Source organism: Mus musculus, chromosome 1 (assembly GCF_000001635.26).
Source record: "Mus musculus strain C57BL/6J chromosome 1, GRCm38.p6 C57BL/6J".
NCBI classification, from domain to species: domain Eukaryota; kingdom Metazoa; phylum Chordata; class Mammalia; order Rodentia; family Muridae; genus Mus; species Mus musculus.
The window spans coordinates 193,276,524-193,418,909 of NC_000067.6; the positions used below are offsets into that span (position 1 = coordinate 193,276,524).

A 142,386-nucleotide genomic window follows, 5' to 3' on the forward strand; every position below is an offset into this window, starting at 1 on the left:
GTCTGCTGTGTTATGATCATTACTCTGTTGTCTCTGTCACTACTTCCTACCGCTTGTTACCAGCGCAAAATCCCTGTCTGCCCCGGGATTCCAGAAGCCTGGAGAAAGAGATTGTCAGTGGGCATAGGATTGAACTACTTTTGTATTCACTCAATTAAAAATACCTCTGTAGTCCTTCAGTCTCAGCCATCCCTGTGTGTGCATGTGTGTGCCTGTGTGTGTGTGTGTGTATATGTGTGTGTGTGTGTGTGTGTGTGTATGTCGGGGATATGGTTACATGTGTATGGAGGTCAGAGGTCAACCTTGAGTATCATTCCTCAGGATGCTGGTCTCTTATTAAGCTTAGAACTCACCAATTCTACCAGACAGGCTAGCCAGTGAGCTTCAGAGAGCTCCCCCAGTATGGGGGTCATGAGTATGTACTACTGTGCCTGGCAGCTACTGCCTCCTCCTCCTCTTCCCCTTCCTTCTCTTCCCCTTCCTCCTCTTCCTCTTCCTCCTCCTCCTCTTCCTCTTCCTCCTTCTTCTCCTCCTCCTCTTTCTTCTCCTCCTCCTCTTCCTTCTTGTCTAGGATCAATTTCAAGTCCTCATGGATACAAATCTAGCACTTTATCATCTAATCTATCTCTTCAGTTCCCCTTGAGTCATCATGATTTCATATTGGTTAGTTTTAGAGAAAGGGCTTCCTGGCACTCAAGCCTTATGGATAATTTAGGACTTGTTCTGCTGTACTGAGATTGAACCTAGGTTCCCATCTGGGCTGAATATGTGCCTTGCTACTGACCTACAGCCCTAGATGGGCAATTTTTAAATGTATACCTCTGACCTTCATTTCCTTTGCTTTTGCAGTCTAAAGTTGTGGAGTATAGAAATTTCTGTGTGGATTCCCTGAAGTCATTAGCATGCTTGCTCTGATCCACACACGTCACCTTCATGCACACTACCAAACCCAGCCCCTTCTCAGAAGTCATATTCCCAGCACCTCCTTCAGTTGCTTCTTTGGTTTTGTAGACTGTGTCAGTTCCTCAGTTAGGCCTTCCTCAAGTACATTATCTCATGAGACATTCTTGGTGCCTTTGCCAGTTCGGTTGATAGAATTATCTTAGTCTTTCACTCCCACTGGAGGCTAAAACTTCATTTTGCTCTTCAGTAAGTCCCCAGTGCTTAGCACATTTGCACACAGTAGGTCCTTAGTAGGCAATAAATCTCTTCAGTGGACTGTAAGCTCAGCTGGGAGGGCCTTATATTCATTAAGTTCACACACAGTCAGATGTTTGGTCAATACTCACAAAGCATTTGGGTTTGAGTAATGAGAGCATTTGCCATCTAATACACCTCAAACATGATGGAACAACAAATAAATAATCTTCTCAATACTCGTTTTTAAAATTGTTAGTTGCCTATAAAAGCGTGGTATGATAGTAAAGGCCCGGACTCTGCACACTGACTTTGCAAGTACCTGATATTCTTAGTATTTAGGACATCTTTGGTGTGGTCTTTCTGCCAGTCTAACCTTGCCTCTTGTTCTTCTCCCACAAGACCCCTATGCTCCTCAGAGATGGTTTTGCTCAGGCCAAGATATAGTCCGTTCTCTGTGCCACTGCAGTCAGTGCCTGACACCTCTTCCTGTCATTTTGCTCAGACTACTTTCTTCTTGAAAAGCTGGGGTCCTTCTATTCTGCCTTCCTTCTCGAGCTCCCAGAAGCCAGCACTGCTTCCCTTGCCAGCACACCGTGCTCTGTCTTTTCTGTGAATCCCAGTTGCCTGCATGGCTCAACTGCATAGCTTGGCACTAGAACACACACTGGCCTATACAGTGTTCTCTTTGTTTTACTTATTTATTTATTTTTAGAGGTTTTCTTCCTCTCTGTATATATTCTGTACATAGGACCAAACCTTTGCATTTTTTATGGTGCTAACTAATAACAGGAGCACAATCAATATTAATTACATTGACCTAAAAGCCAGTGCTGGAATAGATTGCAAAATGACCTGTTAGACCCCTCTTGGGAGGTTATTTTAGGCTCAGTGGCTCGTCCTTGGCTTAGAGCCTTGGGATTGGAATTGCCCAAGAGCTGGCAATTTTCCTTAACTCCCTCAACTCTGGCCTCCTCACCTTTCACTTCCACCACCAGCCAACTGTCTGGCATCCAATTCACTGGCTTGCTCTGGGGCACCCCTCCAGCCTGCCCCTGGGACTATTCACTGAGGATATTAAGGCATTGAGCCTCAGTTCCTCAAGGTTTGAGTCAAAAAGAGAAACCAGCTGCTGGAACAGGCAGGCTGTTCTAGGACCCCCATAGTGCTCAAGGTCACCTGACCTCTGCTGCCTGGACACGCGTTTGAATGGCAATAGGAGACTTTACAAGTCACAACCACGTCCCTAAACTTCAGTGGGAGTTAGATGTAAGAGCATGGGGATCTGGGGTTGAGCAGACTTGGCTTCATTAAAGCCCTTCACTGGAGTCTGACCTTGGACTAAGCGTCACTGGCTTCTATTTTCTCGTCTGTAAAGTGAGAGTGAAGAGAATGCCTGTTAAGTGGGATGTAGTGGGGGCTGAAAGAGATGGAAGGGTTACGACAAGTCTACTAAAACAGTCTACAATTAGTACTATTAAGGAGTCTTTGCCTCCTGATGCAGGCTTTCAGGTCCCACGATGCCTTATCCCAAGCCCAACACACCCTCACTTCTTGGTTGACATTTAGGTAACTTCCAGAAACATTTTCTGAAGCCACTCACATACCAAACACTGCCTTATGGATACTTATAGAAAGTAGGAAGCAGACTGCTCTTACCCCCCAAAAGCTCACAGTCCAGTAGAAGACAGCACACAAGCACACATGCACTGTGCACACAAGCACATATGCATTGGACAGCCTGATGGGGAGGAGACCACTTCAGTAGTAGTCAGAGAAGACATAAGAATGAGTGATTCCTGAGCAGGTTAGCTCATCAAAGGTTGGACGGGGACTTATCAAGTGATTCTGGAGGGAGTGAGTAGTACTTGAGGCTGGGGGATACCTTGAAAGGACTACAGATGAAGGGGGGAATGATGGGGAAATCTTGTGTGGCCAATGACCAGTTAAGGGCAGTTAGGCAAGAATAGCTACAGTGCAGAGACAGGGTTTTGGAAATTCCAGGAAATGAGGTGGAAATCGTGGGCAAGTCATGTGCAGAGTCACCTATGTGTGTCATGTGTTATGCACAGGAAATGTGGGGTGCTCTTTTATCCTAGAAACACGGTCTCCTTGGCTTCCATGCTGCGTAGTCTCCTATCTTCTTCTCAACCAGGTCTGCAAGTCGTGGTTCCTTTCCTTCTGTTATGTCTGACAGTCTTTCTGAGGACTCAGGCTGGAGCCTCTCTTAATGATTTACTTGTTTTTGTCTTATGTGTATGGCTATTTTTGTCTGCCTTTGTGCCTGTGTTCCATGTGTATACAGCCCACAGAAACCAGAAGAAGGTGTCAGCCCCCCCTAGAACTGGAATTACAGGTGGGCCTTCAAGTGCATGCTGGGAGCCTAACCTGGATGCTCTTCAGGTGCATGCTGGGAGCCTGACCTGGATGCTTTTCAGGTGCATGCTGGGAGCCTAACCTGGATGCTCTTCAGGTGCATGCTGGGAGCCTGACCTGGATGCTCTTTAACAGCAGTAAGTGCTCTTAACTACTTAGCTGACTCTAAAAATCTGACTGTCATAGGGCACAACTGGTTTCATGGAAAAGATGTCACTCAGACGGATCAGATTCACCAGGTAAGTTCATGGCTGGGAATCAGGCCTTTCTGAAGAAGAGAATCAAAGGCTGAAAAGAGTCTCGAGTGACAGGCTTCTTCCCTCTAACTTTGCAGATGGAAAGGCAGTACGGCCCCAGCTTCAGCTAGCAAGGAAATGGGGGTGTCTCTGTAGCCATATGAACATAACAGAAGACCCTGTGTTCTAGAGGAGACTCAGTGCAGCATCTGGGTGTCAACTCTGTGAGACCTGGGCTGCTGTGGTTGGACTTCTTTCCCGCAGGAGTGAGAGCCAACACGTCAGAGTCTGAAACTGTTGAATCAGTGGCCATTTGCTGTGGGACAATAGAGCAAAATTCAAGCAGCACGATGGAGGGAAAACGTCCACTTCAGGCTTGCTGAGGACTGACCAGGAAAATGACTAGAGGCGGAGAACCTGGCTCACACTGGTCAGCCTTACTCTGTGTGCTTCCTCCTGGCACCTGACACTCATTCACTTTCATCAGCTTCCTGTACATCTACCTTGGGAGATGTAGACACAGCTGGAATTCAGCACCTGCTGACTGAACTTGCATCTGAGTTAAACTACCACAACTCCTTTTCATTTGTTTTCAAAGACAGTGTCTCCTGAATCCTGGACTAGCCTTGAACTCCCTACATACCTGAGGGTAACCTTGAACTCCTGATCCTCTGGCTTCCACCTCCCAAATGCTGGGATTATTCATGTATTTTAGAACCCAGAAAAGCTATACACCCTAATGAGGTATTTAGTCATAATTTACTATGTCCTGAAGCTACTTGTAGCTGTAGTTGATTAATCTGCTCTCCCTCCCTGGCAGCGGCTAAGAGAGTTCCTTGCTAGTCATCCCAATGCTTTGGATTCTTTAATGAAAGACACACACACACACACACACACACACACACACACACACACACGGGGGAGGGGGTGGGGTGGGAGGGAGGGGGAGACGGAGGGGGAGGAGAGGGAGGGGGAGGAGAGGGAGGGGGAGGGGAGGGAGATCCTTATATTTAATATGCCTTTATCAGTTCAACGACTGGGCTACTCCCAAACTTCCACGTTGCTAACACACTCTCCCCGCTGATATTCCTGAATTATTACTTACTAAAATCTATATTCCATCTTTGCTATCCTTGACCCAATTGAGGGGGACCCTGGAGCCAGTCTTCCCCAACTCTCACATGATCATGTTTTCCCTTCTATAGCTCTCAAGCCTAGTCCTTCTACTTCCCTGATTACCTTCCTCCTTGGTCTCCTTGCTCAGGAATCCTAAAGTCCCGCCTCTGTCTCTCTGTCCAACCACTGGCCACTGGCAACTTTATTTGCCAATCAAAACTAGCTGGGGGCAGGAACTCTTAATGCCTCACATAGGAAATTCTCATACCATTTTGAAAACCCACAATAGAAACATTAAACCAAAACCATATCAGCTACTCTTTTTTACTATTCTGTAAAAAAACCTTTCCCCCACAGTTTCACCTGTCTTCCCCAAATGGCCACATCCTTTTACTTTTCCATTATATAATGACTTTGTAAAATTCTAAGAGTCTGACGGGAGCTACTTTATCTCCAGGTCGTGAAATCAGTTGCATCAGGACCCATGTGTCCACCCTTCTCTCTAGCTGACCTGCTGGAATGATGACATGGAGCTGTAGAGTCTCTGGGTTACATGGCTCTGTGTCCCCATGCCCCAGTTTTGCCCATTTGCTTGGGGTTCCAGTTTTGCCTGTTTGCTTGGGGTTAGGAGTCCTTGAATGAGTTAGGCTGCTTTGGGCCACGATTAGGAAAATCCAAGTTGGGTTCAACAGTAAAAAAAAGTCTTTTACCTATGGATTCTAGAATTGACCACTTTATTAGCTTAACCATGTCAAGATTTCAGGCTCTTCTCTGTGCTGGTACCCTCTGCTTTACCACAGCCCAGTTCTCAACACACAGCACAGTGCCATAATTCTAGGTGTCACATTCAAGTCGACAGTATCCAATAAAAAAGAGAGCTTGCTCTGCCTCAACAAGGAAGCCCTTCCCCTGAGAGCTAAAAGTTGGTGTGTGAGCCTTCCACACTGGCATCGATAGACCGGGCCTGCAGGCATGCATCTGCCATTTTTTTCTCTATCACAGCATTGCACCAGCATCTAGATGCTCTAATATTAAGAAGTTGTCTATGTAGCTGGGGCATAGCTCAGTGGTGTGTGCTTGTGTGTTTACCATGAGTGAAGCTTTGGACTTGATCTCCCACACTGGAAAACAAAGACAAGCAAATGAAACTCTGACAAAATCCAAACTCCGCCTCTGACTGCACACTGTGCTCTCTTCATAGCTGGAAGTGCTTATTAGTGGAGGGCCCTGTGACCACTGACCCAGCCTATCCAACATCCCTAGACCAGCACTGGGTGAGACTTTCTTTCTCCTTACCAGTTCCTTTATTCCTCCTAGGGCACGTTCTCTTTTGTCTTCCTGCATCCATTCCTTATCTCCAGGTCTTGTTTCTTTTCCCTGTTGGCCATTGGCCATCAACCTTGTAAGCACATCAGAATCACAATCAATTATGAACCTCTGTAAAAATTACTTTAAAAAGTTTAAAATTATGTGTATGTGTCTATGTGTGGGTTGTGTATTTGGTGCCTAAAGTGGCCAGAAGAAGGTGTCAGATCCCCTGGAGCTAGAGTTACAAGTGGGTGTGAGCTGCTGCTGCCTGAGGTAAGTGCTAGGCACTAAACTCAGGCCCGCTGCAAGAGCGTGAGAGTTCTTAACTGATGAATTATCTTCAGCTTCTAACATTTTTTAAAACTGAAGTTTAATAATTTTTTGAGTGTGAAAAATAGCAAGCTTTATTGTAACATTTTTATACATATATGTTGTTTGGTTTTCTTCACATTTACCCTTGACTCTACCCTCTCCTTCCCTCTCTCCTACCTCTTGTTGGCCCTTCCTCTCCCCAGATAGCCCTTGTGGTAGTTTAAATATGCATGGCCCAGGGACTGGCATTATTAGGAGGTGTGGCCTTGTTGGAGTAGGTGTGGCCTTGTTGGAAGAAGTCTGTCACTGTGGGCATGGACTTTAAGACCCTCCTCCTAGCTGTCTGGAAGCCAGTCTTCTCCTGTTTGCCATTGGGACAAAATGTAGAATTCTCAGCTCCTCCTGCATCATGCCTGCCTGGGCACTGTCATGCCTCTGCCTTGATGATAATGGATTGAACCTCTGAACCTGTAAGCCAGCCTCAATTAAATGTTTTCCTTATAAGAGTTGCTTTAACAGTGTCAACTGACCAGACTCTCTGGAGCTCCCGGGGACTGGACCACCAACCAAAGAGTACACACAGAGGGACCCATGGCTCTAGCTGCATATGTGGCAGAGGATGGCCTTGTTGGGCATGAGTGGGAGGAGCTGCCCTTGGGCCTGAGGGTGTTCAATGCCCCAGCATAGGGGAATGACAGGGTGGGAAGTTGGGAGTGGGTGGGTGGGTGGGGGAGCACCCTCATAGAGGCAGGGAGAAGGGGGATGGGATAGGGGGTTTCTGAAGGGAAGACCTGGAAAGGGGAAAGCATTTGAAATGTAAATAAAGAAAATATCCAAAAATAAAAAAAAGAGTTGCTTTAGTCATGTTGTCTGTTTACAGCAGTAAAACCCTAACTAAGACACTCCCCTCCTCTTTTATGCCCTATGTGTTTATACACACTTATTTGTATGGTTAAATATAAGTCCTTCAGATAAGAGGAAATGTTGATATTTCGCCATTTTCCTCCTCCGGTTACCTTCTATGGACCCCTTCCTCTCACTTTATCCTCTCTGAGGGGCTTCCAAATCTCCTAAGAGCAGGTTGCACCTCAGACCCATTAAATCAGAAATCACTCTGGGGAGGCCCTGACATCAGCAATGTATAAGCTTTACAGGTGGCGTTAGCATGTGGCTGAGATTGGAAGCCACTGCCCTTCATGTTGAGGGGACGCAGGACGGTGCTGTTCTTCCCACTGCCTCTGTACCTTGCCCCACGTTAGTGGTTCCACCCTGCCCCCATCTTCCCTTTATAGTCAGTGATCATCTCAGCTTTCCCCAGAGGAAAGAGCTGATTATCTGGGTGACTTTAGTGTGTTCCCAGACGGCACACAGTGTAAGCATTGGGCGGTTTTTACTGCTCACTCGGTGTTCCATACAGCGGTGTCTTCAGTGTTCACAGTGGTTTCACATCTGTGCTGTCCAGCACTGTTGCCACTAGCTATCGATGGCTATCAAACACTTGGCATGTGGCCAAGTCAATTAATTTTACTTTTTCTAATTTGCATTAGATAACCCCAGACACATGTGTAGTAACTGCTGGATTGGCAAACACTATATAAGCTAATGACTTTGGCAGGCGGCTCTCTCATTTTAGGTATCTCACAGGCATTGTTGTGGCTGAGATGTGAAATGCCCCATACTGGCTCAGTTGGGGGAAGAGGGCCTCTGACAGTGAAGGTTTTATAGTCTTCACCTACTTGTCTACTGTCTACTTACTATGATGGACAGTAGTTCTTCAAATTATGAGCCAGATAAACCTTTTCAAGTGGTTTCTAAGGTTATACACACACACACACACACACACACACACATACATATATATATATATCAACCCTGGGAAAAGCAACACAAGTGTCTTTGGCTGAACACACACAAGATGGAAGTTTTTTATAATTTATTTTATTTCTAATTAAAATATAATCACATCACTTACCCCCACCCCTTATCCCTCCATCACCTCCCATGTCTTCCTTGCTCCCTCTCAAATTCATGGATACCTTTTTTTTTAAATATTGTTACATATGCAAATGAATAAATGTAAAAATTAAACCTGCTAGCTGGGCAGTGGTGGTACACCCCTTTAATCTGAGCACTTAGGAGGCAGAGACAGGTGGATCTCTGTGAGTTCAAGGCCAGCCTGGTCTGTAGAGTGAGTTCCAGGACAGCCAGGAGTACACAGGGCTACACAGTAAAACCATGTCTTGAAACAAACAAACAAACAAACAAACAAACCAACCAACCAAAGACCAAAAGCCAAAAATAGAACCTGTTGAGTTGGTTTAGTGTTTCCTGCATGTGTATGTTTTTAGGGTTGACCACTTAGTATTGGATAACCAATTGGGGACTCATCCCTGGAGAATATTTAATTCTTCCTCTCTGTCTTAGTTAGGGTTTTACTGCTGTGAACAGACACCATGACCAAGGCAAGTCTTGTAAAGGGCAACATTTAATTGGAGCTGGATTACAGTTTCAGAGGTTCAGTCCATTATCATTAAGGCAGGAACATGGCAGCATCCAAGCAGGCATGGTGCAGGAGGAACTGAGAGTTCTACATCTTTATCTGAAGGCTGATAACAAAATACTAGCTTCCAGGCAGCTAGGAGGGGAGTCTTAAAGCCCACACCCACAGTAACATACCTACTCCAACAGGGTCACACCTTCTAATAGTGCCACTCCCTAGGCCGAGCATATACAAGCCATAACATTCCACTCCCTGGCCTCCACAGGCTGGTTCAAACATATGAGTCTATGGGAGCCATACCTAAACACAACATAATGCAAAATACACTTAGTTCAACTTCAAAAGTCCCCATAGTCTATAGCAGTCTCAACAATGTTAAAAGTCTAAAGTTCAAAGTCTCTTCTGACATTCATCCAGTCACTTAACTGTAATCCCCAAAGCAAGACAGGAAACCAGCTGGGCAAACTCCAAACTCTGCGTCTTCCTGTCTGATGTCAAAGCGGTCTTCAGATCTCCAACTCCTTTTTCATTTTTGTTGACTGCAACAAACTTCTTTCTCCTGGGCTGTTTCCACTCCCTGTTAGCAACCTTCCTCAGCAGATATCCCATGGCTCTGGCATCTGGAACATCTTGGGGTCTCCAAGGCAACTTTAATGTTACAGCTTCTTGCTCCAGTGTCTAGGATCCACACATGATCTTCTGGGTCCTTCAAAGAGCTGGTGTCACTTCTCCAGCTCTGCCCTCTGTAGCACTCTTAAACTCAGGTTGGTCTACTCCACTGTCGCTGTTGTTCTTGGTGATCAGCCCATGGTACTGGCATCTCCAATACACTGGGGTTTTCTGCTGCAACTTGGCTTCACCAATAGCCTCTCGTAGGCTCTTTTTATGGTGCCAAGCCTCAACTCCTTTGCATGACCCCTTCAGTCCTGGGCTGTCAACTGCACCTGGTGCTACACCCCTACCTACCTGTCTTATGATACTGTTTTTGTTTCCTCCCTAGTGTTTGAAACCTACAATGGCCGGATTTGGTTTCTAGTTTACTGTCCACTATTTGTGTTCTTGAGACAGGGGTCCTTGTAGGGGTCTTTTTATTCCTTAAAAAAAAAAAGTCACAGAAAACCAAACTCGCCCCAAGGAACTCAACACCTCTAATCAGGAAGTAGTCTAATGATATTATCAGCCCCTTTCCCCTCTATCTTTTTCTCTCTCCTACCCAGTGTTAGGGGGTTGATAGGGTGGAAGAAGAAGGGTAGAGAAGGCTGGAAGAAAAAAGAAACCACAAGGTGGCCAGAAGTCTGGCTACAGGCCCTCATTAATTTTGTTGGGTGCCAGGTTCTCTTCACCTAGGTAATGCCTGCACCAGCGTAAGGATTCAAGAAGTATTTGCTAGAAGAACAAGTAAGAAATGGGGACTCTTGCCAAAATACCTAGTACCAAGCATATTTCTCTCAGACAGACTGGCCAGTTTGGATTATATGGCCATTCTTCACTGTCAACTTGACTGGCTTTAGAATCATCCAGGAAGGGCACTTATAGGTGTGTCTGTTATAATAGCCAGGGAAGATTAACTAAAGAGAGAAGACCCAGCATGGATTAAGGCAACATCATCCCATAAGCTGGGGTCCCAAACAGAATAAAAATAACAAAGGAGCTGAGTGCCAGCATGCATGTCTCCCTCCCCATCTTCCCAGACCTTTCCTTCCTGAAATTGCTTTGTCAGGGAATTTTTATCATGTGACAGGTAGCTACTGGAGATTACTCTGTGGAGGCTTTCCCCATGGATTGGGAAGGAAGAAGGAGGTCCCCAGCTGCTAAGAAAGGAGGCATCAGGGACCTGCTAATGTTGGGTGGATTTTGGCGGCCACAGAAGCTAATGGTTACTCTCAGGCTGTCACTCCATATTTCCAGTAAAGTGTTGTTTGTTTGTTTGTTCGTTTGTCTTTGGCTCAAGAGCTGTGCATCTTGCTCTCCAAGGAATGGAGAAAGGGCCATGCACTCCTGTTTTTCTTGGGGGCTGAAGAGGCTTTGGTCAGTGTGGAAAAATGGTTGGAAAGCTAGGATGAGCTTGTGTGTGAGCATCTAGCTTTAGGATTCTCAGAATCATTATTTCTGGGACCATGGAAGATGGGGGCTCTTGGACAGCTGAAGAAGTTAGTCACATCAGTTGCAAAATTGACAGAGTATTTGGTTACTACGTGTGCAATGTCTGAGTCCTATGGGGCAGCAGGCTTCCTCTGAACAGCCAGTGATGGTACCTGGCACTGGGTGGGTGCTCAATAAATATTTGTTGAGTCAATAAATGTTTTAGTGTTTCTGGGTTAAAAGTCAGAAGTGTCTGTTAACAGGTGATGAACTAGAAGTAAAGTTCAGATCAAGGAGATGACAGGACTTGGTAGTAGAGCTGCGGTGTATGCTTGGATAGACTGGGAGAGTGTAGACCCAGCTTCAGACACCCAGAACATCATCAGGATAACATCCTGTCAAAGATACACATGCATAGCCCTGAGACACAGTGAACTGGCCATGTAGAGGGGCTTCATGTAGGACAGAGGGATTCCCTCAAGACTCCTGTCCATCTTTGGGGCACTATGCCCTGCACAATAGACTTAAACATCCCAGACCACAGTTGCTTGTGTGTAGTATTTGGCACTCACTGGCCGTGAGATGAGATAACCTCACACTTCTAAAATACATGATATAACAAAGACAGGCAGCAGCTGACAATACCATCCATGAATACAGTGAATGCTTCCTGAGAACCTATAGCCATTGGTCATTCCATCTGCCTTCTTTGCAGACCCACCTGTGCCCTATTACCTGCAGACATCCCCCCCATCACTTGTTAGACCCACCTGTGCCCTATAACCTGCAGACCTACCTGTGCTATCCTCTCCTGGAGACCCCCTGTGCCCTATCACCTGTAGACACCCCCCCATCACTTGTTAGACCCACCTGTGCCCTATAACCTACAGACCTACCTGTGCTATCCTCTCCTGGAGACCCACCTGTGCCCTATCACCTGTAGACCCACTTGTTCCCTATCACCTACAAACTCACATCTTTCATCACTGCCAGTGATTCAACACCTGGACTCCCAACCTGGCCCCACAAATATTTCAGTTCCTCATGTCACAGTAGCGTCACTCTGGGTCCTGGTCTTCCCTTTCCTGTGCCTTAATGATGTCAGCTAGAGTTGGCATTTGATGCAAGGCTGCAAGGCCCAGAACTCCATTGATGAAGGGTCAGCCTATCCAGAGTTTTCTCAGATTTTAATACTTGATTTAAAACATATATTTTTTTTAATTTTTGAGATTATAATTACACAATTTTCACCTCCCCTTTCTTCTTCCAAACCATCCCATGTACCCCTTCTGCTCTCTTCCAAATTCATAACCTCTCTTTAATATGTGTGTACATATACATGTAACTAGGTTGTATCTATATTTAGTAACATACATATAGACATATACATACATAAACACAACCTGCTCTGTTTACATAATGATTCAGGGCTGATAATTTGGTGTTGGATAACAATTGGAGTGCTCTTTTCTGGGGAAGGCTGTTTCTCTTCAGTTTTCCTTAGCTGCCTGTGGTTCTTTGTCTAGGGCTGAGGCCTCATGAGTTTTCTCCTGTACAAAATTTGCAGGTTTATTTGTATTACCCTCTTTCAGGTCATAGATTCTTAGGTGGACCCTGAGAATCTGGCTGGGGATTTTGTGAACTTGAACCTGGGGATGATGGAGTATGATCAGGACAAAGTCTACAACAAATCCAACTCACTAATGGGGCACCAGCCAAACCAACAACTTGCAATAGGGAAGAGGCAAAGGTCTGTGTCTGTGCGTGCATCTGTATTCTCGGCAGCCATGTTGGTGAGACGTCATGGGTGTACCTTTTGACATTTCTAGGAGACACAATCTTACAGCAAACTCCTGACTCCTTTGGCACTTGTTCTTTCTTCCCCTCTTCCACAATGATCCCTGAGCCATAGGCTGAGGGTAGTTTTTTCTTTTTAACAGGAATAGGAGTTCTGAGTGGGACATATTAGGGTGAGTAAATTCATGCTGTTACATTTCCTTCAAGTTGTATTTTATTATTATTTTCATTCTTAAGAGTCTGTAGTAATGTTGTTTGGACACCTGCTAATTGAAGCATTAAGCTGGATACTACCTGAGGACACATTCGTCTTGAGTGCGTTCCTTTCACCCTCGAGGCCTCCTTATACAAATTAAAGGGTGAATGGTGTTGAATATGTGAATTCAAGATGTTTATAGAACGACTTACAGAACAGAACTGGCCTTTGACTGAACTGTACAGGAAACTCTGCTGTCTGCAATGAGAAGAAAAGCCACCAGAGACGCAAAAGTCAGAGCTAATCTTGGATCAGGACTTTGTCAAGCTCACAGGACAGTGATATAGCAGTGTAGGCAGATAGAACAGGATGAATCCAGTCTAAATGTGGTAGCAGATAGCAGGATCAGAGGGTGAGGGGGACCATGTGTCTTAGGCACTGAAAGGCAACTTCCAGGTGGACCCTGAGAATCTGGCTGGGGATTTTGTGGACTTGAACCTAGGGATGACGGAGTATGTTCAGGACAAAGTCTACAACCAATCCAACTCACTAATGGGGCACCAGCCAAAATCAACAACTTGCAACAGGGGAGAGGCAAAGGTCTGTGTCTGTGCGTGCATCTGTATTCACGTGTTTTAAGAACAGTGCACGTTCAAGATGGTGTAACCCACCTTGGTGGCATTTGACTTGAGACAGGCATAGTTGTTAACGTGTCTACAAGTATATGATTGGTGCTATAATTATAATGGAAAAAAAAGCCTCCTGTAACTGACTGTGTCACTGGGGAGAGGGGGTCTCCAGGACAAGGCCAAGTTAGCACACTCTCTTCTACTAATACATAAAAGAATTGCTTCACTCAGCAAGCCACTCTTCATCCAAGAGCCCACCTGAGTTGAGCCCCTTCCTATGGAGAAGTTTTATTCTGTGTGCTATTTGTGGACTACTTATTCATTCTCTCTCTCTCTCTCTCTCTCTCTCTCTCTCTCCTTTCTTTTTTTTTCTTTTTGACATGGTCTTACCATAACTCATTAGCCTCAAAATCACTCTGTAGCCCAGGCTGGCCTCAAACTCATTGCAATTACCCAGCTCAGCCTCCTAAATACTGTTATTACAGGCATGAGCCATTGCACCTACTTTTCATGGGCTGTTTCCATCTAGGCTGTTCTTAGACTCAGGCCTGGCTTCTCCCTGTAGTCAGTGCATATCTCCATGGAGAGTTTGCTGAAGTGACCATCTAAGGTCAAATTACAGTTGTCTGAGGAGAGAGTTTTGATGTATGATGGAGTCAACAGCTGCTCCCAAACTGAGGTGTTTCCAGGGATACAGAATATTCAGACTGGCAAGATCTCACTGGTGATTCCCTCTGGCTGGAATCTTCTGGGGCTCATTGTCTTTGTTGCTAGGGTTTCTTGACTGGCAAATGAGATCCAGGTTCAGCAAACTGAGCCCACCTCCTGTAGCCACTTCTCTTTGCAGTTTCTTTGAGACACTATGATCTACAAATTATCCTTTGTGACATTTTCTTTCAGGTGGTCCTGGGTTGTATGTGAAAGCCAGCTGAGCAAGCTGTGAGGAGCAAGCCAGTCAGAAGCACCCTCCCCCTTTCCTCCTAGGCCTCTGCTTCAGTTCTTGCCTCTAGATTCCTCCCTAGAACTCCTGTCCTGACTTCCCTTCCAAGATGCACTGTGCTCTGAAAGTGGAAGACAAAACAAGTCTTTCCTTCCCCAGTTGCTTTTGGTTATGGTGTTTGTTACAGAAACAGATGTAGAAAAAAAATTTAATGTCAATCCAGGGTTTCTACCCTGTCTTTGACCACTTAGTTTCTGGATAAAAGATACACATGACCTTTATATTTATAATAAGCCTTTATCAGCACACTAATGCTGGCCAGATATCTACTCTCTATGCTATTAAAATCTATTTCCTATTGATAACCTTGAGTTATTATTATGTTTCATCTGGGCCACTCTTAACTCCAATTGGCCATCCCTCAGGGCCATGCTTTCTTGACTCCTAACCCATGGCGTTTTTCTCTTCTCTCCACCTTCTTCTCCCCTGCCTCATGGTCTCCTCTGACCTCCAGGCCAGAAACACCAAGGCCTATCTCAGTTTTTCCCAGCTATAGGTTGTAGGCATCTTTATTCACCAGTCAAAACTAACTTGGTGTCCAGGTTGCATAGCTTCACTAGGGTCTATGTGTAGACATTCTTGTTTCTGGGGCAACCAAGTCTTGGGGACTGACACTTAGCATTACAATACAGAGCAACAGACCAAGCCTCAACAAGCAGAAACCATACTAAGACATCACTTATCCTGAATGGAGCAGCCACAGGTGGCTAAAGTCTCCTGGTGGCCTTGTGAAGCAAAGGGTCCCCTCCCCTTACCATTTTGCCTGTTATTTCATGTGAAATGCAAATAAAAATATTAAGATGTTGAGATCCTATGTAACTAACTGTCTTAGCATGTCATAGTCTAGCTCCTCAATTTGGGCAATCTGTAGGAGGATGGCAGTGCCTCCCTAAAGATCCAGCCTAGGCCGGGCATGGTGGGGCACGCCTTTAATCCCAGCACTTGGGAGGCAGAGGTAGGTGGGTTTCTGAGTTCGAGGCCAGCCTGGTCTACAGAGTGAGTTCCAGGACAGCCAGAGCTACACAGAGAAACCCTGTTTCGAAAAATCAAAAAAAAAAAAAAAAAAAAAAAAAAAAAAAAGATCCAGCCTAGAGGAATGTGGCAATGACCTCATGAAGCACTGGGCCTACAACAGACTAATACTCAGCTTGAATCCAGGACCTTCATTACCACTGAGTTGTACCCTCAGTCCTGTTGTTTCCTATTATCCCAGGGAAATAGATAGCTATTTCTTCTGAAGTTCTTAACTGGAGGGATAGGTTGAATTTATAATGCCAGGAGGCATACTTATGTGCTTCAAGGAGGGTCAGGCTTCCCTCTGCTGCTGACTTGGCTCTTGGTCTTGCACTGGTATGGGCCATGATAGAAGAAACAGCCCAGAGGATGCCCCCATGATGTTGAGGCATTGGGCCCTCCAGCATGTCTAAGCATCCTACTTTAGCAGATGGGGCATATTCTACAAGAAGGTGACCAGGTCAGGAACAACCTGGAAGTTGGAAATGGGTGAAGATCCCCACCACATGTGAGGTTGCTGGGTTCTGCAAAAAATAAAAAGGCAAGAAGCTCAGTACAATTAGAATTTCTGAGAAGCTGTGAACACTCTACTATAAATGTGTCACATGTGGTGTTTGGGGCTTACTTCTATGGCCAGCACATTCTTTATTTACCTGAGGTCTAGGCATTTGAGTTTCCCATGTTTGCTGGCAATATGAGTTACAGAGGACCTGTGGTCTCTCAGTGGAGAGATCACCCATGAAAAGACAGATGTAACAGTGGGGTCATAAACACAAACACACACAGACAACTAACAACACCAGCTGATGGTGATGTGGTTTTCTCAGCTAATGACAGGAAAATTCAGAATCAGGTGGAAGAGTTGCAGGGGAGAGGCAGCTCTGGGTGAAGGGAGTCATAGTTCCCTGAACCTAGCTGCAGAAGGGCTGGCTCCCCTTTAGTCTCCACACAGCAGCCAGTCCTTAGGAGTCTTGCTTCTGGCATCCCTCCCTGTTTTCTTTCTGTACACTCTCATTGGTTCCCATGTTTACCCAGGAAGCGTGTCAAGGGCTCTGCAGATATAATGAGTCTCTATCAGCCCAGAAACAAAACCTAAGAAGGGAAGCTCAGATCTTACAAAATTCACAACCTTCTGGAAAACCCACAGCACCAACTGTGAACCTGGAGACTAAGTGGAAGGAAGTCCGTGCAATGCAGCAAGTGGGGAGAGAGGGGCTCAGCAGAGGTGACTTGGGACTCTCCTCCCCAGATCTGTTGCCTGCAGCAGTTATGTGAGAACACATAGAGACATGGAAGTCTTAACGTTGATTTCTCCATTTTCTGAGTATATTCACTTTTGCTTGAATTGAGTTGGTTTTGTGTACATTTGTCCCTGCCTCAGCACTTAACAGGACCTCACAAGAAGTCCCTAAAGTATTCAAACAAACAAACAAACAAACAAGAACAAACAAACCTAAAGAATAAAACCAGGCAGAGCCTCAGCAGCCCTGGGAATATGGAGGCCCCAGGAAAAGAGAGGTGTCCTCCACTGCCTCAGAGCTGCTGGGTGGGAGAGAGTTCAACCTCAGGTCTTCCCACGCCAACTTTGATTCCATCTTTCTCTTTTGATTCTGTCTATATGATCTCTTGAAAACTGTAAAACCAAAGCAAACATTTGTCACGTCCACACTTGTTCCTCTACCTTCTGTGTTTGTAATCATTCCCACTCTTTTTTCTAAAAGTTATATAGTAATTATTTAATATAGAAGATAGTATATCATATATATTACATACAAAACAATACAACCACCGCACTGTGAAGGCCAAATAATGAGCCTAGCTTGTAGTCCGCTATTCATTCCCACTCTTGCCTCTGCCCTTTGTCTAGTCCTGACCTGGAAGGCTAGAAGCCAAGGCCCTCCTCTCAGCCCTACTCCCAGGGCCTTTCTGACCTCTGATTCAGCCCAGTCTGGAAAGAATCTTGGAGCACATAGATAACCGTTTTGGGGTGAGGGAGAGCAGCCAGGCTCTTTTGGTAGGTGACTTAGATGGTAATGTGTGTTTTGCTACCTTTGATGATTGAAGATCAAGGCACAGCATCTGACATATCAGGACATAGACCCAGGCTGCTTCTCTTTATTTCACAGGCTCTGAGGGGTGAACTCCTCATGGTTGCCACTATAGGAGAAGACTTCTTGGTGTACCCCACAGTGTCTGATATCACCCAGCTGGTAAGCACCAACCTCCTGTAGAACATGAATCCTACCTTCTTACCTCTTTTCCTCTTCTTTCACCTCTCCCTTAACCTCAGGTTTTTTTTTTCTTATTGGTTATATTATTTATTTACATTTCAAATATTGTCCTCCTTCCTGGTTTCCCCTCTGCAAGCCCCTATTCCATCCCCTTCCCACTGCCTCTATGAGGATGCTCTCCACCCACACACCCACTCCTGCCTTACCACCCTAGCATCCCCCTATGCTGGAGCACCAAGCCTCTCCTCCCACTGATGCCAGATAAGGCAATCTTCTGCTACATATGTAGCTGGATCCATGGGTCCTTCCACGTGTATTCTTTTCCTGGTGGCTTAGTCTACTCAGCTATTAAAAACAATGATTCCATGAAATTTGCAGGCAAATGGATGGATCTAAAAAATATCCTGAGTGAAGTAGCCCCAGTCACAAAAGGACACATGTGGTATGCACTCAATGATAAGTGGATGTTAGCCCCAAAGCTTGGAATACCCATGATACAACTCACAGACCATATGAAGCTCAAGAAGAAGGAAGGCCAAAGTGTGGATACTTCAGTCCTGCTTAGGAGGGAGAACAAAATAATCATGGGAGGTAGAGAGAGGGAAGGACCTGGAAGAGAGAGAGACAAGGGAGAGGGGAAAAAAGGAGGTAGGATCAGGTGTGGGAGGAGACAGGGGATGGAGAAGTACAGAGGGTCAGGGAATTGAAAGGAGGTGTGTAGTAGTGGGGTGTGGGGAACTGGGGGTAGCCACTAGAAAGTCCCAGATGCCAGGAAATACCCTACAAAGGGGAGATAGTACCCTCAGGTTTTAAGCTGTTATCCTAAGCCACCAGACCTCATAAGAAGTCCCTAAAGTTATTCAAACAAACAAACAAACAAACAAAAACAAATGAACTTAGAGAATAAAACCAGGCAGATCCTCAGCAGCCCCGGGAATATGGAGACCCCGGGAAAAGAGAGGTGTCCTCCACTGCCTCAGAGCTGCTGGGTGGGAGAGAGTTCAACCTCAGATCTTCCCACGCCAACTTTGATTTGGTCTTTCTCTTTTGAGTCTGTCTATATGATGTCTTGAAAACTGTAAAACAGGGCTTCCTAGAATTGAGGGGGCTTCAGTGTTCCCATGTTTGGCTACACCTCACAGTTCTCTAGGGAGCTGTTAAAACTGGTAGTTTTCCAGGGCCTGGCAGGGTGGGTCAGTGGTTAGGTGCACATTCTGCTCTTGCAGAGCACACAGTTCTGTTCCCAGCACCCACGCTGGGCAGCTCATAACTGCCTGTAACTCCAGCTCCCAGAGTGCTTGACACCCTCTTCTGAACCTCTCAGATACCTACACTCATATGTGCACACGGACACAAAATTGAAAATAAAAATACAATTCAAAAAGCTAAACAACAACAACATTTCCCACCTCCGAAGTGTTGACGCGTGCAGCGAGGCCTGGGGTGGCCTTTGTGTAACATTTTCAGGTCTTTAAGTAACTCCAAGTGGGTAGCCTCAGTGCAAACCAATTCTTTTAGTCCCATGTGATTAACCTAGCCCTTAGCGGGGCTTGGCCAAGGCCTCTCTGTGGGCTGGTGACTGAACTTCGAGCCTTGTGCTTGCTAAGTACATGTTCTACTGCAGCTCTATACTCTAGCTCTGAGCGTTTCCATGGTTGAGTAGCAGGGTGGAGCCAGGTCAAGTCTATACATAGACCTGTGTACAGCCACGGGCACTGCAGGAGGTGCTCATTTATGTGCTACATGGTGTTGCTTCCAGACAGCCCAGGCATACCCTGCTCCTTCCTCCTTAGACACAGGGTGCTTACTCTTCCACAGTCAGCCTTCAAAAATGCTAGATTAAACACTAGACGCTTAAGCTTGTCTCTTGCACACCTTCACAGATCATATGAAGACGTACAGTCCTGTGGGCAGTCTTATGTAGTGTGGGGGGAAGATCTCCAGCTGCTAATGTTCTATTCATGCAATACCTCGCTGTTCCTTCCTCAGCTACGCAGAGCTGCCAACGGGGCTGCCTGCTGTCCTTTCCGAAGAGTGTCCAGTTCTCACCTTGGTGGGTCTGGGCCATGGCTAGACACAGCTAGGTCTGTGCAGCGAGTCTATAGTTCACAGGGATCGACTTAGTTCCCAAGAACCTAATTCCCAGAGGTCAACGGCTGAGTGGATAGAAGGGTGAATCAGGGGCAAGGTGATGGGTCAGCTATCAAATGAGGGCATTGGGGATATTGGGGAAAATGGACATGGCAGGAACGTACCAGTTATTCTAGTTCCCCTGGAAGCCAGATAGTTAGAAGCCAACATGTGCTAGCTCACTCCCCACAACACCCACTCAGGCTTCACGTTTCCTTGGAGTGAACCTTTTATATTTCTGAGCTATTTGGGGGAATGCATACACACACACACACACACACACACACACACACACACACACACACACACACGAGAGAGAGAGAGAGAGTGAGAGAGAGACAGACAGACAGACAGAGACAGACACAGAGAGACAGAGAGAGAGACAGAGAGACACCCAGAGAGTGATATCCAGGAGCTGACATCAAAGCATCCATCTTCCTTCCCTGTTCTTTGGGGGTGAGGGAGCCACCCAGGTGGCTTATACCCAGGTGAGCCTTGTCAGCTTGATGCCTACCTAGTCACCTGCTCTGTCTTCCCTTTCTCCCTTGCATGCCTCTGACCTCACGAGCTCCTAGGTGGTGCAGGGCACCACAAGGCAGGTATGTGCTGGACCTCTAGGAAGAGCTTCCTAGGCAGCAACTTGTTACTTGTGTGAGGAGCTGGCAGTTGGGAAAACTTCCAGTGTCTATTAGTGATGTGTCCACAGCAGCAGCATCCAGGATCCACAACCAATATGAATGCTTCAAGGTTGGAGCAAAGAGAAGGTGTGTTTGCGTGCGTGCATGTTTGTGTGTCTATCTATGTGTACACTTTGCATGTGTATGCATGTGTGTGTGTGTGTGTGTGTGTGTGTGTGTGTGTGTGTGTGTCAAAGAGGACAACCTTGCTATTCTTTAGGTATGATTTACCTCGTTTTTTTGAGATGGGGCCTTTCACTGAACCTGGAACTCTCTGATCCAGCTGGGCTGGCCAGCTAGCTCCAACGTTTCATGGCTTTCTGTCTTTTCAATGCTGGGATTGATAGTACATCCTATCTTGCCTGACTTTCTTTTTAAAGTGTGAGTTCTTGGACTCTAACACAGGTCCTCATCTTTGTATGACAAGCACTTTTCTGACTGAGCCATCTCCCTAACTCCTAAAGGCAATTTTTGAACTACTGAATCTTCACCAGGTCTAGGAGAACTGAAGACAAGAGGATCAGCAAGAATGGAGGGAAGGTTCTTGGGCCACATTGCATGTCTGTAACCTTTGGTAGTAGTTAAAATTGTGGGTGCCTAAATAAACAGTAAAGGTTCCAACCACTGCCCACCAGCTGGGACCACATTATTACAAATAGACCTTGTTTTCTTTATCTGCGAAGCTAAGTATCTGTGCTGTGATAGGTGTTGAATGGGTTAATGCATGGAAGGGGCTTACCATAGTGCCCCAGGTCCTCTGACAGCATGCAGGAAGGTTAACTGTGGTTATTTCAGATTGACTTTCTGACTTCTCCAACACCTCAGAACCTAACTAGTATGTGGGGCTGGCTTCCAGGCAAACAGCTTGGGTAGATGAGGGTGCAGGAGAAATGTGACCTCAAAGTCTTGTTCTATAACTGTTGGACCTTAGGAGAGATCTGTGCTCAGCAATTTACCAGGACACCCCCACCCCACATGTCTTGACCACTGTCTGGATAACTGGTATGCAGGACCACACTAGGCTTACTCACAGTGTAAACTCTCATAACCATCACTGGAGCCCATCCTGCCTGGTAGACAAGGATTCAACCATGACTCATTGTACTTTAGTGGTGCCATGCTTAGTCATCAGGTGCCCTGTGCTCTGACAGCCGAGGGTCAGAGCTGGAATCACACTCTTGTTGTCTTTTAATCTCTCCCTCCCTTTCTTCCTTCTTTCTTCACTCTGTTGTGATTGCTCATGGAACAGATCCTAGCTGGTCTCCCTGGCAACCTACATGATTTGAGCCCAACAGATGGATAATGGGGACATCGACTTCCAATGTCATTCAACAGAATCATTGCCAAGGGAGTCTGATGAGCAGGCAACTGAGATGACACCCTTATCAATATAGCTTCATTTTGGCAATCTGGAGTAGGTGTTTCAAAAGGAGAGCCCCCACTGATGCCAGCAATACAGAACGTTCATGGGCAAGAACCCATTCTGGAGACCACAAGCCTGGGCACCCTGGCGTTTGAGGATGCAGTGATGTGAAATAAGCCTGGGAAGTTCAGAAAACTGAGCCAGTTCCATGTCAGCATAAATCTATTCTACCAACACCCAGCTCCTTCCTATGATGTCCCATGTGCTTGGAGGAAAAATAATGAACAAAGTAGATAGGAACCCGTGTCTCTTCAGATACAATGCTCCTGTGGTGGGTGTAAAATGAATATCACCAATAAGGAAGTCTGGGGGTGGGGTGGGGTGCTGAGGCTATAGCTCAGAGTGCTTGCCTAGCACTTGTGAAAACCTGAACTTGACCCCAGCACCACATAAACCAGGAATGTTTGTGCACATCTGTCATCCCAGCACATAGGAAGTGCAGGAGCAAGAAAGGATTTTCAAGGCCATCCTCAGCTACAAATCAAGTTCAAGGCAGGCTTAGGCTACAGGAGACCTTGAAAAACTTAGGTAGTTGGTCAGAAGATCACACACACACACACACAAAGTAAAAAAAAAAAAAACTTAAAAAATAAATAATAAGTAAAAAAAATAAATAAATAAAACTACTAACAGCATTGGGCAAGTGAGGTTGGGAGCAGACACCAGACAGGGAAGATGGCTGTAATTTTTAATGTGGTGGTCGGAGTAAACCTCATTTGGGACTCAGGATTGGAAGAAAGGCTTGAAAATGATGAGAGACAGTTTTCAGGTGTCCAAGGGATGAGCCTCCCAAAGCAGCCAGAGCAGCTGGGACAAAGGTTATAGGTCAGAGGCAGACTTTGAAGTTTGAAGGCCTATCGAGGAGGCTATACTACTGAGACAAGAGCAGGGAGGGGAAGGGATAGGAATGGAGAAGCAATTTGGGGGGTGGGGTGGGGTCTGACCACAGAGGACCTCAAAGACTGCCTGAACTTTGGCTTTGACTTTGGCCTTGAGAGGTAGGGAGTTGAGCAGTAGTCAGCACAGATCTTGGAGACCTCCTGCATTTGGTAGTGTTGGGCAGAGTGGCTCAGCCAGGATGGCAGCTGGGGGTGGAGGTGGAGGTCTGGTTACTTTTGGACACAGAACCAGCAGAATTTGCTAATAGGTATTTGCTGGTATGGATGTAAAACCAAACCAGTCAGTCCAGGATAGCTTCACTTTCCTGAGCAAAAGTTCTAACAGCTTGGTGGTCCAGGGCAGCTTCATGGAGCTGCGGGCTCTGCTTTACACTGTTAATCTCTGGACATATTGGGCTCTGATGTTCTAAAGCCTGTGGCAAGTGACCTGAATTCTGGGGGGGGGGGCTGGCAGGGGGACACTTTGGAATGGTTGGTGTCCTGGAAGAGTGGGCTACACTTGAGAGCTGCTGAAACAGCTTCTAGAACATTTCTGTGTGGGAGGCCTTTGCAGAGCAGCTGATGTTTGTCTCCTATGAAGCCAAACCTGGGACCTGCCCCAGCTTGCAAAGGCTGAGACACCAAATGCTTATTTACCTGGGCTTCTGGGCTCAGAAAGGTGTGTGGAGGGGAAAAGGGGGGAAAAGGGGAGTTTATAGGGACCAGCCATTCACAGTGCAGCCTATCCCTCTTCCCTGCCCCTCCTCCGAGATCAGGGCTTCCACACCTAAGCTTTTCTGCAGGCTGAACTAATTATTATTGAGCTCTTTGTCACATCCGCTGGTTAAGGGGAGATTTCCTGGAGTCTAGACTTGGGCAGTGGAAATGAAATAGACCAAGTGATGGAGGTGGGTTCTCAAAACCCAAGCTATCAAAGGTGACCCTTCCCTGCCAGAACTGATAGGGGTCTCACTGTGCCCCTCAAGGACTGATGATGGAAGCTGTGTGTCCTCACTTTGCAGAATTAAACCAGACTTAATCAGAATGCTGTCCCTATCCCCTTGCTGGAGCATTGGCTATGCCTCTAAACAGCCCCTTGTCTGTTTGCTAACTTCAGGATTTCTCCATCTGAGCTTCATCTACATGTGAAGCTCAGGGTAAGACATATCCAGTTCAGTCCACAGAACATTCTACTTTTCCCTTTAAGGGATCTCAGGTGTATCCCTCTAATTTAAAGGAAACATTGGCACACTGGAATAGGGACATTGCAGAGTCTTGCTTATGGCTGGGGATGGATCTCAGCGGTAGAGTGCCTGATCCAGCACAAATGAAGTCCTCGGTTCTGTGCTCAGCATAATGTACACTGTGCATGGTGTGCATACCTGTAATCCTTGCACTTGGGAGGTGGAGGCAGGAGAATCAGAAAATCACGGTCCTTGTTGACTTTTTTAGTGACTTTAATGCCAGCCTAGGGTATGTGGAACCCTGACTCAGAAAAAGAGAGTCTCCTTCAAATTGTGACTTTGAGGAAAGTGTGTTAAAAAAAAAAATCAGTGTCTTCAGGACCAGGACAGGATCCATGACTTTCCAGGTTTGCTGAGATGCTCTCTGACCCAACCTGAAGGGGAAGTATTCTTTCCTCCTGGTCCTGCTTCTGCACTTAGTGGCTGGAGCCCATGAGACCCCACAAAGGGACTATGTTCCTGGGCCTGGCTGGTGCCAGGGGAAGCCTGCCTTGGCTTTAGTAGCCTAGCTGTGCCTCAGCCTTCTCCCACCCCTGGTCAGGTCTATTTCCTGGCCCTGCAGGCTGGCATTCCTGCCCAGGAGGGTGGGGCTCAGGAGCAGCTGGGACAGTGACTCACAGGCAGTTACCTGTCCTGGGGCTCCTTGCCAGCAGTGCCAAGGGAGCGTGAGGCTCAGAATGCAGGCTGCTCTGTTCAACTTCTGTGGGAAAACTGGGCTTTGTCCACTTCCTGAGCTTTTAAGGGCATTCTTCCCCCGCCCCCCAAACTTCCCTGGAACTTGGGATTTTCCACATTTTTTCTTTGGGATGATTATGGTGCTTTCCAGGGTTCTGAATATTTGGGTCTACTGTCCAGCCCAGTGACATGCCCAAACCCTAACACGATCCACTATATGCTGTGTGTCACCTGCCCGGTTGGTCTTCTATCCAGGGTAGTCTGGGACTTAAGAGGAAGCTGACACCTACTAGACTTGGGAAGGTGCCAAATTTCCCTGCCCCAAGGACAACACCCCCCCCCCCCATTTCTGAAGCCCCTGTTGCTGTCTGTTTCCAGCACCTTCCAGCCCTCTAGACACCTAAGGGCAGGAAGCCTCCAAGACCAACCCACTTGCCTAGTCCTGTCCTGAGGGTGGGGGTGCAGTGACATCAGATGGGCGTGGCAGCTGCCAGATTCCTGAGGCCGCCAGCAGTGGGGCTACACCCAGCCAGGGAGTCTCCAGAGGTGAGGCTGTTGTTTAAAACTGTGGAGCCAAGAGAGGGGACCCCACATTCCCAGGGAGCTCTCCGAGAGGGATCTGGAGAAAGGCAGGGGAGCATAGGAGCTCAGGGTGAGGTAGGTTTTCCGCCTTACCTGTCCTGTGGGGGTGGATGGAGCAGGTCTGGGGCCAAGGCCGATTGCAGGGCCCATGCAGCACTCCTCTGGGAGCTCACCTGAGAACACCTGGGTAAACGTCTGCGGCTGTTTGAACTGCTTTTCATGGCTGATAAGCTGCTGGCGACTTAGAAGAAAGCAGCTAAAATCTGGGCTTAGTACGAAGGCAAGGTGGGAGGAATGGTCATGGCCGGGCTCTGCTCAGCCTCATTCTTGGTGGGTTTTCAGCTGGGGCATGAGTGCAGAGAGTACTGCGAAATGTCAGGGATGCTTTCTGTCTTTGACCCTCAGTGGCCCTGAGACCTCAGGCCACAGTCCCAGCTTGGGTTCCCGACTGCTCTGTAGGAAGGACATCCATCGAAGCATTGGGATGTAATGGCAGAAAGGCTGCTGGTTCCCCTCTGCCTGACCACCATCCATCTTTCTTCCCCAGCTGCTTGGATGTCATTAGGCTGACCAGTGGAGGAAGGGTGGTGCATGCCTCTGAAGTGGGCCTGCCTCCTGCACTGTTTCCAGCTGCCTTCTGTGCTTTTGTTCAGAACGGGAGATGCTTTGAGATGCTCTTACTTTTCTTAAAACTGTCGGGTCCACCTCTCCCCACAGCACCCCACCTCTCCCCACAGCACCCCACCTCTCCCCACGGCACCCCACCTTTCCCCACAGCACCCCACCTCTCCCCACGGCACCCCACCTTTCCCCACAGCACCCTACCTCTCCCCACAGCACCTCCCCCCTCCCCACAGCACCCATGTTTTCCCACAGTGCCACCTCACCTCTCCCCAAGGCACCCCAGGTGGCTTTTAAAGATCTCTCTTCTTCCCATAGCATTCCTGCAGCCTGGTTTTCCTAGAATTGTGGCTACCACAGCTTCACCTGCACTGTAGCCTTGTAATCCTGGAGACCCTGTCAACTCAGGAAATGACCTGCCTCTAGACTTTCAGCACCTTTGGCTTGGGTGCTTTTGGCTTGTACCTAAGCCTGGTTTGAAGCCCTGAGAAGCCTGTCCCCCCCCCCCCCCTCTGCAGAAACAAAGCCTTAGACCTCCCTTTAGTTATCTGCTGCAATGGGATGTCCTCCCTCCTCCTGCACAGTCCCCATGTTTCCACACAGTTCAGAAGAGGAAGCTGATCCTGGGATTTCCCCAGGGCTCCCTCGCAGGTTCTTGCCATTGGCTACAAATGTGCCCACTGCTCCAAAGTGTCTTTGTGAAGATCCAGGATGAGGACCTGGTGAGGACAGTGGTCTAGCACAATGAAGAAAGGGTGGGGAGGGAGCTTGACCATCCAGGATGCTTTGCTTTGTTCTAGGCGACCCCTCTGAGGACCTGCACTGGCTCAGGATGACAGCATTTTTCCTCCTGTGGCTTGGTAAGCATCCTTTCCTTCCTCCCATCTCTCTGTAGTTCAGGAGGAAGAGGCTCCTCTGACTCTCTCAGAAGGCTCCCTGGGTCTTCTTGTCCTCACCCAAGGGTGATGTGTGGTTTCCTGAGTCCCCATCTCTCACTCTCAAGCTTTCCCCAGAGCCTTTGTTCTGAAACTCTGGCTGCTTGCTTTCTGGTAATGGCTCAGTCGGTCAGCTGTGCAGACAAAGTGGAAATGACGTACTTTCTCCATATTCCACCAATGGCTCAGCCAACAGCCTCATCCGGGCACTACACAGGCCCCAAGAGTTGACACAGAGTTTACATGGCTCAGTGTATGTCTCCAGATTGATTCTAAAGCCACATGTAGATGGCACCGGTCATGTGTTAGGATCACTGCTGGATACTGAAATGCTCCCCCTTTCTTTTTTTTTTTTTTTTTTTTTTTTTTTTTTTTTTTTTACTAAAAATATAGTGTGAACTTTTCATACATGTATATGGTCTCATGTAACCCAGGCTGGCCTTGCATTCCTTATGTAGCTGAGGATAATATTGAATTCTTGATCCTATTGCCTCTGGCTCCTCAATTCTGGGATTATAGGTGCACATCACCAAAAGCTCCATAGTTGGTTATGCATTACTGAGCACTGACCCTAGGGCTTCATGCACTGTTAGCTGTGTTACAATCCCCAGCTCTCCCCTCCTTTTAAAGTTTGGGTCATAGGAGATGAAATCAGCTCCTTTACCTCCCTGAGTCAGGACTGTAGTCATCACATTGACACCAGTGAAGAAAGGACCCAGTTTTGTTGATGTCATCTCCTAAGGAGAGAATATTGGAGCGACCAGCTGGAATTTCATCTTCTGCACACACTTCAATATTCCTTTGTAATTTCAGCCTTGCCTGGCTTCCTGTGTGCCCAGCAAGCCTGCTCCCGAGGGGCCTGTTATCCACCTGTGGGGGACTTGCTCATTGGAAGGACTCAGCTTCTTCGAGCCTCATCTACCTGTGGATTGACCAAACCTGAGACCTATTGCACCCAATATGGACAGGTATGTCTTCCTTCCAAGGCCTCCAAGACAGGAAGAAGGTGAGACAGAATGGGGATACTGGATAAAGTGTAGAGGGTACAAGTCAAGGGCTATGCTCTGGGAGAGGGCAGAAGAGTTAAGTCCACATTCATGCTTGTAAGGAATTTAGAAGTATACAGAATTAACAGGACCTCTTAGCTCTGAGGGTAAAAGTTGGCATCTTTGCAGTGTCTGGGCCAGAGAGAATGCTGGCCTCTCCAGTTTTAGCAACGGGAAATGGAAAAACAACAACTTCCCAGTTATATAGAGTCTAATGTGACCTCTCTGGTAAAGCACGGGAGTTGTGGAGAGTGATCCAAAGCGTGTCACAATCCCCCTGTTGCTGCTATCTCTGGGCCAGTGTGAGTGGGTAACAGGCTAGAGTAGATTTGCATCCTTTTCTGTGTAAAGGGGTCGCGTATCTGTCCGCCCCGGTGGTTCATATTCACGAGCTTGGTAAATGAAAAGCATTATGGATCATTTAATAAATGAAAAAAGGGTAGAGACTCAGTGATCATGGAAAAAGGAACTGAGTAAACCCACATCACACCGCTCTAAGTGCGCCTGAAAATGTCGGCTGTCAGGTAATCAGCTTGGTCTTTTCCTTCAAGCATCTTTATTTAATAATATACATACTTGTTATTAGTGTAGATTAATTCTGTAAGTCAGGAGGTTCTTTATGACATTCTATATATTCTGTAGTGGTTAGTTCCAAAAGTCAACTTGCAACAATCTAGAATCATTGGGGAAAGAGCCTAACAGGGAGAACTAAGTAGAGCACATTGACCCGTGGGCATGTCTTGATTATTAGCTTGATAGGAAGACGTATTTCATTGTTGGTGGTGCCATTCATTCTCTGGGCAAGGCCTGGATTACATGAGAGTAGAAGAAGCCGGCTGGGTGCTAAGCCAGCTATAGGCAGTGTGGGGGCTTTCTTTAGTCTCCGCTCTTGACTGTGGGAGTCATGTGATTAGTTGCATGTGTTTCTGCCTTGTCTTCCCTGACATGACAGATGGTAGCCTGCGATTGAAAGCCAAGCCCTTTCCCGTCCTGCTGTGCTGTTTGCTAGGCATTTTGTCACAGCAACCCAGATCAAAAGAGAGCACAGGGATGGATAATATGCTTTGATCTCATTCGCTTTCTCTAGCACTCTTTCTTTTGTATTTTATTTTTTAACATTTCAGACAGGTGTTTACTGCATCTCTAGTGTATGTCCTGCTGTCCCTTCCTTCCACACTCCCTCACATTTGTCCCTGTTCTCCCCCTGGATAACTTCACTTCTGACTTAATTTCATATATACACATGTGGTTTTATATAAAATTTAGGAACCACAAATCATAGAAATCTTTTCTTAGAAAATCATAGAAACTGATCTTTTCAAGACTGGCTTAGATGGCTTGATCTATCTCCAATTGCATCCATTTTCCCTCAAATGATGTAATTTCATTCTTTTTTATAGCTAAAAAAAAAAAGCCACATTTTCCTTATATATCCTTCTCTGTTGCTGAACACCCAGGTTGGCTCTACAACTTAGCTGCAGTGAACACTGATGGCCAGGTGTCTTAGTTAGGTTTTACTGCTGTGAACAGACACCATGAGCAAGGCAACTCTTGTAAGACCAACATTTAATTAGGGCGCTTATAAGTTCAGAGGTTCAGTCCATTATCATCAAAGCAGGAACATGGCAACATCCAAGCAGACATGGTACAGGCAGAGCTGAGAGTTCTACATCATCTTCTGAAGGCTGCTAGTGGAAGACTGACTTCCAGGCAGCTAGGGTGAGGGTCTTAACTCCACGCCCACAGTGACACATCTACTTTAACAAGGCCACACCTGCAATAATGCCACTCCCTGGGCCAAGCATATACAAACCATCGCACCAGTTGTCTCTGATGGGTTGGTTTAGTGTCCTTTGGGCAAATACCCAGAAATTGTATAACTGGAGGGCATATGTTAGGTCTTTGAGAAGTCTACATGCTGACTTCTGTAGTGCTGGAGACTAGTTTGCTAGTCCCACCATTAGTGTGCTAAAGGTCTCCTTTTTGTCCATATCCTCACTGGCATTTGTCTTTTGAATTCATCTTTTATTTAAAATTTATACAATATATTTCGGTCATGTTTTTTCCCCTCCAGATCCCACCTCTATCCTCAGCTTCATATTATCTATCTCCTTAAAAAAAACTAAAGCCTAAACAAAACAGCAACAACAAAAAAAAATCACACAAAAACATAGAGTTGGGTTGGGTTGGCCAATTACTTCTGAGCATAAGGTCTGTCCTGCAGATTGGTTAATAGACCCAATGTCAGTGTCACACTGTTGAGGAAAATTGATTTTTCCTCTCCCAGCATCTATCAATCGCAAACAACTTCTTGGTTAGGGTGTGGCTCTGTATGCTTTTCCCTTTGCCACACTGGGATTTTCTCCAGCTTGAGCCTATGAAGCTTGTGTGCATGCTGTCACAGTCCCTGTGAGTTCATATGTGCAGCTTGTGTGCACGCTGTCACAGTCTCAGTGAGTTCATATGTACATCAAACTTGTTGTGTCTAAAAAATGCCATTTCCTAGAAGTTCTTCACCTCTCTGGCTCTTACAACTTTTCTGCTTCCTCTTCTGCATAGATTCCTGAGCCTTCAGAAGCATGGTGTGTTAGAAGCATCCCATTCAGCCCTAAGCACTCCAAAGCCCCTTATTCTCTGCACACTGTCCAGTTGAGGGTCTCTGTGTTAATTGCCATCTACTTCAGGAAGACGCTTCTCTGGTGAGGGTGGAGCTCTGCAATGATCTGTATGTCATCAGGTGTCACTTATTGCTGTTTTCTTTAGCAGAATAATAGTTTCCCCTAAGACTCATGACCTATATAGTCTCAGGCTCTTGGTCACTTTAGTGGTGTCCTGTATGGGCTCTATCTCATGGGATGGGCCTTAAATCAAATGAAAAACTTGGCTATGGTCATTAACCATGTGCCCCTACAGCACAGGTGAGCATGTCTTACAGGTGGGTTGCTACTGTAGTTCCCAAGGCTTGTAGCCTTGTACTTTTCTGCTCTGGTAATGTGTATAGTACATTTATAACTACGAATGTCAGTATGCATAAAGCTTCCAGTTGAGTACCAGCTCAATTCCTCTATGTTTGATGACAAAGTTGTGGTATCATCAGCAATAGGGTCTGACTGTCAGGTAATGAAAGGTAATCAATAACATTAGATTGATTAGTGAGGGGCAGTCTACAGGGCCCCTTAAGCCAACAACATAAAAAGATGTAACCCACTCCTGTATTGGGCATTTTATTTGGAAGCATATGATGCCTACATCTTACTACAGAGATACTCACTCATCCATGTTCACTGCTGCTCGAATGATAAGAGCCAGAATTGGAAACAACTTAGTTTACATCAAATGAAGAATAAAGAAAGTGTGATACGTTTACACAATGAAATATTAGTCATCTGTTAAGAAAAAAATAAAACGTGAATGTAAAATGGATGGAACTAGAAACAATTATCCTGAGTGAGGAAACCCAGACCCAGAAAGACAAACACTGCATGTTTGTCTCTTTTATATGTGGATGTTAGCTTTTAAGCTTTAGACATGTGTATTTCATTTAGAATATCCACGGAGGTTAGGCAGATAGTAAGGGATAAAGGGAGAGGACAGGATCCTTCCAAGGGAGGGTAAATAGAATACAGTGTTATAGAGAGATAAAGAAGAAACTAGAATAGGAGGATTAAATGATGAGGGTGAGGGGGCAGGTAAAGGAGGGAATATGGAGAGGGCCCACTAACTCTGAAGGCCATCTGAAAAAAACATGTGGAAATCCACAGCTGTAGGAGCTTCCTAAAATAGATACATATATAAAAGAGTTTAATGAGGTTATGTATAATGGAGGAGATAGCACCCTGACTAGACATCAGCATATGTTGTTTATACTCTTAGCAGCCATGGTTCTCCTGGGACAGATGTGGTTGGAAGGCATCTTTGATTTGGATTTCTCTGACAGCTAAGGAGACTGATTGCCTCTTTGTGTTTATTTGCTATTTATGTTCCAACTTTTGAGAACTGTCTCTTAGTAGCTCATTTATTGATATTATTGTTTGAATTTTTGTTGTTTAGTTGAGTTCTTGGTATATTATAGCTATTAACCCTCTGTTGGATGTGTAGGTAGCAAAGTTTTTTTTTCTTCCTCTGTAGTCTAGCTCTTCCTTTAACAACTGGAGTCCTATTCAGGAAGTCCTTGATTGTGCCCACAGCTTCAAGTGTTTCTCCTTAAGTTTCAGGTCTTGTATCAACGTCTTTGATCCACACAGAGCTGATTTTTGCTATGTCTGAGAGATGGGGGATCTGGGCTCATTCCCATACATGGGGACAGCCAGTTTGCTTAGCTCCATTTGCTAAAAGCTGCAGTCTTTTCTACACTACGAATCTTTTGGGAGATTTGTCAAAAGTCAGGTGTCTGTGGCTGTGTGGGTTTGAATCTGGATCATGTGCTCCGTTGATCTGCTTTTGGACCGATACAATGCCGTTTCTGTTCTTGCAACTCTGTGTATAACTTGAGATGAGGAATGTACTACTTGTAGTACTATTCGTATTGGATAGGGGTACTCTGTCTCTCTAAGGCCTTTTGTGCTTCCATATGAATTTTAATGTTGACTTTTCTATTTCTGTGACAAGTGGCACAATAGAATTTTGATGATGCGTTGGATCTGTAGATTGGTTTTAGTAAGACAGTCATTCTTGCTGAATTAACTCTTCTGATCCATGACAGTAAGGTCAATTTAAAGTTTGCCTTGTGCAGTCTTTTTACTTCCTTGGTTAGATTTATTGCAAGGTATTTAAAAGTAGCTTGGCCTTTCTGAGGTTGTGGTATTCTCCCACAATGCCTCTGAACCTTTAGGAGTTTATTCCTCAACAAGTTGGGGGCTTTTTTTGCTCCTTTATGTTTACATGTGTTGAAAATTTTTTGACTCCTTGTCTCCCTTCCAGTTGCCTGTCTTATTTTGTCTTTTTTTTTTTTTGGCCAAGGATTGAACCATGTACAAGTTATCAAACACTCTTCTACTGGATTACATCCTTAGCTCTACTTTATCTCTTTGTTCACTTTTTGGAGACAAGGTCTCTCTATATAGCTCTGGCTGATCTACAACTCACTAGGTAGATCAGGCTGGCCTCAAACATACAGAAATCACCTGCTTCTGCCTACCAAGTGTTAGGATTGAAGGTGTGTATCATCATGCCTAACTTCACTTCAACTCTTTATATCAAGGCTGAGTCTCCCCAAGTTGCCAAAACTGGCCTCAAACAATACAATGCCCTGTTCTCAGCTTCCTGAGTAGCAGGGTCCTTAGCCACTTTACTGCCTTCAAAGTAGGCTTGTGCAAGAGAGTGGCAGGGAAAGCTTGTCAGGAGTGTCTACAGCCTCTAACAGAAAAAGGAAAGAGGAAGAGAAGTGGATGGTTGCCTTTGACCCTGATGAAGGAACATGGGTTTTTGTGGATACATTTTTCCAGGCTGCCCTGCCCTCAGGACCTGAAAGAGGGTATTTGAAGTGCTCTTGTCTCATTGTCCATCCAGGCCCCGACATTCTTGTGGATATTTTTAATCATAGAAGGAGCCAAGTAAGGACTTTGGAGATGTCTGGCAAAGATAGATGTGCTGTTTCCATTGTCACACACTTGGATATAGGAAGCCTGCTTGACTAGATTGGGTAACAGACTACTCCCTGTAGCCCAGGCAACAGGGGACCCTGCAGTGCTAAGCTTTCTAGGCAGTAGAGAGAATTCAGATGCCCACCTATAGACCTCCCCCAAATCATGTGCCACTAAGCCTAGGCCTGATTTTCAGAGGGAGACTTCTGCCTTCTTCTTGAGACTGACTTGCCTCAGAAGATGGAACAGAGGACCCCATGGTGGAAGATATTCTCAGACATAGCATCTGAGGAGACTTTTCCCCACTTGGCCTGGACATCTGGCTTCTCCCTAGTCTGCCCTCTGCCTCTTTCAGCTAGAGCTCCTAGGAACTGGCCTCTTGTCCTGCTTATAAGCAGCCTCCTGAGAGCAAAGTAGGGTGCTTGCAAAAGAGAAGTCTAGACTGTTGCAACCCTGGGGATGGGTAAATACTAGCTATTTTCTGCTGTGAAAGCTAAGACGTTTTGGCTCGTTCTTTTTCTATGGGAGAAATAAATCCAGGAAGCCTTTTGCAGAGTAGAGAATGGGACACCTTATGGGTGATGTAGAGTTCCAGGTCTCCTGGCAGCTGCAGTGTGACCTTGGGTAAGAAATTAGTCTTACTCTCTCACCAGTGTGGGACAGAATGTTCTGCAGGGTAAGCTGGGGGCAGACAGTACCATCTCTCCTGTGCCTCCTGCCCTCTGCCTTATTTCTCTCTTTTCTTTCTCCCTGTGTTTTTCGCAAAACCTGTGATTTTTCAATAATGAAGACACACAGACACACAGACAGACACAGACACAGACACAGACACACACACACACACACACACACACACACACACACACACACACACTCTGTGAAGGTTCAGTGCCTCCTTCTCAGTCCCATATTGGGTGCATTGATAGCTCGGAACCCACTGTCAGCCATACATTGAGTAGACCCAAGCCCTTCTCTTTGAGACAATTCATGAAAGGCATCACACCAAGAATTTTATATAAACCTGTCAAGTGATTATCTTAGCACCTTGTTATTCCCATGAGCTGTGAGAAGGTTTGGACTCCTGATGGGAACAAGGAAATGTTGAGTTTCCTGAGTGGTTATGCAGGGGTTGAGGTACTAGGCTGTTAACATCTCACCTCCCTTCTCTGCTTTCCCTTCGTATCCCTGGAGTTGAGGCTTCTTTTCTGTCTGTGTAGGGGTCACAGTGGTGGCCTCTTGAGGTGGAATGAAGGTCAGTGTAGAGAGACTTGTGACCTCAGACATCTCTGTCTCCCTTCACCCAACCCCTTCTCTGCTGGACTAGGTGGATGGCAGACAGTTGCAGGCATGCTGGAATTCTGTCCAGTTCCAAAAGTGTCCCTTCCAGCTTCTGGCCTCAGGAAGTGACTCCTCTGCAAGCCAGACTCAGCCTGTCTGCACGTTCCTTCCCCAGCCCCATTCTGCCTCCATGGCTGGTTGGACACTGTGGGCCTCCAGTGCTGGGCTCTTTGGATTTCAACTGCATGTTGCAACCCTTGCAATGGACATTGGACATAGCTACCTTTGTCCAGTTGCACCTCCCCCCACTTTGCCTTTCTGGGCTGGCATGCTTTCATGACCCATTAATGGTCTGACCCTGAGTGTGGGCTACACTCAACCAGAACTGTACTGCAGTTTCCTAGTTCTAGACAGTATACCCCATGCTTTCTTCCTTCAGCTCCTGTATCTTCTGTGCAGGATCATTGTAGAGACATTCCCTCAGTCCCAAGGTCTGGATAAAATAATATGTGACACTCTCCCGCCCAGATGCACCTCTGCACTACCCCTGAGTCACAGATGAGAGGGAGCAATGGTAGCACCCAGTTCAGGGGGCGATTGTGAGGACTATGCAGTAGAATACCCAGAATGACCTGCAGATGCCTCTTCTCCTTCAGGTCGCTCCTCCTTCCTCCCATCCCCCTTCCCTATTCTTTCCCTCTGCCTCCCTCTTCTTTCCACGCCCTTTCCCTTTTTCCCTCCCTTCTTGTCTCCTGGGGGCTGTTTCCACTCACAGAGGTAGCTCTACCCACAGATCTCCTGAGCTCATCTTCCTTGTCAGGCCACTCACACACCCCATAGAAGCCAAAACACCCTGATCCTATTTTCCCTGCTTCCTAAGGATCACTGCTGCCAGTCCTGATACCCTCCTTCTGTGTGTGTGTGTGTGTGTGTGTGTGTGTGTGTGTGTGAGAGAGAGAGAGAGAGAGAGAAAGAGAGAGAGAGAGAGAGAGAGAGAGAGAGAGCTAGAGAAGCCATAGCCAGTCAACCCTGATTGGAGGCTGAGGTCTGGTTCTGACTCAGAATAGAGTTGTGGCTTTGGGAAAGGCCTGGCTCCAGTCTAGATCACCATTTCTCTACATAAGAAACTTGCCATTTGCTCAGCCCCAGTGTCTCTGCCAGTCTCTCAGAGGTTGCCCTGGGGACTGCATGATGTCTTGGGACCATAGTTTAAGGGCTGCCTATGAGCAAGGCTTTTCGAGAACCAGAGCCCATAGCTTTGTCCGGATGCTTCCAGCCTTGGCTTCTGCTTCCAACAGTCTTGACAGCTTTGACAGCATGTGTCTGCTCTGTTTCTCAAATGGTCTACTTACCCCAGCCTACCACCTTTCTGAGGGAAACTTAATCATGTCTTGTCTTAATGACAGTTTTGCACAGCACATTCCCCAGGTTAATTATCTGTGTAAACCAAATAGCTGCCATTTTAGTCTCTCGCAAAGAAGAGAGTTGCAGCCAGTTGGAGATACATCTCTTCCTCCTCAGCACTTATACGCTCACGAGCACCCACATGTCCACTTCTGCCTACACTGGCCCCTGCTTTTCCTTGTTTGGAAACTGTCTGCTTTTGTGACTTTCAGAAAGGTTAATGTGTAGGTAGAGAGTGTATGTACATATGTATGTATGTGTGTACACCCACTGTATTAGCCATTTCTCTGTAACTGTGATAAAATATTATGACCAAAAGTAACTTAAAGAGGAAAGGGTTTATTTTAGCTTCTGTCCAGAGGGAAAGAGTCCATAATGACAAGAAAGGCAGGGTCGTAGGAGCAGGAAACAGAGGGGTCATGTTTCACCCATACACAGGAAGCCAAAATCAAGAATAGGACACGAGGAGAGGCTATAAACCCTCAAAGCCTGTCCCTGGAGGACATATTTCCTCTAACAAGGGACCTGATCCAAACAGCAGCACAGATGGGTGCTGCATGGTTTAAATACATACACCTGTGGAAGACATTTCTCATTCACACCACATCACGGACACACACACACACACACACACACACACACACACACACAGAGCACCATATAAGGTGTCTTATTGTTGTGGCAGGATATGGGACAAAAGCAACGTAAGGAAGGGTCTATTTCATTAACTCGTTGTTTTAAGGAAGAGTATTTTGTCTCACAATTTGAGCCAAACTCCTCATGGCTGAGGAAATCACAGCAGCTGGAGTGTGAGGCTGCTGTTCACGCGGCATCCACGGTCAGGGGATGAGGGATGAGGGAGGCTGCTGCTCAGCTTGCTTTTCCTTTTTCCTTCTGTCTTGAGAGCTAGCCTGTGGAATGGTGTCACCAACGTTCAGGGTAGGTCTTCCCTCTTCAGTAAAACTGCCAGGAATCATCCTTGTGCTCAGACCCAGAGTTTTGCTTCCCAGATGATTCTGAATCCAGTAAAGCTGGCAATAAAGGTTGACCATCATGTCTCTCTCTCACACACACGCCACAGATACTGTCCTCTTTCTGTAGGGTTTTAAGCTTGTGTCTCTACGTGCAAAATGTTGGCTTTCCTGTTCCCCAACTCTGAAAAGACTCAAGGTCTGAGGCTCCCATGATTGCTGTAATTTTACGGTGCTGGGTGAGCACCACAGATTTCCTTATTTTAATGTAATCTCCCTTAGGGAATGTCAGCAAGTCAGACCTCAGCACAGGTTTGGTATATCAGAGACATAGGCAAATGTTTGCAAAGGGTCCCAAGAGAGTAAGTGTCACCCTTGAGGGGATGGAAAAAAATGAAAATGAATGTTGGAGTTGAATGGTTACTGTCAGAGGGAAGCAGGACCTGGTCACATACAGTATGAAGCTATTAGATCGTGGCTGCTATGGGCAAGGGAATGGGCTTGTGGAGATAAAAGGACAGAAGAGAGGAGAAAGGCCTAAGGGGATGGCCTGGAGATACACCATTCCTGGGGTTCAGGCCCTTATTAACAACCAACATGGCCCTTCCTTCAAAGGGAGTCAGAGAGATTTTATTCTGGGTCACAAATGAGTTGCTGCGGTCTAGGAACTCAGATTCAGGTCATTCCTAGTGACAGCTACACTGTGGAAGTGGTCACATGAACTGCCTGATGACACTGCCAGCTTCTGGGTTCGTGGAAGCTTGCTGCCTGCTAAGCTTATGCATTCAGAAGGTTTTGACCGATAGATAATCAGAGGGTGTTGGGTACAATGCAAAAGATGGGGAAGACCTTTCTATCTCTGGATCTGCAATACTATGACTCTCAACAGTCATGAAGTTCTAATCACCTTTAGAATCTTTGACACTGGTCTGGCATTTCTAGGAAATTCTCCTCATGCCTCAAGCAATGTCCTGTAGGCCTGTCTCTGCCAGCTAGGGCCTCTGTGACCACAGCATGGACTTAGAAAGCCATTGTCAGGGGTAGAATTGATTTCCCACTCTTGGCACTAGGGACATCTTTGCTTTAGAGGGATCTGCCCTTTTTGGGTGAAGAGGAGAGGAGAGCAGTGTTTAGAAAATCTACTTAGTCTCGTGCGTAGTGGTGGCCGTATGACCTCTGTATGCCTTTAGTCAGAATTGCACAGGGTAGTATGGAGTCAGATGCCTGGTACATGAGTCTCTGCTTCATCCATCTAGCTTTCCTGACCAGTACACTGGGGATACTCACCATGTAAGATGTAGTATGTTCCCATCAGAGGTCTTGGAAGGGTGAGCCAAAGGTATGCCGGTAGTGCTCAGGAGAGCAGGCGTACTGCAATGTAATTTGGGGGTATGTGGTGAACCTGGGCTCTATAATCAGCTTTGGAAAATCGCCTTTCTCGATTTAGTTTAGACAGCAATAGAGCTGTCTAAACAGTTTGCTCTGAACGAGAAAGGAGATGAAGTTGAAAATGGCTAACTGCCCTGGAGCCTCTTCCTACCAAGTACCTGCTTCCAGCCCTGACTTTAGCCTTTTACTGGTTCTAGGGAGACTTCAGGAGACTGATCAACCCCATGTTGAGGAAGGGCTGTGGGGTGCCCTCTCTGGCTTCCCACAACTCTTCCTTTCCTGAGAGCCAGATTCCCCATCAGACCTCTGGTCAGTGTCTTCTCCTCTTGATTCTTTTGTCCTGCTGACACCCAGGCTTCTGTGGTTTTCTGGAATGATAAGCTCGGTCCAGGGAGTTTTAACCCATGTCATAACAGGGACAACTTAGCATCACATGTATCTTATGAAGCTGACATGAAGACGTGTGTTTTCTTTACTTTTATTTCCTTTTTAGTTTTTGTAGATTTTTTTCCTCCAAGACAGCAGGGCTTTTGGTTCGTTTTATTTTGTCCCTGGTTTCCTCCTTTGGGCCTTGGCTAGTGCCCAAGACCCTGGAGATAGCTTTGATGAAAACAAAGCAGCCCCCTAGATCATCCCTGAAGGGACTACATCTTGGCTAATCAGAGCTTGCTTTCCTATTCTTGCCTACTGTTCTTCAGAGCCTTCCAATGCACGCTCCTTCCTTCTCTGCTGTGATCCAGGCCCATAGGCTCTTGTTCATTCCTCTGCCCTAGTTTAGCTCTCTGGAAGGGGTTGTCTTTCAGCCAGATTGCTGAGATTCTAGAAGGCTCCAGGAGAAAGTCCAGCCTCTCCAGCTGGAGAGAAAGCAGGAGCCAAACTGGCTGGAGGCCTGGCAGGCTGGACTGATAAGAATGCAGCATCCCTTGGATAGCGCACAGGGAACATGCTGGCTACGTGACCCAGGGAGGGAGTCAGCAGCTGCTGGGAACAGCCATTGCTGTAGAGAAAGGGGCACATAGGGCCTGTGAGAAGAGACTCACACACACTAACATATACACACATTACACGGAAAGGGAAACTGAGGCCAGGGGGAAGGCACACAACTTGTCTTCAATTGAATTCCTATTGTAGCTGTTCTATTTCAGGCCCATCCTGCTGGCGAGTCAACAGCAGAGCTGCTTAAAATACCTGTCTGAAGCTGGGGCTTAGCTTCCCTTTGAGTGCAAAGCCAATTCCCTCTTCAGCCGTGTTACCAGACATGAAGCTCGTAGTGTATGAGCCCAGGAAGCCATCTGATCCCTCATCAGTACTTGTTCACGTGGGAGGGTGGTGGAGATGATTCGAGGCCCCCGTGCAGTCTTTATGACTGAGACAGCTCAGAGCAACGAGCCCACACTGACACCGAATATCTTTAACATATCTTATTTATAATCCTGTCTATATTCCTACATATAAAAGTCAATACCAATTATATAAAAGTTTAAACATATCACAAACTAACGAAAAGTGGGAAAGCCACCTAAAATCCTGTTAGAGAGATAATAAACTGATCTATATGCTTCTCAGTTGAAATAGGTAAATATTGGCAATTTTGTGTGTGTGTTTTCCCTACTATATTGATATATTTTCTTCCCAACATAGTCTGTTCCTTAAAAACTATATCTGAAATCATATTGTATGTATGAGTTTAAGCTTACCTTTAACCCACAAAACATAATAATGTAATCATTTCCCCATACAATTGCACAGTTTCTATAAACTCTTTAATAGTTACATAACTGTCATTTCGGAGCACCAAGGCCATTTCTACCATCTCTGGCTCCTTGTAAAATGTCCTAGGCTAAGAAAGAAAGAGCCTTGTGTTACGTGCTGCCATGGCCAGCAAGGGATGGGCTCAGCTCCCAGCCTGGGGTGGGGAGCTCTGGTGACAGCGTTTGCCAGAAGGCAGCTGGCCCTGTCTCTCCTCCGGACATGTGCTGAGTACAGGCAGAATGAAGTGGAAAATATGCATATGAGGCGGGGCAGAGTGAGGGGAAGGGCACACTCCCTCGCCAAGGACCAAATAGGGTCTAGGGGGGCCTCCTGCCCTAGTCTTCTCTTGCCCAGAAAAGATGACGCTAAATGCCCAGGCATTTCAGCTAGTAGCACATCTCTCATCACCATGGCAGCTAAGCTGAGAGAGCTGGAGAAGTTGGGTCCTTCCCAGAGTGCTCTCTGTGCTATGGGTTCCCCCAAGGTCATCTTGAGGGTCAGCACGAGCCCTGCTTGGTTCTGTGTGAATGAGACAGCATGCTTCTGGTAATGTCTGTTGCTCAGCAACTTTATTGGGGGAAAACAGATAAATACTATTTTCCTCAAAGGGCTGCTGTGAAACTTGATTGGGTTGTTGTTGTTGTTTTGATTTTTTGTTTTTTGTTTTCTTTTTGTTTGTTTTGTTTTGTTTTGTTTTTTGTTTTGTTTTGATACAAGGTCTCATTTAGCTCAGGCTGGTCTTGAACTCACTGTATACCTAAGGACTCGACTTTGAACTTCTGATCCCCCTGCCTCCACTTGCTCAGGGCTGGGATTACAAGCATGTACCAGCATGCCTAGGTTTTGCCATCCTAGGGATCACACCCAGAGCTTTGTGTATTCTAGGCAACTGCTCTGCCACCCAGGCCCCTTACATAGGCTCTGATATTGAAATTATCTGATACAGTTCTTGATACCTGGCCAGAACTCCCTCAGTTAATTTCATTTTCCCGAGAGCCCGGTCTTGTTACGTTGCCTACTCTGACACCAAACTTGGGTTTAAGCTATCCTCTTGCTTTAGCATCCTGGGCAGCTGGTAGCATAGGTAATGGCTTAACCTTAATACCTGATTCCTTACTTCCTCTCCACTCCTTTCAAACAAGCTGAGGTCAGTAAAGAAATAGCTATTGATCACATGGATGAAAATAATTGGCACTTGTTGAGCATTGTCAATCACTGCTCGTTCGCTCACTCATTCATTCAATCAGCAAGTGCTTAGCAGTGTGCCAGGCACTTTCTCCATGCTGGGAGGCAGTGGGGAAGAAATATAAGCCATCGTCCTCCTGGAGAATACACTGTAGAAGGGGAAGATAGATAGTCGACAGAAATGAACAGGAAGTACAGCAAGTGGAGATGGGTGGTCAGAGAAATCCAGGATGGGAAATGGCTGGTGAGGGACAGGCACAGTCTACTTTACTAAGGCATTTTTGGCTGTGATCAGGAACGGAGAGAGTGCTGTTCCTTCACTGACTAGGACTAAGTAATGGGAAGTGTGGAGGAAAGCTGAGGCCCTGGAAGAAGGACACTCAGCTCCCCTTCTTTTCTGGGCCAGTGCTGTGAGCACACAGAGGCAACATGGTGCTGGCAAAAGAGAGTCCATAGCTCATGAGCAGGTCCAGCATGGTCACAGAGTGCACCTGAGCGAAGGTCCCCATGCATGTGACACTGGCTCGGGCAACATGTGGCCTTCCCTGCACAGAGCTGAGTCTGAATCTGAAAGGTGATGAGTTGAGATTAGAAGATTAGATCTCACAGAGGAGGAGGATTAGAGGAACACAGAGGCCTGGGATGTGTAGAGAATCAGCAAAGCCCAGTGGTCTTGCCCAACAAGCCTTGCTTCTACCCTGGAGTGAACTTTGAGCCCTGTGGGTTGCACTCTTGGATTTGGGGCAGGATTTGGGGTTATGGCTACTCAGAGAGAACAGGTGTTTGTATGCGGAGCCCGAGGAAGCTGGGGCAGGGCCACACTGTGCCTGGGGGAAGTGGTATGCTCATATGATCATAGGCACAGACTCAGAGACAGATCACCTCTCTGATCACCTTCGTTTCTCCATTATCTCTGCCTCGACCAGGAGTTCATCCATGTAGCTCTGTAGTTCAGTCCCATGTCCCATTCAGAGGGACGTACAGGGAATGGGAGATGTGGGTATTGTTTGCTAGACCTGCCTCAGGAAGACAGCTATGTGGTTAGTGTCGTCAGCTTGACGGACATTACAACGAGTCCAGCATTTGGGGCATGCCTGTGCAGAATTACCTTGATTATGTTAACTGTGGGTTTAGCTGAGATCCTGGGCTCATAAGTGGGAGAAGTGCTCAGAGCAGCCCCAAGCGTTCGTTCATCCTGTGCTGCTTGGAGCAGCCCCATAGGTTCATCCTGTGCTACCCATTGACTGTGGATGTGATGTGAGCAGCTAGAAGCTCCTGCAGCTTTGGCTTCACCAGTACAATGGTCTGGTCCCCTCTGTTGGCAGAAGGGCTCACTGAGGCTGGGAAGAGAGTGTATGAGGGAGGGCCACCTTTGTTTCACTCTGCTTAGTCTCAGTGTGGGCGCCTGGAGGGACTTGGACATTGGGAACTGGTCTTTGTGACAGACAGGTTGGAACCCTCTGAGGTAGCAGAGGCTGCAATGATGGCTGGAAGAGATCTGATGAGGACAGAGCATGTCTTGAACAAACCCTTTATTAAGTTGATTTGGTCAGAGAGCTTATTACAGCAACAAGAACAGGAGCTAAGACAGCTAGCTTCTCTCCTGTGGGTAGGGCATCTTGGAGCTGGGAAATGGTAACCAATGGTGGGCTTCCTTAGAAAGGAGTGTAACCTCCAGAGCCCAGTGCCATGCCTGGCACATGAGTCATGCTCAACAAGTACTTTGGGGGAGGGACACGACTCTAATTCAACCCTCGTTCAACTTACTGAGGAAAAAGACAGAGTCGGAGAGGAGGAATAATGGAACCAGTATCAGATCCTCACATTCCTTTGTTCTCTTCTGTGTTCCCTAACACAGTAGGTGCTAAGTCAGAGTGGGTTTCCCCCTCCTTCCCCCACCCACATCCCATCTCTGCAGTTTTGAGGCAATGGCATGAGCCAAGATTGTTTTCTACCACTGTGTGCCCCTTCCCCAACCCCAATATTGATTTGCTTTGCTGTAACTAGGAAGACCTCAGATTTAAACTAAGTGATGGTCAGTAGCCCTGGGTTAAGAAATTCATCTTTCTTAGTGTGTTAGTGACATTGCCAGGTCCTTTGAGGGTGAGATTCGAGATGAAGATATGTGCTAGGTTCCCCCAGCACATAGGGGAGAGCCCCCTGAGGACCCACTCTGAGCTGTGCCACTTCCCTCCCCTACAGTGGCAGATGAAATGCTGCAAGTGTGACTCCAGGCTGCCTCGAAATTACAACAGTCACCGAGTGGAGAATGTCGCATCGTCTTCAGGCCCCATGCGCTGGTGGCAGTCACAGAATGGTGAGGACCTGCCACATGCAGGAGCCCGTGATTATGGAGGCTCCACAGGCTGGGGCATATGGAGGTGTTCCAAGATGATCTGGGTTTCTGCGGCAAAGGATGTGGGAGGTGGGCGGGCAGAACCTTCCAGCTTTGCTTTGGGGGATCTGTTGGATGCTAAAGGCAGTGAGGAGAAGGTGTGCTGGCAGAGAACCACATCTGTTTCACTTTGCCCTTGTCTCTATGGGTGGGTGCATGGAAGGACTTGGGTCTTGGGAATGAATCTGTTTGTGACAGACAGGCTAGAATCCTCTGAGCTATCAGAGGTGTCAGTGATGATATTACCACCTGACAAGGACAGGCTTGAATATATAACATAACAGAAGCATACTGGTCCCCTCCTTTCCCAGAGGTGGCTCAGAATCAAGGTTGGAGATGCTCTGGCTGCCCAGAGCTGATGTTATCAAGGCCTTTTGGGGTGACAGGGAGATCATCTTGTCTAACTTTTCTGCTTCTTATCCTTCCAGATGTGAGCCCTGTCTCTCTGCAGCTGGACCTAGACAAGAGGATGCAGCTTCAGGACATCATGATGGATTTTAAGGTTTGCTCTTGAGGACTCCAGGGGGTAGTAGAGTGATCTAAGCTGACAGAAGAATACAGTGCTTTCTCTCCCTAAGCTGGGATGGTGGCATCATATGCTAGGGGTCCTGTTTCAGAGTAGGGGCATTCACTAGGATCTTATATCATGGTAACAACAGACAGGTGGCCATCAGGAGAAGAGGCCTCCTTCCCACCCCCCCCCATTCTGGTCATGCTGCAGTTGCAGACCCTGGTCCTCTCTGCAGCCACCATCTTCAACTTGTCTAATCAACTCTACTCTGGCATATACCAGTTCTATTGGGCTTGGTTGCTTTTTATGATTTGGATATGAAATGTCCCTGGAATAGCTCATGTGTTGATGGCTTGGTCCCCAATGGGTGGACCTAGTCATCAAGAGTTAATTGGATCATGAGGCCTCTGATGGAACCAATGCATCAATCCATTGATAATCTGTGGCATTATATCAAAGTGATGGAGACTTTCAGGTAGGGCCTGGTTGAAAGAAGTCAGTCACTGAGGGCATGCCCTTTGGGGCCCTATTCGTCTGGACATTCCCTTTCTTTGTTTCTTACCCTCTCCCTACTCCTGGTCTTACTGGATCCATCATTAGTGATCTGTTGTACTTCACTCCTGGGCGTAGCCTATAATTCAGCACTGAGGGAAGGAGGGCTGGGGCAGATGGATGCCCGGGGGCTAATTAGCCAGCAATTCTAGTCGAATCAGTGAGCTCCAAATTCAATAGTAATGCCTGTCTCAAAAAACAAGGTGAAGAACTATTGAGAAAGGCATCAACCTCTGTATACCCAAATACACAAAATAAGTAGAATATACCAGGAATGTAAGCCTATGTGGTAAACATCTGTTAATCCTGCTTCATTGCTGTGACAAGTCTTTGAGAAACCAATTTGCGGAGAAAGGATTTATTTTGGCTCAGGGTGTCAGAAACTTCAGCCTATAGTGGCTGCTCTATTGACTAAGCTGAGGTTGACTATCATGGCAGAGAGCATGAGGCGAGGGTGGATCCTTCCAGTCATCATCTCCACAGGTGGATCACTGATGATGCAGGGAAACACTGAGCTAGAGATCTGAACTCTGGTCCTCAAACTTACACACCAAGCACAGCTATCATCTTCCCAGATGCTGGTGTACTGTATTTTAACAACTTTGAAGATGAGATCAAGTTTATCGAGCATCCAGGAGCTTACCTATCCACAGGAAGGACACACAGTGGCACACCGCTCTTGGAGAACAGTCTATCCCATCAACTCTATGGCCTCTGGAATCCCTCCTCCCGTCTTACGCTCTCCTCTTAGAGACAATGGTTTTCATTCATTTGTGACAGGTCATGTGCTTTCTTCAGAGAGGATTTAATTTTATTCTTTATACAGAAATAGTCAAGCACAAAAGGATAAGGTCTCATTAATAAGATGAGACAATCAGGAAAATCTATAAGACTTTCCAGAGTGTGGGGTGAAATGTAACAGGACCCAGTTTCCTGTATGGCTGAGGAAGTTGGCTCTGAGAGCCCTGCCCTACAAAAGGCCAAAGTATTTTGAGAAATGCCAGCAGTGCAGTCTCTCAAGGTGACAGTTCTGAAAGGCAGTGTTAACTCGGATATTGTTAAATGCTTTTGTTGCTCAGCTGTCTTCCATTCTTATATCGGGTTTGTTTACGCACATACCAAACACTGACTGTATGGTAGAACTGGCATCAAGAGTTAGAGATAGAAAGACATTTAAAATGAAGTCACAATGAACCTGGACATGGTGGCATTATGACTAGTCTGGGAGGGGCTTCCAGCAATTTCTGGAGACGTTTTTTGGTTATCACATCTGTGGGTATGCAATGACATACAGTGGGCTGAAGTCGGAGATGCTGATGAGCGTTTTGCAGTTCACAGAGCAGGCTGATTGCACCTTTGCCCACCCCCAAATAGGAACTCTGTGGAAGCTGGGAAATCCTGCCTAGAAAATAGGAAATTGGCTAGTAAATAGTCAGAATGATGGTGCTGTTTCTGAGGGAAGCCAGATGCTAGACTGGGAAACACAGCATGGGCTAGGCAGAAGAATGCAAGTTAGATAGGTATGAAAAATCTCCACGCAGAAGTGACATTCAAACTTCCAACAAAAGATGAGAAGAAACCCATAAGGGAGGAGTGTTTCGAGCAGGACACCTGTGGAAATGCTGAAGAGGGGGGTGGGCTCGCTGAGGTGGGCACCAGTGAGGGCTAAGCAAGGAGCACAGAGTCTCTGCATATAAGCTTGGGTTAGAGTTTATTTAAGAAGGGTGTGTGTGTTGGTCTTCATTCTGTTACTGTGACAAGACACCCAAGATGAAGAGCTTAACCAGGGAAGGGGAGTGATTTGGGTCATAGGTTCAGAGGTTTCAGCCTGTGCTCACTCAGTCTTGTTGCTTTGGGGCCAACGGAGAGGCTGAACATGATGGTAGGGTGGCTTGGGGTGGGGGTGGGGCACCGACCCCTGTCACTTGCCATAGTCCTTGCTAGGCCATCTCTCCCTTCTCTCTGCAGGAGCCTGCTTCTGTAGTTGTGGCTCCTTCTTTCCCTCTGTCACTCAACCCTATTCCACACCCCTGCCCCATATCTCTCCAGGGTCTCACACCAGCTGGCATGTTGATTGAGCGCTCTTCTGACTTTGGCAAGACATGGAGGGTGTACCAGTACCTGGCGACAGACTGTGCCAGCACCTTTCCCCAGGTCCACCAGGGCCAGCCCAAGAACTGGCAGGACGTCCGGTGCCGGCCCTTGTCCCAGAGGCCTAATGGGCATCTGACTGGGGGAAAGGTAGGTACAGGGAACTTGAACCATCAGGCAAAGGGAGGAAGCCCATATCTCTCAGTCAAGAAGTGAGAACGTGCCAGGTCAGGTCAGGTCATCTTGCTGGGACCTTCCAGAAACATCTTGCCACATCTATGGCATCCTTGGCCCTAACTTTCCCTGGCTTCTTCCTATAAGGCTCATGGAATCCCTGTGTGGGCTTTGTTGTGAGGTCTTTGGGGTGACTACTTACACACGACTGAGCAAAGAACACATGTAATTTCACTTTCAGAAGAGTTATCACAAAAATGAATCTATCAGACTGCCAGATTGGAGGGAAATTCAAGAATAACCCATAGCTCCAAAGGCGTCTAGAGTAAAAATTACAACTTGCCTCTAGAAATACCTGGAACTTTTTCTGGGAATCTTCTCCATATGGTCAAATTCCTTCCCAAAGCATATCCCATTCTCTATGGAAGAGGAGGCTGTAGCTTGGAGGGGAAGCAGCTCAGGTGACACGCAGGCTGAGTGCTGCCCCCCTGTGGCCTCAGATTTCCTGTGCTCACCTAATGGTGGTCCTTAACCTTCATTGATTCCTTCATGGTGTGATAACCCCAACCACAAAATTATTTTTGTTGCTACCTCATAAATGCAATCTTGCTGTTGTTATGAATTTTAATGTAAATATCTCTGTTTTTCAATGGCCTTAGGAGACCCTTGTGAAAAGATCATTCAATCTAAGGGGTTGCGACCACAGGTTGAGAACTGCTGAGCTACTTGATTAAAGTTTTACTCAGCGTTTGTGTCCACTTGTTCCTAACCCTGAGCAGAGACCAAGGCTTCTTCCTCATTTATAGGGGGTTAAAATGAAAACTTGGTGGGATATGCCAAGAAGTCACATGTGGTGAGCGGTTTGTAGAGTAAATGAAAGCATACTCAAAACTGTCAGTGACCAGGGTGGCCAACGCTATCCAGACACTAGAAAGTTACCACCTTCTATGCATGAAAATATCAGACAAAACCCATTGTTGTGTATACCAATGTAAAAAACTAACAGTAGGGCTGGCAAGATAGCTCGGTGAGTCATGTGCTTGCCATGCAAGCCTGGTGTTGTGAGTGTGATCACCAGAAGCCATGTAAAGCTAGAAAGAGAAAATCAACTCCACAGAGTTGTCCTCTGACCTCCATATACATGCCATGGTACACCATCATTTCATACACACACACACACACACACACACACACAACAATAACAACAACAACAACAACAACAACAAAACCCATTAACTTAAAACTACTAAAAAAAAAAAAGCATTGCACAAGCCCTCCTGTGTCATAGATGAGATAGCAGGAAATTCTTGGTAGACCTATATTTTCCAACACACACACATGCATGCACACATACATACACACATGCACATACACATACACACATGCACACCACACACACACACACACACACACACACACACACACCGTGTATGCTCTTTTAGGGTCCAGTGGCCATCTGTTCTACTAGCACAGTGGCAGGCCTCAGGGCCATGGTCTGCCTCAGGTTTGAGAAGGGTGTAAGGGGAATGAGGATGAATGAGAAGGAAGCTTCTGAGCTTCATGTACATGTCTCCACTGTAGTCCTGACCTTTCTTCTCTCTGATCAGGTCCAACTTAACCTTATGGATTTAGCATCAGCTATCCCTGCATCTCAAAGTAAAAAGATTCAAGGTTTGTTTGAGTCTTCCTCTTTTCTGTGGGACTGGTAGTGGGGGTAGGAAACAGGCGGGAAGCTGGGTCATCGAAATTCCCAGTTCCTTCCTACTTCCCCGATGTGGCTGGGAAACACTGCTTGCCTTGCTCACCCTCCAGGGAGATGCTGTGAGAAGGCTGAGGGTGGGGGTGTCTGTGGTATGATGGGAAGGTAGAAAAGGAGATTCCATTGGCCTTTAACTTCTTGTCTTTTTACCTCTCCTCTTGCTGGTGCCACTCTCAGAACTTGGGGACATCACAAACTTGAGAGTCAACTTCACCAAGCTGGCCCCTGTGCCCCAGAGGGGCTCCTATCCACCCAGCGCCTACTTTGCAGTGTCACAGCTACGTCTACAGGGGAGTTGCTTCTGTCACGGACATGCCGACCGCTGTGCCCCTAATCCTGGAGGTTCTACCACTGCTGTGCAGGTGACAACCCAGGGTGGGTAGGGTGGAGTGGAAGGAGTAGGACCAGAACAGACCCACAAAGCAGAACAGACACTCCATTTAAGTTGTGGCTATTGCTGGTGACATAGCTCAGTGGTAGCGCTCATACTCTGCCTAGTATGTGAAAGGCCAGAGAAGGGTAGGGAGATAGGTTGTGGGTTTGGGGCTGGGCACAGTGTGCATACCTGGCAAGCCCAGAACATTTAGAAGGTAGAAGCTGGAGGAACAGGAGTTCAAGGTCATTTTTAACTACAGAATGAGTTTATGTAATGGGTCTCACAGCATTACTATACCATGGAAATTACTGTGTACATAGGAAAATATTATCATGAATTATAAGGTATGACAGCCAAAATAACCTGTCTGGGCCTCTACTCTCAGTTATTCTGCTTTAATTACTGAGGTTGGAAGCTTCAGGTTGTTGTGCTTACTGTGGGCTTGAGAGCTGATGAGTTTATCCATCTGGCAGTAGGGTGTGGGGCCAGGTGAGGGGTCAATGCTTAGTCTGCACACAAAGTCCACCCGGACACCGGCCAGTACTGACGCAGTAGGGTAGAGAAGCTACAGTTTAGCAAGCTCTGCTAGTCCATGACCACACTGAACAGGAGGACCCTGAGAAGAGGAGAGAGCCACTACACTGAAGGAGAGCTGGGACCGACCTTTTGCTTGCAGTTCCCAGGGCATCAGTGTGTCAACCTAAGGGTTATGGCACAGCCTGGTGGCAGAAAGGCAGGGGGAAGTCACAGCAGGAGACGGAGGAGGGAGGTTGGTGGAGAGAGCTGTCCAGTCTCTGCTCTGTCCACTTCTGGGCCAATTCTTTCTGGAGGCTACAAAGGAGCCCAGAGGGAATTCCCCCAGGATCTCTCAGGGCTTAGGAGACAGATTAGGAGAGCCTGAGGCTGAGTAGGAGGAATGCAGGGGTGTGAGGAGGAACTCACAGGACCGCATCAATGCCTCAGCCTTGCCCCAGAGGTTCAAGGTTCAGGTGGAACTCGGCCAGGGCTCTGGTGTTTGTAAAACACTGTCTAGGTGACTATACATGCAGTCAACACTATAATTTATGGAGTTAAAGAGACCTAGGAGGGCCTAGGCAGGAGGGGTGAATATGATCCATTTGGCTAATGGATGTAGAAATTAATTATGGGCAGACAAAAAAAAAATCCATCAGAGTTGGCTAATGGGAAATGGCCAGTTTGCAGGAGTAGCGGCTAGAGATTCAGCTGTGGCAGAGAGGGGAGAGGAGCTAAGAGTGAACAGGTCCCTGAGTGCCAGGCTGTGGAGGTGGGGCTTAATTGGGGAGGCAATTAGCATACAATAGTGATTCTATTTTTATATCTTAATGAGTCTAGTAACAACTTACAATGCATGTTCCACCAGCCAAACAGCTTAGTCACAGATTGCCAGAATGAAGCTGCAGAGAGCCTGCCAGCCTCCAGAGTCCCACAGTTTATTAGTCCAATGTTGCCTATCTTCCACTGAGCCCTGACCTGTATGACACAGGTATCAAGAAGCATAAAAGAGCCTGTGAAACCCTTGCTTGTATGCAGGACACCACGCGTGCATTGACGTCTCACAGGCACACACTGAGTGTTCACATACAGATCCGGGCCATCACAGTGTTACAGGAACTGGGTGAAGGCTGAAGCATTTAGGTGTGAAGCATTTAGGTGTAGTGTCCTGGAAGGGCTTGTGTCTAGTCAAGGTCTTGAGGAAGAAGCATGCTGGTCTGCGGGGGAGTGAGCAGGTCCTGCCCTCAAACTTTCCTGTTTTTTCTTTCTGGTAATCACTGGCTCCTCTCCCAGGTCAACAATGTCTGTGTCTGCCAGCATAACACAGCTGGCCCCAATTGTGACCGCTGTGCCCCTTTCTACAACAACCGTCCATGGAGACCTGCAGAGGGCCAGGACACCCACGAGTGCCAAAGTAGGAACCTGGGCTCAGCCCCTGACTGTAGCAAATGGGATGGGAGTTGACTCTTCTGTTTACCTGGAACACTGGGAATCTGCTTTTGTTGCTTATGTGGAAGCTGAATTTCAGCATGCCTTTTAGATCTCTAGTTTAAAGTAGAGCTGGAATCCCCTCACTGCCTCAACCTCTATTATGTCAGCCCTGAAAGAGCCAGGCGTTGGTCCCTGCTGAAGCTTCCAGAGCCACTGGCCCCTCCAGGCTCCTTGCTCTGTGGCAGACACATCTGGCTCCCAGTGATCACATCTCTAAACCCAATGGTCCTTGGATACAGAGCCTTTGTCTGTGCAGATCACAAAGTAGCAGAGACCCATCTGTGATTATGTGGAGGGCTTGAGTGCATGGAGGGCCTCCTTTTCATGTGGAGTCCATCCCAAAAGGGAGTTGGGAGGTCTGGGAGCTTGTCCACTCAGCCCTCTTCCCCATCATGCAACCCTTCCCAAGCCTCCTTTGAAACCGGGCCTCAGTTCCTTGCTCTGCCATCTTGAAGAGACGATAGAGATGCTAATGCTATCTATGGTGTCTGCTATGGTGGTCTGTGTTGCCTCATGGAGTCAACCTTGGATCTCCCCGTCTAGGGTGTGACTGCAATGGGCACTCAGAGACCTGCCACTTCGACCCAGCTGTGTTTGCTGCCAGCCAGGGGACAAATGGAGGTGTGTGTGACAACTGCCGGGACCACACCGAGGGCAAGAACTGCGAGCGCTGTCAGCTACACTATTTCCGGAATAGACGACCCAGCGCTCCCATTCATGAGACTTGTATTCGTGAGTAGTAGCTTCAGGGACAGATGACTGTCCACTCTTTCTCCCCAGTTTGTCTCTGGGGACATGAAGGCCACCAAGGAGGAATGAAAATTTGGTCTCAAGGAAGGACTTGTGGGCTGTTTTAACTTAGCTGTGCTCTGCTGAGTAAATCGCTTACCCTCTCTGGTCTCTGGGCCATCAAGCAATGACTTGCTGATCGGTATTCAGCCTTTCTTTTGGGTGCAGAGAGAAGAAAGCACAAGAACAGCTCCTGCCTTTGGGGTGCACACACATTGTGAAACCAAGGGGTGCAAATCCACCCCTTTTGTTTTTCTGTTTCCCCAGTGTTGAGAACTCCTCTACCATGAGATTATATCTTAATCCTTCAGTCCCAGTACAATGGCTGGTAAATCCCTGTGGTTGAGTATTTGTTGACTGAATAATGGAATGGCTTAACATGCCCACCAGGCCACTGGATTCACATGGGACAGTGGTTCTCAATCTTCTAAGGCTGTGACCCTTCAATACAGTTCCTCATGTTGTGGTGACCCTCGACCACAGAACTATTTTCGTTTTCACTTCATAACTGTAATTTTGCTACTGTTATGAATTGTAATACAAATATTTGTCGTGCAAGACATCTGATATGTGACCCCTGTAAAAGGCTCATTGAACCCAAAGGGATTGTGATGCACAGGCTGAAAACTGCTGACAAACAGGTTAGAACAAGTGTTTCAGGCCAGTTTGATCAGGAAAAACCTTGTGGACAAAGGAGCCTTGAGTTTTGTGAGGCACGAAGGAGTCCAGGCACAGGCAGGAGAAGCTCAGTAGCTGGACAGAACTAGTGAGACAGACTAGTCTGCTTCCCCAGTCCCGAGGACAACCTCCAGGATGCTAACATCGGCAAGCACTGTTTTCCTCGCTGTATGGCACCTTCCGCCTTTTGAGGATGTCGTGCAGATTGGGCAGGGCAGTCTGTGAGAGTAGTCATGGTAGTCACTCAGGAAGTGATGACCACAGAAGCAAGGGAAAGCATGCTCCCTGATAGGAGTCAGGCACTGTCCTACCTGCATTCACTATTTACTGCCCAGAAAGAATGTCCTTTTCTCACGTGACAGACGGGGAGACAGGCACCAAGGGTTCCGTGCTTGCCTGGGGTCAGGAGACTGGGGGACTTGGAGCAGGCTATCCTGGCATGTCCCCTGAGCTCTAATTTTCCTTTGTTCCTGCCACTCAGCCTGTGAGTGTGATCCAGATGGAGCAGTCCAGGGAGCTCCCTGTGACCGACTGACGGGCCAGTGTGTGTGCAAAGAGTACGTGCAAGGAGAGCGCTGCGACCTTTGCAAGCCTGGCTTCACCGGGCTCACCTTCGCCAACCCGAAGGGCTGCCATGGTGAGTAGCAGTCCCAGGAAGGTGTGGGGTGGGGTGACATGGGCTGTCGGAGGTGCAGCTACCAGACCGAGCCTTGTCTCTGGAGTGTTCTCCTCACAGGGAGCCCTGCTCCGTGCATGTGTGCTTCACCACAGTCCTCCAGTAAGTGGCAGCACAGGCCTGGGTTGGAAGGTGGGTTTGAGTCAGCCAGTGCCAGGGTGGGCAGGCCGGCTGCCAAACCGCCAGGTGGCTGGGAAGGCGCAGTGGCCTTATGAGCAAGCCCTGTGACTTCAGTCTGGTCTCATTGCAGAGCTCAACTTTAGAGCGATGTACCGGCTCTGTACAGCATTAGCCTTGAATTCTGTTTGCAGAGTGAGAGTCTGGGACACAGTACCCTGAGGCAGGGCCAAGCAGAGCTTGGTAGGAAGGGTCCCTGGGGTTACTCTCTCCAGTAAGTCAGAGGGCAGGTGCTTTTCCAGTGCTGGGCCCTCTCTGGTGCATCCCCCCCCCCGGGGGGGCCAGCCTCTTTTCAGGAGTCTACCTATGCTCACCAGCCCTTCCTCCCTCCCACAGCCTGTGACTGCAGTATCTTAGGTGCCCGGAAAGATATGCCTTGTGAGGAGGAAACCGGACGCTGCTTGTGTCTGCCCAATGTAGTGGGCCCCAAATGTGACCAGTGTGCCCCTTCCCACTGGAAGCTGGCCAGCGGCCTGGGCTGCGAGCCCTGTGCCTGTGACCCTCGCAACTCCCTAAGCTCCCAGTGCAACCAGGTATGAGTGACAGGCCCTGGGGCTCTTCAGTCACAGAGGGATCCTACCCTCCAGTGTCTCTCATCTCTCCTTTACACTGTTCTCTGGCCTTCCTACAGCCAGGCCAAGCTACATCCGTCCCCTTTCCCCTTGGGGGAGGCCACCAGCTCTCCCTCCCTCTGTAGTTCTCAGCCTTGGGCCGAGCTTGTTTCCCATACCTTCTGGAACTCGTTGCTATAACTTGACTTTGGGCTTGTCTTTGAGTGGGAGCCCTAGTTTTGGGGAGTACCAGGTCTATAGAGCACCAGGTGTGGGGCACAGTCCCCAGAAGCAAAGACCAGAAGGGTTCCCCATGGCATTCTCTTTATTCAGTTTACAGGACAGTGTCCTTGTCGGGAAGGGTTTGGCGGCCTCACGTGTAGTTCTGCAGCCATCCGCCAGTGTCCTGACCAGACCTATGGACACGTGGCCACAGGGTGCCGAGGTACGTGCTTATTACATGATCATGCAGCAGGCATGTAGAGGGGAGGGATAAGGGGTGCTTGGTTGAAGGGCCTTGATATGGTTGGAAGGTGAATATTGATAGCCTGGCTAGCCCTGTGAGTATCTATACTTGAAGACTGCCTGGCCTCCCTGTGTCTGGATCAGGTTAACTAAGGTAGCTCCTCACATTCTAAGGTGAGAGGCAGGGGGCTTTGCTCCCACTCCCTGAGAGTAGTGGCCAGCAGCAGTGGAGAAAATGCATCTTGGGAGCTGGGGACTGGAGTGCTTCCCTGGAGTGCTTATATATCAGCAGTGGCATAGAACTGGAGTCTAATGACCAGCCTTGGTCTCAGCTCTGCCTTGTGGGGTCTAAGCAGTTTGCCCCTCTCATACTTCCTGCTCTTAAGGTGGAGGGAGGTGCTGTGCACTGGGCCCCTTCTGTGCCATGGTCACCTCTTAAACAAAAGCAGGAAACCAGACTATGATATGCAGATCAGATAGGTTCACATGCATGTAAAAGTGTATCTGGGAACGTGACTGGCGCGGTAGGTGCAGGGGACAAGCTTTCTGTCAGTCCCTGCCAAGGCTGGCTTTGCTCTAGCTGATGTCAACAAATAGTCTATGTCACGTAAGCAGGCCCAATTTCTTCATCCTTTCCACGTCCCTATACCCCTTGCTGGCCCCAGCCTCTGAGTGTCATTTCTCCCTGTTTCTAGCTTGTGACTGTGACTTCAGAGGAACAGAGGGTCCTGGCTGTGACAAAGCCTCAGGCCGTTGCCTCTGCCGCCCTGGCTTTACCGGGCCCCGCTGTGACCAATGCCAACGAGGTCACTGTGACCGCTACCCAGTATGTGTGGCCTGCCACTCCTGCTTCCAGGCCTATGACACAGACCTCCAGGAGCAAGCTCGACGCCTTCACAGTCTCCGTAATGCCACCGAAGGCCTGTGGACAGGGACAGGTCTGGAAGACCATGGCCTGGCTTCTCGGTTGCTAGATGCCAAGAGCAAGATTGAGCAGATCAGACAGATTCTGGAAGGCACTTCTGTCACAGAGCAGGATGTGGCTCAGGTGGCCAATGGCATCTTGTCTATCAGGTAGGTCCTTTTTATACTAAGTGGTTGGAGGGATTATGCCAGTGGATTTGGGTGAGGACCACACCGGTTCATTCCAGTTCATGGGGCATCTTTTCACACATCCTTTCTTAGCTACCAAGGCATGTCTGTGAAGGTGGAGTGGTGGTGTTTCCTCCATTCTGCAGATGTGGAGACAGGCACAGGTGTGGTGAGCTATGCAGACAAAAGACCCAGAGCCTGAGCCTAGTGTTCTTCCTGAGCCTGTATTGCCAGTGGGATAGTCAGCTCCAGATTAGTCACCTTGGCAGAGGGCACCCAAGAGACAGGGCACTAAAAATATCTCTGAATTTGTCTTTAGAATGGAAACAGTCCTACCCACACCCCTCCAACAAGCAGAGGCGCCTTCTTTAGGAGCTCAGGTTCTGGAAGCTTCTATAATTAGCTTGTGTTCTCTGAGCATTGTGGATGGTGCCAAGCTCAGGAAGAATATGAAAGAGGCTATGTTTCTCATGAGGATATTCAGACATCTTGGGCAGTGTGGGGGTTGAGGGGGCTCTCTGGATGAGCTACAGCTTGTTGGAACTTGTTTGTTCATTCATTTGTTCATTCATTCATTTCACATGTGTGTGTGTGTGTGTGTGTGTGTGCGCGCGCGCACGGTACACATGTATACAGAGGCCAGAGCAGATCGGTGGGTGATGCCTGCTGTCACTGTATGATTCACCTTCCTTGTGACAGGGTCCTCCATTGACTCAGAGGCTCACTGCTTTGGTCAATGCCTAGCTTTTTATATGTGTGCTGGGGATTTGAACTCAGGTCTTTATAGTTGCAGAACAAACATTCTCATCTGCTGAGCCATCTCCCCAGCCCTTGTAAATAGGCTTTTGAGTATGTAATAGGATACAAACATTGTGCAAGGTGCTTGGGACATTAAAATACTAAGACACGGTCTTTACAGGCCAAGGGCTAAGGTATCTGTCCTGTAAACAGTGATGTGATACATGGGGTATGTTAGAGAGCTAAGAGGAGTCCATGGTGGCCTTCACAGGGGAAGTGCTATAAGGCCTAAGTCTCAGAATTAGGCAACTAGTCCACAGGTGGTCAGCATAGGAATGAGCTGTGTTTTAGTAGGCCCTAAAATGGCATGCTGTGCCCGAACAAGGCTGTATGGTAGAGATGTGTAAGAGCAGAAATCATGGTGGTATAGGAGAGGTCATGAGGACAGAGATACTTAAGCTCAGGACCCAGGGCCTGGAGTGACACTCCAAGCCCCTGCTAGATAGAAATGGCTGATGAACATGCAGTGGTTGGAGCTCCATGGGGAAGGGCTAGGCTATGGAGGAGAGACTGGAAACACCCAAACATAAGTTAGGAGCTGAAATCAGCCTGGGGAGCCAGAGGAGCCAGCAGGGTGGTTCTCTTCATGGAAGCAGGAACAGCCGAGAGATGGAGGGGGAGGTGAATCCTGTGTTGCGCTGACAGAAGTCAAGGAGAGAGCACTCACTGAGCCACCTGCTGAGAGATAGGGTAGGCTATGCCCTGGCTTCAGCTTGTCTGTGCCTCTGCCAGGCAGAATGCTCAGCACCATGTGGATCGTTCCTTCTCACACCCTTATGGAAGGCCCTTCCCCATGCAACCTGCTTCTCCTGACTCAGTTACAGCTTCTCCCTATATTTCAGCAAATATCCTTCTATCTCAGGAGAACTCTTCAGGGCCTGCCGCTGGACCTGCCCTTAGAGGAGGAGATGGAATCCTTCTCTGGAGACCTGGGGAATCTAGACAGAAGCTTCAGTCGGCTCCTCCTTATGTACCGAAGCAAGAAGGAGCAATTTGAGAAGCTAAGCAGTGAAGACCCTTCAGGTGAGGACAGAGGCACGGGCTGCTCACCCTAGGGAGAAAGGCCCCTACCCCAGGCCTCCAATCCTTCTTCCTCAGGAGCCTTCCGCATGCTGACCATGGCTTATGAGCAGTCCTCCCGGGCTGCACAGCAAGTGTCTGACAGTTCTAGCCTGCTGAGCCAGTTGAGGGACAGTCGCAGGGAAGCAGAGGGCCTGGAGAGACAGGCTGGAGGAGGAGGCACCGGAGGAGCTCAGCTCATGGCCCTGCGCCTAGAAATGGCTTCGCTGCCTGACTTGACACCCACCATCAACAAGGTGACTGAGAAAGAGAGCCCAGTGTCCTGAAGCCCTCACACCTGTAATCTGTTCCAGTCAGAACCCACCCCGCTCCTTCTGACCCCATGTCCTTGCTGTGTGTGTTCCACGATTGCCAAGGAAACATGGTTACGGTTGTCATGGAGATGTGTGTCTGTTTAGTGTGGGATGGGAGTAGTTATGAAGGGGCCTCTGACACCCTCATCTCTCTACAGCTTTGTGGCAGGTCTAGGCAGACAGCCTGTACTCCAGGAGATTGCCCTGGAGAGCTGTGTCCTCAGGACAATGGTACAGCTTGTGGCTCTCACTGCAGGGGAGCCCTGCCCAGAGCCAAAGGGGCCTTCCACATGGCAGGGCGGGTAGCTGAGCAGCTACGAAACTTCAACACCCAGCTCCAGCAGACCAGGCAAATGGTAGGTGCCACAGAGTATGGGGAGCAAGAGTCATGGGTTGCAAAATTCCTTGAGCGATTCAGAATTTACGTTTTTTATATTCAGGAGAGTAAAGCCCAGAGACCTCAGGTGACTTGTCTAATGTCTCACAGCAAGTGTAAAAGTAGAATTTGGAGCTTTCTCCTACATAAATATGATTTGCAAATGGAGTTTGGCTGCAAGTCCCAAGGCTGCAAGTCCCAGTGAGAGGATGTCCCGCAGATTCCTTGGGAGCTGTCCAGAGGCTCCTTGGAGGCGCTGCCCCTTTCTGACCCACACTGTGTTTCAATAGATCAGGGCAGCCGAGGAAGCAGCATCAAGGGTCCAAGCCGATGCCCAGCGCCTTGAGACCCAGGTGAGTACCAGCCGCTTGCTGATGGAGGAAGATGTCCAGCGCACACGGCTTCTCATCCAACAGGTCCGGGGCTTTCTCACAGGTGAGCTGGCCTTCCCCCCTCCCCCCTGTGAGTATTCTAGCTTCTACCTGTCCCTCATGCCCACATCTAGTTCATTAGTCTCCTGCCTCCTTCCCACCATGCCTGCTGCCCTTGGGCTTGGCCCTGTCTCTTGCCTGGGTTTGTTGTTGTTTCCTATTGATTTTGTTGCCCTCCCACCCTTCCTCCAGCTTCTCTTCCTTGTTCTTGGATGAACACAGGCTCCTTTCTTGGCCTCTGTCCACCTCATCTCTGTGTTTGTTTCTCTTTCCTTTGTTCACTGGACATCTTTAAACCAGCCAGGCCTGTGCCCACTGCAGGGTCTTTCTCTGATCTTTGCTGACCTGGGATCGACAGCTCCAAGGCTATAGGTTTAAATGTCACCTCCCCAGAGAGGTTTTGTGCAGTCTCCCTGTCTGCATCCCTCATCCCATCTTCCGTTCGTCTTCTACTCAGGAGTGGTTGTACAGTTCATTATGAGTGTCTCTAGCATATATATATATATATATATATATATATATATGTACACACACACACACACACACACACACACACACACACACATGGTGGAATGAATGAATGAATGAGAAATGAACTCTCTTCAGTGGCCTAAGGGATGAGATAGGACTCGGGCATGTTGCTTCTCTTGACTCTATCTTCCCCTTGAGAATGGGATTGGTAGTATTCTACAGGTTTATCCTGAGGACCCAGGAACTGCTGTAAAATGTGCTTTGACAAATTAAAGGTGCCACTGGAGTGTGAGCTGATATTATTAGCTCTCGGGTTCCTGCCAGGACTTTGCTTGGCTGGAAGCCTGGTTGATATGAGCTGAGAGCTGGGCACAACAGCCACGGCTCATGCTACTACTGTAGTGTTTTTACCCCAAATAGGCCAAAGCTGTCTCCTGAGGGTGACAGCAGGCCAAGCATGGAGATGTCGGTGGTACAGGTAGAACTCAAGACCAGGGGGTTTTCCACAGAGGCCCTGTGACTTAAGCAGGGGGTGTCACTGGGGAGTGTGATATGGGAGTACAGGGCAGAGGTGCCTGGCACATAAGGACAAAAGGGCAGCCAAGGTTTGGGGCTTGAGGCTGAGTAGCCATCTTATGTTAATTTGAGCAGGCCCAGGCTCAGCTCCTGGGAGCAGGCAGGAGCTCTCAGGCCTCTCTTCCCTTTCAGCTAGGCTGCACCTCAGGTCAGGGTCAATGATAAATACAGGGGCAGAAGGGGACGGTGGGCCTGAGAGAGGCTGGGGTGTGGTTAGGACCCTAGAGAGTTCTCATAGCCACCCTTGGAGGATTCTATTCTGTGGACCCATGGCAGGAGGGGCCAGTCCCAGCTGCTACTGCCAGGGGAGAGAATGTCAGGCCTATGGAGGAAGGACGGTTGCCTTTGCTAGCCCTTCAGGTAGAATTGAGGAAGTTCACAGTTGGGGCTTGTAGAGCAGTTACTAATATAGGCAGTATTGGAAGGCCTTTGTATCGCATTCCTTAATAGCAGTCACCCAGGCTAAGTACTGCAATTACCTCCACATCCCGTGTGAGGAATGCGCAGAGAAGTTAAGCAGCTTGCTAGAGGGTGTCCAGCTGTAGGTGGTGCTGGCGCACGTGCGCGTATGCATGTGCACATCCGGGTGCTTCCTTTTGACCCCCCCCATATCCTCTCCCTTCCGTTGCCTCTTCTGGCCTGACACATTTGCCCTTCTCTGAGATGCCCCTCAGGTTTCCCAACCCTCCAGGAAGCCTCCCTGGTCCTGGGGAAGTGCTCCACGGCTGGGCAGGTGCAGTGTCCTCTGCAGGTCACTCAGGGTTATGCTTCATCTCTTATGGACCGCTCACTTCCACTGCAGTGAAGCTCCACAAGGGCTGGGCAAACTCTGACTGTACTCAGTACTGTGCATGCTGGTATTTACTCAGAAGTTTACTAAGTGCACTGCACACTCATCTATGCACGCTGATGCTGCAGTTGTGTAAAATACAGGAAGCACCTAAGCTGGGTGGGCTGTGCTCCTGGAAGCAGGTTTTTTGGGGGAAGGTGTCCATCTGGCCCCATTTGGAGAGCAGGGCACTGGGCTTCTGGAGGGGCAGCATCTCCATGAACAAAATTCCCCAGGGAGCTGAAGGTGAGATGGGACTACTACTTAGTTAAACAACCATGGCTGCACCTTGGGCTCCTATGGTGTGTTGTTGCATAGCATGGACCATCCAGTCTCCTTCCTCCCCTGGTGTGGAGAGGAGCATGGATGGAATCTGTGTCACTTGCTGCCTATGAAGAGAGGCTGGTCCCAGAACCCCAGAGTGGTTCAGGCCAGGCTAAACTATCTGGGCAAGTGGACGCTCCTTTCCAGATGTTATCTTTGGAAGCAGCTGAGAGATGAGGTGTCACCTCTGTACTTCTTAGAGCTCTCTCTGAGACACTTTGTAAAAAAAAAAAAAACTCTTGCTGACTGATGGTGACATGTCACAGCCCAGGAGGGGGACCTGTCACTCAAGGGCATTTCACAGGTCAGGAAACTCAGCCTAGACAGCCTGAGTAGCGAAGAGCAAGTTCTCCTCAGCCTTTCATTTTCCCTCCAGTACAAAGGGTCTCCAAGTGCCTGGCCTGACCTGGTATCTGGGGACACAAAACGGGACAAAAATCCAGTCTCTGTCCTCAGGGGGCTCATGCTACAGAAGGAGAAGAGAGACAAGCCAGAAGACTGGTTTTATAGGGGGAAGGGAGACATGCTGTGTGTGTGCTGGGGAGAAAGAAGAGGTGAGAGCCTAGGAATGAGTGAGTGCTGCTTCTAGATTCCATTGCTAGGACTGGCTCGAGACAGTGATATTTCAGGGGGGGAAAAAGGTAGTCCTTCTCTGCCTTTGCAAAAATGAGCACTCGGGCCTGAAGACGGGTGGAGGGAAGGGGTCTCATTGCCAAGGAAGCAGTTCCAATTCCTGGCCGCTCCCTCCAATTTGGAGCTGATTATGTGTGTGCTGCTGTAGTTATTCAGCACCAGCTGCCTGGCACCACCTCCTCTTTCAAGCCCACAGCTTCCTGTGGCACAGACACTTAGCTGCCACAGCTGTGCCCACATCCCTCCTCCTCTCAGTAGAGCACAGGACAAGAATCCTATAGCATCCTGAAACCACCCCCAACCCCCACCAGAGAAATGTGCTTGGTTTTGGCCAGGATGAACAGGGCTCTTGAGGAAACAACACAGGGGCTACAGCAGACATCCTCCAGGAGTGCTACTCAGCCTGAAGGGGCTGCTGATCCTAGAAGAGCTAAGTGGGGCTCACAGTTGGATGGCTTGCTTGGCTGTCTTTCAGATCCTGACACAGATGCAGCCACCATCCAACAGGTCAGCGAGGCAGTGCTGGCTCTCTGGCTGCCCACAGACTCAGCCACAGTGCTGCGCAAGATGAAAGAGATCCAGGCCATTGCGGCCAGGCTCCCTAATGTGGACTCAGTGCTATCCCAGACCAAACAAGACATCGCACGGGCCCGCAGGCTCCAGGCTGAGGCTGAGCAGGCCAGGTACGGCCACTGGCCCCAGTGCCTTCCTCATGAAACTGGGCTTGTGTTTATTCCCCAACTGTGTGACTGGAGAGGGGTACAGGGTCTGTAACATGGGAAGGGCTTACCATGGTCAGGGAAGCCAGGGTTTCCGCAGGCTCCAGGCTACATTTCATACACACGACCCAGTACTTCATGAGGAGAGCTTGTGCCTAGAGAGTACTATGAGCATTACTCTTACATGGCTGCCCATGGGTGGGTCCTGTGGGGAGAGAGCTGATGTTTCCCTTGTCTTTGCCTAAGAACAATGTCCTCCAGAATGGCTGTGAATTAAGCTCATATCTGTTCTTTTTTTTGCTCACTCATTCTCTCTCCCCTTCCTCTTCCTTTGCTCAGAAGCCGAGCCCACGCTGTGGAAGGGCAGGTAGATGATGTGGTCGGGAACCTTCGGCAGGGCACCGTGGCTCTGCAGGAAGCTCAGGACACAATGCAGGGTACTGGCCGCTCTCTTCGGCTCATCCAGGAAAGGGTTGGTGAGGTGAGGCATTAAGGACTCCCCGTGTTTGGGAATGAATAGATTTAGGTACAAGGCAGAAGGTGCTAGAGTATGACCTGGTTAGATGCCACCCTGGAGGTCTTACCTTGGCTTGGCTTTGAGCTTTAGATTTGTCTCACCGGCTCAGGATGCACAAGCAGGGATAGACTCTGAGCTGCAGTATGGGTGAAGTAGGTGGAGCTGAAGGAGAAGAAAGCCTGGGTACCACTTGACAGGTAGCTTGAAGTCAAGGGAGGACTTTCCTTCCTGAAGCAAGAGAGACAAGCTAGGGAAATGAGGCCCCTGGATGCTTCTGAGACCCAACACAAACCCCGATTCCTTTGTCTTTCAATAAAGGTTCAGCAGGTCCTTGTACCAGCTGAAAGGCTGGTGAAAGGCATGAAGGAACAGATGAGTGGATTCTGGGCACGGATGAAGGAGCTTCGCCGTCAGGCCCAGGAGGAGCAGGCCCAGGCAATGCAGGCCCGGCAGCTTGCAGAGGGTGCCAGCCAGCAGGCAATGAATGCCCAGGAGGTATAAGGATGGTAGAGTCATCCCAGCCTGATGGAAACAGAGTGGGGCTCCTGAGGAGTAAGGGTTACTACACCTTATAAGATTATACATGACTATACATGACAGAATCAGAATGGTTCAGGGTGGACCCAAATACACCCTGTGTCTGATCTACCCACCCCTGCTCCTCTGGGTAGCTCGTGCAAGGCACGAGGAACATCTTAGATACACTGTTTATGAATGAGGTCCACGCTCATCTACAAAGTAGTTCTCTCAATGCCCACTCTGGTGCTCATCTCCTGAGACTCCAGCCTGGTCAGGCACTCATGTCTTAGACAGACACCCTGGACTCCATCTTAGTCAGAAGCAGGGCAAAGAAGATCAAAGAGCCATATCAGGATCTCAGGTGTACCTCTCGCTTTACTCAGGGCAGGAGCACGGGCACATGTAATTCTGGTGTGGTGACAGCGTTGGCAACATACCTTGATATTACCCTTTCATTTTGCACTTGGCAAGTGAGAAGACACAACAGGGGAAAGAAATTTTAAGACATCCCCTGTGGGGTCAGGGATAGGGCAGTATGGGTAAACTCAACCCCTGGGGATATTGTGAGATTGTGTGCTGTTTGGGTGATGTCAGGCAGCTGCTGGCATTTAGGATGTTAGATGATGTTCATGGTGGTATTGAGAATGGCCTCTCTTTCCCAGGGCTTTAAGAGACTTAAGCAAAAGTATACAGAGTTGAAGGACCGGCTGGGTCAGAGTCCTGTGCTGGGCGAGCAAGGCAATCGAATCCTGAGCATCAAGATGGAGGCAGAGGAGCTCTTTGGGGAGACCATGGAAATGATGGACAAAATGAAAGGTGAGCCTGGTCTGGGAACATGGACTGTTGGGCATCCTGGAAGGCAGCCACCATCCAGTACTTATTTAAAGATCTTTAATTATACTTTTGTGTGTGTGTACTTGTACGAGTACCCATTTGCCATAGGATGTATGTGGAGGTCAAAGGATGGCTTGGAGGAGTTGGTTATCTCCTTCCACCCTTGCAGGTTCTGGGGATTAAATGTGGGTGATCAGGCTTGGTGGCAGACACCTTCACCCATAAGCCACCTCATTACCCTATCCCATCTGGGACTCCTAAAACTCTCTCTTATTGGAGCCAAGCCAGCAGTGCTGCAGGAATGAGAGCAGTCAAGACTTATTGAGCAGCCAGAACATACATGTGCTAAGGCTGCAGGAACACAGACATGTGCAGGTGACATGGCCTGGCCCAGAGAGGCTCACAGTCCAGCTGGGGCCTTTTCTCCTGCTACCCTCAAAATGCATGTTTTGATATATAGTGACACATGTGTCTGTGATATGGGCCCAGGACTCTGGGGTCTCAGAGGACAGTCAATGCCAGGGAGAAATGTTCAGAGAGGTAAGATCTGAGGAAGGAGATGGTGGCCTTGGAGAGGACAGAGGACCTCGGGATGATGGATAGTGGTGGTGAGAAGAAGAGAGTTGTTATATCCAGGAGGAGAGGAAGGGAGGTGAGGAATCCTAAGAGGACAGTCTCTTGGCTCCCTGCTGCCCGATGATGAGGGTAGGCATGGATGCTGTCCCATCCCAGGCCATCTGAGGACTTGGAACATGGAGATATAATGATAGTGGTCTTGGAAAGAGGGAGTTCCTAGGAACCTTTCAATCTGTGCTGAACTGGTGTCTCCAGCAAATGCTACACCCATTAATCCTCCGAATTTCAATAAAAATGGTTGGCAAAAGTCTCATTTACAGCTAGGTGGACACAATAGATTAGGTTGGTGAGAGGCTGTGGCCACATACCCCAGAGGAGTATTGGAGGCTGATTTAGTACTTGTCCTGGTCTTGCCTGGCAGTACTATATGTGCAGATAATACACCAGGAAACAATCACTGCATAGGGAACTACAAACATCTAAAAATGATGGGCTGGAACCAACTGGGTGAAATGATGTAAGAAGGAAAGTTTTCCTCTGCCCTTGTTTGGGCCTCTGTTACTGAACCATGGCTTGGGCGAAGCTTCTCTGAGCGTGGCTCATGTCACTGGAAGTTCGCTGTAAAACTGGTAAAGTGGTGGTAAGCACAAGCCGTTACACACCTGAAAGACACTCAGGAGTTCTGAGCTACTGAGTGTTGCTCTAGGTCAGGAAGGTCTTGCTCACGGCTAGAAGACTTAGCAGACATGATACATTTGGACAAACAGGAGGCAGCAGCTCAAGGTTGAGAGTAAAGGATTGCCCAGTCCCAGAGGATCCCACGCAGGCAAATCCTAACAAGCACATAAATGCCTGCCCCTGTGCTGTGGACTGAGCCTTCTCTGTTTGCTGGCACCAGACCAGGCCCGGGGCTGAGTCATTTTTCTGTCACCCTGTCCTGAGTGTCCATCAGCCTGAGACTCCATGTGTAGCTCCACATGGATCTCCATGGGCATGACAGCCCAGGGCTGACGCCGCTGCACTGTGTCCAGGATGGTGAGGGCTACCTCATCTTCAGAAAGAATATGGACAGACCTTCATTCCTAGGAGAGAAGTGGCCAGGGTAGGCAGGAGGAGGAGGTGATGTTGCAGCTGAAGAATGGAGGTGTTTGCCCCTTGGATGTCAAGCCACAGAAGTATGCAGTACTGTCCTACAGGAGCACAACACACAGATTCCTTCTGTCTAGGGTATAGGCCTGGGGCAGCTGTGTGGGTGGAAGCAAAATGTGGTCAGATTTGGGCTTTATAGGATGACTTCTGACATAGCTAGGGTTGCTCAGTGCTTCCCCACAAGGCAGTCCACATTCCTTCCCTACTCTTGGCAAAGTCCAGCCCATCACATTATGGTAGAGGGGACTCCTCTATTGGAGAACTTCAGACCATGTGTCTTACCTGAGGATGGTATATATGTAACTAGGGGTGTAGGCAACTATTTCCTGGTGTGATAATTTCGGAAGAGGAAGTGGTGAATGATCTTAGTCACCTGGCCAGCTTTTTCAGCTTCCACTTGAGGATCATGGGTAGGATTCAGGGTTCTGCATGCCCAACGTGGGTTGCTAATCTTGGTGGCAGCAGCCTTCCTTATCACCCTGGGATAGTCAGAGAGCCTGGAATGGAGGAGAGGCAGGCAAAATGGAGTCTGAGACTGGGGCTGGGCCTGCCAGGTTTCGCTAAGAATGGAATGGGGCTGGAGAGGTGGGTAGTAGGTGGGATCTGTCTGCCTCAGTGGTTGACTGCACTCAGGACTGCCTCCAGGCTAGGGGAGGGGAAGGACAGGCTGTGAGTCCTTGTGTGTCTCACCTTCTGACTCTTCCTCACCGGCTGTTCCATCTGCCTTAGACATGGAGTCAGAGCTGCTTCGAGGGAGTCAGGCTATCATGCTGCGCTCTGCAGACCTGTCGGGGCTGGAGAAGCGTGTGGAGCAGATCCGCAGTTACATCAATGGGCGAGTGCTCTACTATGCCACCTGCAAGTGACCTTAAGTCCCAACCTCAGACCCTCCCCCTGACCCCACCCCGCCTTGGAAGGGCACACTGGGGAGGGGAATGTCTCCACCATTGATAGCATAGACTGGTCACCCTGGACGTGCTTCAAGGTACTGTTCCCACTGAGCCTGTGCTTGCATGACTACATTGAGGAGAGAGATGGTACCGGGGGTGGGGCTGTCACAACTGAAAACCCTCCAGCTGGAATGGACAATGTGCCCCCAACACCAACTCCTCCTGCCCTCCACTGTGGTAGAGTCTGGGACCAACTCAAAAACGGAACAAGGAGTGATGATGTATGAACACAAAACCCAATAAAAATCTTTGAATAGGAGCCTGGAAGCTCAAGAAGAAAATGATCTGGCTTTGCATTAAGTCACCTTTGTCACCTTCTCTGCCTCCCATTGAGGCTCCTGTGGACTCAATCCTATGGCTTGCCCTGATTACTCAGTCTAGCTCAATTGGCCTCTGGACTCGGACAGATTGAGCTCCTGTCTCCAGACTGGAGTCCATCTGTTTCCTTCTCAGTGTCTGCGTGTATACAGTGCCCTCTGCTCTACCTAGGCAGAGGAGGGGGTGGGGAGAAACTCTCTACGTGGTTATCCCTGGCCTATGGTTGCCCAGCATCTGGGACTGGTACTACAGGTCCAGGGGCTTTCAGCTTCAAGCCCTGAGAGCCATGGTTTTGAAGTCAGCGACCTGTAGATGTAGGTGCTCAAGCTGGTGGCTTGTTTCTCTTGGTTTTAATCACTCGCAGCCAGGGCACTGGGCTGCTCTTATATGCCTTGGCTTTTAGTATACCCCATGGGCCTTAAGGCTTGGCAGCTCCTGGAAATTTAGCCACCAGGACCCACAGTTGGGCCTGAAGGATGCTTGTATTTGTCATTGCATTGTCCTCCATGTTTGCAATGAAGGGCTGTGTCTAAGTCTGTGTGCTATTGCTGTAAAGAGACACCAAGACCAAGACAACTCTTATTTTAAAAAAGGCATCTGGTGGTAGTGGCACACACCTTTAATCCCAAGCACTCAAGAGGCAGAGCAGGTGATCTCTGTGAGTCTATGAATTCGAGGCCATCCTGGTCTACAGAGCTAGTTCCAGGACTCAGCCAAGACTACACAAAGAAACCTCAGTGGGTGCAAGAAAAAGAGAGAGAGAAAGAGAGAGAGAGAAAGAGAGAGAGAGAGAGAGAAGCATTTAACAGGGACTGGCTTATAGAGGTTTAGTCCTACTGAGAGTCCTACACCCACATATGAAGGCAGCCGTAAGAGACACTGGACCTGGCTTAGGCTTTTGAACTTTAAAGCCCTCCCCAAGTGACACACTTCCTTCAAAAAGGCCACACCTACCCTAATAAGGCCATCTCCTAATCCTTTCATATAGTGACACCCCCTAAGCCTTCAAATATATGAGTCTATGTGAACTACCCTTATTCAAACCACTACAGAATGTGTTTGTATTCATCATATGCCCTTCCTTCTGCTGAGCCAAGTGTTCCTTCTCTGGCCTGGGTGAAGATGGCTTGTGATGGTAGGAAGCTTGTTGTAAGTAGATTCAAAGAGTATTATCCATATTATTGCCTTCTGAAGCAGAGCTGTGCTTTAGCAATGAGCAGCTGTGCTGTGGTGTAGCTTCCTCGAGGCATCACTGTGGGTTTAAAGCAGACAGGATGCAACAAAGACATCCACACAGCTGTTAGGGGGGAAGTACGTGCCTGCTAATCCTCTGTTCAAGGCAACTGGACACCAAAGAAGGGTCCAGCAGCTATTAATTAGTGAGTCAGATCCATGGCCCATCCTCCTCTTCTCCCAACATTTATTATTCAAAGGAAAAATAAACATTAAAAGGACTGCTTTTAATAAAGGCTGGTTCCTAACACCAACATTCTGTTAACAGAAACCCAGTGTTTTGCTCTTAGCTAAACATCTCTGAGAGAGAATTGGGTGCTTTTACTTGCCCTAGAGGTGGGACAATGGATAGAAACTGTTTTGTGTAAAATGACTGCGTAGGCTGGTATGGAATGTCACATTGTGTGTTCACCACAGCACGTGTGGGCACCGGAGCATGTGCACACACACACACACACACACACACACACACACACACACACACACACCTTCCCAGGTCTCATTTCTTCTCCTTTTTTTCCTTTCTCTTCTCTTTCTCTTCTCTTCTCTTTCTCCTTCTCTTCTCTTTCTCCTTCTCTTCTCTTCTCTTCTCTTCTCTTCTCTTCTCTTCTCTTCTCTTCTCTTCTCTTCTCTTCTCTTCTCCTTCCTCTTCCTCTTCCTCTTTCTCTCTCTTTCTCTTTCTCTTTCTCTCTTTCTCTTCTCTTTCCTCCTCCTCCTTCTCCTCCTCCTTTGAAGTAGGATCTCACTATGTATGTAGCAAAGGCTAGCCTTGAACTCACATTCGTCCTGCCTCAATCTTCCAAGTACCAAGATCATAGGTGCATGCTACCAGGTCTTAGATTAACTTCTTGATCATTACTGGTCATCTAAGTTATTTTGAGCATTGCATCTGGCATGTCCGTGATATAAGTGTCACTGGGCATCCATCAGACATGGGAGGATATCTGGGCACAGTTACCCAAGGTTTCAACATGGTAGGTGAGAGCCGAGCTCGGTCTCAAATTCTTGTTTACAGCAGTCACAGGCAGAGCAGGAGCATTGTTCACAGAACCTAGCCTGGGGGTTGAAGTGAGTTGGGTGATACAATGTATCCAGGTACTTAGCTCTCAGTATACATTGGCTGCACTAACCTCTAGCTGTCCAGATGAGCCCAGCTGTACGTGAGCTGCTTCTGACTTGAACAGAATGAGCAAAACCTCATAGAGAAAAATATGTCCATTTTATTTGAGCACAACACAGAGCACGAAGCTTGAGGGTATGAGGCAAGAACACAGAGAGACAGAACAATGCACCTGACTTTCAGGGGAAGGGAGGGAGCCAGAGGCAGGAGACCTGGATGACATGGAAATAGTCCCCGAATCCTTAATTAGGGATATATGAGGTGTGTGGCCAGCAGGGAGAGAAGGCTCACAGTCCATAGTCACAGCTTTCTCTAGTCCACCATGGAGGATGGGGGCACTGCTGTGAGATGGAGGCAAGGAGAGCTTTGGAGTGGCCTGGGTCTCCGTGCAGTGGGAAGCTAATCCTGGAGGAACGGACTGGAGTTGTGAGTGCTCCCAGGCCCCTGGTGCAGCCTGGCATTCATGCGAATAGGCAGGTACTATGATAATGGGTCCAGTCTGGCCGTGAGGCCAGATAGGCAGGAGCGAGTCTGCAGAGCAGGGAGTCTGAGTTAGACTCCATATGGCTTTGCTTGAAGAAAGTGACACAGCCTGGCCAGCCCATAAAGCTTTTCACAACAAACAACACGGACCCAGATGAGCACTATCTATGGACACTGCATGGAGCCACTGCACGTATGATGTGGGGAAGGGAATGGGCAGGTCGGGAGACCTGGAGGCTGGGATGCTGGAGGCAGGCAGGCCACTCATCCTGCTTGTGGCCTCAGAGAACGTCCAAGATTGGGGCTGGCTCCTCTGGACTTCCTGTGAGTGTCTGCCCAGGCAGCAACAGCCCTACTGCCTCAGACCAGCTGCTTTGGCTATCTCTATTCCACTGCCCCCCTTCCTCAGGGCAGATGCCAGCTCAGAGAGGCAGAGAAGAGCCAGGAATGTCTCCTGAAAAGGGAAGCACTGAGTGACTGACTGCAGGGCTTTCAGCCCCTCCCTTAGCCCCAGGAGTGGGTGCTCCTTTCTAGACATCAGATCCCCTACTCCCCAGCTTGGCCCACTCGCCTCAGACCTTACCTGAAAACCACATGGGCTCCTGGGATCACATAACGAGACACACCCCAGTCTGCCCACCCCGGCAGTGGGTGCTGCCACCAGCCTTCACTGGTACCATGACCTCTGACTTGAAGTTCCTGAAAAGGAGATGGAGTAGAGTCTTTGAACTATTGGAGGTAAGAAGGAAAACATGTTCTTCACACACACACACACACACACACACACACACACACACACACACACACACACACACAGTGTCTGCCCAGTCATCTCTTTCTGAAGTCCTGATGGCCCAGACCCTGCTGTGAACATTTACTTCCAGGGCTCCCTTCTTCCTTCCTGCCCCAAACAGGGAAGCCCTGGTAACCGGAGAATCTAACACCAGTACTTCTTACTCACACATTTGCCTTTCGCTTTTTTTCAGGACTTAGGACTGAAGGTCTCATGCACGTGCGGCAAGTCCTCTACTACTGGGCTGAGGCACAGCCAGCCTCTCCACTTGGCCTCTACCATACCTTAGTGAGGCATTTTATAGATGAGCAAACTTCAAGCCAGAGGCCAGACATGGCTGGCAATGGTTTCTCTGGCTGGTGGCAGAAGTTTTCCTTGCCTGGGCCCAGAATTCTTTCCACCCTGCAGCTACCTATTAGTGGACCTGGCCTTTGCAGTCACATTCTTCAGCAAGTCATTCCTGTCCCTTCTGAAACAGATGATCAGGGTGAGGCTTGTTGCCTGAGACTACGTACTGTTTTTTATTGGCCTTTCTGAAGAGGGTAGGCTCAGAGCAGTAGGAAGACTTTCCCTTGTTCCCAATATTTAGACAGCTGGAGCAGCAGCCACAGGGCCCCGTGGCTAGGGGGCCCTGTTGCATGGGCACTAGGCTACTGCTGATGCGCAGGGAGCCGTTGACCAGGCAGTTGAGTGAGCGGCCACCACTGGGAGCTGAAGGCCGGGAGCTGTGTGAGCAGGGTAGTCGGGTCAGTGCAGGAAGGGGTGTGCTTGGGTCCAGGATGGGGGCCTCTGTGATGGAGCTGTCATGGGAGTCTGGTCTGGAGACTTCAGGAGCAGGGGACACAGGTGGCCTGTTCTCCACCTCTTGGCGGACACTGGGGCTGTGCAGGTTCATGTGCAGTTTCCTCATGTGATGCACCACCGCAGCTGCGTTGAAGGCTTGCTGAGGAAGCAGGGAAAGTGTCTGGTTGTGCTCTTGCAGAGGCTGCTGGGTTCCTGCTTTCTTCTCCCTGGGGGCTCTGGAAACCACCCTGCCCACTTCCCAGTTCACAGAGAGCAACACAGCGAGCTGCTGTTGTCTGGGAGAGGGATGCCCTGGGAAACCCTTCCACCAGCCCCAGACCGTCCAGCCTCCCAGGGCCCAGGACAGCATGCTCAGCCTCTGAGCACAGCTCACCCTCCACTTGCTCTTGGCAAAGTTCTTCTGAATCTGGAGGCTGACAGATGGATAGATGTCCCGGTGCAGGGCTGTGTTTCCATCAATCCTAGCATGTAGGAGGAGACTTGGTTACCAGGTGGCCCTGGTACTCAGTCAGAGGTTGGACAGGGCTCTGTGCATGCAGGGCCATGTTGAGTTGATAAGATACCCGAGGAGAGGGGTGACTCCAGCAGGACAGGGCTCCTAGATCTTCCTGGGCAGGTCATAGGGGCTTAAGCTTTAGCAAATCAGAACCTTTTAGAACAGAGTTGGCAAACTGTGGCCTTGGGGACCAATCTGTCCATCACTTGCTTTTTGCAAGTGATAGCTCACTGGGTGCAGCTATGAGCAATGACAGGCATTTTCCATGGCTCTTTGTGTGTTCCTAAGCAGTGATAAGTGGTTGCTCTTGATTGTAAAGTTCAAGTGTTCATACATCACCTGTTCCTTTACAGACCGTGTATAAGTCCTGGCGTCATAGGGAACTATGGCTCTCATCTCCCCACCCTATGTTTGATCAGAAGCAAGTCCATGTGGGGCTGTCCTCCACAAGGCCACCGTATGCAGGCCATACCTTACTCCTCTCTTCAGCCTCTTATTTCACCTGTCTCTAAGTATTCCTTAGATATAGGACATGTGCACGGTATTGGCAGAGCCACCAGGGGACTTGAATAAGTGAGAGATGGCGCCCTGGTTTCCAAGAGCCTCTACTCTAGCTGTGTGGTATTTCAGGCCATGGGCTAGAGAAATTCATGGCAAGCTGTGTAATTAAAAGGACAAATGGAAGATCTGGCAATCTGTGTAATGGAAGATCTGTGGGGACTAAGAAGTCAGGGCTGAACTCAGGGCAGTGATCTGGACATGTAAGTCAAGAGGAAGAATATATTTCTGTGGTGACCAAAGGTGTGGTAAAGAAAAAGCTTGGGGTGAGGGGAGAGGGAGGCAGGAGGAGAGGGCTAGCTCGTGAGTCTGAATCAGAGATATTTGGCTAGAACTGTGGGCACTGAGGAAAAAACAAGACTGGATCAGGTCAGGGAAAGCCTGGAGAGGTGAGGCTTCTGTGCTTGCTATGGGGGAAGGTGGGCACAACTCTTAAGATCCTGAGCAGGCGACAGGAAGTAGTGCTTCAAGAGTCTGTTTACCATCTTGTAAGTTTACTTGTCACGTGACTCTGTGTGTGTGTGTGTGTGTGTGTGTGTGTGTGTGTGTGTGTGTACCATACACCACTATCACACCACTATCTTTGGAACTAGGCACTGACTTAAGCCTCCTGGATGGCTAAACACGCTAGGCACTCAGCCACCAAGCTTCATCTCCAGCAACATGCCCCTCAGGACAGGTTGCCTCTTTAGTCATCCAGCTTGAAGATAGAACCCTTGGCCTTTGCTTTTAGAAGTGGTTAGAGCACGTAGCTGGCCCCTGCAGGCCACACTGGCCCAACTCAGTGCTGTGTGCTGGCCAGCTGGGCCTCATGAACATCACTGGCTTTGACGTCCCAGGGCAGCTGGCTCCAGCCTACCCCATTTCTTACTTACCAGGGGTGTCTGAGGGCTTTCTCGCAGGTGTACCGTTCGTTTGGGTCCTTCTCCAGCAGATGGCAAATAAAATCCTTGGCTAAGGGGAATATCAGAGATTCAGCTAAGGACCAGATTTCACGACTAAAAGAAATTCACTTCTGGGCTGGTGGGAGGCAGTGAGTGCATCTTTAGTTAATCTTCTAAAGAGACAGTTTTAAGAGTCTTAAAAAAAAATCCAGACTACCTAACAACCCACCATAAGCCACCAAGAAGAGAGCTCTAGGCAGCCTCACCCACATGTACAGGGGAGCCTTGCCAGTTACGTCATGCCAATGTGCCTGCACCCCGTGTGCATACATTTGCTGGTAAGCACATGGGTTAGCATGTGAGTGTTGGATCCTTCCAGCTCTCTCCACCACTTACCAGGCTCCACAAGCAGACCTGGCTCATTTTTTTCCAATACAGAATGCATGCTGCCTTCTCTCTCTCACATAGTGTGTATGCCACCTTCTTCCACATCAGGGTCAGTTCTGTTCTGTTACCTGACCTCACGTTGTGCCCCCCGCCTGTAACCCTCCTCTCTGGGTCCTAGCCTCAAGTACTTCACCTGGCCTTTGAACTGGGGAGAGACTTCTCTGCTCTCCCTGGCAGCTTCTGCCGCATGAGCCCCAGGGACTGTCTTCTCCATTAAGATACTTTCTCTTACAGCCTCTGCTTTGTCCTTCATGCTCACCTGACTCAGAAATGTCATCCCAGAACGGAGACTCAAACTCGTAGTAACCCTCTTTGATCTTCTCAAAAAGCTTTGATTCTGTTTCTTCATAGAAAGGGGGATAGCCACACAGCCTGCAGGAAGACATAGTCTGTGAGGAGTTCCCTCCTCCCTGGACCACCCTCTCTATCTAGCCTCCCACTGCACAATTCACAGTCAGTGAAGGTCTCAGACCGGCAGTGTGACTACAAGAGCACATGCGGAGCTGAGGCCTGGAGAGGAGACTTTGAGAGGATCCTTTGCAGGACATCTGCCCACTGGGCCCTCACTTCCTCTGGCTCTTGGGTGATCTCTACAAAGGATTCTTATGAAGAACGAGGAACGCTACTGCAGGGGATTAAACTGTTTTGGTTTACTCTTTGAGACAGAGTCTCATGTAGCTCAAGTTAACTTCAAACTTGCTGCATAGCTAAGGATGGCTCCTCCCCTCTGTCTCCTCTTAGGATTGTACATTGTGCTACCATACCCAGGTTATTTAAAAAAAAAAAAAAGATGCTTTAGTTTAATTTTAATGTTAATGTGTGTCTGTGTGTCAGATCAGCCTGGAGCTGGAATTACAGGCCTGATGTGGGTCTTCTGGAAGATCAGTAAGTGTTCTTAACTGCTGAGTTATTTCTCTAGCCCCCTTCCTACCACTCAGTTGTAGACTGTGCTAGGATTGAACACAGGGTTTCATGCATTCTAGGCAGGCGCCATGCCAACTGAGCTACATCCCTTGGCCCTAGCCTAGGAGATGACTCAGATGTTATCTGAGTAAATGAGTTAGAGAATAATTTAACAGAATCCACACTGAGCGGCAACTGTTACTTCCCTAAGAACAAAGCTGGCTGCTATGGGGGTGGGAACACATATTGGGGGAGAACCCTTGGGAAGGCTAGGAAATGGAGCACCTGAGCATGTGTGGCAGAGAGAAAATGCTGAGAATCTTTAGTTTACGATGCTGCCTTCAGATGGTGTCACTGCTAGGTTGGAGGAGCTGAGATACTTCGGCCTACATGGGTTCTAGGCCTTGATCTCTCACTCTCTTGATGGTTCTACAGAGTGGCTGGCCTCACGTTTGTACAGAGGGTGGGAATGCAGTGCCCAGGAGAAGGGTAATCCATGGGCCTGAAGAATGAGCACAGGCTGGGTTCTGTCCATGGCTTGATGGAGTTCAGTGACACCTATGCACATAAGTGAACCTCTCTCTCCCTCTTCCCCGCCTCCTCTCCCTGCCCCTCTCCCCCTTTCCCTCTCTTCCCTCCCCTGCCGTGTGTGTGTGTGTGTGTGTGTGTGTGTGTGTGTGTGTGTGTGTGTATGTGATTTCTCAGGGAATGCACTGATACCAGCTTTTACTCACAGTATGTATGTGATGACACCAATGGACCAGCAGTCCACAGCCTTACTGTAGGGCTTCTGGGCCAGCACTTCTGGAGCTGTAGAAAATCAATCGTAGGTTCAGGGCTAGGGACAAGAAAGGAGGCCCGAGAGAGGAGTAGAGAACAGGAAAGGGATGGAAGTAGGGGACAGAAGGGTAGAGTAGGGAACATCCATGAGACTGAAAGCTCCCCAAAGGTAGAGATGTATCTCCCCAAGCAGACTTCCTTAGAGGAGAGACCTGTTCCTTCATCAATCTGGGAATTCCCATAAGCTGTTTCTAACTCCTCATAAGCCCAGAAGTCTGCAGCTTTGCTATTTCCAATGGACTACTCTCTAAGAGTAAGACCTGACTCTGCTCATCTGGAGGCCCCTCAGGGCAAGGGTCGTCTCTGTATTCAAAGCAGGGGTCTGCTGGGTAGCATGGTCTCTTCCCCACAGCAGCAGAAGCCCTGGAAGGCAAAGGCTCCCTTCCTACTCTAGTCATCTCAGGAAGCTCCCAGAAAGTGACTGGGAGTTGCTCATCTCTGGCACTTGCCTAGTGCATGAACTTGAGGGCTCAGTAAGGGAAGCCATGCTTCCTTTGGATTGGGAAAGCCAGGCAGAGACCTGCCTTCTGAATGTACCCCAGTACTGGGTTTAGTATCCACAGAATTCCACATCTTTAGGTGAGTGACTAAACTTCCTGTGGGAGAGAGCAGGTTCTTCCTGGAAGTCTGGGCTCTGCCTCCCACTTTCCCGAGCCCATCAGGTGATGGCTGGCTAACTATTCTCTTTCCTTTCCTCTTCTCGAGTCCCAGGTCTGCTAACAACAAGTGCCTGGTCAGGTACTTCTCTGGTCAGGAGTCCTGGCAGCTGAGTAGAAACAATGCCCAGCCTCCACCACTCTCCTGTGCTTCCTGGAGTTCCAGGAGTTACCCCTTGGGACAACACTCATCATCATGTGGATCCAGACTCCTAGCAGTTGGGGGTTCTAGTGTAGGAAGAAAAGATGGGGTGAGTGCCCCACCCCTCAGCTCTCTGCTCAATCTCAGGGTTGTGATGGTAGAAGAGTGTGCCTAGAATCTATTGGAATGGTTGAGGGCAGCCTCTGTAAAGAGCAGGATTAGATAATCAGATAGATGAATATGTCTATACACAGTCATCTTTCTATGTTCTCTCTCAAATCACTGTTCTGCTGGTCAGTTTGTCCCAGGCTAGAGTTATTAGGGAGAGGGGACTTCACTTCAGGAGTTGTCTCGATCAGATTGGTCTGTGGGCACGTTTGTGTGGCATTTTCTTGACTTAGGATTGATGTGAGATGTGATACCCAGCCTATTGTGTGTGGCTCCATCCCTTGGCAATTGGTCCTGGGTGGTATAATTCAGGCTGAGCAAGCCATGGGGTGTAAGTCAGTGGCAGCATCCCTCCATGGCCTCTGCTTCAGTTCCTGTGTTTACCTTCCTTCTTGAGATCCTTCCTTGACTTCCCTTCACGATGGGCTATAAGATAAGATATAATGGCCTGTCCTCGTTTGGTCATGGTGGGTTATCACAGCACCAGAAAGCTAACTACAAGACTAGTGGTTAAACAGACAAATGGCTCCACTCTGCTGCCCCTGGACTCACCCACGTAGCCTGGGGTCCCACAAGCTGTGGACATGACTCCATTCTGCTCCATCTTGGATAGACCAAAGTCAGTGATCATGATCTTGGAGTTCTCCTCAGGGGTGAGGTACAGCAGGTTTTCAGGCTGCCGAAGGAGAAGACATACAGCATAGAAAGGGGCGTCCTGAATAGTGTGCTGTCCTTGATATGGGCTTTCATAGGAAGGGAAGCCCTGGGCTCCCAACTCAGAGGCCACAGCCCCTTTCCCTATTTTTCCACCTCCCTCCCATCTGTGCCCTTGCTTCTGTACCCTAGAATTCTGCATCTTGTTTATGGTCTTGTCTTTGCTCCTCCCTACTCCCAACTACTCCAGACTGCATTTTGAGGGACCCAACCTTTGGCTAATTGTCTCTTATCCCCCAATGCCTACTGCAGTAGTGCCCACTGTGGTTTAGACCCTTAGCATCTGAATTTGACTGTGGCTGTGGATCCCTTTGACATTGTAATGAGGGAACATTTAAAAGGTCCCTGAGACCCCAATGGAGGAGTCAGGGGAAGAGCTGAAAGAGCTGAACAGGCCTTATCTGACATCCATGGGAGGGGAGGTCCTTGCTCCTGTGAAGGCTTGAAGCCCCAGTGTAGAGGAATGCTAGGGCAGTGAGGCGGGAATAGGTTGGGGAGCAACCTCATAGAAGCAGGGTAAAGGAAGATGGAATAGGGGGTTTGCAGAGGGGAAACCGGGAAAGAGGATAACATTTGAAATGTAAACAAATAAAATATCCAATTAAAAAATAAATATAAAAAAGAAAATAAAACTAAACTAAACTAAACAAGTAGGAGGTCCTTGCAGAGGCCCAGGTGCAGTTGGACAATGGTTGTCTATGCTCAGCATAAGGAATCTTAGGGCAGAAAAAGCCTGTGAGTCCAACCATGCCAACACTCTCATGTGACATGCGTTCCCCACCCAGCACTCCTGCCCCATCACCTTTAGATCTCTGTGGACGATGCCATTCTCATGAAGGTATTTCACCGCAGACAAGACCTGCTGGATGACCAGGCTGGCATCCTTTTCTGTGTAGACACCACGCTCTAGGATCCGGTCAAAAAGCTCACCTCCAGAAACACTGTGGGCACAAGAATCTGATTCCATAGCAGGCCAAGCACTTCTCTGTAGCCATGGGCTGTAAGCATGGGCAGGCACCCTGAAGTGGGGTGCGAGCATTCATTGCTGGCTCAGGACACTCCTTCTGGGTAACTGAGCTATCACTGGGGGTCATTTGGTTCAAGTGTTGGCTGGCCTGTTTCTGGAAGCTTCTATTATAATTCAAATAGCCTTGGGTAGAGCACCTGGAAAAGCTAGGAATTCCTTCCTATGAATACCTTTGTTTCCTGCCTGGACACAGGATTGGATATTGGACAAAGTGTGAAAATGAGATTAATGGCATGCATTTACAATGGGACTTCTTTCTTTGTTAGGGAAAACTGAGCTACCTGCTGCTGAAATTTCAGATGGGGACCTAGACATATTTTAAACTTGAATGGTATGGGGAAAGAGGACTTTAGAGCTTAAAGATAAAGCCTGACCTCCCATTATCCGTGAAATCATGTATGCTATGTTTCTAAAAGTTTCCAATCAGTACTAGAAGATTAGCATGCTAGAGAACCCATAATCTCTGATGAAAGATCATATTCTCCTTGAGTATATTCTTCACGAATCTCTAGATATCATGTTAAGCCTGATTCCTTGCAGTGGTAGCATATCCACCCCTGGTACCACATGAAGCAGGTATGACAGTGACAGAGACCACTCTACTGAAGAACCATTTCTGTCTTACAGAAGGATACAGCACATAGCCTGCATTTAATTCAAGCAGCTCGCGCTTGAGAGATTTGTTCTTTATACCGCATTGAAATCATCTACTCGAAATTTCTACTCTTACAATCAGTTTATCTTACAATGATGTTAGTATGTTTACCATCAAGTCCATAGAAATGGACACATTAAAAGGGTGCCAAAGAAAGGTTTTGGGGGTTTACATTATACCTGACATTTTCCTCTTCAGTGGCTGAGTGCTTGGGAAGTCCCAGAAGACCTTATGGGAGGCAATGAATGTGAACAGCTATTGTCTGTTCACAGTTAGTACCCCAACAACTTGGAGCCTGTGCTGGCATGAACTAACTCAATAGTCGGCTCAGTGTGACCTCTCAGCCCTGCACCGGAAGCACAGTAGTCCACAGGATAGCATTTCAGAGCCTCTGAAGCCAGTTCTTGACTTTATCTGGCAGGCATTTTCCCCTGCCCCCCACTCCTAGGCCTCTGTGGGGGTGAGGGTCATCTTCACTTACAGCTGCATGACCAGGTAGTAGTGGGTGGTGCTCTCATAGATGTCCTCCAGGGTCACAATGTTCTCATGCTTGATCCTGCATAAGGTAAGAATCCTGTGATGGGTACAGGGTTCAGGTGATCCAGACGAAAAGTACAGACTCGCACTCAAAAGTTTGTAGTGACTGTTGGATGGCAATGTGTAAGAGGACCGTGTCTCAGAGAAGCCTTGCTGAGGTGGCGAAGCAGCTGAGGATGACAGACCTCCTCTGTGTGTGGGTAGTACCACCCCAAGGGCTGGGAGTCCACACTGAATAAAGAAGACAGTGGACTGAGAACCGCATTCACCTCTCGGCTTCCTGACTGTGGATGCAGTGTGCCCAGATGGCTTACGCTCCTACCAGTTCTGTTCTATGATGGACTAGATCCTTCAAGCTGGGAGTCAGAACAAACCTCTCCCTTTAAATTTGTTTCCTCAGGTGTTAAGATTGTCATAGTAACAGGAAAAGCAATAAGTAACCACAAAAAGAGTGTTGAGATATGAAAAAGGTAGATTCTGATTTTCTGTGGAATGTCTTAGATCAATGATATTACCCCTTAAAGGACGTGAATGCATCCATGTATCATCTATCTATCTATCTATCTATCTATCTATCAATCAATCAATTTATCTATCTTTATCTGTCTCTTATCTATCCCTCATCTATTTTTATCTTATATCAATCTTCCAAACATCTATTTATCTTTCTAATTATTCTTTGCATTGTGGTTTTTGGTCTTTCCTTCTGCCCCTCCCTCCCTCTCTCCCTTTCCTTCTTTTAGCAGGGTGTTACTATGTAGCTCAGACCCAGGCTAGTCTGGAACTCATCATGTATACTAGGCTGACCTCAAACTTGTGCAGACCCTCCTCCCTCTGTCTCCCAAGTGCTAAGTTCATTTACCACCATAGTCAGCAACATATTTTTAAAAACTAACAACTTTTAAAAACGTATTTACTTGTGTGTGTGTGTGCACATGTATGTGTGTGTGTGTACACACACACACACACACACACACACACACACACATGCATAATTGCCTGTGTGAATTTATGTTCACCATATACCTGCAGATGACTACAGAGGCCAGAGGGTGTTAGATTCCCTGGAGCTGGAGTTATAGGCGCTTGCGAGTCACCTGATAGAGGAGCTTTGAACTAAACCTGGGCCCTTTTTAACATCACTATGTACTCCTAACTGATGAGCCATAGTTCCACTCCTCTAGAGACATAATTTTGATTGTTATTAGTGGAGGCTGGGGCTGCCACCCTCACCTATAAGGTAGAGGTAGAAAGCCTGCTAAATAGCCCATGGTGTACAGGCCATTCTCAACATAAGATGGTCTGGCCCACGGGTTGTCCTGCTGTCCTGCCCTAGAGTTAAGCAGAAGAATTATGACAAGTGAGAGGTCTGGCTTTCCCAGGAGCTACTCTGTGGAGGCCTGGGGAGGAAGACTGCCTCCAAGAGGCTGAGATTGAGTTAGATGGGCCTAGGACTTTACCCGACTCTGGAATATCCTAGCTTTCTTTATCTGGCTTTCTCAAATCCTCACTTTTGTTGTTTGGTTGGTTGGTTTTGATTTGAAAAGTGCATTGATCTCATGTGGTCGCACTGGGATTAAAAGAGAAAAACACAGATGGCTCAGTGATTAAGGCGCTTGACTTGAGTTTAATCCCAGAAATTCACGTGAAGGCCTTCAGACCTCCACATGCCTACCATGACACCTGCATCCACTCATCATATACAATGCACATACACAAGAGTAGTAAATATATTGTTAAAAAATAAATCTTTTTTTTTTTAAGAAAATGCAAGGCACAGTGCTCAGGGGAAGGGATAGATAGTATTAGCTTTATGATTTAAGGCATATTTAAATCCCAGAGCTGGTACTGTTGGTTCCTAGGACTCCACCACCCTCACATGCTGGCAATGTCCACACGAACTTCTGATTATCCCTGCAATGAACTGATGTGCGCTGAAAATCTAGGCTGTTGATACAGTGCAGTGAGAAAGGTCACTATAGTGTACCCGCCAGGCTCTTCCACGTAGGGATAATCAACACAGAGACATCTACAATCCATATGTTCCAATTAGTTTCTTCCTGTTTCTTTGAAGTCTATGCTTTTTGTTCTTTATTCTAATCAACTGCATCACTTTCTACTTAGTAGGGACTTGGCTTAGTCTCAGAGTCACTTTAAATGCTCTGCTCTTCTGAACTCTTGTTGGCTAACCTCAAACTGGATCATTTTTTCCTTGAGATGGCCCTGTGTTCGATCTTCCTGTCTTCACAAAATCCTGCCATTCATGTTTTTATCACTGTGTAAATTGCTGTGAGGGTTTTTATAATGAGTCTCCCACCCTCTAAGCTGACTCCTAACCCACCGTCTTCCACACGTAAGGTGGTGGTGGGAGGTGATTATTATTCTGATTCTGTTTTCTTACCCCAAACCCTCCATTGGTTCTCTTTGTTCATAGAATAAAGCCAGCATCCTTGATCCTAGGACCCTCTGCCAACCTTGTTCCTCTCAACATTCTATTCTCACTGCCTGTCCTTGATGCTACCCACTCAAAGCTTCGGTGATTCTAGGATAGACTCTCTCTCCATACACTTCCATGATTCTGCACAAAAGTTTGCAAAAACTCTTGAATTTCCTTTCTGCTCTGCCTCCTTGTGCACAAAATTCCACTCATTCATCAAAGTCTTTCTTCTTTGAAAACATTATCTAATAATCCACATTCATCAGGCACCTGGGCCAGCAAGCGTGAACCTGTCTCTTCCACACAGGACTTTCTGCTGGATTGCAGAAGATGAAGACCATAGGAGACAACGTAGTTATGGATGCTTCTCTTCAGCTGGGCAATGTGGGCTCCTGGGCAATGTCTGCCTCATCAAATGGCTCTGATCATGGGTCACCTGTCACCCTTTAATATGTCACAGGCTCACTGTAAGAGTCTCACTGTGAACACTGGTGATGCATCCGTGTAGCCTCCTGCAGTTTCCCAGCTGTGGGTTTTCTTTGGATCCAACCAAGGCTAATTCTGGGGCAGGATGGATGGAAGCCAGCAGGATTCCTGCTGCCTCCTCAGCTATTGATTCTTCCTGCTGATGGCCATCAGCTGGCGTTTGACTCTCTGAGCCAATTACTCTCTGGCCTACACTTATGAACCAGTGAGTCCAACTAGTCAATTTGCTGGGTAAAAAATTTCATCTGGCACAGCTGCCTGGGCTTAACTGACTAACCTGACACAGCAATTCGAAGGGCACAATACCCACAGCTGTGGAAATCAAGCTCATTTGCCATAAAGGTAATTTGGGAAGGGCAGGTCTGAATCTCACAGCTACACCTGCCCCACCCCAACTCCCTTTCAGCCATGATGCCAACTCACCTTTTCAACACAGCGATCTCATTCTCTAGGCTGCTGTCCCGGAAGGCTGGTGACTTCTTGATACATTTCAGAGCAAAGAGTTTCCCAGTCACTCTTTGCTTCACCAGGAACACCTCTGAGAAAGCTCCTCTGTAGGGAAGAGGCCAAGACAGAGAATGTAGCTCTGGCTGGAAGAGAGCATGCCAGAAACCAAGGGGAAGTGTAGAAGAGGAATGTATGGCTGACAAGTTTCCAGATGAGTGGGGTGCTCACTGCCTATCTGACATACCAGTGTGCTCTCTCCCTTGAGGATCACACGGGACAGACGTGGGACCAGGCAGTCACGTTTCCCTATGCAACCCCACAGACTCTGCATTGGCTCTGGACATTTCTCCACATGGACAACCCCAGCAAGGCTCGCCAGAGCCGTGGGGCCATGTGGCTGGCAGTAGTAGCAGGAGAGAACAGACTCACATGCAGTGAGAAAAGAAAACCCCTGGATCCGTTGGATTAGCTTTTATTTGTGAATCATTTAACTTAATTTGGTGGGGTCTTACTACTTTCAGACTGCTCACAAATCCCTAGGGTCATGGAATCCTCTTGCCTCGGTTTCTGTGGTAGCTGGAAATACCAGTGTGTTTTATCAGCGCACTGCTGGTGATCATCCTGATTCTGACCCCAGAACACAGGGCAGACCGTCTCTCCTCCATTCCTGCAGTCTCTGTGGATTTGGGGGCATGATGGACAGAATCCTGGAGGATTGGCCTGCTCCAGGAGTGAAGGGCCCTGTGCATCTGCCATTGGAACCTCAGCTAAGCTAAGGGTGGGAGCTGGAACTTGATGGTGGCTGTGTTAGCATCTTCGCTTTTGAGGTGAATGCTGTGCCGACCACTCCTCTGTGCTGTGTTACTGGAGAACCAAACAGGAGCAAACCTATATGTGTCCAGAACAGACACCGTTTTCTCCCGTTCGTTATGTTTGACTTTCTGATGGCTGAATCTGCAGGTGTGGACCTAAGGGATACAGGGATGACTGAGAAGTTTATGTCTAAACTACTTTAAAAGCTAAAGCCACAACTCTCAGAGAGCTCCCGAGTCCCTCTAAGGTTTGCACGGTGTTGCGGTGGCAGGCATCCCGGAGCACCAGGAGAGAAGGCATGTCTGCCTCTGGAATGTCTTCCAGGAGACAGCGCAGCATCAGCTCTTGTCAGCCTGGGCTTCCTGCTCCACCTCTTTCTAGTTTAGGGCTGCTTAGCAGATAATTTCTGATTCACTTGTGCGCCTTGTCTCTCTCCTGCCAACTGCCACTTTCTAGACACCCCCATGCTGGTAAGGCCCTTGAAGGAAGGCGAGGGCTGTGACAACCAGCACTGACACTGTGTCCTCCTGTGCACGCAGAGTCAGACACCTCCCCGTGTAGGGACAGCCTGAGTTTCCTTTCAGTGGTGCCTGGTGCCCATCTGTCTGCAGAAAGTGTGGGCACTTCTGCAACCATCTGAGGCCATGGCCTCCTGGCCAGGGCAGGGTCAAGTGACACTTTGACTGCACTGACTAGAAAGCCTGCTTGAGGGAGCAGCCTGTGGACTCCTTGCTTGCCTAGGTCCAATTATTCCTGGCTCATTAGCCAACCAACTGGTGCTCCAAAGAGGCGACGACTGGTGGCTGGAGCTGCTGGCTGGCCTATGTCAGAGCCTGTGACCTCCTGGGGACAGGCGGGACTGAATGGTGAGTCTGCCCCAGACATGCAGCCTCACATGGAGTCAGCCAGCCGTGTGATTGCTGTCAAGAGGAGGCCCAGACACCATGGGCTCCAGCGTTTGTAAAGCACTGGAATAAGGAGAAGAGGAGAGGTGAAGGGAAGCCATTGTGGGCGAGGAACCCACCTGCTCGCTGGGCCACAGAAGCCCCTTCTCTTCTGTCGGAAGTGGACATTGAGGCTGACTTGGTCACATGACAAAGGAAATGAGGAAGCTGAAAGGGAGGCCCAGGAAAAATGTTCCAAAGACACTGGCTATGGGGAGGTGCTCCCCAGTCCCTCCCTTCTGTGATTAGGTCAGGAACGCTCAAGTTGCCACAGATCTAGGAATATGGTAGGGGCCACTGGGCTGTCTCAGGGTACAGAATCTGGAGGTGTCTCCTGAGGGCTCCAGTGCATTAAAGTCACAGGTACCTTTTATGCCCCTGGAATCACAGGGCCATAAAATTCTGCCCAAGTCTCTTAATGCAACTAAGAGAGTTGCAGGGACTGGGCTAGCCCCCCTAACCTCCCTGACAGCAGGCAGCCCAGCCCTCTGAGCCCCAGCCCCAGGAACTTACGATCCCAGCACTTCCATGAAGATGAAGGTTTTCCTGATGTTGGTGGTCTGTTTCTTCCAGGAACTGCAGTCCTCCTCCTCCTTACGCCCCATGTCCTCCAGAGTTGAAGCTGCCTGAGAAGCTTCATGCGGAGGAGGGGAGAAAGACAAGGTCTGATCAGAGTGTTTCTCGAAGAAGACAGAACAGGTTGCAAAAGAATCAGAAACACCCAGATCGTGATGTAACGGCCAGAAGGAAAGCCTGGGAGTAGAACCTGAGAAGTGGCAAAAATAAGAACATTCTCCCACTTGCATTCTAAAATTGCTAGAGCAAATCCACTGAGTGACTGCTCTGTGTCTGCTTGGGAGGTGAAACAGGGGTGTAGATGGAAGGTGGAAACCCAACAGAAATCTGTGTGCACTAGTAACGGTGCACAAGACACACATTTACACGCTGCATCTAGCTTTTGGGCATCCCAGATGAACCCAGGAACTTCCTGTGTTTATTCAGCCTGGCTCCTTCTTACCATCACAGTTCTGCCTCCTGTTCTTACTCCTACCTGCCACAGTGTCTGCAAAGGAGCAGTGTGTTTCCCCTGCCATCCCCACAGCATGAGCATGGAGCTGGGTAGACTTTTGTGAGCATCTGAATTGAAGCATATCCTCATTTGCATCAGAGCTCTGGGGCTGCACCTGGGAATGCTCCTGTGCTGCTCCAGGAGCTGGATATGTGATGATAGACAAACTGGACCGTGGCCCTCCTTCTGGGATAGCCAGGCAAAAGAAGCAGGCAATGAGCCAGCTAGCAAACTCCCATGCGGATGACTAAGTGACCAGACACTTGGTGTGTAATGGGGACAAACAAGGGTGTCTTCTAATAAAGCCAATGGAGGCCTTGTAAGCAGGTTGGATTTAGGCTGAGATTTGAAGCTGGCAAAGGCGTCAAACAAGTGAAAACTGCACAGAGATGCTTCCCCAGAGAAAACTAAAACAGGAGGGCCTCAAGATGGGGAAGCCAGGCCAGCAGGGAGCATGGTTGCTGAGTGTCCAAGAGTGACAGGAAAGAGCAGTTCTGCCAACACCCTACCTCTTGAACCTGACAGAGAGATGGGTGCATGTGTCTAGTGGTTATTCCTTTTAGACAGTGGCTGTCTGTCTGATCCCACCTTAAATAAAAAACAATGTCTATAAAATCTTGAGGCCTTTTAGAAGTCTGTGGAGAGAATGCAGCCAGTAAAGTGCTTATCATGGAGGCATGAGGACCTGTGTTCGATCTCTGGGAAAAGCTGAAGAGAGTAGCACTCACTTGTAACCCCAGCCCTGGGGAGGTGGACTGGTTGGGTTCACTGCTGGGCTAGCCTATTCCACTCAGGGAGCTCTAGGTCTCAATAAACAAAACAAAGCAAGAAACAAAACGAGGCCCCTGAAGAATGACAGCTGAGGCTGTTCTCTGGTCTTTACATATGTACACACTCACACATGCCTACACACATGTGCACAAAATCCTGTGTTTCTTCAGCTCTGTGAAGAGCACAGGTTTGGAACTGGGGTTCAAATCCTCTCTCTGCTCCATATTAACCTCTTGGGCTGGGTGGGGCAGGTGCCCTGAGGAGGACTGATAGGGTGTCAGGCCCTTTGCAGATTCTGAATTCCAAATATCTCAGGATCCTTGGTGTGGGGGAATGCCTGGACCCCACCTACCAGGCAGCAAGAAAAGGAAAAGGAAGAGGAAGTTTTGTACTTGAGCTTTTCAATAATAACATGTCAATCTTGGTAGTCTCCAGGGACAGTCTCCTATTGGGTAACACCCTAGGGGCAGGCAGTCTTGAAGAAAGCAGGGCCCAGGGTAAAAGGTGTGCATGTCTAAAGGTGCACAAAAGACAAAGTTGGTTTGCATGCCTCCCCTTTGGTTTTTCCCCTCCACAGAACAACAGGACAGGAGCTTGTTCCACGTGAGGGGCTAATGAAGAGCCTGGGCAAGGAGACCTCAGCTGTGCACATCACTCCCCCTGCAGGAGCTGTGGAGAATGGCTGCCTGCTCAGTAGGAGGCTCCCAGGTCTCATTAGCTGATCTGTGCTCAATGTTCCTTCCTTTCCATTGCTCCTAAATAGCTTTAAAAACATAGTATTCTTAGCTGAGACGAAGCCATAGAAAACATCTTTCCCGCCCACCGCTCCTCCCATACATAGAGTCCTAACAACTTGGCTTCATCATCTGTGTGGAACACTCAGCGCCCCAGATCTGGACCCTACACCTTCAGGGACTCCTACAATCCATGGTGTCATGGAGACCTCCTGGGAAGGGGGCCCAGGCTAGGTAGGGTGGTCACAGGTGGGTAGGGAAGGAGCTGCCTACACCCCCAGCTGGGTCATGCTGCTTTCTGCTCCAGCCTCACTGGCCTCTTCTCCCCTGACTTCAGCAACCCAGATCTTTCAGTAGAAGAGAAAAATTCAGAGACACCCTGAGCACTAATATTATTTGGTTTGCTTCCAAGGCACTCTGCCTCACACTATTTCCTATGACAACTGCCATCAGATTTTAGAGCGTAGGAGCAATCCCCACAGAGTCCTCTGAGACTTAGGACAAATTTCACCTCCATGGAGGCCTTCAAGAGGCATCCTCCATGTTGGCCTGTGTACCCAGTTCATGCCCTTCACTCCTCAACAAAGTGAGATCATTGTGAGGATTCTATACCAAAGACTTGTGGCAAGGAAAATGACTATGTTCACATGCAATCATCTCTGAATCATAGAGGTGACATTCTTTCATTTGGTGAGCATTTATTGAATGAATACCTCCTATATACCCAGTACTGAATACAGATATTTCTGTGACACAAGTCTGACCCTTAAGTGCTTGCAATCTAGAAAGACTGCATCTATGTAAGTAGACAGGTAAACAGGCAAAGTGCTAGGTAATGAGCCTGAAGGACAAGCGTTCTCAATATGCAGGACCCATTACTAAGCCTGGTGCACACAGGAGGTACAACTAGCCTCAGCCCCTGGAGATTGGCTGGGAGGGCTTCAGATAGGGGCTAGGTTTAAGATGGGTACGAAGCATTCTTTGCACTGCTCTGAGCCTGCATAGAGGGTGGCACCCCAGCTGAAACCCACGATATGGAGTCCTGACCGAAGTTCAGGAGGAAGGGAACAGGGTGGCAACAGAAAGCCAGATTGCCTTGCTTCTTGCCATTGTCCTGGCAGCAGTAGACTAATGGGATCTGAGTCTAGTACTCAATCAGCAGAGCCTCTCTGGGACATTTTACCTAAGTCGATGTGCTTCTTCTTCTTCAGTTCCCCTCTCCTACAATACATATGGCACTCTGAAGCCACCCTGTTTCAAGTAACCATCCTTTCTAGAAATAACCCCATAGACTTGCTGTTGTAGTTTCTGTTTGGTCTTCCTAGCCTCTTGGGGGGTCTTTTAAGCTTGTAGCAAGGGAAGAGACAAAGGGAACACTTCTTCCCAGAGGACATGCAGGACAACTACAGCCCTGGCATGTATGAGTCCTTTCTGTACTTCCAGGATAGGTGTTCTGGTTCATGTTGGCAGCCAGCCTGGCTACTGATGAGATGCTGCTGAGAGATTCTTGGGCCATGAGCCCAGCAGGTAAAAGACCTCTTCCTGGTGACCCCTAGGGCTCACTATCCTGTCCTTCCCAGCTCCATTTGGTCTGGCTCCATACTACACCGGGATGGAACTCTTGGGAAGATAAGGCATGTCTGCAGTGTCCTCCTCACTGCCATCATGTGTAGAGATACCGTAACCCCACACCTCCTGGAGCTTCTCTCTTACCCGTACCCCCTTGCTCCACATCGTCTCCTCTCTGCTATTTGAACTATTTGGGGAGTCAGTGTTGCCCTGCTAGAGACCTGGAATCCTTGTGTCATTACCTGAAGGCACTCAATCCCAACCCCTTCTCTCCACCCTATGCACACAATGCAGGGATGAGATGGTGCCTCTTCGCTGGCCTAGACACATCATAAGGGTGAGGGTGGGGACAAAGAATCTCTGAGTGCAATCTCTGTGGTTCTAAATGTGCAGATAATGGCTCTCAGTTCTACCCACAGGAGACACTGGTATACTTTCAGTACTCCTGATTGTGGTTTCTCAGTAAGAGTGTGCCTCACCAGCTCTCACTAACCCCAGGTGAATCAGGGTACTCCAAGACTTGTTCTTTTATCTCTGCTGCTGTGGGCTGAGTCTATCCAGAGTCTCCCATACTAAGCATGTGCCCTACACCAGAACTCTACTGTCAGCCACCCTCAGACTTCTTTGCCCTCTTCTCCCAGATTGTTGGAAGCATGGCACTGAAGGCCTGGGGGTACTAGGAGGGAAGTTATCAGTTGTGTCATCTTTAATAAAAATATGCACCCCTGCCTCCAAGCAGGGGCGCACACATCCACAGAGCCACATACCATCTGACTATACTGGTCCAGAGGGTGAAAGCCGGAGGTTTCCCTGACCTGGTACCACAATTTCCTAAATTCTGGCCTGTACCAGATACTCTGTATCTGTATCTTTGGATTCCAGAGTCTGGATAGGGAACACACTAGAAGCTCCTATCATGGTTTGGCACTCTGACACTGTGCAGCCCAAAGGCAGATCACTATACACCTCTGGATTTTTACCTTTTTCTTTAGTGAAAGATGGAAACTTAACTAGATGAGTCCCTGTTTCTCGGCTGTACGTACTGAGAGGAACTCTCCGTGAATAGTTTTTCTGCACTGATGTTGTACGCAGAGTCCTGGTCCACATCAGCTCCTGAAAGGCTCTGAAGACTACTACAGACATGTGCTTACTGCAGTCTACCCTGCCAGTACTCACATTTCCTTGATGAAGTAATTTCTTATTACCCAACAGCAGCAGAATGGACCTGGGTCTGCTCAGAGCACGCACAGGATCATGCAGGCAAGGTCTTCTCCAATACCAGTTTTTACATTGTCTTTTTGAGGAGTACATGAAATTCCCAGAGTTCACTGTCATCCATCACAGCTCTACCCTTCTTGTGGTGTCACAGGCACGGGTGACATCTGCACACCTGGCATAAACTGTGTCCAGCTCATAGGCTGCAAACCAGTGGCTCATCAGCCATCAGGATCCCAGAAACTCCTGGGGAGGAACACCCAAGCCCACTCCGTTCATTCTTAGCCTTTGTTACCAGCTCTGCATGTACATTTCTGTTCACAAAATAACTGGAGAGTTTCAGTTGGCCTGGAGTTTATTTTGGATGAAAATTCACATGTAATTTCCACCTGTAAACTCAACCAAATCACCCTACTGCTCGACAAGTCAGCTTAAGGCTGAGTGCGCATGTCTCAGGCAGAAGCAAGAGCACTCTCCGTGGCTTGCTCTGGTGGCTGAGAGGTTGGCACACAGGTGACAGCATTAGTCAAAAGCACACTGGCCTCCTCAGTTTACATCATCTGCAGAATGGGAACACCTATCATCATTCTACTACACTGTACTCCCACGAGATCAAATGCATCAAAGGGCATGTGCATCTGCTCCAGCACCAGCTGGCATACCTACAGCATGGTACCCGAGTCAAACACTAAGCATGAGAGAAGAGCGGGGGCAGCAGGTGATGGTTTATCCACTGGGGACATCCCCATAGGGATGGCATTGCAGGAGATGTGAAGCTGCTTCCTCCGCCCCATCACTGCTCTCCCAGGGCCCTTATAATGTGAGCTACATCTCCCTGTAGTTCTGAAGGACTAGAAGACAGACCACTTTCTGATAGCCCAGCCCCAAGTGCAAACTCCATAATTCACATGGTCTTCAGCTGAGAAACCAGGCATCTTTCAACAGGGAGGAAAACCAGCCTGAGTAGGTTTCTCCACATGTCACATATTGCTGTCCATTCTGAGGAGTTAATGGCCATCACTTGTGTGTCTGTGTGTGTCACACATTGATGGCTATGATACCTAGCACTCATGCATGAGGTGACTCCTCTGTGCAGGCCTGGGACTCATTCCCATTGAATTTCATCACCTTGGCTGGGGCTTTCAGAGGGGCCAACAAGGACCATATTGGAGAAATGCAGAGTACAGACAGGGGGGACCCAGGATATTGCATCAAGATGCTTGGAGTTACAAACCTTCTGTCTGGGGACATAGCTCTGACACTCAGGGACAGGCTGTGCAGTCCTGCCCCCATTGCTATTTTCTGGCTGGCAGCTGCTTTGCCCCAGCCCCCCTTGCTGCCTGCGGACCATGGCATGGCGGCGTGCCTGCAGTTGTAGCAGCAGCCACAGCCTTTCCTCAGACTCCATTGCTCCTCCTCTCATTCATGCCTCAGCTCATTCACTCCCTGGCGCTGGCAGGCTGCTGCGGCTGGGCGCCGTCACTCGCACGCACTCCGTGTGGCAGTTTATTTCTGGCTGGGTGTGCATGTGTATGGGGGAGAGGGAACAGAGAAGAGCCCTCCTTTTGGAGAAGAAGGCTTTTTGTTCCCTTCAACCAGAATTGCTCCCAGGCCTTGGGGACTATTTAGGCAAGGACTGAGCCCCTGGGCAGGGTGGTACTAGGCACTTTGCAGGCATGATCCCTGCTGTGGATCCACCTCACACCATTTTATAGCTGAGATACTGATGGATAACAATGTTCAGGGGGAGATGCCCTGAGTCAAACAGATAGTACGTGGCCGTTCTAAGGCTTCCAGTGTCCTTGTCACTGTACCACAGGACCTGTTGCCTCTTCTGGAGGTGGCCCATGGCATGGTGCTCATCTTATCCTTCCTCTTTCTGACACTGTCATGCTGCATAGCACCTGACTTATTCCTGGGAGACACATGGCTTCAATGATCTGACAAAGGCTGAGTCTCCTGCAGTGTTCAAATCCTCGTTGTTGAAGCTGGGGAGCAGTGTCTCTTACCTGAGCTGCTCCTGGATCCATCTTAAACCTTTGCCTCCTCAGCCTTCAGGTTTTTCCCAAAGTTTCCGTCATCTTTAAACAGGGCTCTTTTACACACACACACACACACACACACACACACACACATCACAGCAACATGGAAAAGACTGGTGTTCAAATGCTGCCAGGACACAAGGGATGCTGGCTTTATAGCTATATCAGTCACCTTACTTCTCTGAGCTATATACTAAATGGGTTGCAGGGGACCATCTAGCACATCACTGGATGGATTAAAAGCCCATTGCCAGCTGCAAAGCGTGGCAGTATCAGCTATTACTAAGCACTTTGTACTCTGGTTCTCATCCTTGGCACTGGCTTAGCTCAGGTCCACAGGAATGATGGTCCCAGCCCAACCGTGCTCTGTGACCTGGAAAGATTCCTTAACCGAGACAGAACCCGCTTGACCCTCTTGACCCAGCTCAGAGATTTTTCCTCTTGATCAATTTTCTGTTTCCAGAGCAGGAGGCTGGCCAGGCTCACACTGCAGCTGGCCCTGCAACCACCTCCTCTAGTCTCAGGGTTAAAGCTGTGCGTCAAACTTACGTGGAGAGAGGGGCTAGCGTGGGTGGTGAATCCGAACCTACTCTGAATACCCCACAGAGCAACACTGGGCAAGTTTAGACTCCAGGAACAGATGAGCCCCTGGGGAAGGTGAAGGGACCAGCTATGACTGAAAGCTTTAGCTTATGTCTGTGTCCTGCATCTTTATGCAGCAGCCTTGGACCTGGGGTGGGAAGCTGAACCCTGTCTCCGAGACCCTGCTGCAAGGCCTGAGGCCATCTGCCCCCCCAAAAGAGCAGCCACAGGCTATTTACCATGGCCTTTGTATCCACAAGCTATCCATCCCCACCAAAGATGCTAGTGTGGGTGGGGTAAGCCATCTCCTTTGATAGACGAGTTAGGTCCCAGAGGTAAAGGAATGAAGGGTGAGCTAGAAGAGGGGTGCTAAGGAGCTATAGGTCCTGTTACCCCCTCCCATCCCCAGCCATACCCGAGCTCACTGGGCACAATGCTCTCCTATTTCTGTCTCTGCCCGTAAGTACAGAAGGTTCTCCTGGTCCAGCCCAGGAGGAATGATCAGATATCCCCCCCAGGAAGCACCTACTAGGGCCTCATACAGCTTCTCTTTCCATTACAACTTACCCTTGAGACTACAAGAGCCAGGAGAGACTGACAGGGGCTGAAAGGAAGTGAGTCTTCAAACCCTCTCCCTCTCCGTGCCAACAAGATAACCTCCCCAGAGACCAGAGAAGAAACAGGCTGTCTTACCCAGGGGCTCACAAGAAAGGTGCTCCAGTCTGTGATCTTGGCCAGCAAGCCTGCTCCTACAGGTCTGTGAGGATTAGCTGCCCCAGTGCTTTAACAATAAACCCAATTAAAGGGGAGGAATACAGGGGTTTTCTTTCCCAGGACTGTAACCAGGCAGCCTTAAAGGGGAGTAAAAGTAGCTAGAGTGGTTTGTATCTCTCCTTGCTTTTCTGGGCTCTGCTCTTCCTCCCTCCCTCCTAGGGAATTAAAAAAAAAAAAAAAAGCCAAGCTCAGAAAGAACCCTTTAATGCCCGAGTAGCTGTTTACACACTGTGTGTTTGAGGGCACAGCTGTGTTAAATGTTGTCTGCATTGATGTGTGAATAACAGAAAACAACGTGAGATTAAGTTGTGGATTTCCCCCTGAAGTGTAAACAGAAAAAAAGCAGAGAAGCTGTCTGGGACTGCCTGACTCAGTTTCCACTTTACACAGCAGTTGCTGGGTTAGGTGGTCTAAAAGCCCCTTCCCCCAGCCCTGGAACGGATCTGTATCTGCTGAGAAGTGGTCATCCTCGCTGAGCAGTGAGCCTATTATTTTGTCTCCGAAGGAGGAGGGAGAGAAGCCCCTGGTTTGGCAGGTTCTAGCCTAATCTCTGATGCCTCTCCTCTCCTCTCCTCTGGGCCCCCAACCCCATTCTGTCCCCAGTCATAACTCGGGAGACTGCAGGAGACCACTAGACCTCTAGAAATGCCCTGTTCCCTCTGGAACTTCATCTTCATCTCTCTGCCTTGCCCCTTGGCTAGTCTTCTTTTCCCTCTTCAGGTTCCTCGGGCCTCTGACTTCTGGATCTTGTTTTCTCCTTCTCTAGTCTCTCAGTGCTGCCCACCCACGCTCCCATAACCACCTTCATGAGGAACGCTCACCTGAATGTGGCCATATTCTAGCTACCTCCAACCTCACTTTTCTCCTGGAATTTTCCTCCTGAAGGTCAGTATCTATCAACTTCCCAGGAACTCTTCTTGTTTGTGCTGTCCCCAGATCCTGTTAGCCCTTAGACACGTTCGTATGTTCTTCCTAGTTAGCCTTCTATTTTGTGTCACCCCGAAGTGTTGGAAAAATAGCATTTTCATGGCTCCATGACAGGAGCTGTATTAAAAAGCATTATCCCTCTACCCTTGAGCCTGGCCTTGCTGTCTAGGGGTGATCACTTTTGTTACTTCTTACGCATGCCTCTGGCAAACTCATGGATGCCAACAAATAGAATATGTATGCATCTCCTTGTTATGCCTTCTGAAGTCTCTTGTTCTAGTCTACTTCCTGTCTCTGTGATAGACACCTTGACTAAAAGCATCATGGGACAGGAAGGGCTTATTTGAATTACACAGTTCTGATTACAGTCCATCACTGAGGAAAGTAAAGGCAGAACTTCAAGAGGAGCTGAAGTGAGACCTGGAGGGGTGCTGCTTACTGGCTTGCTCCCCTTGGCTTGCTCAGCTTGCCTTCTTATACATCCCAGGACCACTTGGCTGTCAACCCAGAGGTGGCTCCACCTTCAATGGGCTGGACTTGCCCAGTGCCTATCATCAATCAGACAATGTCCTCCAGACACGCCCAAAGGGCAATCTGATGGAGGCAGCTCCTCACCTGAGATTCTTTCTTCCCAAGCAACTCCAGTTTGTGTCAAGTTGATGAAATCTAACTAGCATAAGATTTACTTCTGCGACATTATTCCAGACTGTCCTGGTCTGTGAGATACAGACAGGACAGGCCCTCCCAAGGTGCTGGCTGAGAAGTTTCAGGAGGCAGGAGAAAAAGCCTGACTTCCTAAGTCTTCCATGGACTGGATGTGTGGCCTTAGTCAAGTGAATCTTGACTTACTTTTCCTATCTGTCCTGTGGGACAGTTACTGGCCTTGCCTCCTGCAATGATGGGTGAAGGGAAACAGAAGCTACTGACCAGTACCTGGTCATCTCTTAGCAATGACAGCTGGGATCAGTCTCTGGACTCCAGTCTGAACACTTAGGCCCCTCTCCAAGTTCCTGTGTTGACCTACTCCTCACTGTGACTGTGTTCAGGGCCTTTGTTGTGATTAGGTCATGAGGATGGAGAATTCATAACCCTGTGAATGGATTAGTGCCTCTCTCAAGGCAGTTCAGAGAGCTTCCCTGCTACTTCCACATGTGAGGACCTTTCTAGGAATCAAAAGAGATTTCCACTAGGTGCTGAGTATTCTTGTGTTTCCCCAGCCTCCAGGACTGAGAAATACAGTCCTATTGTTTATAAGCCGCCCTGTTTATAATATTTTGTTATGGTAGCTTTAACAAACTAAGCCACTTTCCCAATCCAGCTTCCATTCATTTTAGAATTCTCTCAATAAAAGACCCTGCTTTTACCTCAGAATTTGCTTACAGAATAGAATCTGGGCACCTTAGCCAGTGCTGGAGGCCTTCTGAGATCCAGCATGAACCACCTCTTATGAAATGTTCTCCTCACCCATCTAATGCTCCAGCCACAGTACAAATATTGGCTTCTGGCACCACTTATTGCATACCCTCAGGCTTTTCTTTCTTGGTTTATTCACATGGAAAATACTCTGCCCTGCCACCTGTGGAGATGTTACATATTAAAAGACCCACCTTACTTTTCCTGATAAAATACCCAGGAAAAGCAATTTGAGAGAGAACGTTTCTTTGGCTCACAGTTTGAGAGCAAGAAGCATCAGGGCAGGAAAGTCACCACCAGCAGAAATTTGATGCAACTGGTCCTACCCAGCTACAGTTCAGGGAGACAAGGATGAATGTGTGTGATTAGCCCACTTTCTCCCATTTATACAGGATCTTAGACTAGGGAATGGTACCACCCACAGTGGGCAGGTCTTCCCACCCCACAGGCATGCACAGAGGCCTAGACTTCATCAAGTTGACATTAGAGACTAGCCATCACATACATGAAATACTACCTCATCTAAAAGCCACAGTCTCCTTCCTTAATGCATTTCTTCCAGCTATAAGCCATTTCACAAACTCTTTGTCTCCCCCTCTTTCTCCTGCCTATAAATGTCCATTCCCATTCTGTTCCCCACTTTGAACTGAGTGCTTGAAGAGATGAGACACTAGGCCTGGATTTTCTGTCCTCTTCTCAGACATCTCACCGTACCTGGCTCTGGGAATGTTTCTGGGACCCATAGAAAGACTTTGGTTGTCTGTTACTTTTACTTTTCTATCGCTGTGATAAAACATCACAGCTAACAGTAACGTATAGAAAAAGGAGCATGTCTTAGGGCTTTATAGCTGTGAATAGATACCATGAACAAAGCAACTCCTAAAAAGGACAACATTTAATTGGGGCTGGCTTATAGGTTCTTTCAGTCCATTATCAGGAGGGAGAATGGCAGCACCCAGGCAGGCATGGTGCAAGAGGAGTTGAGAGTTCAACATCTTATTCTGAAGGCAAATAGGAGAAGACTGGCTTCCAGGAAGCTAGAATGAGGGTCTTAAAGTACACAATGACATACCTATTCCAACAAGGCCACACCCACTCCAGCAAGGCCACACCTACTTCAACAAGGCCACACCCACCCCAATAAGGCCACACCCACTCCATCAAGGCCACACCTTTCCTAACAAGGCCACACTTCCAAATAGTACTACTCCCTGGGCCAAGCATATTCAAACCACCACAGAGTGTAGTTTGGTTTACCATCCCAGAGGAATGAGTCTATTTTGGCAGGAAAGCATGATAGCAAATCACAGGCATGGCAGCTGGAACAGGAATTCAGTCACAAGTGCAAAGCAGAGAGAATTAACCAGAGTAAGCTCTCAAAATCCAGCTCCCCGTGTCGTATTTCCTCCATAAAGCTGACACCTCCTTACTGCCCCCAGAACAGAGTCACAAGCTGGGAACCAAGTGTTCTAATATCTGAGCCTATGGGGTGCATTCTTATTCAAATCACTACAACCTCTGAGTGTTTTACAAGTAAATAAGATATTCACAGGTGAAAGAGTGTGCATAAGCTCCTGTTGCCAAGGACAATAGCTTATCAATGTTGGTAGCTTGATGGCACACTCAGCAGCTAATTCTCTACATGGGGCACCGATCAAACCTATTGGTGCCTTTGAAGCTGGGGAGAACTGTACAGTACCTGTGGACATGATAGTTTGGCGTGGGTCACAAAGTTTGTCTCCACGGGAGCTAAAGTGGCCTCTCCAAAGTCTTCCCCAGGACATAAAAATAAATACATCCCGTAAAATATTTATTACATGCTGTGAGCTGATGCTAGGGATGTGAAACTACACTTGGTCCCTATACTCACAGGATTTCTACTGCCCTAGGATGTGGATCAGTCAAGTTGTTAGAGCCTGGACTAAGCAGGCAGCAGGGGAAAGAGGAAGAGGCATGACCCAAAGGAAGGACCGCACACATCGAGGAACACCCTTCATCCAGAGCAAGGGCGGGTCTGAGCTGTTTGACTCTCAGGTGACTGGCAGGGCTAGAAGCTGCCCTACGGACCCGGCTTCTCCCTCCACAGCTGCATCTCCCTGAGCTTGTTTTCCTCTCATGTGTGTGATGAGGATGGGAGAGGAAGGCAGGCAGATCAGTGATCATTGACCTGCCAAGGACGACAGGGGAAATGATAGTGAGCCGAAGAATCTGATGCATGAGAAGTCAGACTGAGACAAACAAAAGCAGCACAGGCAAAGGTCCTGGGGCAGGAAGGAGCCATGTTACTGCAGGGTCAGAGTGCAGGAAGGGAGCACAGACAAAGGTCCTGGGGCAGGAAGGAGCCATGCTACTGCAGGGTCAGAGTGCAGGAAGGGAGCACAGACAAAGGTCCTGGGGCAGGAAGGAGCCATGCTACTGCAGAGTCAGAGTGCAGGAAGGGCTGCAGAGAGAAATGTGTAACAAGGAGGATGGGGAGGTGGAGAGACATTCCTAATCTGAGGCTAGAAACAAGAGAATGGAATGGCTGACAGGAGAGTGGTGGGAGGGAGAAAGAACAATGACAGGACAGGGAGACAGGCTGGCACACAGACATAAATCGATACAGACAAGCCACTTTGGTATTGATTTGTCTTAAACAATAAGACCTCTCCACTGGGACTTGCAATGGGCTCTTCACACAATGTCCTGGTCCATGCTGTTCCAATGGCTGGGGAGAGGCTCATATTTTAATTTGACCTGGCTCTTTAATGTCTTCACCCCTCAAGTGTCCTTCCTATACAGACACGTGAAAGACCCCTCTGCTGAGAGCTCCCACATCTCTGTACAAGCAGAGATGGCACTGGCCTAACACACCAGGTTGTCCCCTTGCACAACAGAGAGCTTTGAGGGGTAGGAACTGGATCTCTGTGGCCTGGATACCCATCACTTCCCAGGAGAAAGAATTTCCACATGACTCTCGAACCTGAGGGAGCAAATGGAAACCAAGAATGAGTTTTCTAGAGTGTTCTGTGTTTGACACCATGAAGGAGGAGGAGGGCTGTCAATGACAGTATCCAAAAGAATACACAAACAGCTAGTTCTCACCACCCTCCCAGGTTATTCCACAGTCTGCAGAGTGTTGGGTGGGCTGTTGATTCGGCTTCAGCTAGACTCTCCTTTCTCCTCCCTGTGGCTTCTTATCTCACTTCATCCTTCCTGCTCTTGTCAGGATTCATAAAGCATTCATGTCACTCTGTAAGTTGATGGCCCTACACTGGAGCATCTACAAGGTGGAGGGCATCCCTCCATCCTCAGCTTGGTATCTGCTATGTGGCCCAGCTCTGGAGGGATCTACTGTCTTTGTGGTCTGAGTACAATGATCCTAGCCTTGGTAGACGGTGTGTATGTTTGTGTGTAGAAGGGCCATTGTTTGTGTGTGTATGTGTGTGTGTGATTGTGTATGTAGAAGGGGCATTGTGTGTGTGTGTGTGTGTGTGTGTGTGATTATGTATGTAGAAGGGGCAGTGTGTGTGTGTATGTGTGTGTGTGTGTGTTTGTGTGTGTGTGTGTGTGTGTGTGTGTGTGTGATTATGTATGTAGAAGGGGCTGTGTGTGTGTGTGTGTGTAGAAGGGGCATAAAGCTCACCACTCTGGACTTCTGAATTCTACTCTGACACGACTAGTTCCTACGTGAGGACCTGCTCCTGGTCCTTGTCAGGAATCAAGGCATTCTCTGTGAAACCATTAGTAGTGCTGATTTCCATATCCACAGCTTGAGCTCTGAAGGGTGGGAACTAGAGGAAGAAGCAATGACTCTCCAGTGAGTGACCTTGAAACACCCGTGCTCTTGAGTGGGGGCCATGGTGGTGGCTGGCAGTGCATAGCCATGGAGCTAACTTCCTTCATCCAGACTTTATCATGACTACTTAACAGAGTCTGATCCAGCCACCAGGCTTTCATTTCTTTCCTGTTTTTCTCTGATCCTTTTGGAATGGATAGACTAAACGGGGATACCCTGGGGTGGGGGGTGGGCAGTGGGGGGCTGACAGTGAGTAGACTTACTCTCCCAGATTTAGCATAGACCTTGTAGACAGTTGTGGATTCAACCTGGGTTTGGTTCTGAGGGGACTTAGAGTCTGTTCCCTGAGCAATGCTCTCAGCTGGATTCCCTGGGAGGAGTCCAAATTTCCCATCTCAGCAATCTTGCTTTCCTTGTGTGTAAGAAACTGAGTAGCAGATCTCAGCCTGACCCAACAGTGTGTTATCAGGGGCACATTAGAAGTCTTTGTCTAAAGACATGCGCAATGGAGCCCCCTACTCCAGGAAAGCTTGTCTTGGGGCTCATCCTGGCTTACCCCTCCTCCCAGTGAGCTGTACTGCCCTCTAGTGGCACAGAGTAGGCATATCATTTTCTTGGTTGGACTGTTTGTGGCCAGCCCCTTGCCTTCGTCCATGGTCTCTGTATTTCTGAGCTGGGTGGTGATGGCGGCTCCCTGTCTTTGTTTGGAAGGGCAGCAAGTGTGTGTCAAGAGTCTTCTAGGAGCATGGCAGCATGCTAGGCACAGGCTTCACTCCCCACTTTCTTTGAGTTTCCCCTCCCACAGGAGGGGAGATCTAAGGTGGTTAGTGCCAGGGTAAATTCCAGGTGACCGAGCCTAAGCCACCTCATCCTTCATCTGTAAAAAGAACCCAGCAAGACCACAGGGGCTTCTGGATAGCTTTCTGCATCTGACGACACCCAGCACAGAGCAGGCATATTCTGGAAATGTTGGTGAATCAATCACTGGCCTCCATGGGTAGGTACCTTCTTTAGATGAACCCCAAATGCAAACCACTACAGTGAAGACGTTGAGAATCACAGAGGAAGGCTGACTTTGGGCTAACTCTGGATTGATTTGCTATGGCAAAGAAACCCTCAGTTTCTTTTAAAGGACCTTTTTATTATTTAAAAGTATGTATATGTGTTTATGTATGTCTGTGTGTGGGTATGTACATGGGAGTGCAGGTGCCCACAGAGGCCAGAAGAGAGCATCATATCTCCTAGAGTTGGAGTTACAGGCAGCTGTGAGATGTCTGATGTGAGACCTGGGAACTAAATTTGGATCCTCTGGAAGAGCAATGTGTGCTCTTAACTGCTGAGGGATGTCTTGAGCCCTTTAGTGAATAAGTGGGTATCTTGATGTTTCTTGTCTTAGTCAGTCAGGGTTTGTATTCCTGCATAAACCATCATGACCAATAAGCAAGTTGGGGAGGAAAGGATTTAGTCAGCTTACACTTCCATATTGCTGTTCATCACCCAAGGCAGTCAGGACAGGAACTCACACAGGGCAGGAACTTGGAGGCAAGAGTTGATGCAGAGGCCATGGAGGGATGTTGCTTACTGGCCTGCTTCCCCTGGCTTGTTCAGCTTGCTTTCTTACAGAACCCAGGACACCAGCTCAGGGATGGCACCACCCACATGGACCCTCCCACCCTTGATCACTAATTGAGAAAAGGCCTTACAGCTGAATCTCAGGGAGGCATTTCCTCAAGGGAGGCTCCTTTCTCTGTGAAAACTCCAGCTTGTGACACACACACACACACACACACACACACACACACTTACTTCAACAAGGGAGTCCTAGAAATTCAATGAGATAAGGGATATGAAACGCACAGAGGAAGAGGACACTTTCTAGGCAGGAATCAATGTGAAGAACTACAAGATCTATCCACCTAGCCAATCAAGTAAGCTGGTGAACTACAGACAGGATAGGAAGAGGATGTCTACAGGTCTCAGATCTGGGTGTTCCTGGACAGCAAGGTCTTGCCATATGGCTCTCTGATGTAGGGGTGATGGATGGTCTCCCCTTCTGGGATGACTGTTGTGGTGGCTTGAATAAGAAGAATAGCCCCATAGGCCCATATATTTGAATGCTTCGCCATCAGGGAGTGAAACTACTTGAGAAGGATTAGAAGGTATGGCCTTGTTGGAGGAACTGTGTCACCGTCGATGGACTCTGAGGTTTCAAAAGTCCATGCCAGACCTATAGACTCTTCTCTCTGCCTATGGATCAGGAATATAGCTCTCATCTACTGCTCCAGTGCCTGCCTAAATGCCACCATGGTTTCTGCTGTGATAATAATGGACCAGACCTCTGAAACTGTAAGCCAGCCCTGATTAAATGCTTTTCCTTATAATAGTTGCCTTGGTTATGGTGTTTCTTAACAGCAATAGAACAGTGGCTAAGGTGACTATCTTTTTCAAGATAGAGACATCCTGAGTTCTGAGCCCTTTAATGCTCCAGGAAGTCTAGGTCATGCCCTGTTCAGTTCAGAGGCAGAGCAACAGGCTGGAGAATTACATGTATCTCCTTGGTAGTGGCTTGAGAAGGTGACAGGACTCTTGATTCAGTTCTGATTCCTAGTAACTGGGATCCAGACAGACTTCTAGGGACATTAGCTCTGCCAGGTGGCTGTGGGGGAAGACCCACAGCTATAAAACCCTCTCTCTAGTTGTCTACAGTCTAGACTCCTCCCCACAGAGAGAGGTTAGCCTAATTTGCTCTGCTCCAGCCCTCCTTCCCTTCCTCACTTATGGCTCTCAGGAGGTCCCATGTGCTGAGGCCACCAGAGACTTCCTAGCAAAGTGTCTGCTGTCCAATGCTCCTGAGATATAGGACATTACATAACAGAACTGAGGGTAAATGGAAAAGCAAAAGAAATAATCGACTTTTCAGGAAGAAACAATTACTTGATTTAGTCATCAGACCCCTGGACTCAGTGTTCTCAGTGCTTTGGTCCAAATGTGACCTTCAGAGATGGATTGAAAGAGCCCAGTGAACGAAGGGAGGGAGGGAGGGAGGGAGGGACTGGGACATGGTGTGTCAAGTCTACAGATAGAGAACAATGGCTGTTTCCCTTGGTACATGGAAAACAGCACCATGGGTGCTCTAAGAACTGAGAAGTTCTTACACCTCCAGTCTACACCCAAGGCTGGCCTGCAGCAGCGTCGTGGGGACAGGCAGCAGCACCCCTTTTTGCAGATTGTTCTGATCTCAGCTCTCAGCATCATCTCCCACCCCCAACAGGTAGGAGGAAACAAAGAATGTTCTGTACAGCTCTGTAAAACCTTGGGAGAAGAAAGGCAGCAGGGAAAGCCTTGCAAAGGAGGCGGGTTACAGCCTCTCAGGAGTGCCAAGGCCGGTGGTAAGCAGCACCAGAAAATTATCCATTGATGGCAGGGCCTAAATCACTCCCGGCCAAGCTGTTGCACCAGCCCTGTGTTTGGGCAGCGGGCCTTCAAGAGAGATTGATAGAGAGAAGTGGGCATAACACTTCTGCTTTGTTTTGGCCTAAGGCACAAGAATGTGGCAAACGTGTGCCATGGCTCTGCCCAGAGGACTCCTGGTTCTGCTTCAAGGATGGCTCGGGCCTTACTCTGGACATCTCCATAACAAGCTAATCTTTCTCTGCAGCACTGGGAAATGTTTTGTACTTTCTTCACACTCGAAACTTTAAAGTTTGTTTTTATAAAAATGTGAACCCCCAGAGTACATACCTTAGTTGTCTTTAAATGCCTAGCATATAAAAATTGATTCTTTATTATCTCACAGAACAAAAGAATAAGAGACAGGCAAGTGCCAGAACTGTAGCTTGGGGGTGTGGTTTGGCTGGAGAATTCAGGCTGAGGGCTGTCAAGGAATCATCCTACATATGCCAGAGGTGAGGAAGGGATATTGTCCCTGCAGTGCTGAGTACAGACAGAGTTCTAACACAGGGGCTGTGACCCAGGGCCTGCATGAAGAATGAAGCTTGATCTGCTCTAGTGCTAGGTACCTAGGTACCTAACTAAAGAGGCTTCTGGGCTCCTTGAAGGAGAATTGTCATGTGACCAGGCTAGAGACCATCTGCACCTGCTGCTGAAGCTGTGAGGGTTCACGAGCCCACCTGTCAGTCAGCCAGACCCCTGACCACTACTTTATCATTATCTCTTCTGAGTGAACGCAGAGCTGCACTCCAAGTATCTGAGGATAACCCTGAACTTCTGATCCTTCTGCCTTTTGATAGTTCTGGATTATTAACCTGATGATATCTAGGATCATCTATGAGAACAGTCTGTGCACACCTGTGGGGAGTTATCTTGCTTAGGGTGATGTAGGATGAAGACAGTGGTACCATTCCCTGCACTGTATAAGAAAGAGGACATGAGCTGATGTTTAGTCATGGGTATCCTACTAAAGGGGCTTCTAGGCTCCTTGATGGAGAATTGTCACATGGCCAGACAGGGGACCACCTGTACCTGCTGCTGAAGCTGTAGACCTCACTGCAGCTGGCAGACTGAGAAATGCATATGTGCTTTCTGACTGTGGATGAGACGTGACCAGCTACTTCAGGCGCCTGCTGTCTTGACTTCCTTGCCATTGCAGATTGCACTCTTAAACTGTGAGCTGGAATAGAGCTTTTCTATCGCAAGCTGTTTTTGTCAAAGTGTTTTATCACAGTAACGAGAAGAGGCACATGCCCCCACCTCCTGTGTGCTGGGATTACAAGCATGTATCACCACACCTAGCTCTCCACAGCACCATGCTGTTCATTCTGAACTATCACTCTGCCAACTAAGCCGCCATCTCCAGCTTTAAATGTCAAATTCTCTTAACAACAGGGACTGCACCATACTCATCCTTGTTGCCTTAGTTCTCAGGAGATGCCTAGCACATGGTAAATATTACAAAGAACCCAATATGCCAGGTCTCCTAGGAGGCTGGTGAGGAGGGCCTGCAGGAAGCTCTGAGCAGAGCCTGGGAAAGAACCTCTATGTGTGTCCACTGTTAGACTCAGATAAAACCATCAGTTTCCTATGGAGAAATCCCAACAACATGCAGGCCAGCCAGCTTTCTTGGTGAAGTCCTCTGAGGTATAGTCTTCTTAACCCTGGAGAAGACATTGCTGGTAAGAGGGGACCTTGTGTAGAAGCAGGGCCATGGGACAAGCAATGAGTTGAATTCAGATGACATCATACTGCAGAAAGGTTGATGTTTGGACACAGACATACACACAGGAGGGGGTTCCATATGCAGATGACAGAGACACTGGTGTTTCTTCTGGAAGCCAAAGACACCTAAGACTGCAAGCAAACCCATCCAAAACTAGGAGAGAAAACAGAGAACACGCTCTCTCTAGATTTCCTGAAGGCTGCAGCTCTGTGAGCTCCTAGATCCCACGGCAGCTCTAACTTCCCTCCACCCTGTAGGGTGTGAAAACTCAACTTGGGTGGGTGTAGCAAGGAAACAGAGTCAGCTGGCAGGTCTGTTACACCCTGGAAGGAAAGCATGGAGACTCGCTCCTGCCCTCTCCAGCCAGGGCTATTGCTGGTGGTGTGGAATCGTCTTCACTCCTCCTGTTTTTTTGTTCTCCATCTGGAAACCCCCTCCCCCATGAGCTGTGTGCAGAATGCAGTGTGTCAGAATTCATCACGGGGCCAGCTGTTGCTGTATGTTTTGCGAAGCACAATTCCCACTTTGGGTCTGCCTGACAGCACACTTGTAAGAAAGCAAAGCTCCGTTTTGTGGTTTTGTGCTTTTAACTACCTAGAGACATGTTCATAAGAGCTGATTTGGCCACAGTTCCGTGGGACTATGCCTTTAGGAATGCCAAGCCCACTCCTAAGCTGGCTGGAGACCCTTCACAGTCTAGAGTGACTGCCTGGAGCCGGCAATAATTCCCAGACATTTCTCTCAGCAGAATCCCAGTGGTAGAGGTGCCTTTGAGATAGCAACAGAAGAGCTGAGTGGAATGTGGGGATGGGGTGGAGTACGGGCTGACTGTGTATCTTTGATAGCGTTTTTAAACACAATAGCCAGCACTAAGCTCCACCTGCTTTAGGGTTTCTATTACTTGGGAGGAAAGTGTTTATGTCAGCTTATTGTTTCACATCACAGTTCATCCCTGAGGAAGCCAGGGCAGGAATACCGGAGGCAGGATCTCAGACGGAGGCTGTCTGCTTTCTTTCAGCCAGGACCACCAGCCCAGGGGTGGCCCCACCCACAATGGGCTGGACTTTCCCACGTCAATCATTAGCTAAGACAGCGCGTCACAAGCTTGCCCACAGGCCGCTTTTATGGAGGCATTTTCTCAACTGAGGTTCCCTCTGTTTAGGTGGTCCTAGCTTGTGTCCGGTTGACAAAAACACAAACAAACAAACAGCTGGCACAAATGAAAACTAGATTTCGAGGAGATTGGACTTTCACAAGAAAACCTGGAAATGGGGAGGCTGAGTACCAAGGAAAAAGCGACACCGGAAGCCAATGGTTGACTCCCTGAGGTGCGCTAACAAGGACCATGAGTTATTCTGTGTTTGGATTAGCAGACCCCTCCTGATGAGATGAGAAGCTCTCAGAGGTCTCAAGGAAGGGATGGCTAGCCTGGATGGCAGTTCAGGTTCCGAGTGCAGGACCAGAGCCCTCTGCTGGCCATCTAGAGCTCAGCCAGTGACCTGTTTTTGGACTTCCACTCATTCCAGCAACAAGGGCAAAATACAAGCCCAAGGCCCAGGAACAGGTCCTCTCCCCACATTTATGTTTCCCAATTCCACTTTTCAGTTTAAAAAAATATATTATTGTTGGGTGGGCTTGAGCCACTGATGAGATAGTTTTTACTTGCATTTTCTTTGCAGTTACAGAAGGCTGCCACTGTGGGGCAGGGTACTCCCCGCTTGTGTCTTTGTCTTTCTCTGTGTCTGTATATTCTTTCTCTCCCCCCACCCGTCTGTGAGTGTGAACATGAGAAAGTGTGTGTGCACGTGTGTGAGAGAGTGTATGGGAACATGTGAGAGAGACGGGGTGGGAGACAGAGACAGAGAGAGAGAGAGAGAGAGAGAGAGAGAGAGAGAAAGAGAGGAGGGGTTCACCCTTATGTCTCCTCTCCAGGCAGAGTGAAAGAGAGGTTAGATTTGGGGGAGGATGCCCAGTTTGCAGCGTATCCCCAGGTAGAATCCCCAGGGAAGGGAAAGAGAAAAGGGGGGAGGAAAGGGAGAATGAGAAGGCTCCAGGGCCATCATTTACAGGTGACCTGTGTGACCAGGGAGGCAACTCCTTGGGAAAATTCAAGAAATGTTTTGTGCTCTCTACTTATTGTCTGGTAAATTGCTAGGAATATTATACTTTTGTGGAGAAGGTGACCAGACAATACCTGGAGGGGTCTTCAGCCATTGTTAGGGCGTCAGCAAGACTGTCTCATATGAACTGGATCTCCCTTTAAACAATGACCTGAGTGCAGACACCTTCTCTGTGGAACTGTTCATAATTGCAATATTTGGGTTTATCTAGAAGGTAGACCTGCCTCCTTTGAAAAATTAGAAGTAATTTCACAGGAATGGAACTGGGCAGTGGCCAAAATCATGGTGCTCTCTAGTGCCAGAGGCTGGGTTACAACCCTGTCTCTCTCACTCACTGACTCTGTGATCCAAGCAAGCGACATCTGTGCTGTGCCTTGGTTTCCTCACTTATAAAAGGGTCACCAAGACGGCTCAGCAGAGAAAGGTGCTTGCAGTGCAAACTTGGCAATCCCTGAGACCCGTGTAGAGGTAGAAGGAGAGGACTGATCCCCTAAAGTCCTCTGACTGCCACACGTGACCTTTCCTACCATATACTCAATAGCGATCATGAAATTAAAATGGAGCTGTAAATGGCACTTACCATACAAGGTTGTTTTGAAAGTTAAAACAATACTGAGCACTATTATTAGAAAAGAATAAGCAATAGCTGTCACCTGTAAACATCACCATCATCATCATCACCACCACCACCATCATCACCATCAGAAAATCATCATCATCACCTTAATCATCGCCCTCATCATCTTAACCATCATCATCACTACCATGACTCTCACCATGATCACCATCACGACCACCATCACTACCATTATCATCGACATGAGGCTATGAATCTTTGTGAGAAAACAGATATGAAGAAGTGTGGTGAACAGCCTGTGTCCACCACTGTCCACTTCATCCCTCCCATCAGCACTGAGGGCTCCCACCTGGAGGGTGGACAGTATTGTGCTCATCACTGTGGGCAGGGGATTGCGGTTTGGTGTGACTTCTGCTGGAGACATTAAATATCCCCATAGGATTGGTCACAGGATAGCTAGAAGCCGCCACTGTGAGGAGCCCGACATCTGTTGGCTCGGATTCTCTGGTGTCTGTGTGGAGCAGAGTTACACTGCTGAGGTCGAGTCAGAAGTCAAATTTTCTACAAATACCTCACAAGTTTTTGATCCATCTCAAGTTTGAGAGTGAAAGAGACAGACAGATTGGCAGGGAGTCCTCTTGTCTCAGGTGCCCTATTAAGAGACCTGCATGCACGCAGGCCGGTACTGTTTAAAGCCCGGTGTTCTTCTATACTTCTTCCCATTGGTAAAGAGATTCAGTATCAGTTTACTTGGAATATTTGGCAACCATTTCCTGAAATTGAACATACCACCTGGACATCTGATCAGTAACCGTTAAAGGATGAATCATGTAGCCGGGAAAGACAGTTCAGTGAGTAAGAGTGCTCGACGTGCAAATGTGAGTTCCTGATTTCAGATCCCAGCACCAAGGGGAAGAGCTGAACAAGGCCACCTGTGTGCCTCTAACCCTATGCTGGGGGATGGGGTGGCAGAGACAGGAGGATTACAGGGGTTCACTGGCCACTGGCCTAGTTAACAAACAAAAGCTACAAAACCCATACCCAATACCACATCTTCCTCTGGCCTTAGTGTGAGTATGGGTAGGTACACTCATCCTTGCAACACACACACAGATGCACAGGCTCACATACGCATGCACACACACACACACATGCAGATGTGCATGCTCACATGCACACACACATGCATACACACATGCAGATGCGCATGCTCACATACACACAATGCAGATGCGCATGCTCACATACACATGCATACACACACAGAGATGCACATTCTCACATACACATGCATACACACACATGCAGATGTGCATGCTCACACACACATGCACACACACAGAGATGCACATTCTCATATACACACGCATACACACACATGCAGATGCACATGCTCATATACATACATACACACACGCAGATGCACACGCTCACACACATGCATACACACAGAGATGCACATTTTCACATGCACATGCATACACACACGCAGATGCACACGCTCACATATGCATGCATACACACATGCATACATACACACATGCTGATGCACATGTTCACATACACGTGCATACACACACAGATGCGCATGCCCACATTCACACACATGCAGATGCACATGCCCACATGCACATGCATACACACACACAGAGGGAGAAATGTTTCTAGTTGCTGATGTGTCTGAGTCATTGGCTCATTGCATACTAGTTCACTCCTTGCTTTATCATTGGTCTTAACCCCAAGTCTTAACCCCTGTTTCACCAAGGCAGCTTGGAGCTTTGCTCCACACATATCCCTAGGTCTGTGTTTCCCCAGCAGAGACTCAGCAAACAGCTATTAGAAGACAATGAAGCAGCAAAGACACTGGCTGGCCTGGCACGTTGTCTGGGCTCTGCTGGTCCCAGATGGCGCTCTTTACAGTGTCTGTAAAGTCCTAGGAAATCTGAACAGATTGCTACAACAAAGTGGGGCAAAGGGGAGACAAAGGACAAGGCTGAGAGGAAACAAGTTAACTCAAGCCCTTTGCTGGGCAGAGCGGCTTCAGAGACATGACAACCTGTGGTCAGTAGAGGGCAGTGTTGCCTCAGCGACTATTTTAATAACCACTTGGCCAGGCTCCAGCTGGCTCTCCAGAGCTTTGGCAGGATTGCTGGAATGGACAGAGGCCAGCCGGTCTGTCCATTTGAACAAAAGCAATAAAGAAGATAGACACCTGTGTACTTACCGTCTACATCCCATATTTCCTGTATAAAGCTTTGGCTTTTCTGTCTATCCTTCCTGCTGCTGGGGAGCCCACCCACCTTGGTGGCCACAGCAAGCGATGGGATCTTTGTTTAGTAAAGTATCTCTTTCTTTCTGCACTGTTTTGATTTTAGCTTCTGAGAAAGGGTTTAACTAGATAGCCAAGGCTGTCCTGGAACTTGTGACCCTTCAGGGTCTCCCTGGAGTGCTGGGATTGATTGCAGGGTGCCTCACTGTACCTGGCAGCATCTTTCTGGATGCCCATTATATTCTTGCTGTGAAGATGTGTCCTCCAAGCTTCTGCCTCACTGGCCCTTTCCTTCCTGGCCTCTCCATCTCCCATGTACCTCCCTCTCTGCTCTGCCTCCATATCTGCATGAGAGTGGGTGGTCTGGCTTGTGGGACCAGGTACAAAGCAATAAGGAGAGAGAAGATATGTCCTGTAGGAGCTTCCCATCTCAGGGGGACAAACTCACAGTAGCAGCACCCAGAGGAGCAGAATGGAAGAGTCTCTGCCACACTATGACCAGAGGATGAAGGCAGCTTGGCACAAGGCTCTGCTATTCTCCAGGATTTCCTTAGAGCTTTCTAGAAAACATCTCCTGCACATATCCAAACATCCTGCAAGTATTTCCAAGAGCCATTTCTTTGGTTGTCCTATTTGAGGTTCCTCAGCCCCTCCAAGATGTCTCAGTGATGCCAGACATGGTCCTCCACTTGGGAGGCAAACATCTAAGGCTCTGGGACTTGGTGATGAGCTCTGCAAACACTTGGTTTAACCAGATGCAGGGTGCCCCCTTCCAGGAAGGAGGCCATTTTCTACCACTAGGTTTCTAGAAGCCAGCATGTAGATATGGAAGCAGAGAGGACTGCCACTAGCCAGGCTATGTTGGCATTAGGAGATTAATGAGGCTGCTTCGATGAGGAATGTCTCTTCAGCCAACTGCTGGCAATTAGTCAGAGCTGAGCCTGCTGTGTTCCAGTCTGTCAGCTGGGTCCTGGAGAGAAACACCTCAACAATGGGCTGGCTCAGAAGGAAGGGGACCGGAGCTCAACCCTTACCTCAAGGTAGCAGTATGGGTCTGCACTGACCTTGAACTAAGCCTTCTCAGAACTACCAACCTGACACTGTTTGGAGGAACATCAGATGCTGTCTTTCTGACCTCCCTGCCTTTTCTTGGGGCCACAGTAGGGCTTTTAGAAGATCTCTGTGTTCATGGATCACTTTGAGACTTTGCTCCCAGACCTCCCAGAAGATTGACTATTGGCACTGCTAGACCAGGGACCACTTTGAATAGCAAGGATCTTAGTAGGGAGAGAGGAGGGAGGGAGGAAGAGAAAAAGAGGAATAGAGAGAAAGAGAAAAGGTAGACATATTGTATGTTTTATAAGTGTATTTACATATGTGTGTGTATATGAGTATGTGTGTGTATATATATGAGTGAATGTGTATGTATATATGTGTGAGTGTGTATGAGTGTATGTATGAGTATGTGTGTTTGTGTATGAGTGAGTATGTGTGAGTGTGTGTGAATGTGTGTGTGTGTGCTGGTCCTTCTTTCTCTGTAGAATAGGAATTTCCATTCTTCCTTCTCTGTCTATGAAGTGATGATAAGGACAGGATAGTTAGCACTAGTGTGTGTGTGTGTGTGTGTGTGTGTGTGTGTGTGTAGTCAGGGGTGGGGGTGGACATCATAGAACCTGGGCCTGGGACAGCTTCCTGAATCGCAGGCTATCATGAGGATGGTCCAAAGTGTCCTGAGGGGCAGCGCTGGAGAATCCCCATTTCAGGAAGGCCATGGGGCCTGGTGCTTGCAGCGTTCCCTCCCTGCCACTGAGCTGAGCCCTCATTGGCTCCTTCCCATACTTGCTCTCCTCGAAAGCCTGTCCCTGCTTCCAATCCTCCTTCTGTTACTCCTGCACCTGGTGTGACATGTGGTCATGTTTCTCAAAGTGGAAACTGAGACATCCCTAGCACTGTGCAGGTGATTTGGAACAAGGACATTGGGCTTTTTCTGCACATCTGTCTACAGGCAGAGTCCTGGTCCTCAGTCTGGGTTAGACTGCTGCTCTGAGACAGTCAGCCAGGGTCAACGTGCTGTTTAGCATCCAGATGTTTAGAAATGTCCAGACGGAGTATTTAATGTTTGTGGTTGTTTGTCTGTGTGCACGTGGACACCCGTTAGTGAAAACAAACAGATGGATAAAGAAAGCCTGCATGAGTTATTGAGCATATTGTCTTTATCACACACGGACAGACTTTCTTTTGTTCTTTCCTTCTTCCTGTTGGCATTATTGTGATGATATGCTCTGTAGAGTTGACATAAGCCAGCACTGGCCACACTGTCTGCCCACTCTCCTCAGAGGCTCTTCCGTGGAAACAGTAACTCAGCATAGCTTTCTGGAGCCACAACGTCGGTCATGGTGAACAGAGTCCCAGTCCTCCTCACAGGTCCATCCCCACGCCTACCTACTCACCTACCCACCCTCCCCTCTTCTTTTTACCCCTCCTCTTCTCTCCCTCTCTCCCCTCCTGGGGCCACAGCAGATGCACATTCAGGCACAGATGCAGCAGAAAGCATCTTTTCACAACCCATGCACCCTGTACTGTGGTGGCCCCCTGGTCTTCACCTGTTCTGGCTTAGTTCCCTGGGTGAGTCGGGTGGATACCTGGCTGTAAAGTTGCAGCTGTATGGACCCTGTTTTGTGTGCTTTCCCCTGGACCCTCTCTGGATAATCTCACCTTCCTTCCTGGCTTTATATTCCCCTCACTTCCTTCCCAGGGTGGGAGCGGTGCCTCCTGGGCTCTCTAGTAAAGGCCATTCCGACAAGCAGATCTCCTTCTCAGACTGAAGTGTGAGGCTGGGCAAGGGGAGCTTTGCATGCAGAAATTTGTGGGTGTCTTTTCCTAATCTTCTGAAACTCTAAATGAGTTTCAGAGTCTCCCCATGGCCTGAGAGATCAGCCATACTCATATGAAGTGAAGTGGCCTACCTCTTCTCTCAGTAAGTCCTTCCTTGTATCCCACCCCAGATGGCAGTGGATGGTCAGGGAAGCAGGCTGTTGGTTTAGCTCCTTTGCAGCCATTCTCCCTCCTGGTGGGAGACAGCAGCCTTGAGAAGGGAAGGGCTGTGGCTTTTGGAGCTTAATTAAACGTATTTACAAAGTCTAGGCCCAGTTAGCCAGGGAGGGACAATGAGACAGAAGCCAGCACTGTACTGTAAGATTAATAAACCAATTAAATAAAGACTGTGGTGGCTTGGTGGCCCCACGGGGGCAGGAGGCAGCGTTGACAGCTGCTCCTTTCTGATGATTGCCACACATTTCAGAGGCCCAGACAGCCTGGGCTTTCCTCATTCTGGGAAAGAATACCCCAGGCTCTTGTCCTGTCTAATCTCTCACATGGCTAGTGAAGTTGTTTGCTCAGCCTGCGGGTTGGATGTCATGTTTAGTCAACTGGCAAGAAGAGAAAACAAAAGTGATTTCCTCCCCTGTAATCAAAAATAAAAACAAAAACGGCAGAAAAAAAAATCCCCCGTGTGGGCCCATTTGTCTTCTCGAGGTGTAACATTCCCATAACAGTGCAGAGGCAGGGCAGGGAATTATGGGGGCTCAGGAAACTGTTTGTCTGACAGGAGCCTCCCTGGGGTACCCATCTTCTGCAGATCGACAGTTTCCTCTTGTCTCTTGTTTTCCTTTCATCACGGCTAATGCCCGGTTCTGCTTCTCCCAGAATGGAATTCCTTCTTCTTGCTGGCATTGTTGTGATGACATGCTCGGTAGAGTTGATACAAACCAGCACTGGCCACACTCTCTGCCCACTCTCCTTAGAGGCTCTTCCGTGGAAAGAACACCATAGTGTAGCTTTCGGGTAACGTCTGTCACGGTGAGCGTATTCCCTGATGTGCCCACTGTGCTTGCGTGGCTCTTCTTCCTTATTGCCTGGGGCATGGTGAATAGACACTGGCCCTGATGGAACTAAAACCACAGAATAAGCACGTCAGCTCAGAGAGTGGAAGAGAAGCCTGAAACCCCATTCTTTTCAGACCTAAGCGGTACAGTGGGCACACTCCCACGATTCCATGCACGGAGGAACACGGCAGCTGAGAACCTGCGCCTCCAGAAGCATTATTGTGTGATAGGACTTCTTATGGTTTGGACCTCAACTACACCTCAGGAGTTCCTATGTGAAGGCTTAGTCCCTGATGATGCTATTGAGAAGTGATGGAGATTTACAGAGGAAGTAGGTCAGGGGTCATACCCTTGAAGGTTTATTGGAACTCACACCTGTCTTGTTTCCAGGCCACTCTGTCACACACATTCTACCATGCTGTTCTGCCTCCTGGCAAGCCCCAAATAACAGAGCCAAAGTGAACATGGCCTGACACCTGTGATACCGTGGGCCAAATTTACCCCCTCTCTGTGCTGTTTGTTGTGGGCATTTTGTTCTAGTGATGGAAGGGTACCTGGCATATCCTTCCTCACCTCCCCCGGCCAAGCAAACCTGGTGAGCTCAGGGCCACAGGGTTGTGTGCTCTGCCCTGCCTTGGTCTAACAGCTGTCGGATTGCTTCCATATAGATGCTGGTGAGCCCCCAGGGGCCTGGCAACTTCAAGAAGAGGTTCAGGTGGTCTTTCTTTTTCTTTATTTGGAAGACGAGATAAAGAAACAGAGGAGATAGTAATAAAGTCAATCGTGCTCACTCTGGGAACTTGTCAGAGAATCAGTGAGAATGAGATTACACGGAGAGTTCTAGATAAACATAAATGTAGGCAGTTATGAGACGGATGCCTTGCTTCCTGTCTGGCAGAGGAGAGAATGGGTAGATCAGGCTGTGGTGGGTCTACGGGTGCTGCTGACCTTGCCAGCGTTTCTTCAGTGGGCAAGACAGCAGTTGCGTATAGGACAGTACTCCAAAGTGTCCTGTCAAACTTGGTCGCCTCCGGGCTGTTAACCCTGAACATATTTTGTGCTTCATTTATCCCATCTGCAAAGTGAGGGTGATATGATGCCCAACTCACAGAACTGTTAAGACATGAATGAGCAGCTCTTGCTGGCCTGCAGCAAGCTAGTGCAGTGTCAGTAGTGGCTTCAAGCTTCTTATTGCCTGGGTATTGCTCCTACTAGTAGCACATGGTCTCCTCTTCATCTTCCTCCCAAAGATTCCAACCAGACTGTATGTCAAACCCAGGCCTGTCCTCTGTGTTGGGTAGGCAGAGCCTGTGAAAGTTACATGACTTTGATATCTGCTCCTTGGCATCACTGCTTTCTCCAAGAGAAAGCAATGCAGAGGGGATTGAGGTGAAAAAGCAAGTTCGGGAGGCCCTGGGCCATCTCTGGGCCAGGTGCAGGCAGCACGGTCATCTCTGCCCACCCACACCTGGAGCATCCTCAAACCCACCGCTTCCTCAGACATCTCAGGGAATAGAAGTCATTCCACAGAAAGCAACGTGAGGGTTCCGCAGCTTTGGACTCTAGAGGATGGAGCCGTTGTCTCTCATAAAATCAATAGAGTCAAACTGGCTTGCAGATCTGCTGTAGTTCATCATTGTTTCCACTGAACTCCATGAGCACAGCATTTCTTTAACACGGGGAAATTTTAGCTGAGCCTGGTGGTTTACACAAGAAGTCCCATCACTCAGGATTTTGAGACAGGAGGATCACCATAAGTGTGAAAGTAGCCTGAGTTACACAGCAAATTCCAGACCAGCCTGGATTCCAGAGTAAGACCTTGTCTCAAAAAATTTTTTTTAATATTTTATTTTATTTTCAAGGCTGTCAAACTTGTCTTTGGATTCTATCTCCATGTTCTCCTGTTTGATCATTTTATACTGATCTACCAATGTGTTTTTCTCAAATATTACATATTTAACTAGAAAAAAGTCTTAAAGATTTACTTATTTTATGAGTATTGACGATTTGCATGCCACGTAGGTCTGTGCTCCATGTGCATGCAGAATCCATGGAGGCCAAAAGAGGGCATTGTATCCCACTGAACAGGGATTACAGATGCTTGTGAGCTAATGTGTGGGTTCTGTGCCAGAGCAGCCTGTGCTCTTACGTGCCATCTCCTTATCTTTTCATCCCTAGGAAATTTTTAAAATTTTATTTTGGTAAATAAATAGTAAACATAAAAGTTAGTATTTCAGCATTGATGAGCAAATAGTCCATTGCTATATGTAACCAGACACTTTGACGACTTGGTTTTAAAAGTGCTGAGCTTATGTCTTGAGTGACATATCATCAGTAATCAATGTGCAAATGATCAAAATAATGTAAGTGTAGTTCTAAATCAAATACTACGAATGTTTTTGGACCGTCACTCTTTGTTTTTCTTTTTTTAAAGATTTATTTGTTATATTTATATGAGTACGCTGTAGCTGTTTTCAGACACACCAGAAGAGGGCATCAGATTCCATTACAGATGGTTGCGAGCCACCATGGGGTTGCTGGGATTTGAACTCAGGACCTCTGGAAGAGCATTTGGTGCTCTTAACCGCTGAGCCATCTCTCCAGCCCAAGACCCATCACTCTTATGTCCGTTTTCTCATTGCTGAGACCAAGGCCTGACAGATGACTTTAGGGAAGAAGGATTGGTCCCTGCTTTGAGATGACGCAGCCCTTCATGGCAGCAGGAGGCTCCATGGTGGTAGGGTGAGCAATTGTCACTCCCACCTCTTCATACTTTAGTGGAACAGGAAGCAGAGAGGGGATTAGAAGCAGGGCTGGACTATAAAACCTCAAGGCCCACCCCACAGTGGTCCACTTCCTCCAGGGAGGTCCTACCCCCTAATGAAGATTCTACAACCTCTCCAAAGAGGGCCATTGGCTAGGAACAGGTATCCAGACACAGGAGCCTGTGATGGATGCTTCACAAGCCACAGCGGCTTTAAATGAAATCAGTACCATCTCTCCAGGGAGGTAAGCAGTGTTCTTATTGCTAGAATGTTAGTGTGTGCACCTTCCAAACTTTATTCTTTATCAGATTTTAGTTTGTTTTCATAGACATGCCCAATTCACAAAGCTTACATAATGGACTAATGGGAGCAGGCTATTTTATTATAGGGATTCATTAGTTACTTCATCTCTGGGTTCAAGTGCCACACCACACAATAAGCTGCCATTGAAGACGACATTCTCCTTTAATATTGTTAGAGGAGAAAAGGCTTCCTACGGCATTTGTTGCCCATAATTATAATCATTCATTTTCCTGATTTCTAGAATATACAAAAAGGCATTTCCTAAATTTATTCAAAGATTATTAATTACCCCATTTAGCAGCAACGTGTCCCATTCAATTCATTTTAATAAAAGATCGGGAAATTGAAATATTGTAAATTTCAATACACTTACCCCAATCCATTTTTTTTAAATAAATGCATTTATTTTATTATACCCTTTAAGTGTCAAAACCTCTAAGCTCAGATTTAGCTCACTCGATTTGTGGAAAATGCTGTGCACACAGGAATCTCTTCAGTAGAGCTTGTCTTTCTTGCTAAGCCACTCTGAGATTTGCCTTATTTTCTATGACAAGAAGCCTGACTTAAAATTTTAATTCATGCCAATGTTACAATATATATTTTCTGGACAATTATAAAAACCAAAGAGGGATTAGTTCTAATCTCATAAAAAAGATTACTGAAAGTGAAATCCCAAATCAGGAATGACATGATGGAACAGTCCATTTTATATTAGATTATAAAATCATGGATATATTTACAGCCTTCTCTCCACGACCTGGTTGGCCACAATTAAATGGCCAGCACAGCCATGATGGCAGTTATTTACAAGAAACAGATCGTAAGCAAAGACTTTTTAAAGTCTTTGTAAAAAAAAAGTTGTGCAGGTGTGTGTATTGTTTTGAACTTAGCTTCTGGGAATAATAACACTGTAGTGTGTAAGAAGAAACAGAAGTGATTCCTTTAATTTGATTAGATAGTGAGATAAACTCTTCAACTAATTTAATGAAACAGGAAAGTATACACTGCTAGGAGTGAATGGGTCCAGACACCAGCATTTAATTTTATCTTTTGATTAATATGAAGTATAGAAGGAGACATGTAAAAGATTTTATAAGCTTAAATATCTCAGGATTTATTGCAATTGGAAAACATACCTTATCATATTATTTGATGAAAAAGATTTTAATTACTTATTGAATAATGACAGTGCATTTGAGAGAAACCACATGAAAATTTATCTCAGTGTTAGTACAACTTGAGGACGTAAGCCCCTGTGCCTAAGAGAGTTAGTGTTCTGAAACAAAACTGTGTCATTCTGGCTGCTGGAAACTTGCGTATTCCCTGCCTCATCTCTCCATGTTCCCTCCTTCCCTCCCCCCCCTCTTTTTTTCTCTCTCCCTGACACATCTCCCCTCCTGAAAGTCACCTTGGGACTATAGTTTCAGGTATGTTGTGTGACCTAGAACAAATTACAACCTCTCTGTGCCTCCCTCCAACCTCTGCAAGGTGTGGGAGTATGGGTGTGTGGTAAACATTGGAGTGTGTTGTTGCATGTTGGTGTAGAGCTGAGTGTTGGGAGCATGGTGTGTGTATGCAGTGGAGTTACAGTGGAAATGTGTCTGTGGGTTGAGTGTGCTATAAGTGGATGCGTTCCAGAGTAATGAATGGGAGGATGGATCAGAAATGGAACTTCATAGGGCTTTCAGTTTCCATACTTTGTAGTGATGTGTGGGACCAGGAGACTGGTTTTCTTGTCTCAGTAGATTTGGGGCACACAAAGTGCTGGTGCTGGGTTCAGCACTCAAATATATTCCTTGACTTCATGAAGCTAACAGTCTGGAATCCCACTGACATGAACGTTCCATACCAGGAGAAGCTTTGTGGTTGGAGGAACTGTGGTCAGATGTCGCTACCCACAACACTCACGCCCTAAAAGCGTCACCCCTCAGGTAATGGTATTAGAAGGTAGAGCCTTCTGCTTAGACTAGGAGATACACTCCAATGAAAGAAGCCTGAGGGAGCCCTTTCCCCTGTCTACCATGAGAGAACATGGTGGAAATGATGGGTTGTAAGCTGGTAGGGGACTGTTAACAGTTACAGGGTTTGTTGTTGTTTGTTTGTTGTGTTTTGTTTTGTTTTGTTTTTTTCTGAGATGAAATACCATGACCCAAAAACAAGTTGGGGAGGAAAGGGTTTATTAGGCTTACACTTCCACAGCACTATTCATCATTGAAGGAAATCAGGACAGGAATTTAAACATGTCAGAAGCATGGAGATAGGAGCTGATGTAGAGACCATGGAGAGGTGCTACTTACTGGCTTGTTCATCATGGCTTGCTCACCCTGCTTTCCTATAGAACCCAAGATCTCCAGCCTAGGGATGGCATCATCCACAATGGGCATGGTCCTCCCCATCAATCACTAATTAAGAGAATGTCCAAAGGCTTGCCTATAGCCTGATCTTACGGAGGCGTTTTTAAAAATTGAGGATTCCTCCTCTCAGATGACTTTAGCTTGTATCAAGTTGACACGAGCTAGCCAGAACAGGGACCTTTGCCACAATTCAAGCCTGCTGCACCTATATCTCAGGCCTGTTACAGCTGCCTGCATGATCTGAGGTGGAGCTACCAGAGCAGAAAGAAGAGACGCTTAGGCACTTGTTGCTGAGGCCTGAGCTAATGAACACTGGCTACAGAAGAAACAGCTGTCCTGGCTTACTCTGTCCAGCACACAAGCCACAGCCGTGTATATCTAGTATGGGAGTCTTGTCCCAAGTTTGTGTGCTGGGTTTGTAAAATATATACTAGGTTCTAAAGATAGCACAAGAAAGGATGCATTTGATAAGAGTCAAATAAAATAATAAAATTGGAACTCTGGGAAAGATGGAGTTGTGAGTAGTATTACTAATCAGGAGCCCCGTCCAATTCTTTTGCTTCTTAAAAATTTTTTTATATTTTTTTAATGATAGCTTTTTGAAAATTTGGCTATACCCAAGGCTCTTGTTCTCCTTCTATTGGCAAGCACCACCCGGGGTGATGAGAATGTTCCACGTAAACACAAGCAACCAGGGCTCTCTAGATGTGGTGAAATAAAGTGATATTTCATGGTTGAGCATGGGGTTTGAGGAAGGGTTGGTAAGAGCCAAGGCCAGAGAGGCCAGAGGCTGCATTATGTCTCAGTCCTGGAATGGAGTGTGAAGTGCCCTGAAATCTTAGGAAAGGGCTTAACAGGGGGATGTGACCTGGTGGGACTGTGCTGAAGATAGCCTGCTCTGGCTTCTCTGCAGAAAACGGAGAGAGGAGCAGGAGCCCGGCTAATGAAGAAAGACCAGGGGGAAGGTTCTAGTTATCCAGGTGAGTGGATAGTGGCTTAGCCAGGCTGCTGTCAGTGTGGGAGGAGGACTGTGAACATGAAAGAGCTTACTGCAGACAGCCAGGAATTATTCAACGAGGAACACCACAGGGACAGAGCTCTTTGCCTCTGAAGCTTATGAAACCCTGGTAGAGGGTAGAGAGAGCTGTCCTGTCTGGACATTCACTCTTGGGAGCTCTGAAGAGCAAAAGCTCAGGAGGGGGCTATGCTTTCTGGGTGGAGAGAGATCTGATCTGAGCACCAGGAGCCTGTCAAACTGCTGTGTGTCCTGGCAGGCAGTCACCCTCTGGGGTTGGCCCTAGCAGTAGCTTTGGAGGCTGCTGTCCCATGAAGTGTATGCCCAGGGGATTTACATTCTGCAGAGGCCTGCATGTGGGCAGATATGTGCATGGTGAGAGAGGTGCCTGTTACTCTGGGACCTGTCTGCTGCCCACATTCCTGGCCTGTAGTATGGCACCTGGTCCTCTTTATGGCAGCCTTGGCTCCTGTTATTCCTATGGGTCTTCAAGCCACCTGCTCCTCTCAGACAGCCCCTGGCTGGCCCAGGCTGCCTTCTGCCTTCTGTCAGCTTCCTGTTTGCTCTCCCTGTACATCACCTGTGAGTTTCCCACAGCTTAAGTAAAACTCTACTTTCTTCCTGAATAATTCTCCTACCATCTCTCACTGAACCAAGTCCCAGCCTCCTTTGCCTTTTAAGCAGCCTGGTATCTCTAATAATTATTGTTCTCAGGTATCTTCTCATTTCTGTTGTTGTTTCTGGGCTTAGCGATACTCAGTATCACCAGGTGATACTCAATAAGTCGAATTTGTGAAGCCCTTTGGATTGGGTGTTCTAAATTTGTATGGGAGCCAGGTGCTTATGGCAGTCTGGGGCAGGAGTAAGGTTGGAGGGTGTGAGGAATAAGGGGTCTCTGTGACAGAAGATATTAGCTCTTTGCAGAGTCCTGACCCTAAGCTGGTCCTGACAGGAAATGTTTCCAGCACACCCCAAATGCCCAGCCCCTGCTCTTGTGGGAATGAGAAGTTGAAAAAATTGGACATGATCTACCCTGGAAAGTTATAGGACCAACAGAGTTCCCTTTCATATTGACACATGTCTGGATACTTGGATATGCAAACCTCCCCAGCATGATTCCAGATCCCTAACAGACAGGAATGCTAGGGGTGTTGGAATGGCAGACAGACAGACAAGAGGCTAGCCCTCACATGGTATCTTTGTTAGGGTGTAGGACTGGAGCATGCTGGCTGAGGTGCAGAAGCAGTCTTATGATGTCAATTAATGAAAGTCTGGAGACAATCAGGGTGCTAGCTATAGAGCAGGATGGCATTAGCCCTATGGGAACCTGGGGTTCAGGGTGTGGTGTTTTGAGTAGGTATGGTCCCCATTGACTCATATGTGTGAACGCTTGGCCATAGGGAGTTACACTACTAAGAGGGATGGCCTTATTGGAGGAAGTGTGTTACTGTCAGGACAGGCTTTGAGGTCTCTTTTGCTTAAGCTATACCTAGTGTGGCACATGGTTCCTTTCTGCTGCTTGTGGATCAAGATGTAGAACTCTCAGCATCTCCACCACCATGTCTGCCTGCACACTGCCATGATTCCTGCCGTGATGATAATGGATTAAACTTTTGAACCTGTAAGCCAGCTCCTTAATGTTTTCCTTTATGAGAGTTGCTGTGGTCCTGGTGTCTCCTCAAAGCAACAAAACCCTAACAAGACAGAAGGTGACAAATTGGAACCTCTGAGAGAGGTCACATCTCCATAGTTGACTTCCAGGGGTTGATGAGCTAGGAGGAGCAAAATGGCTATATCTTTGAGGCAGTGTATCTATTAACCAGTGTCACAAAATCCAGGGGCATTACATACTGTGCTTGATAACTTTATAGGCATTCAGGGAAGTTGCATAGGATCTGACACTCAGTTCTGAGGCCCTGGAGAACTCCTCTGAGGGTATGAAAGGCTCCTTCCTTCCTTCCTGGGGAGGAAAGGAAGGAAGCTAAATCAGAGGTTGTTTAAGCATGGCTGGGCATATCAGATGGGTTTGGGGATGGGGTAGTGTTGAGCTTTAACTCACAGGCTAGACTTTCAGGCTCCATAAGTGATGTCATACCCCCAGGTCATGCACTGGCTGAGTCATAACACCCAGGGGATTTGCTAAGTATGATTTAGTAGAGATTCTAGCTTAGCAGGTCTAAAGTCATCTTCAATTAGCTCCCAGGGTATTTTAAAGTCTAGTATGGGGGTTGCTGTCTGGGAAAAGAGTTAAGGGAAGGCAGAAGACTAGGTAGCACACTAGGACTTAGTATCATGTCGTTCTTTAGACCTCACTGAAGGCACATGAGGCCCAGTACAAAGTGTTATTGACTTTTTCCAGGCTCACAGTTGTTCCCAGTGGTCAAAGCTCCCCTTTCCTCTGTCACCACTGTGGCATGCTATGTGGCTCCAGGTCACGGTCACACTTCTGCTAATAGCTCTCAGACTTCTGCATGCAAAATCTGCACAGAAAGGCTGTCACTGCTCACTGCTCACTGCTCACTGCTCACTAAGCACTAAGCACTAAGCACTAAGATGCTGGGTCCTAGGGTCAGGGTCTGGGCTAGTGTAAGCTCAGGTTATCTGTATTGCACAGCTTCTCAGACAATGATGTCTCCAGCATATGGATCTCACTGTGAGGATAGAGCCCACATGTTTCCAGAAACCAGGAAGAAAAGGAGGGAGGGCCAGAGAGAATATCTGCATCTAGCATGGGTCAGAACTTTCTAAAATTAGAGACAGATGCCAAATCCCAGATCTAGGAAGCTCAGTGAATACCAAGTGGGGTATCCCCAAAAGTGTACATGTAGGCACACCAGATTCAGAATGCTAAGGGCCAAAGACGAGAAAATGTTCTTCAAAGATGCCAGAAAGGGAAGTATCATTCTTAGCAAAGAATTGAAGTAAAAATTATATCAGGGTCATTATGGAAACCATGCAAGCGGAGTACAGGAGGGTCAAGCATGTAGAGTGTTGAGAAGACAACCACCAGCTAAGACTCTGACCTAAGAGCGATCCTACAGAAGAGGAGACAGACTATCTCAGGTAGACACAAGATAAGGGAGACTATTGCCCTTGACAGAATGTTAGGAGTTCTTTAGAGAGAAGAAAATGGCAGGTCTGGGACTCAGATCTTCATACAGAAAGGATGAATACAAGGCAGGAATCACTGAAGGCAATAAGGTTTTTTTATTCATAATTGATCTGATATAGGGATGGAGGTATAGCTCCACACTAGAGTTCTTATACTTTCAGTATGTATTAAGCCCTAGGTTAGGTAGGGGGATGGAGCTAGGTTGGTAGAATGCTTGCCTAACATCTGCAAAGCCCTTGATCCCCAGCCAGAATAAGCTGGGCATGGTGGCATAGTAATCCTAGTGGTCAGGAAGTGGAGGCAGGGGGAATCAGCTTTGATTGACTACATAGAAAGGTTGAGGCTAGCCTAGGATACATGAGACCTTGTCTCCAAGTTAACTAAGTATGGAGCTGCATAAATGAATAACAATGACAATCTGGCAACAATATATTTTATGATAAATCACATGACCACACTGTATGAATATGTGAAACAGATGACAGAGAATCTCAGAGTAGACTAAAATCTGTTGAAACATTCCTTGTTGATGGCTCATGAGTGACACAGGAGAGTCATGTGACTTACCAGGTCCCTCCCCTTCCTCTTTTGTGAAACAGTTGTCTCCAGGGCATACAGGGAACTCTAGGGACTCAGCTTCCATGATTCTATCAGCTTTCTGCCTAGGCAGCTGTCTGAGTCACACATGTTCCCACAAGTAACTCTTACCACAGTGGAATTGTTTCTTTGGTCTGTGGTTAGTTATATATATATATATATATAAAGACAGATGAGCTAGGAGTATTAGATAGGCGAGGAAGAGCATTTCGATATAATTATTTTCAGGAAAAAGTATCAGTCATTGATACCTTCAGGAATTCATTGGTGTTTCTCTTGACAGGAGTTAAGTTTTTTGTGTGAGGAAGGGACTTAGTCAGTGTTAGCAGGATTTTTCAGTGGGAAAGGACTCCTTTGATGGCTGTGTTCTGGTGGGTCTCAGGTTTGCTTGGCTGCAGACTCACTACATACAGGAGATGATAATGGCTGCTGGGCTTCTGCGTCCAGCCACGCCTCTTCTACCAGCTAATTCTTGCACATTTTGGCTTTTTGTTTGAGTCCTTGGGAGACTTCTAAGGAGAGCTAGAGGAGACATAACTCACCACAGGGCATAGACTGGATCGACATAGACGAGACAGACACCAAGGAGTGGTGGGCAGCTGGAGGGCACACACTCGGCGGGGCCTTGAGGAGTGTGGATGCTTCTCTGCATGGCTGCTGTGCTTTTATCTCTCCTGAGCATCAGCAACTAAACAGAAAGTACAATTGTTGTGTCGCCCATGATATTAAACGCATGATTGATGGTTTGGACTGAACGGCTCAGGTGTTGGCATTTCTGAGTTTCAATAAGTGGAGGCTTATGAGTTTATGTCAGACGTGCTCAGAAACACCTGGAAGAATATGGTTTCACGAGGTGTGAAAAGATGCTTTCTGCTGCTTCTGTGCTTGAATATGCATGTGCTGTGGCCCATGCTGGGGGTGGCGGAGATGTGGGTCCTGAAGTGCCAGGTTAGAGATGGGTGGGAACAGGTTTTTCTGCTAGAGGCTGTTAATATGGACACTGATGACAGACAATGTGGAAAACTACATAGTGTTTGCAATGTTTTGCAAATGTATTTGGATAAGAAGATTTGGGAGCACACTCATGTAAGGTCTCTCTCTCTCTCTCTCTCTCTCTCTCTCACACACACACACACACACACACACACACACACACACACACATACACACACACACACACACATACACGCGTGCGTGTGCGCGTGAGAAATGGCATTGGGTGTCTCCAGTCTGCTCAGGGTTCTCTCAATTATTCCATTGCTCCCGTGGCTGTATGGTCAGACCTGGGGACAGTTTGTCGTCCATAACTGGCAGATGTGCTCATGTGTTCCCCCAGAGGCCAGGCTTGGAACTGAATTGTGTTCATTTAACCTTGGATACCCATCTGTCACCCTTGGCACATAGATGATTCCAGCTGGGAGCAAGCTGGAGTGTGGACTTCGGGGCACACAGCTTCTTCTCAAGGTTTCCTGAGTGAAGGTGACTCTTCTTCCAGCCTTCTTCTGTCCACATCTTCTTCAGCCCAGGACGCAGGTTTATGTGGCTTCTATTGTAGAATGCTGTCCTCCAGGCATGACCCTCTTGGGCCCTCAGCATCTGTGATTACACAAAGGAGATCCACTAACCTTCCATCATAGAGCATAGCCAGGACCCCAGAGACCCTCCCTTCCCCGGGGACTGATGGGCAGCTAACAGTTGCTAGGAGAGAGTATTCTCTTCATGGTGCAGCACATAAATTAGTGATGCCTCTATAAGTAACCCTAACTCAACTCATTGTCTACCAAACTAGACTGGAATGAAATCCTTTCTTTGGTCTTTTGTTGGATCCCTATCTGAGCCAAGCAGACATTTGTTCACATCCCCTGAAGAAAAGTCAAGCAACATCTTTCTAGGATCTTTGTCACGAGAGAGTCAGTGCCTTGACTTAAGAGAAAGAAAGTCTGAGTTTGAACAGAACTCACAAGTGGGCACAGGCAGGGTGGCCTTTCAGGAGGAAATGTGGTCAGCTAGGAGGGTTGCTGGTGGGGTGTATGTGTGGGGTACCTGAGTCTTCTAGTAGGCTGAGCCAGAGGTCAGCTCTGATCCAGAGGGTCTCAGTCTCCTTTGCAGGAGTACAGGGGGCCAGCATCTCCCCTGAGGTCCCATGGAGGCCTGGCCATGGGGCTCAAGCTGCTGTGAGAGCCCAAGGCTGGGCTTTAATGAATGTTAGCTTTCTTTCTTCTCTCAACTGGGATCTCCCAGCCAGCAGCCCCAGAGGGAACAATTAGGTTGTTTATCCAAACCTCAGCCACTTTGCTATGTAATTGATTTTTCATTGAGTGTATTTAGGAGAGGTTATTTACATGAATGCTGGCCCACCAGGGACAGCAGCATCCTTGTAAGGGAAGGGAGAAACCTGGATCAAAGGGCAAGAGAGGAGAGGGAGAGAGAGCAGGGTAGGTGAGTTTCCAGGACTTCAGAACCTGGGCTGAGAGTCTGGGCAAATCCTTAACTCTTCAAATCCTGTCCTCATTTTAATGGCAAACAGAGTTCCCTTTAAAGTATGCTGGGTAGGTGCTGCCCACTGAGCCAGATTGCCTCACGGAGTGGCCAGGCCCCTGATGTCATGACTGTTATTCCTACCACTGCTCTCCAAGCCTGAGCAGCTTTTCCATCCTCAGCCTGCCTGTCGCTTTCCAAGGCTCAGCTCTTACTTTAAACTCCTCCCTCTTTCTCAAAGCCTTCTCTGCAAGGCCCCAGTCTTTCTCCAGTCACTCCCACCATCCACCATCAGCTCTGAGGATTATCTGCAGCAGCACATATTAAAATAAGAATTCTTTTAAGTAAAATATAATTACGTTTTCCTCCCTCCAGCCCCTCCTATTTCTCTTTTACTCCCACCCTCTCAAACTAATGGCCTCCTTTACTTTAATTATTATTGTTACATATATGCATTAATATAAAAATAAAACCCTGTGAGTCTGTCTAGTGTTGCACGTATGTATATGATTTCAAGGCAAACACTAACTATTGGAAAACCCATTAAGGGGCTCAGCCCCTGGGAAGACTAATTCTCCCTCTCTTAGACATCATTAGTTGCCTGTAGGTCTTAGTCTATGGGTGGAGCCTTGTAAGATTTGCTCTTTCAACTTTAGTCTATTGGTGTTGTAGGCAGCCATATTGTTGAAGTATCTTGTGTTGCTATTCCTTCTAGGCTCTGCCTCACAGTTACCTGGCAACAGCCAAGTGTTCCTGACTCACCACTGCTTGCCCCCTCCTCACTCTCTTGCTCTTCCTACTCCCTTCCTCTCTTCTTCCTCTGTTCCTTCTCTCTCCATTCCCTTCACTCCCCCCCATGTGTTCATGGCTGGCCTCTACTCCTCTTCTCTCTGTGTCTCTCTCTGTCTCTCTTTGTCTGTCTCTGTCTTTCTCAGTGTTTCTATTACCCCTTCAATTCCCTTCCCCATGCCCTGAATAAACTATTCTAGTTGTGTGGCTGGTACCTTAGGGGGAAGGAACGCCTCAGCATGGGCCTGCAGAGGCACCCCCTTCCCCTACACCATACCACACCACCAAACATATCCTGATCACCTACAGTCTATCCACTTCCTCTTCTGTGATGTTCCCGGATCTTAGACACAGGAGTTGTATTACAGACAATCAACTGTTCTGCCTTTCGACTAGTTGTAGATGTAGTGATCCGGCATCTACCGCAAAGAGAATCTTTTTTTGATGAATGGTAGAGTGGCGCCATATTTTAAACCTTAGTTATAAGCCACAGAGTTTTATACTTTTTTATTCTTCTTGTAAATCAGAAGTCTGTTAACCACTTGTGGCCCATAGCTTAAACCTGACCCATTGCTATTTAGTCTGTAAGTTAAGAATCATTTTCATATTTTTAAATGGTTGAGAAAAATCAAAAGAATATTTTGTAATACATTAGGTCACAGAGCAGCCTCTACAGATGGCAGTTCTGCTAACAATGTCCTAAAGATGATGGCCTGGACCTAACCCCGGGCTGGATTCTTACCATCTGATAAACAGAATTCTAAACTCAGCACACCTTAAAAACCTCATAAGACAGCTTCTATATCCCAAGGTCAACTACCCTAGCAAAGGGCACCTAGCTCCCGATGACCCCAAACAACCTGTAACAGGTCAAAGTCCCTAATCTTACCGCCAGGCTGTTCTAGCTGTCAGGCCTCCTCCCATGGTGCCTGCCCCATAAAGCTGACCTTGCCTCCCCACTCCCACAACTCTCTGTTCTCGGTCATCTGAGGCAGTGTGGCAGTTTATCCCCCAATAAACTCTTTATCTACCCACGGAGTGGTCTACTTTGGTAGTTTCTCTGTGCTCAGTTCTTATGTGAAGTTCAAACGCCAGGGCCCTCTGGCTAGAACACAGTTCTAGCAGACTGCAGGTACTGCAGGTACAGCTCTCCTTTCACTTGCCTGTTCTCCACAGCTCCATGCATGTTGCTTTTGGGTGTCTGGGAATTTGGGACCTTAAACTGGGAGACCAGAAACTTCTCTGAGGTTACCTGAGCGAAGCCTGAGGGTGTGAGGACTACCAGCCCTGTTAGGAGAATAAAGAATCTAATGGCGGTAAGAACAGCAAGTGCAAAGGCCCAGTGACAGAAGCTGGAGGGGGGAGAGGGAAGGGGGAGAGGGAGGGGGGGGAGGGAAGGAGTGGTGGGGGAGGGGAGGGGAGGAGTTGTGGGGGAGGGGAGGAGTTGTGGGGGAGGGGAGGGGAGGAGTGGTGGGGAGGGGGAGGGGAGGAGTTGTGGGGAGGGGGAGGGGAGGAGTGGTGGGGAAGGGGGAGGGGAGGAGTGATGGGGAGGGGGAGGGAAGGAGAGGTGGGGAGGGGAGACTTTCAATGTCCAAGGAACAGGAAGAACAGACTGGTTGGAGCGAGGGGAGGTAGCAGGAAGGAGAAGCAGCCAGACCATCTGGAAGACTCTTTGTTCATTGTGAGGGTTTCTTCTTTCCTCTGAAATGATGAGTCATTTAAGGGTTCTTCACACAGAACCGAGGCAGTCCGGTTTGTATCTGTAGTAATCATGGAGGAGGCATTCTGCAAATAAGAAGACTTACTTCAAAGGTCAGCATGGCGACACATGTCTGTAATCCCAGCACTGTGGAGTAGAGGCTGAAGATTTTGAGTTTGAAGGCTGCCTGAGCTTCACAGCTGGATCTCACCTCGAAGATCTGAAGATGGGCTGTGATGTAGCCAGCTGGTAGAATGTCTGCTTAGTGTGTGGGGAACCGTGATGCTCATTCTCATGCCACCAGCCTGGCCTGGTAGTGTAGACTCTAACCCAGGAGCCAGAAGCAAGAGAATCAGTAGTTCAAGGACAGCCTTGTGTTTTGAGGCTAGCCTGGGCTACCTGGCAACTTGTTTGGATTGTTCTATTTTTGAAAGAAAACCAAGACAGTCTAAGTCAAGGCAAGCAAAACAGAACTATCAGAAAGGCAGGGTGGCGCCGGGCTACATGAGCAGTGTGAGGCAGAGGTGGGGTGCATCCAAGTCCCGTCTGGGTCCTCACTATTACCTGTCTTCTTGGCCTTTCTGGCCAGCATCACACAGAGCACCTCAGCATTTTTCCACTAAGTGAATTCAAAGAAACTTCAGGGGCTTGGCTGGGGTTTAGCTGGAGGAGAGAGCCACCCAGCCCACCAGCCCATCTGCTCTGCTCTGCCTGGGCGCTGGGAACAGTAAGTGAGACTGTCCAGACCTGGCCAGCAGGCCCTTCTGTTTCCGTTACCCTTGGACCCTCCGTGCAGCAGTCTGAGCGACAGACATTAATTAAAGTGCGAGGGAATGACTTCATTAGCTTCTAATGGTCACATGCTGCCAATTAAACACCTTGATGACTAGCTTCCTCTGGAGCTTAATTAGCTATTTCTCAATAAATCCAGCCCTGTGCCACCACCTGTCAGGTTAGGAGCCAAGACTTTTCTTGGATATGGCCTACCCCCAACCCCTTCCTTGGGAGCCAGTAGCTTTGGGAGGAGTCAAGTTGGAATTGGCACATCCTGAGATCACTCTGCGGTCCTGTTGAGTAGTTGAAGCTTGGTGGAAATTCCCTGGTGGGTAATCTTTTACTTGCTGGCTGTGTGTCTTCCACACTTTGGCAATAGGATCCTTTAGCTAAGGAAGCTTATGAGAGAAGAAAACCTGAATAAGCACTGGGGCCTCTCTTTTCTTCAGGTCACAGGATCCCATTCTTTCATCTCCTTTAATAAAAGCTGCAGCAGAGTTGATTTGGTTAGGAATGAAGGGCCATGCTTGACAGCACTTCAGGGGACCCACTTTGATGCCTGCAAACTCAGCATGAGTCCACAGAACTGAGAGGGTGCTGCAGACTCTGGGCCCTGAGGGTTGATGGAGTAGACACTTGATGGATATGATTCCAGGACACTTGGTCACAGAGACAGAGCCCTGAGTACTGGGCCCTAGTACTAGGTCACGGAAGACAGACATTGCCCAGGGATACCCGCCAGCTTGAGATGGATTCATAGAAATGAGTGTGGTTAAAGGGAGGAACTGGGAAGTTACCAGTGCTTTCCTGAGTATGGCTTGTAGTGGTGACGAGGAATCACTGTCATTGTTCGGCTTGATCCAAGCTCCCACATGAAGGTATGGGCTATGTGGTGCTGTGCAGGGCCTTGCTGAGTCTGGTGCTGTGACCTATACTGTCAAGTAAGGCTCTTCCCAGAGGGAGAGCTGTGCAGTGAGGTCCGTATATAGTGCTAAGCATTCCTTCCCCTCGCTCTGCTCTCACTCCGTCTCAGTTTCTAGGTTATGGTTCTCTTTTGATTTTGTTTATTTCTTTTTGGTTTTATTCTTTCATTCGTCTCATTCTCTAGCCCACGATCCTCCTGCCTCAGCCTTCAGGATGCTGAGATTACAGGTATGTACCACCATTGAGTCTTGCAGCCCATCTCCTGGAGTATGTGCTCTATGGTTACTTCACCACTAGATGGTTGGGGAAGCAATGGTGTTCTGACATCCACTCTGGGCCTGAAGAAGCCAGCCACTGCCACTTCTCTCTGGGGGCTCCCTCTTGAAACCCAGCCACCACACCGTGGGAAGCAAGCAGGCATGGGGGCACTGACAGCTCCAGCTGAGTCCCAGCCAGCTGCCAACAGCAACTGCCAGACACACGTGCAACCCTTCAAACGATCATCGTCTGCTCAGAGTGCAGATGAGCTATCCCCACTGACCCTGGCCGCTTCGCACAAAGATAAACAAATAGATGCAGGCTGTTGATTCCAGACTTGCTTTGTGTGGTTTGTCAGATAACTGAAGCTCAGGCTAAGGCAGTCTCTCAGGCTTCAGAATCCATCCTAACTCCAGGGTCTCAGATAACTCTGCAGCAGCCAGAAAGCCTAGCCTTGACTAGTTTCCCACAGCACAGGGCAGCTCAGGATATTTGTGGAATGAATGAGGAATGTATGCAGGTTCCAATCAGGAAAACAAGAATTCTGCCCTTCTTCTGAGACCCTGCCTTCTGCTGTCACTCTATTCCAGACTCATTTTCTGTGGAGCCATGCGCGCGCGTGCGCGCGCGTGCGCGCGCGCGCACACACACACACACACACACCCGAGCGCACATGCACATTCATTTTTTGCTTATCTGCTGACCCTCAGCTGAGCATGGGTTTTGCTCTTGAGTTTTGTCTTTTACTGCTCTCACTGCTATGATGGATTATCTGACTAAATCAAGTTAAGGAAGGCAGGTTTCATTTTGGCTCACAGTTTGAAGATACAGCCCATCATGGTGAGGTATCCAATGGGCAGGAGCATGAGGCTGCTGGCCACACTGTCCACAGTCCGGAAGCAGAAAGGCAAGAAGGTTTCTGCTCAGCTCACTTCCTCCTTGTTATCTAGGGCTCCAGCCCCTGGGGTGATGTCACACACATTTAGGGTGGGTCTTCCTAGCTCAATCCAAGCAATCTAAAAACTCCCTTATAAACATGCACAGTACCCCAACTCCTTGTTTCTTCTAGAGCCTGTCAAGTTATTAATGTCACAAGTTCATCTTGGGGCTTGGCAGCAATGTGTCCCCCTCATCTTCCCCCCTACCCCTGGTCTTCATTCATCAGCTGGTGGTGCAGTGTGGTGAGGTTGTGAGACTTTAGGAGGCTGGCTCTGGCTGAAGGAAGTGGGCTTCTGGGTACAGCCTCAAGAGTTGTAACAGAGCCCTGGTTCAGCCTGAGCTCTTTCTGCTCTTTGATCCCCAGAATATGAAGGTTTTGAGCACCAAATACCCACTTGTGAGGCTGAGGGCTAGTTCACCCAGTGTGCTTTTCCTGTGGTAATGGACCATATTGTGCCCTAAAGTTAATCCTCTCTCCTTTAAGTTGTTTCAGTTAGGTGATTGTTGAAGCAATGAGGAGTAAGGAACACCTCTGACTCCCTTCTCTCCTGAGGCCTCTGGGGTAAGAGGAAAGTCTTTCTTTTGGAGAGGGGTTGGAATGGGTTGTCTGGGGCCCTCCTTGCCACTGTGAGTAAGAGTTGTGCTTAGCAAAGGGTCCAGGAGTACTGACATCTGCTAAAGAGAGACACAGGAACTGGAAATTAGGCGTGTTGCCTCAATTGGGTGGAAGGAGTCCAATTGCAAACGCAAGCTGCCAGGGTGGTTGATGTATGAAGTCGAGGCAGCAGGGCCCAGGTCAGTTTCTTGGAGCCCACAGGTGCTGGCTAAGAATGGGAGTTGCTTTGGAGCCGACCTGGGCTTGAAATGAAGACACTGCCCTGTGCAGTGTTGGTCAGAGGCCAGTGGCAGAGTGAATGAGATGGGCTAGGTCTAAAGACAGACATTGACCTGTGGGGAAGGCAGCTTGCTCCCTTGGAGGGGGCCTGAGAAGAGGAACGGCAATGCTCAAGAGTGTGTTAATGACCTAGGAGCTCTAGGAGCTTCTCAGAATCCTCTTAAGACTGTCAGGATTGTCTGTGGCCCAGGCCTCAAGGTCGCAGCTTCTCTAGAGAGTTGGTGGACACAGTAGGAACAGCTTGGCTCAGGAGCAGGTCTGACCTCCTGCTTGACCTGGCCACTGGCGACCATCTCAAACTTGGGAGACTTCCCACTCATGCCCTTGTCTGTAACATGGAAGCATTGACTATTATGGACACGTCCCTCTGGGTGCTAGAGACGGCATGATTCAGCCCACAGGGCAGACTGAGAAGCCAGACCGCAGGGAGATAAATCCTTGTTTTTCCTTGGCCCATTCTGCCCAGTTGTGTAGGTGTGGACCCAGGGCTGTCTCCTCCAGGGACATCAGTCACACTGGCTCAGCAACAGAAGTGTTCAAATCCATCTTGTGGCTTTGAGTATTTGTTTCTCAGAGTATTGATTTTCATTATAAAAAAATTAGAAAATCAAAAAAGAAGTGATTTATAAGGTCGGCAGCTGTGATTTGGCATCTGTTTTCTAGCTACACGGCACCGTGCTCTACTGGACTGTTCTGTACGGTTCTCCCTCGGCTATACACTTGAACTCTCTCCTTTTTGATAAATACAGATCGACTTCATCATCTTTAATGGCTTCATGATAATCTCATCGAGTGAACATAACATAAATTATTTAACAATTCCCTACTCGTTTGAACTTTAAATTTCTCTCTCTTTTTGTTTTTCTGTTACAGGCAGGGCTGTGATGGCTTCTAACCCAGATCTTTCCCCATGTACTTAATTATATCCTCGAATATGAAGATTTTTATGGCTTCTAATGTGTATCACCCCATTACTCTCTAGAAGACTTATTCTTCCTTATTCCTATGTCTGCCGCCTCTGCCAATGCCAGGCATTAGAATTCTTTTAAATCTTTGCCGTAAGAAAAAGTAACTGTAGTCACATTTATTTTATTACTGCTCAAATTGAACGTTGCCATCTGCATTTCTTCTCTCGTGGCTCAGTTTTTGGTCTCACTTTGTCATTTTACTCCCATGGTGTAGATATTAGTTTCTTACTGTCTCTATAACAGATTGACTAAAAGCGGTGTGATTTTAAACAGCAGAGATGTATTTTCTCCTGGTTCTGGAAGCCAGTCTGAAATTAAGGTATAGGCAGAGCCATGCTCCCTTTGAAGCTGCTGAAGGCAACTCTGTCTCTCTTCTTCCTAGCTTCAGAGGGGCCCACCTTCTCTGTGTGACCCCGCATTCTATCTCCATGTGGCTACATTCCCCATTGTCTGAGTATCTGTGTAAGGACAGAAATCCCTTTGCTGAGCAAGCATTTTAGCAAAGTCATTCCAAGTAAGGCCTCAGTTGCAGGTCCAGTGTGCTTGGACTTTAGTGTCTTCCCTAGGGACACGATCCAGCCCTCACTCACCAGTGCTGATGTTTCTTACCAGTTACTGATCACCGTGCTCATCTCATTTCTGATCCTTTGGTTCATACGTGCTGCTCTGTGGGACCAGAAAAGTCCATGGAAAACAGGGCAGTGATGTGAGCCTTGAGCATGTGGGCCTCATGGCCCCTGTACTGTCCTTTGTTCTGGAGAAAATGAAGAGTGAGGGGATGAGGAGAGAAAGGGAGGCTGTGGGCTGAGGGCTGCTGACCTCTTTCCCAGTAGATCTGAGGGTCAGTTTGGAAGGGGTATGACTAACAGAGTCAGAAAGGCTGAGACCACAAGGACCATGGATAACTCAGAGCCAGGTAAATGGAGGTCAGTGGGGAGATGCTTGGAGATAAAACAGTTGTCTAGCATGCATGAGGTCCTGGGCTTAGTCTCTAGGACTGAAAAATGAAAAGGTTAAATGGACGATCTTTTAGTTATGAAGGAGGGTTCTAAGCCCATTGGAATGTTCTGAGTTTATATGAGGCTATTTTGAGTAGTCATTTCTTTCCCTTCCCTTCCCTTCCCTTCCCTTCCCTTCCCTTCCCTTCCCTTCCCTTCCCTTCCCTCCTTCCTTCTTTCCTTTCTTCCCTCCCTCCCTCCTTCCTTCCTTTCTTCCATTCTCCCTTCTTTTCTTTCTGACCAAGTCTCATGGAGCCCAGGCTGGCCTTAAACTTAGTAGGTAGCTGAGGATGACCTTGAACTCCTGATTCGCCCGCCTCTGTGATTATTGGCATGGCCAGCATGCCTGGTTTTATGTAGTGTTGGGGGACTGAACCATGCATGCCAGATGAGCACTCTGTTGACCAAGCCCTCTTATTCGTCTCTTAAAATCATCTGGGGTACCAGGCACTACAATGAACATTTGGTCCAGAGCTTAAAGGTCCTTTGCCCAGCGATGATGTGTGCTCACAGTAAAGATTAGAACTCATATATACTAGGAAGACCACTCAGACCCCTTGGCCCCTCTCTGCAAGTTTCCTTTTTAGATATAAATTTCCAGGTGAGTTGTCTGAGCAGTGGTCTGGTGGAAGTTTCCTTTGGGGCTCAAACCTAGAGCCTCTCCTTCTGCACCCATGCCTGGAGGAGCAGCTGTGCAGAATCAGGAATGCCAGGGCAAGGCTCTAGGGGCCTGGAAAAGAGGGAAGATTTATCCAAGGAGGCCCATGGAGGGGTAGACTAGGACAGGACAGGGGTAGTCAGACCCCAATGCTCCCCCAGCGGCAAGAAGCGCTCAGGAAGGCTCAACCTACACCTTTCACCAGGTTGGCAAGTGACTGCAGGGACAGCAGTGAATTGGGGCAAAGTATCCCACACCCACAGCCAGCGGTTCAGGATGGGAATGCTGGCTTTAGTACAAGCACCCCCTGAAGCTGAATGCTCGCCACCATGAAAATGCTGACAGAGAATGCTTGCCACCATGTAAATGCTGACAGAGAATGCTTGCCACCATGAAAATGCTGAAGGAGAAAACAAGAGTTGTGGAGAAAAGAAAAGCCTGAGTTCAGAGGCCAGATCTGCAGTTTCCTAGCTGGGCAGTACTTTTACTCTGCTTAGATTTTTAATTTCTATTTTGTAAAAGTGAGATGATATTCTTGTTCTGTGAAGTGTTAGAGATAGTATATCGTGTGAGAAGCTTATGTCTGACACAGGGCAGGTGCCAAGTATGAGTCTCTTTCTTTCTTACGTAGTTTTTATTCAACTTGTTATGATTCTAACAATACACAGAGTGACTTTTCCTGGTAGGTTCTTCCATCCTGATAGTCAAAACTTTGTAATTCCAATCTTCACAGATACTCCCCTTAGATAAGCTTCTGAACCGTCGCTTCTGCTTACACCTAAGCAGAAATTAACATCTCTCTCACATCTCTCAGCAGATCTGGGGGATTTGGGGCGGTCAGATGTAATGGGGGAATGTGGAAGAGAGAGCCCAGCTCACCTCTGGCAGACAGTGGGATCAACTTCCTGCAAGAGCCTGTGGAAGCCACTGAGCAGGTGCAGCAAGCAGTCAGGTCCTCTTTAGGAAATGTTGGTCTTATAGACCTCCTGACTGCTTGTCTCGATACATAGTGACATCAGCATCCTGGAAGCCTGCCTCTGACACCCCACCCTGTGTGTGTGTGTGTGTGTGTGTGTGTGTGTGTGTGTGTGTGTGTGAGAGAGAGAGAGAGAGAGAGAGAGAGAGAGAGAGAGATGATCTGCTACATACATATGAAGAATAAGAGGGTCATCTCATTGGGGAGCAGTTCAGCTTCCTAAAGTAGACAGATACTGAAAGAATCAATATGAAGGGGGGCTGTCATAAAGAGGCTCCAGGGGCAGAAAGGGCAGGATCAGGGAAGCCAGAGGTCAAGGTTCACAGCCCCAGGTAGTAGCCTTGACATGACCCCTACAGGTGTTTCATAGAGCAGGTGTAGCCTGCTGGGAACAGCTGGGTGGTGAGTCCTAGGACTCTAGGTAATTCCTCATGGTACTGGGTACTTCAGTGCCAGGAACCAAGCTCTGCTCCCAGGAGCACCGAACCCTCAAAACCCAACCTTTGAAGGACTAGCCATCTTCATCACAGGGGGAATGAGATATCACAATGACTCCCTAGACCTTCTTTCTAGGGGATTTATATATCCAGAGACAAAGACTCTGAATCATGCATGTGGGTAGAGACTGTGCGGTTCCATTCTGAGACCGTGCTGTTCCACGGCATTCAGTGTATGATTCATTTGACCCAGAGAATAAAACCTGGGTGAATAATAATAAAATATAAGCCCCCAAGGGTTTGGAATCATTGCCTGACCATAAATTAGCACCCATAATGAAAGTGAAAATTTACCCTGAATTTGGGACAGTCTGGGTCCCCACCCCCCAATTGAGTTTAAATGTTTTCCATAAATCCCAACTATTTTAGGGCTGTAAAGATGATTAACCACCTGAAATGTAGCCCTCTGGGACATAAGAAAAAAATACCAAGCCATTTCTTAAACAAAGTCCATGAGTAAGGGCTAAGTTATGGTATTTCTGAAGGGTGAGGCTGTGCCTTCCCAACTAAGGTCAGAAGGAAACGGACAGAAAGGAAATCAATTGGAAAATGACTCTCATGCTTGAATCATTATTTTCTTCTTCCACCAGGAACCTGATATTGGTTTTTATAAGTGATAGTGAAGTGATTAAAAATGGACTAAAATCTTGAAACAGAGTCCAGGGAAAGTAGCCAGAACGAGAAGGCCATTGGTCCTTCATCATCCTGCCTCGTGGGTGTCCCCTTCCTCAAGTCTTTAATCCATCTTTTGAATGACTCAAGAGTTAGTGATCTATGATGCTAAAATATTTATATGGTGATCTGTCTTTTGAAGAGAGTTTGTGCCTAGCTCTGCAAACAGTCTGCCAGCCCTTCCCGAAAATGCCGAGCCAAGCCATGGTGCCCAGAGTCCTGAGTGTTCTTCCCACCAGCCATAAATAGATATTTTACAGCTTGTTATCCTTAGTCATAAACTAGTGATGAGGTAAAGTCAATAGTAATGGCTGTCAGATCCTACTGCTTGATGTGTGAGGTGGGTGAGTTATGGTGAGCTAGTTAGAAAGTGGGCACAGGCATCTTAAGGATTGGCTTTATCAATCCCCCTTCCTTGAGAGATTAACTTACTTAAAGTTCTAGTTTAATAAGCTCAGACTTTAATCCTTGTTTCTTTCATCTTTTGAGTGCCCAAAGGTGATAGGAAGGATAACTGGGAAGTTTAAATGAACTCTGAAGGTGGCCTGCTGTTACCAGCAGGGATTCTATCATCTTTCCGGGTGTGCTTGTTGAGTGAGCTGGGTTTACTTGACATATTGGAGATGTGACAATTACAGACGTGACAGGACTGCAGGTGCTATGGGGTTAAGAAGTGTTAGCCAGCACCTCACTTTTGCAGCCTCTGGTTCTGCAGAGTTGAGTCAGTGAGTCTCCACAGCTGGAGTCTCCACAGCTTGGAAAGTAAGGAATTTTTCAATTTCCCAGTGCCTAAGGTTAAATGCATATCTAGGACCAGCTCTGAGGAAGACTGGTCCCAGAACTCAGGACTGGAGAAGAGCAGGTCCCCCAAACTCAGGACAGGACAGGTCCCAGAGCTTTGAAGCATGGAAAAACCCCTGTGGTGTCAGAGTTGAGTCCTCTCTGAAGCTTAGAGAATTACCCCATAATAGCAGGGTCCTCTCTGAAAGCCTGGATAAGCCTGGTGGTGGCAGGGTCCTTTCTGAAGCCTGGAGAAGTCCCTGTGTGGTATTGGGTGAAGGAGCAGCTAAGAATTCAGCGATCACTCTCTAAGAACAGGTCTTTCTTCAGATCTCATCTTCTTCTCTCTGATTTTGAGTTTAGCTATGCTTCCCCCTGAGATATTCCCCGTATCTCCTTAATTTGGTGGTCCACTGCTTGGGGGCTCCCTGAGAGTGGACAGTCTTGGATCATGGCTGATTCCTGTTGCCAGATCCTAAATACCTGTAGTTACATATTACCTTTGTTCTTAGCTCAGTCCTTTCTCCCTCCCCTTCCCCATCACCAGCTTTTCCTGCAGCTACTTTGGCACAGTTCATGGCTGGGATCAGGAACCCCAATCTCACCTTAGAGGGAATATACCCCATACTTCCTCCACACCCAGGCCAGTGTTCTGAACCCCTGTTTACTCCAGTGCAAGGTCTTCAGCCCCCTTCCCCATCCCCTTTCTGCCTCTCTGATTCATCAAGGAAAGCTCTATTCTTAGAGAGTCTGAAATCTTCCTAGGTAAGAAAGGATATGAACAAAATGCATATGTGGACCACCCAGACAAGAGAGAATGCTGGGGTCAGAAAGGGCTCCACTTGGCACCAGGCAGAGATTAGTCTTGGAAGATGAGCTGTAGGCCTCTGGTTCTTTACCTTGGCTACACATGCCCTATACTTATTCAGGAGAAAGGGGTCTAAAGATAGCCAGAACCTATGACTCCTCTGTTAGAGTCAGCATGCCCCTCTTGGAAACTAGGAAGATGGGAAGGTCACAGTCCCCTCTAAATGGCCATTAGAGTGATTAGATAGGAAAGCAGTTATTGACCAACAGATATTAAATCTTGGCTGCCTGTCCACATTGGTAATGATCATAATGAAATCCACTCTCCAGCCTAATGGATGTGGATAAAGTCTTGGAAAATGAAGAGAGAAAGCAGGCTATTTGACAGGGAGTTAGAGATGGAATCCATCAGGAGAAGGTGTCAGTTTTTAAGAAAGGCTACAAGTAGTTAAGGGAATGGGAGAGCTGTGTGGTGGGAAGTGACAGGCATCAAGTCCCCTTTACTGGAAGCAGCAGTGCAGAAATTTTGAACCTGGAGCCTAAGTAAGAGATGTGGGTAGAACATCGGTGAACTCGTGCTAGGTCCATTCTCATCTGAAGAGCTGTGTAAAAGGCCCCAGATTTAGGACTCTGTGGAATCTCAGAGTGCATTCAGAAGCCATTCCTTACTTACTCTCTGACTAGGGCCAGCATTGACTCCAACACCTTGTTAGCATCCCTAGCTGGGTAGATGTGCAGTTCTAGGTAGGAGGCCATACCAACCTCTGCAATTATAGCTGGGTTTGCTGCCAGCCCAGCATCCCAGGCATGATGATTATACCCATAGCCTGTAGCTCTTGCACAGAGTTCTAAGATCTCTGCCAGAAAGGACCCATTGTTACTGATGAGATTTTACTCTTTATATATTGACCCCCCCCAAGTCTATAACCCAGCCCCGACTTCTTTTCTTATGTCTATAGCAAATACTTACAGTTTTAAAATGTATTATTTTTTAGGTGTCCTGGGCATCAGATCTCCTTTCTGATCTACAATCTTACTTGACTCAGCTGTGAGAAGTCATATTCTCCAGGACTCATCCTCTAAGATGAGACTAGAATACATAAATAGACCCAACCAGCCAGATAGAACCTGGGGTTGATTTGGGAGCTGGTTTACTAGGCCACGGAGATAGGACCCAGGGTCCTGTGATGGTAGCCTGGCACTGTGGTCCTTAGAGGCCAGCAGTCAGCGGGAGCAGTTTCAGTGGCATCCTCACAGAAGTTTCTAGGGTGGGGTAGGGGTAAATTTGTCTCTACATCCTGCTGCATAGCCTCTCATACCCTTGGAGGCCCTGCAGATAACCCAGCATTCTTTCCATTTGAATACCTTTTTATTCAAACTACTGAGAATGTACCTTTCAGTTAGGGAGACAGAACCCACACCAGGCTTTTAGTCAATCTAATAGAACTTGAATGTGGAAGGGTTAGAATGATGGGAGAGTAGAAAGCTAAGTGGGGAGGGGTGAGGCTACTCAAAGATCTTGGAGGTCCTGCAGATAACCCAGCATCCTTTCCATTTAAATACCTTTTTATTCAAATTACTGAGAATGTACCTTTCAGTTAGGGAGACAGAACCCACACCAGGCTTTTAGTCAATCTAATAGAACTTGAATGTGGAAGGGTTAGAATGATGGGAGAGTAGAAAGCTAAATGGGGAGGGGTGAGGCTACTCAAAGACAGGTGGTTGCAAGGAGGTCCTGGAAAGGGGTGAGGCTACTCAAAGGTTGGTGGGTGCAGGTTGCTGCTCCTAACCCTAAACAGAGTCACTGTGGGTGGTGTTCTCAGAAGAGGGAGCTAACCCATACAAATGATCTGGTGGGAGATGGGGCTAAGAGGATTGGCTGATCAGAGGCATGGCCAGAGGCAAAACAAGAAAGGACATATTACTGTGATGTCCTTTCTCCCGGTTCACCCAGAGGCTTAAGGAGAGAGGACTTGGGACAGTAAAGTCCCTAAATCCTGAGGTTTTACGGCTTTCCAGTAAAACCATTGCCAATCAGGAGCTGGAAGACAAAGTCTCCACATGCATGTCCTGTCAGGATGTCAGGATGCGTGCTTAAGTTTATAACTATAGGAACACAGACAGTATCTCAGTAGACTGCTTCTCAGTACTGTTTACACCTGTGGTGGCTTTGGCCTGGCTTAGTTCATGGATTCGTACATATTCAGCCTTCTCTTTCAGCCTGGAGTCCAGGGAGTCAGGCTCCTTTGTGTCAGGGTATCAGCAACAACGACCTCCTTCTGCAGGCTTCCAGCCTGACCACTCTTTCTAGACTTGTCTATGTAGGACCTTGACCTTGAGGCTTTTGTACTGCCCACCTCACTGTGGAATGAACTACAGAGGGTTTCAAGTCAATAGGTCAGTGAGGGGTGCCAGACACTCGCAGAGGAGGAGGGACTCCAAATTGGAAGAGGCACAAACACTCTTTTGTGAGTTTAGAGCCACCTGCACCCTGTAAGAGCGGTGCAAACAGCCTGTCCATGGTAAAAGAACCCAACTCCATAGTTCATTACCCTGAGCCCTCAGCTTTCCCAACACCTTTTCCTTCTTGCTTGTTTGCTAAGAATTGACATTACAACCTGGGTTTTGTTTTTCTTTTTGATGCCTCTAGTACTTAACATACCCTACTATCAATATGCTGATATCAAATGAATGAGTAAATACGGCAACGGAGAAGAATTAAAGGTTGCTATGGCAACCATTGGAGCTAGGACCCTCTACTGTGCGACCTTGTGGAGCAACTGTCTGCTAACTCACTGTTCTTTATACAGTTGTCCCTGAGAAGGCATGGCTGTGCATCTCACAGCCTTACCTGATGTGGAGAAGGAAGCCTGGGAGTTCCAGCTGTAGATGCTTTGGTGGGAGAAACTCTTCCTCCCTTCTGTGAGGTGTGGGCTGGGGACTGGGGATGGCATTGTGTCAAGCTGCATCTGCCCTTCTGCCCTTTCTCCCTCATCTTCCCTTCTCAGTGCTGGTCAAGACTGGCATGACCAATGCTCCCGGAGAGACTTGGACAGAGGGGCTTTTCCATTCCAGAAGATGGTTCTGAAGAACAAAAAGGGAGTGGGGGAAACTACTACCCCAAAGCCAAACTCACTCCGCTCTAGCATGGCAAAAGACAATAAAAGCAAGGCTGATCTCATTCATAAATTACGCCTGTCCTATGACTTCCTGCCAAGCCAGTGAGTGGCTGTTCTGGTGATAAGGAGTGTT

At 48.0% G+C, this 142,386-nt stretch overlaps 2 protein-coding genes and 1 long non-coding RNA gene across 8 annotated transcripts; 1 reads left to right on the forward strand and 2 right to left on the reverse strand.

The window, feature by feature from the left end:
- Window positions 1–17,829: 17,829 nt before the first annotated feature.
- On the forward strand, window positions 17,830–67,355 carry Lamb3 (laminin, beta 3). Of its 4 annotated transcripts, none has more exons than XM_006497233.2 (23): window positions 17,830–17,913; window positions 26,965–27,024; window positions 27,913–28,067; window positions 43,909–44,023; window positions 44,530–44,603; window positions 47,214–47,405; window positions 49,037–49,100; window positions 49,366–49,550; window positions 51,371–51,491; window positions 52,112–52,300; window positions 53,517–53,672; window positions 54,225–54,421; window positions 54,773–54,884; window positions 55,600–55,978; window positions 57,657–57,817; window positions 57,893–58,110; window positions 58,326–58,523; window positions 58,834–58,978; window positions 62,283–62,490; window positions 62,866–63,007; window positions 63,362–63,538; window positions 64,225–64,378; window positions 66,851–67,355. In XM_006497233.2, the coding sequence occupies exons 2-23, from the start codon at window positions 26,997–26,999 to the stop codon at window positions 66,985–66,987; spliced, it is 3,507 nt and encodes a 1,168-aa protein (XP_006497296.1). In that variant the 5' UTR covers window positions 17,830–17,913; window positions 26,965–26,996; the 3' UTR covers window positions 66,988–67,355. The 4 variants fall into 4 exon arrangements, with proteins under 4 accessions (XP_006497296.1, XP_006497295.1, NP_032510.2 ...); XM_006497232.1 differs by lacking the exon at window positions 17,830–17,913 and adding an exon at window positions 25,426–25,507; NM_008484.2 differs by lacking the exon at window positions 17,830–17,913 and adding an exon at window positions 25,471–25,618.
- Gm51741 lies at window positions 64,368–66,903 on the reverse strand. Its single transcript, XR_003948590.1, has 3 exons — window positions 66,812–66,903; window positions 66,495–66,618; window positions 64,368–66,216 (listed from the first exon to the last, which is right to left on the reverse strand). It is a non-coding gene; the product is annotated as a predicted gene, 51741 (long non-coding RNA).
- Window positions 67,356–69,822: 2,467 nt separating the features above from the next.
- Camk1g (calcium/calmodulin-dependent protein kinase I gamma) lies at window positions 69,823–93,832 on the reverse strand. 3 transcript variants are annotated; one of them, XM_011238932.3, is made up of 14 exons: window positions 93,652–93,832; window positions 85,490–85,610; window positions 83,196–83,324; window positions 79,794–79,868; window positions 78,433–78,571; window positions 77,469–77,592; window positions 77,301–77,342; window positions 75,845–75,920; window positions 74,467–74,579; window positions 73,752–73,830; window positions 72,196–72,283; window positions 71,534–71,961; window positions 70,809–70,924; window positions 69,823–70,679 (listed from the first exon to the last, which is right to left on the reverse strand). In XM_011238932.3, the coding sequence occupies exons 2-13, from the start codon at window positions 85,579–85,581 to the stop codon at window positions 70,834–70,836; spliced, it is 1,476 nt and encodes a 491-aa protein (XP_011237234.1). In that variant the 5' UTR covers window positions 85,582–85,610; window positions 93,652–93,832; the 3' UTR covers window positions 69,823–70,679; window positions 70,809–70,833. The 3 variants fall into 3 exon arrangements, with proteins under 3 accessions (XP_011237234.1, XP_030108815.1, NP_659066.1); XM_030252955.1 differs by lacking the exon at window positions 77,301–77,342 and adding an exon at window positions 85,057–85,144 and having other exon boundaries at window positions 93,652–93,802; NM_144817.2 differs by lacking the exon at window positions 77,301–77,342 and having other exon boundaries at window positions 93,652–93,759.
- Between the last annotated feature and the right edge of the window lie 48,554 nt (window positions 93,833–142,386).

Coding starts and splice junctions, on each gene's coding strand:
- Camk1g (XM_011238932.3), bottom strand. CDS start 85,581: ATGGGGCGTAAGGAGGAGGAGGACTGCAGTTCCTGGAAGAAACAGACC. Junction 77,343..77,468: donor TGGGACCCCAGGCTACGTGG/GTGAGTCCAGGG, acceptor CTTATCTTATAG/CCCATCGTGAAGGGAAGTCA. Junction 75,921..77,300: donor GAAGGATCTCAAGAAGGAAG/GTAAACACAGGA, acceptor GATTTTCTACAG/CTCCAGAAGTGCTGGCCCAG.
- Lamb3 (XM_006497233.2), top strand. CDS start 26,997: ATGACAGCATTTTTCCTCCTGTGGCTTG. Junction 49,551..51,370: donor GTTCTACCACTGCTGTGCAG/GTGACAACCCAG, acceptor CTCCTCTCCCAG/GTCAACAATGTCTGTGTCTG. Junction 58,979..62,282: donor GGTCCGGGGCTTTCTCACAG/GTGAGCTGGCCT, acceptor GCTGTCTTTCAG/ATCCTGACACAGATGCAGCC.